Source organism: Nicotiana tabacum, chromosome 12 (genome assembly GCF_000715075.1).
Source record: "Nicotiana tabacum cultivar K326 chromosome 12, ASM71507v2, whole genome shotgun sequence".
NCBI lineage: Eukaryota > Viridiplantae > Streptophyta > Magnoliopsida > Solanales > Solanaceae > Nicotiana > Nicotiana tabacum.
In genome coordinates, this window is record NC_134091.1 from 123,037,207 (window position 1) to 123,178,448 (window position 141,242).

The following is a 141,242-nucleotide window of genomic DNA, read 5'->3' on the forward strand; positions in this document are numbered from 1 at the left end:
CAACTTCCAACATTCCTACAATTTTGCACATTTCATCAGTTTCAGGAATACAATTAAGCGCTTTTAGACTAAAATAAAAGCTAAAAGGCGCTAATAAGTTGTCGAAATCCCCACTTATCAACTCTCCCAAACTTAAGTTTTTGCTTGTCCTCAAGCAAATAAAATAGTTTCCACTTTCACAAGTTAAGGGCCATTCCATCCAATCAAAGGTGAGTCATTCATACATCAATTGGGACCAACAATTACCTACACTACTTACGTATTATCAACAAGGCGACAAGTTAAACTTTTATGTACATATAGTTCTAATGTGATACTTGAGCATCAAGAGTTGACTTTATTCATCAAGGAAGCTCGCTCTTTCATATAGGTCATTGTGGATCCCAAACTCCTCATCCTCTAGTCTCTGTTTGCCTATCTCACTTAAGAGTTTTAGCACTCAATCAAAAACAAAATTGTGAAAGGTTCACTCATCTCTCTCAAGAGAATGTCACAAGTACGACTTTAAGTACCATAGGCTTGTCCCTCATGTAGATCGCCACTAATGTAAGCTCACTCGGCTTGAAATCACGTAGGGCTTTTTCAGAATGTAATGAAAGCTTTTGGACTAAGGTTAAATATACTATGGTAGAGCGGGTTCATCTTTCCTTAAGCACTCCATTTTTTTGTTCTTGGCTCATGCTTTGCTAATTCTTTGAGGCACTTTCTTTTCCTTGGGGAACTGGAGAGATTTAACATCACTCTTTCTTGATCATGACATTCATTTTCTCCCTCTTTGATTTGTCCATGCTTTATATCATTACTTTTCTTCGCATCCTTTCAACTCTTCCACTTATTCACTTTCTTTTGCATTTTTCTTTTTGTTCTTTCCTTTTCTTGCCTTTCCTTCTCATCGTTTCTTTTCTCTTTTTATGTCTTGATACCTCTTTCAAGATCCTCGTCTCTCCCGCGAACTTACGTTTTTATCCAATTGTATCACAAGAGTGTTAAGGAAATCTCGGGTGCCAAGAAAGGGTCACGACAAAACGGGTAAAGGCTTGTAACATGGTTATCAAATGAGAAAGGCTCGAGGCTCAAATGGGTTGACTAGGGATAACAACATTTGTGGGCAATGGAAAAATTCAAGCGGGCCAAGAAAAGCCTACAATCATTTCTCAAGCCAAGCAAAACTTAAGATTTCGCCTTGAAACACATTCAGAGCAAGTTCTAGACCATTTGCACGGGTACTTGGATTTGCAACAAAAACATCTCACCTTTCACGCAACTGGATTGTTAAAGAGGATAGAGTCGAGGGCCCACAATGACCACATTCAAGATTGAAAATCACTATGGTTCGATTAAACCACTCGATGATTGCCTAAGTCAACACAAGAGTCACAAAGTCACTAACTAGAGTTATTTCTTTCCAAAAATAAAACTTATTTTTAACCATAAGCACGTAGTTAAGTGTGTTGGTACCAAGTGAAACATGTTTGACTCTTTGAGCATGACTTAATTAGGTCTTTTTATTCATTACTACTACTATTATTACCTAAACACCAAAATGGATTCAGTCCCTTAAGAAGGTTGTCATGCCATCCATCGTTGGGAAAGAGTCACCCGGTTCATACAAAAACTACCTTTGGAAAGAACCGTGGCATTAAAAAAACCAAAGGCTTATTATATACTAAAACACAAAAAGAAGCTATTGAATAAAAAAGAAGCTACTAATTCAAAAAGAAACTACTTAGTTAAACACTAACTAATAATAAAACACATGTAAAGAAGCTACAAAGCAAAAACTATCGAAAGCATAACGAATATACATAATAAAAGAAGATATATACATAATGAGAGAGGAAAGGAGAGAATATATACAGAATAAGGAAAAAGAATAAAATATTGTCAGTTATTACAAACCAATTATCTCAGAATCATCAAAATATATCAAATAAACTCCACCCCCTGAATAAAAATAAGCATTGTCCCCAATGCTTAACAAAACAAGAGTAAAGAAAGGGTAAACGTGAAGAAAACTCCTTATGGATCCTTGGCCATCTCTGTGTCCACAACAGCATCACCGACCTCAGTCTCATCCAACTGGTTCTCATCATTATCAACTCCGTACGTGACTGGGTTGGTGAACATCTGACGTACTGCCTCGACAATGTTAGCAGCAAGGTCTGGCTCCTCAGACTGGCCAGTTGGTGTTGTATGTGCTGTAGGATCTGGGTCTGGGTGGTGCGGGTCAATCATCATGTCAAATGGAATGTCTCCGGCTGCTGCAAGCTTTGTAAATTATCTCCGGAGCTTGTCCACTGACTTCTTGGAGGCCTGGGACTTTCGCATCTTCTTCACTTCCTTGCCCAGCTCTTCTATCACTGACCCATGCTGCACCAAAGCGGCCATGATTGTGTTCTGATTCTCCAAGAGCTTCTTCAACCATGGGGGGAATCTGGGGTGCCAGAATGGAGGACTGTGCTGCAACATTACTGGATATGTGAGACAGCTTTGCAGTAGCTATATGCATCCAGTTGTTGAGGCTCGCCAGTGTCTGAGAGACTCGTTGTGCAGATAGTGGAGCAGTGGGCATCGACACCGGCTTCAAAACCGAGGTTGAACCTGTAATGGGGGTTGTTGGAGGCACTGAGGCTGGAGGTGGGGGCATAGATGCCGCACTAGCTGAAGGCTCTGCTAAAGTAGATGGCATGTCGACTATCTCTGCAGCTACCACCGATGGCTTATCAGACTGGCCTATGGTAGTAGTCGGCTGGCCCTTTTTATTAGGGTTGTGTGCATCCATCAACGAATATCATGAGAAGGACTTCTTTGCCCGCACCTTCGTATCAAAATCTCACGGCTCCACCCGTGCATCCGTAAGATACTCAGTAATGATGTTGGGATACAGGTAGGATGTAACAACTTGCATGGCAACCACATATATGTTGGCCGACATCACGACACCCACATTGATCGGGTACCCGACAATGATGGAGGCGACTAGAATTGCCCGCGGGATAGGAAGGTATGTCTCATTCTGACTTGGGTCCAGTCGGCTGCATACAAAGGTTTGCCACCCTTTTGCCTCGAAACTCAGGGTGTTTTTGTGAATAGACACCCCTGCTGTGATCCATGGTGGTGGTGGCCCAGGAGCTGCCAGAATTTCAGCTAGCCACGGGCGATCTACATCCGCCATTGCAAACTTCTCCAAATACTATGTGGGCTCAACATCATCAAACCTCAAGTAGGTGTTCAATGTGTGCTGGCCAAATCACACCTTCAGGTTCCTCACTTTAGTTACCTTGGTCCCTTTCTTGATATGCGCCACATTGGCATAGAACTCCCGGATAAGGTATTCCTTTGCGTCCACTATGATCTGGGTGAACCACATCCACCCCTTCCGCTCTCGGAACTGCCTCAAGACTGCCAGATTGTACTTTTCAAGATCTTTCAATTGGAACTGACGCTCAAGAGTGAGCGATCTCACTGGCCACCACTCACGAAAACTAGAGAAGGCAGTCAAACTGACGAATCTGTCCTCCCACTTCTCTTTCTTCTTCGACTGCTCAAGTTCGGCAACTGTAGCATCTCCCCCTCTGCCATTATCGGGGATGTCATCAACTGTAGTCGTTGGTGCCTCAGGGACAAGTGTAGAGCAGGGCTCGGAAGCCTGGCCAGCACTTTCCAAATCCTTAGAAGTGCTCTGAGATATGGAAGGCTCATCCCGGAGTTGATACCTTCCTGGTGGCTTTGATTGGACAACAGACTGCTCTTGAGCCGAGTTGCCCATCCGATGCTTCCCTAGATGGGACATAAGAACAGGATTTGGAGGGCTCTGCATTTCTCCCTCGGCCGACTGTAACCTTATTTGTGATTATCTTTTGGAGGGCGAGGGGTAAAAAACTCTTGCCTCGACCCCTAGAAGGTTCACCCCTCCCCTTTGAAGTATCATTTCTGCCTCGAGATCTAACCATTTTCTATACCAAGCAAAAGCAGGTGTCGGTTGTAATTCAAGTGCAAACATACAATAACACACCAGAGAGACAGTGAATAACACATTGTAAAACATGCTTGCAGGGTAGGGGAGTGCGGTCCACAGAATTCTCATTGCGGCCGCAAAATGGGCATTGCGGACGGTACAATTTATCATTGCGGTTGCAGAATTGGATTGCGGTCCGCACAATTGTCATTGTGGCTGCAACTCAGACACCACCAATATGCCAACTCTCTCATAACAAAGAATGGGTTGTTTTGCGGCCGCAATCAGTTTTTTGTGGTCCGCACATTTTCTATTGCGACCGCATATGTGAGTCATCAAATTGAAAACTCTATCATAATAGATAAATAGTTGTTCTGCGACCGCAATGGGATTTCTACGGTCCGCACATTTTTCATTGCGACCGCAGAATCATGCTTGACTAAAGTACCCTAATTTGAACTTCTGCGGACCGCACAATTTCTTGTGCGACCTCAGATTTCAGAACAATTACGATCAGAGTTCTAGGGTTTGCAATTTTTGCAAAAATTTGAAATGGTGGCAGTGTATAATCATGAAAACCTATTTTTCCATTCCCCATAGATGGAGTACTAGTTGACCCACTATAATTGTAACCCCGCATGGTTGTATAATTAAATTCTAGTGACAAATGGCCTAAACCTAACTAACAAGTTGTAAATTAAACTAAAAATTGAAAAATTCTACAAGTAATTGAGGCATACCAGATATGAAATAGTGCAAATGAGTGATCACAAATGTTGAGTATGTGTGGCAGATGATTTACTAGAAGATTTCAATGTTTTAGACTTGTGAATGCTCATAGAGGGAAAAAAGTAATAGTAGCCCTAGGCCCTCTATTTATACTGGACGGTTCTGACTGAGGGAAAGAGAGTTGAGTGCGGCCGCAGAATTCCCATTGCAGTCCACACTCTGTTACCTAGGGCTCAGAAGCCCTTATGTGTTGCGGTCCGCAGAATTTGCTATACGGCCGCATAATTTGTTGCGGACAACAGATTTTATCTTGCGGCCGTAATTTGGCCATTTCTCTAACAAATCAACTTCAGAGAGTTGTCATCCCCCCCCCCTTCAATTTGTGCGGTCCGCAATGTAATTTTACGGCCGCAGAGGACCTTTTGTTGCCGCAACCATAAGTGTGCGGTCTGCACAATACAATTGCGGTCTGTAATTCTTTCCACACTTACCCAAATTTCTGGACATATTTCCTGTGAAGCACACTCAACCCTACAACATACTTCAAATCTAGTTAGAATAAAAATAACACCTAACTACAAAAGAAGAAAATAAAATAAAAAGAAACATGGGTTGCCTCCCAAGCATCGCCTGATTTAACATCGCGGCACAACGCAGATTACCATCATTTGAAATGAATCACCGCCACAACGTAGCCATCACCAAATTTTCCCAGATAGTGCTTTACCCGATGACCATTGACTCGGAATTCCTCATCATTTTTGTTCTTGAAGTCCAATACACCAAAGGGTGTCACACCCACGACTTCAAACAGGCCACTCCATTTAGACTTTAACTTTCCGGGAAACATCCTCAACCGTGAGTTGAACAACAACACAAGATCACCCTCTTTGAACTCTTTGTTCCAAATGTACTTGTCATGAAGATATTTCATCTTCCCTTTGTATAAGGACGAACTTGTGTATGAATGGTACCAGAACTCATCTAACTCATTCAAATGTGCAACCCGCAAGTTAGCAGTTGCATCCCAATCAAGATTCAATTTCTTTAAAGCCCACATGACTTTGTGCTCAAGTTCCACTGAAAGATGACAAGTTTTCCAAACACCAACCGGTATGGAGACATTCCGATAGGAGTTTTGAAAGCAGTCCGGTAAGCCCATAATGCCTCATCAAGCTTCTTTGACCAATCCGTCCGGTTAGTATTAACTGTTTTGGACAAGATATTTTTTATCTCCCAGTTGGAGACTTCCACTTGACCGCTAGCTTAAGGATGATAGGGAGTCATGACTTTATGAGTGACACCATACTTGCTAAGCAAAGTGTCAAAAGCCTTGTTGCAAAAATGCGACCCCCCATCGCTTATGATAGCCCGCAGAGTACCAAATCTTGTGAAAATATTCTTCTTCAAGAATGCCACCACACTTCTTGCTTCATTGTTGGATAGAGCAATGGCCTCAACCCATTTAGATTCATAATCAACCGCGACCAAGATGTAGGTGTTTCCACACGAACTCACAAAAGGACCCATGAAGTCAATACCCCACACATCAAAGATATCAATCTCCAAAATGGTAGTGAGAGGCATTTCATTCTTCTTCGATATTCCACCGGCCCGTTGACATTCATCACATATTTTCACCATGTCACTTGCATCTTTGTAAAGAGTGGGCCAATAAAAACCGTAACTTAGCACTTTGGCCATCGTTCTTGCTCCGCCATGGTGACCACCATAAGGCGAAGAGTGGCAGGCCTCAAGAATATCACTTTGCTCTTTGTCTGGTACACATCTTCTAATTACCCAATCCGTGCAAATTCGGAAAAGGTATGGCTTGTCCCAGTAATAATCTTGACAATCCCGTTTGAGCTTTTTCCTTTGATTTGAAGAGAACTCATCCGGGATGATTTCACAGACAAGGAAGTTTGCTAGATGCGAACCATGATACCTAATTCATTGAAATAGCCAAGAGTTGCTCATAGGAGAAAGAGTCATTGATTTCAAGGCCATCATGTGGCCTCCCCTCTTCCTCCAAACGAGACAAGTGGTCCGCTACTTGATTTTCACTCCCTTTTCGATATTGGATGTTAATATCAAACTCTTGCAATAATATAACCCATCTCATCAACCGAGCTTTAGAATATTTCTTACTCATAAGGTAGCGAAGTACCGCATGATCCGTATGAACAATAACCTTTGCACCCATCAAGTACAGGCGAAACTTCTCAATTGCAAACACAATGGCAAGGAGATCTTTCTCCGTAACGATGTAGTTGACTTAGGCATCATTCATGGTCTTACTAGCATAGTAGACCGGATGAAAAATCTTGTTGATGCATTTCCCCAAAACTGCTCCAACCGCTACATCACTAGCATTGCACATGAGCTCAAAAGGGATACTCCAATTAGGAGCGGTGATAATGGGAGTGGTTGTCAACTTGAACTTTAGCAATTCAAAGGTTCTCATTCAATCATAATTGAAGTGAAACTTAGCATCTTTCTCTAATAGATTGCACAACGGGTTCACCACTTTAGAAAAATCCTTGATGAAACGCCGGTAGAACCCCGCATGACCTAAGAAACTTCGCACGTCTTTCACTGAAGTTGGAGGTGGAAGTTTATAAATCACCTCAATATTTGCCTTGTCGACCTCTATGCCATTCTTTTAAATTTTGTGTCCAAGGACAATGCCTTCCTCGACCATGAAATAGCATTTCTCCCAATTTAACACCAAGTTCGTTTCTTCACACCTTGCCAATATTTTATCCAAATTTGCCAAGCAATCATCTAAGGAATCCCCGACCACCGAGAAGTCATCTATGAAGACTTCAAGGTAGTCCTCGATCATATCCGTAAAGATCGCATCATACAGCTTTGAAAAGTCATTGGTGCATTACATAAGCCAAATGGCATCCGCTTGAAAGCGAAAGTACCATAGGGACATGTGAAAGTTGTTTTCTCTTGATCTTCCGGAGCAATAAGGATTTGGTTGTAGCCCGAATATCCATCTAGAAAGCTATAGAAAGCACGGCCGGCCAACCTATCAAGCATTTGGTCAAGGAAGGGAAGTGGAAAATGATCCTTCCTCGTGACCTTGTTTAGCTTGCGATAGTCCATACACACTCTCCACCCGGTCACCGTTCTTGTGGGAATCAACTCATTCTTGTCATTGGTGACTACCGTCATGCCCCCTTCTTTGGGACACATTGCACTGGAGAAGTCCATAAACTATGAGAAATGGGGTAGACAACCCCGACATCCAACCACTTGATAATCTCCTTTTTGACCATGCTTTGTATAGCTTCATTGAGTCTCCTTTGATGTTCAATAGATGGTTTGACATCCTCCTCCAAGATAATCTTGTGCATGCAAAATGTGGGGCTTATTCCCCGAATATCCGCCAAAGTTCACCCAATAGCCTTCTTCCTCTTGTGGAGCACCGCCAATGTAAAGTCAACCTGCACGTTAGTCAAACAAGAGGAAAGAATAACCGATAAAGTAGAACAAGGACCAAGAAATTCATACCGAAGATGTGGAGGCAATGGCTTCAACTCCAAGGTAGGAGGCTCTTCAATTGAAGGCTTTGTGGGAGGAGTTTTCCTATTTTCAAGATCCAAGGAAAGTTTCTGGGGCACATAGTTGTACGACCCCATTCTTTGCAAAGAATTCACACATTCCATGAAGCCATCCATCTCGTCATCATCAAATTTGAGCAAGACGACCTCCAACATATCACTCACATTAATCGTGGCACTTGTATCATCAATAATCACGTCGGTCACCAAATCCACGAAAGAACATACTTCATTGCTATTTGGTTGCCGCATAGATTTGCACACGTGGAACACCACCTTTTAATCACCCACTCGGAAAGTGAATTCTCCAGCTTCCACATCAACAAGAGCCTTCCTCGTAGCAAGGAAAGCTCTTCCAAGAATAATCGGCACCTCATAGTCCACTTCACAATCAAGAATAACAAAATCCGCTGAAAGTCCACCAATAAATCTTCAATCACTCTCAACGGTCTCTTCATGGTATGATCGTGTGATGACCCAAAAATATCATCTTTAATTCAAACATTCATTTCTGTGTTCTATGAAGATGTTGAGAGCTTACCTGCTATGAGTTACGTATCACCTGAATGGTTGATGTTAATGGCGTTCCTTTTCTAGTAATATATTACTTATGATGCCATTGTTAGTATTGTTTTCATATTGTGTTACATTGATTGGATTATGTATGTATTGTTAGGATTGGTTTTTGGGATTCTTTGGCAGGTGGATATGCCCAGTTACAAAGTAAACTCTTGCGAATTTTTTGGAAATTTTGGGAGTTAGTAAAAATTCGGAAAATTGAAATGGGTGAAAGAATAGATAAGTTATGTTATGTGTTTGGGGGCGGACTCTACTTCTCAAATGAGGACTAATAATATTATGGATATCAATTGGATATGATAATAAGTGTACGAGGCATATTTAAAGTGATGTGGGGTCTAAGGAGAGGCCTAAGTCTAAGTCAAGTTGGAAAATTTTATAATAGACTAAAGTTCCAAATGAGTACGCACAAGACCAAACTTTGGACAAGAATATCTAAATATATATATATAAGTAAGGAGTTATGAGATGATCAACCTATCAAATGAAAGGTCTTCGAGTCTAGTTTCTAAGTTTCAAACCGTTTGTCATTTGGACACTTCTACAAGAAGTTATGACCAAATTATCAAAGCATGGAAATTTTAGTCTTGTGGTGTAATTGCACCTGCAGAATTTAGCATGACCAGGTTTTGACTGAGGCGACTAGGCATGGGCCGAGGTCGAGGTCGAGGTCACGACCAGGCATGGGCCGAGGTCGAGGTCGCGACCAAGCATGGGCCGAGGTCGAGGTCGTAGAAGTGGGCAGATAGTTTGAGGTCGCGACCAAGCATGAGTTGAGGCCGAGGTCGCATAAGAGACCAAGCATGAGTTGAGGCCGAGGTTGAAGAAGCGACCAAGCATGATTTGAGGCTGAGGTCACAGAAGCGACCAGGCATGAGTTGAGGTCGAGGTCTAAGAAGCGAGCAGTTGAGGCCGAGGTCTAAGAAGTGAGCAGTTGAGGTCGAGGTCGCAGAAATGGCTAAGTTAGTCGCATGTGCGAAAAGCCCTGGACAGAATATATAAATTCGGGGGTCGAACATTTTTACCCACTTTTGGATTTTAAGAGCTCGGGGGAGGCGATTTTCAGGAGATTTTCACGGGAAAACATTGGGGTAAGTGTTACTTATCCTATATTGATTATATTTCATGATTCCATACTCATTTACATCATGAATCCGTGAATTTATGGAAGAAAAATCAGTTTTTTTTAATAAAATCTTCCAAAAATGTAAAATGAAGATTTGAAGGTCAATACAATGTCAGAATTCGATAATTTTTATATGGTTGAACTCGTATCAAAATGAGTGTTCAGATTTTGTAAGTTTTTCTGAGATTCGAGATATGGGCCCCACAGTTGATTTTTGGGATGAATTTCGGATTTTAATCCGGAAAATAGTAAATTCAAATGGAATTAATTCCTACGATTTGTATTGAGTATATTGAACTTTTTATGACTAGATTTAAGGATTTCGGACATGAATTCATGAGGCAAAGGTTTATTGGAATCTTGAATTTGGTTGCAAAGCGAGGTATGTGTCGTGGTTAACCTTTACTTGAGGGAATATAACCCTTGAATTATTTGCTACGTGAATTTCATGTGTAACGATATATAGGCAAGGTGACGAGTGCCTATACTTTGTCAAATGAATTATTTGCATAATTATTTAAAAATCATAAATTATTTTAAGACACAAATTAATTGTTATAATAATTATTTCTCTCATATTCCTTGTCAATTATTAATTCTTGAATTCATGCAATAATTGTTACATGCTTATTTGATTTATGTGTCTTAATTGTTACTTGACATTTAGCATATTAAATATGAAATTGCCTATTTTCTCCCTAATTTTCACAATTAATGGCTACTTGTTATTTCTTGTTTCCTGAATAAATTATAATCATTTTATACTTTGTTGCCTAATAATTTCTTATTGAATGTGGTATTTATTGGAGTATTTTTATTACAATCAAGAGTTGTTAATTTTATATTGTTGGAGCGGGTTGCACGCCGCAACGGAAATAAAAATAAATATATTAGGGGATCGGATTGCGCGCCGCAACAGATTATAATTTAAGTTTATATTGTTGGAGCGGGTTGCACGCCGCAACGGAAATTTATTGAAGGATTATATTGTTGGAGCGAGTTGTACGCCGCAACGGAAAGTGATTTAAATAATAATTGGCTATGACTACCAAGTTGGCTTCAGCTGTTGAAATGAGTTACCTGTTTTATTTCTAGTATTGTTGTTATTATTATTATTGCGTACAGGTTAATGTAAGTGACCTGCCTTAGCCTCGTCACTACTTCGTCGAGGTTAGGCTCGGCACTTACTGGGTATATGGAGTCGGTTGTACTCATACTATACTCTGCACTTCTTGTGCAGATACCGGAGTTGGTCCCAGCGGTGTATAGTAGATTTTCTCGGATTCAGCTATTCGCAGGAGACTTGAGGTATAACTGCACAGTGTTCGCAGTTCTGAAGTCCCGCTGTGTGCTTTCTGTCAGACAACTTTATTTTTATTCAGACCATTGTTTGTATTATTCTAGAAGCTCGTGCACTTATGACTCCAGTTCTGGGACAGTATTTAGACATCGCTATTATTATGGATTATTTACTATATTTCAGACTTTCCTTCCACATTTGTTTCTTTGTTATTAATTAATTTAAAATTTGTTTAAAAATGATTAATATTATTCTAACGTTGACTTGCCTAATAAGTGAAATGTTAGGCACCATCACGATCCCGAAGGTGAGAATTTTGGGTCGTGACAAGTTGGTATCAGAGTCCTAGGTTACTTAGGTCTCACGAGTCACGAGAAAGCTTAGTAGAGTCTGAGGATCTGTACGGAGACGTCTATACTTATCTTTCAGAGGCTATGAAGTTTAGGAACAATATCACTTCTTTCTTAATCTGTCGTGCGATCTTGTTCTATCATCGATGATTGAACCATTCTATTCTTATTCTCTCGCATATGGTGAGAACACGTAATACATCTACCGATGGACAGGGACTAGTACCCCCGGTGGCAACTATGACCAGGGGTAGAGGTCGAGGCCGTGGTCGTGCTAGAGGCCGAGGCACAGGCAGAGGTAGAGTTCAGTCTAGAGCTCGAGCAGCAGCACCTGTTGTAGAACCTCAGGTGGATCTTCAGGAGGTGGTTCTAGTTCAGACTGTACCAGTTGGACCAATTCAGGCCCCGGAAGGATTCGTAGCTACTCCAGTGCTTCATGACGCTCTAGTCCATTTGGTGAGTCTTATGGAGGGCGTGGCCCAGAATGGTACGTTTCCAGTGGCACCAGCTGTCTCACAGGCTGGGGGAGGAGCACAAACTTCCACTACTCCTGCTCCGGAGCAGATGGCTCCCTAGTATCAGGTTCCAACAGCCCCGCCAGTTGGGATAGTTCAGCCAAATGTTGCGGCACAGGCCAGTGATAGGCCCGCCATGTCTTCTGAGGCCTTATTGAGTCTGGATAAGTTTACTAAGATCTTTCCAGTTCACTTCAGTAGTACGCCTTCTGAGGACCTACAAGATTATCTTGACCGATGCCATGAGGTATTGCGGAACATGGGTATAGTTGAAACCAATGGGGTCGATTTTGCTGTATTTTAGATGACGGATTTTGCCAAGAGGTGGTGGAGAGATTATACATTGACCAGACCAGTTAGATCACCTGCATTGACCTGGGAGCAGTTCTAACGGCTATTTCTAGAGAAGTTCCTCCCTATCATATTGAGAGAGGATTTTCGCAGGTAATTTGAACGTCTACAGTAAGGCAGTATGACTGTTACTCAGTACGAGACCCTTTTGTGGATTTAGCCTTTCATGCTCTCCTTTTACTACCTACTGAGGGAGAGAGAGTGAGGAGGTTTATTAATGGACTCACTCATCCTATCAGGCTTTAGATGGCCAAGGAGACCGGAAGTGAGATTTCCTTTCAGGCGGCTGCTAATGTTGCTAGGAGGATAGAGATGGTTCTTGCACAGGAGAGAGGGCAAGGGTATGAGAAGAGGCCTCGTCAGTTCAGTGGGTTCAATGGTGCCTCGTCTGGAGGCAAGGGTAATTTTGGTAGGGGTCATCCTCCCAGACCGTTTCATTCAGCACTTTAGGCATCTCACGGTGCCTCAGGGAGTCATGGTCCTATTATGCCTTACTCTGGACAGCCAACATTTAGTGCACATTCAGCTCCTATCAGTGCACCACCACTCCAGAGTCACTACAATGGTTATCCGGCCCGTTCGGGTCAGCTTCAGCTTCAGCAGCTACGACAACATGACAGGTGTTATGAGTGTGGGAACACTGGTCACATCAGGAGGTATTTCCCTATGCTGCCGAGTAACAGATCTCGACAGAATTCTCGTGCCATCATATCGGCACCGGTTGCTTTACAACCTGCTCAGCCAGCTAGAGGTAGGGGTCAGGCAGCTAGAGGTGGAGGTTAGGCTATTAGAGGTAGAGGTCAGGCCGTTAGAGGTGGAGACCAGCCAGTTAGAGGTCGTCCCAGAGACGCGGTTCATAGTGGTGGGGCCCAGCCCCGATTTTATGCTTTTTCGGCTAGGCGTGAGGCCGAATCATCCGATATTGTGATTACAGGTATTGTTCCAGTTTGCCATAGAGATGCTTCAGTTCTATTTGATCCATGATCTACTTATTCTTATGTGTCCTCTTATTTTGCTTCATATCTGGTGATGCCTCGTGATTCTCTGAGTGCTCTTGTGTGTATGTCCACTAGTGGGAGATTCTATCGTAGTAGATCATGTCTATTGTTCGTGTGTGGTTACTATTGGGAGTCTTCAGACTAGTGTGGATTGTATACTTCTTGATATGGTAGATATTGATATCATCTTGGGTATGGATTGACTGTCACCTTATCATGCTATATTGAATTAACATGCTAAGAAGGTGACACTAGCCATGCCGGGTTTACCTCGATTAGAGTGGAAAGGAACTCCTGGTCATTCTACCAGTAGAGTTATTTCTTATATGAAGACTCAACGTATGGTCGAGAAGGGGTGTCTAGCCTATTTGGCTTATATTTGCGATCCCAGTGCGAATGTTCCTTCTATGGACTTAATACCAGTTGTTCGTGAATTTCCAGAAGTATTTCCTGCAGATTTGCCGGGGATGCCACCCGACAGAGATATAGACTTCTGTATTGATTTAGGCTTCGGGCACTCAGCCCATTTCTATTCCACCATACCGTATGGCCCTGCCGGAATTGAAAGAACTGAAGGGGCAGTTATAAGACTTGCTTGATCAGGGATTTATTAGACCTAGTGTCTCGCCCTGGAGTGCACCAGTGTTATTTGTAAAGAAGAAAGATGGTTCAATGCGGATGTGTATAGATTATCGGCAGTTGAACAAGGCTACTATCAAGAACAAGTATCCATTGCCAAGAATTGATGACTTATTCGATCAGCTTCAGGGTGACAAGATGTTTTCAAAGATTGATTTGAGGTCTAGTTACCATCAGTTGAAGATTAGGGCATCTGATGTCCCTAAGACAGCTTTTCGGACTCGGTATGGGCATTACGAATTCCTAGTGATGTCATTTAGGCTGACAAATGCCCCAGTAGCATTTATGGATTTGATGAATCGTGTGTTCAAGCCCTATATGGATTCATTTGTAGTTGTATTCATTGATGACATCTTGATTTACTCTAGCAGTCGAGAGGAGCATGAGCAACATCTTCAGAGTGTGCTTCAGACTTTGAAAAATAATCAGTTATATGCCAAAATTTTAAAATTTGAATTTTTGTTAGACTTAGTTGCCTTTTTGGGGCATGTTGTATCGGCAGAAGGCATAAAAGTGGATCCTAAGAAGATTGAGGTTGTTCAGAATTGGCCTAGACCTACTTCAGCTACAGAGATCCAGAGTTTCCTGGGTTTGGCAGTTATTATCGCCGGTTTGTGGAGGGGTTTTCATCTATAACATCTCCATTGACCAAATTAACCCAGAAGGGTGCCCCATTGAGATGGTCAGACGAGTGTGAGTTAAGCTTTCAGAAGCTCAAGACCGCTTTGACTACATCGCCAGTGTTGGTATTACCCACAGGTTCAGGATCGTATATGGTATATTATGATGCATCTTATGTTGGGCTTGGTGCAGTATTGATGCAAGATGGCAGGGTGATTGAATATGCGTCGCGGCAGTTGAAAGTTCAGGAGAAGAATTAATCTGTTCATGACTTAGAATTGGCAGTCATTGTCCATGCCCTGAAAATTTGGAGGCATTACCTTTACAGTGTCTTGTGTGAGGTATTTACTGATCATCCTAGCTTACAATATCTGTTTAAACAAAAAGATCTCAATTTGAGGCAGAGAAGATAGTTGGAGCTGTTGAAAGACTATGATATCACCATTTTGTATCACCCCGGAAAGGCCAATGTAGTGGCCAATGCTTTTAGTAGAAAGGCTATGAGTATGGACAACCTTGCGTATATTCCGGTTGTTGAGAGGCCGTTAGCTGCAGATGTTCAGACTTTGGCCAATCAGTTCGTGAGGGTAGACGTTTCAGAGCCCAGTAGAGTTCTAGCTAGCACAACCGCTCGGTCTTCTTTATATGAGCGCATCATGTAGCGACAATATGATGATCCTCATTTGCTGGTCCTTAAGGACACGGTGCGGCACGGTGATGCCAAATAGGTTGTTGTGGGGGAAGATAGAGTTTTGCGAATGCAGGGTCGTATTTGTGTGCCTAATGTGGATGGGCTTCGTGAATTAATTCTTGAGGAGGCACACAGTTGCAGGTATTCTATTCATCCAAGTGCCGCCAAAATGTATCAAGATTTACGGCAACATTATTGGTAGAGGAGAATGAAGAAGGATATAGTTGCATATGTAGCTCGGTGTATAAATTGTCAGCAAGTCAAGTACGAGCATCAGAGACCTGGTGGTTTGTTTCACAAGTTAGAAATTCCTGAGTGGAAGTGGGAGCGTATCACTATGGATTTTGTGTTTGTCTTCCACGGACTCAAAGGAGGTTCGACGCAGTTTGGTTCATTGTGGACAGGTTGACCAAGTCAGCACATTTCATTCTAGTAGTTGTTACCTATTCTTCATAGAGGTTAGTGTAGATTTACATCTGTGAGATTATACGCCTTCACGGTGTGCCCATGTCTATTATTTCAGATCGAGGTATGCAATTTACCTCGCACTTCTGGAGGGCTGTACAACGTGAGTTAGGCACGCGGGTTGAGTGGATTACATTTCATCCACAGACAGACGGACAGTCGGAGCACACTATTTAGATATTGGAAGATATGCTTCGCGCTTGTGTTATAGACTTTGGAGGCTCTTGGGATTAATTCTTGCCGCTTGCAGAGTTTCCTTATAATAATAGCTAGTAGTCGAGTATTCAGATGGCTCCGTATGAAGCATTGTACGGGAGGCGATGTCATTCGCTAGTTGGATGGTTTGAACCGGGAGAGGCTCGGTTGTTGGGTACTGATTTGGTATAGGATGCCTTGGATAAGGTCAAGGTTATTCAGGATCGACTTCGCACAGCTCAGTCTAGGCAAAAGTGTTATGCCGACCGTAAAGTTCGTGATATTGCATTCATGGTTGGAGAAAGAGTATTGCTCTGGGTTTCACCTATGAAAGGTGTAATGAGGTTCGGAAAGAAGGGAAGTTGAGCCCTAGGTATATTGGACCCTTTGAAATTCTTGAAAGGGTGGGCGAAGTAGCCTAAAGGCTTGCATTACCACCTAGTTTATCAGCGGTTCATCAGTGTTCCATGTGTCTATGCTCCGAAAATAACATGGTGATCTGTCCAATGTGTTAGATTTCAGCTCAGTCCAATTGGAAAAAGATTTGACTTATGAAAAGGAGTCAGTAGCTATTCTAGCCCGGCAGGTCTGATAGTTAAGGTCTAAGAGTTATCCTTCAGTTCGGGTTCAATGGAGAGGTCAGCCGGTAGAAGCATCTACCTGGGAGTCCGAGTCGTACATGCGGAGTAGTATCCATACCTTTTCACCAGCTCAGGTAATTTTTTTAATTCCATTCGAGGACGAACATTTATTTTAGAGGTGGAGAATGTGATGACCCAAAAATGTCATCTTTAATTTAAACGTTCATTTTTGTGTTCTATGAAGATGTTGAGAGCTAACCTGCTATGAGTTACGTATCACCCGAATAGTTGATGTTAATGACGTTCCTTTTCTAGTAATATATTACTTATGATGCCAATGTCAGTATTATTTTCATGTTGTGTTACATTGATTGGATTATGTATGTGTTATTAGGATTGGTTTATGGGATTATCTGGCAGGTGGATAGGCCCAGTTACAAAGGAAACTCTAACAAAATTTTTGGAAATTTTGGGAGTTAGTAAAAATTCGGGAAATTAAAATGGGTGAAAGAAGAGATAAGTTATGTTATGTTTTTGGGGGCGGACTCTACTTCTCAAATGAGGACTAATAATATTATGGATATCAATTAGATATGATAATAAGTGTACGAGGCATAATAAAAGTGATGTGGGGTCTAAGGAGAGGCCTAAGTCTAAGTCAAGTTGGAAAATATCATAATAGACTAAAGTTCCAAATGAGTACGCACAAAACTAAACTTTGGACAAACATATCTAAATATATATAAAGAGTTATGAGATGATCAACCTATCAAATAAAAGGATTCGAGTCTAGTTTCTAACGCTTCAAACCGTTCTTCATTTGGACACTTCTACAAGAAGTTATGACCAAATTACCAAAGGCTGGAAGCTTTAGTCTTCTGGTGCAATCGCACCTGCAGAATTTAGCATGACCATGTTTGGGCCGAGGTCGAGGTCACGACCAGGTTTGGGCCGAGGCCGAGGCCGAGGTCATGACCAGGTATGGGCCAAGGTCGAGGTTGCGACCAAACATGGGCCGAGGTCGAGGTCGTAGAAGCGAGCAGATAGGTCGAGGCCGCGACCAAGCATGAGTTGAGGCCGAGGTCACATAAGAGACCAAGCATGGGTTGAGGCCGAGATCGAAGAAGTGACCAAGCATGATTTGAGGCCGAGGTCCAATAAGCGACCAAGCATGATTTGAGGCCGAGGTCGCATAAGCGACCAAGAATGAGTTGAGGCTGAGGTCGAAGAAGAGACCAAGCATGATTTGATGCCGAGGTCGCAGAAGTGACCAGGCATGAGTTGTGGCCGAGGTCGCAGAAGCGAGCAGTTGAGGCCGAGGTCGCATAAATGGCTAAGTTAGTCGCATATGCGAAAAGCCCTTGACAAAACATATAAATTCGGGGGTTGACCATTTTTACCCATTTTTGGATTTTAAGAGCTCGGGTGAGGCGATTTTCAAGATATTTTCACGAGAAAACATTGGGGTAAGTGTTCTTTATCCTATATTGATTATATTTCATGATTCCGTACTCATTTACATTATGAATCTGTGAATTTATGGAAGAAAAATAAGTTCTTTTAATAAACTCTTCCAAAAATATAAAATGAAGATTCGAAGGTCAATCCGATGTTGGAATTCGATAATTTTTGTATGGTTGAACTCGTATCGGAACGGGTGTTCAGATTTAGTGAGTTTTTCTGAGATTCGAGATGTGGGCCCCACTATTATTTTTGGGATGAATTTCGGATTTATTTTCCGGAAAATTAGTAAATTCAAATGGAATTCATTCCTACGATTTGTATTGAGTATATGGAATTGTTTATGACTGGATTTGAGGATTTTGGACACGAATTCGCGAGGCAAAGGTTTATTGGAATCTTGAATTTGGTTGCAAAGCGAGGTAAGTGTCGTGGTTAACCTTGACTTGAGGGAATAGAACCCTTGAATTATTTTCTACGTGGATTTCATATGTAACGATGTATAGGCAAGGTGACGAGTGCCTATACTTTGTCAAATTAATTATTTGCCTAATTATTTAAAAATCATAAATTATTTTAAGACACGAATTAATTGTTATAATAATTATTTCTCTCATATTCCTTGTCAATTATTAATTCTTGAATTCATGCAATAATTGTTACATGCTTATTTGATTTATGTGTCTTAATTGCTACTTAACATTTAGCATATTAAATATGACATTGCCTATTTTGTCCTTGATTTTCACAATTAATTGCTACTTGTCATTTCTTGTTTCTGAATAAATTATCATCATTGTATACTTTATTGCCTAATAATTTCTTATTGAATGTGGTATTTATTGGAGTATTTTTATTACAATCAAGAGTTGTTAATTTTATATTGTTGGAGCAGGTTGCACGCCGCAACGGAAATGAAAATGAATATATTGGGGGATCGAGTTGCGCGCCTCAACGGATTATATTTTAAGTTTATATTGTTGGAGCGGGTTGCATGCCGCAACGGAAATTTATTAAAGAATTATATTGGTGGAGCGGGTTGCACGCCGCAACGGAAAGTGATTTAAATAATAATTGGTTATGACTGCCGAGTTGGCTTCAACTGTTGAAATGAGTTACCTGTTTTATTTCTAGTATTATTGTTATTATTATTATTATTGCGTACAGGTTAATGTAAGTGACATGCCTTAGCCTCGTCACTACTTCGTCGAGGTTAGGCTCGGCACTTACTGGATACATGGGATCGGTTGTACTCATACTATACTCTGCACTTCTTGTGCAGATACCGGAGTTGGTCCCAATGACGTATAGTAGATTTGCTCGGATTCAGCTATTCGCAGAAGACTTGAGGTATAACTGCATAGCATTCGCAGTTCTGAAGTCCCGATGTGTGCTTTCTTTTAGACAACTTTATTTTTATTCAGACCATTGTTTGTATTATTCTAGAAGCTCGTGCACTTGTGACTCCAGTTCTGGGATGGTATTTAGACATCACTATTATTATGGATTATTCACTATATTTCAGACTTTACTTCCGCATTTGTTTCTTTGTTATTAATTAATTTAAAATTTGTTTAAAAATGGTTAATATTATTCTAACGTTGGCTTGCCTAATAAGTGAAATGTTAGGCGCCATCATGGTTCCGAAGGTGGAAATTTCGGGTCGTGAAAAATCGACTATTTGTAATCTCATAGATGTGGATATTGGTTGCCCAATTCCCAAAGTCTTGAAAATCGAATAGGGCATCAAATTGATACTCGCCCCAAGATCACAAAGAGTTTTAGAAAACTCGGCACTTCCAGTGGTACAAGGGATTGTGAAAGCACCAGGATCTTCTAATTTAGGAGCAATCAAATGCACAATTGCACTCACTTGATGCGTGACTTTGATAGTTTCAAAATTCATCGACCGCTTCTTTGTCACCAAGTCCTTCATAAACTTTGCATAACCGGGCATTTGCTCCAAGGCTTCAACTAATGGCACATTTATTGAGAGACTCTTCATCATGTCAATGAACTTTTTGAATTGATTCTTGCCATTTTGCTTGGCGAGCCATTGAGGATATGGAGGAGGAGGAGGCTTAGGCAATGGTGCCTTAGCCTTTTGCACTACCGGTTCCGGTATGTCAATAACATGATCCCTAGACGGGTTCACTTTCTCTTGAGTTTCTCCCACATTGTCATCAATATCAATCCGCATTTCATCATTTGCTTGCACCACATTGTTAAGGATCTTTTCTTCTTCTATCACTTGCTCATCATCCACAAGTTGCCTTTGACTTGAGGTAGGTGCATTCCCACCTCTTCCACTTCTTGTAGTAACGGCCATGGCATGCCCTGTATTGTTCTTACCCTTTGGGTTCACCACCGTGTCACTTGGTAGTGCCCCCCTTAGGACGAGAATTTAAAGCTTGAGAGATGTTCCCCATTTGCACTTCTAAGTTGCAGATTAATGTGTTGTGTGAAGCAAGTTGGGCATCGGAATCGACATTATTCTCCATCATTTGCTTAAACATGTTCTCAATATGGCCCATTTCATTGTTGGAAGATCTAGGACCATGGGGAGGATAAGGAGGTAGGTTGCTCAGTTGTTGATACATCGGGAGCCTTTGAAAACCCGACCCCCGATTTCCTTGATTGTTACTCCAACCGCCTTGATTGTTGCCTCCCCAACTGCCCTGGTTATTGTTGTTATGCCAATTCCCTTGATTATTGTTGTTATTTCAATTTTCTTGATTGTTGTTGTTATTCCAATTCCCTTGATTATTGCCGCCATTCCAATTTCCTTGATTGTTTTGAGGTCTCCATTGTTATTGGCTTGGGCCTTGGAGGTTGTTTCTTTGCCATTGAAAGTTGTTCACATATTGGACCTCTTCTTCTTGGTCATTGTAAGAATCATCTTGCTCAAACCTACTATCTTCTTGCACAAAATGTTTCACTCTTTGTTGCAATTGCGGACCCTTTGCTCTCCGTTTGTTCACCACCATGTTTACTCCCTTCATTGCATTAACTTGCCTCGGGTTTTGCACTTATTAAAGTTGAGCCTTTGCCAATTGGTTCATGGTGGTGGTCAATTCGGTTATGGCTTGACCATGGTCATGCAATTCTTTGTGAATGTGAATCACATTGGGATCACCTTGTGGAACATTAGCCCGGGATTGCCACGCCGATGAAGTATCCGCCATATCATCCAAAATATCACATGCCTCTGCATAAGGTGTAGTCATGAAGTTCCCACTGGCAAGTTGATTCACTATACATTGGTTGGTTGTATTGATCCCCCTATAGAAAGTTTGTTGAATCATTTTCTCCATCATATCGTTGTTGGGACACTCTTTCACTATTGTTCTATATCGTTCCCATATCTCGTATAGTGGTTCATTGGGCTCTTGCTTGAATGCTAGAATTTCATCCCGAAGTATAGCCATGTGCCCGAGAGAGAAGTACTTAGAAATACATTTCTCCGCCAATTCATCCCAAATATGAATATAATGATTTGACAAACGTTCCAACCAATCTAAAGCTTTCCCCCGTAGAGAGAAGGAAAAAGGCCTTAGCCTCAAAGCATCCTCGAAGACATTTGTTTGTTTACTCCCCCTCAAGTATGAACCCCTTCAAGTGTTTGTATGCATTTTGACCCGGTGCACCGGTGAAGAACCCTCGTTGCTCAAGCAAAGTAAGCATCACGTTGGTTATTTGAAAGTTTCCCGCCCTAATACGGGGAGGGACTATAGTACTTGCATACCCTTCATTTGGCAACACCCGATGTGGAGTCGCTCGTGGTGGAGGTGTGGGTGGAGCGGGCACATTGTCATAAGGCACTCGGCCTCGTCTATTGGCTTGAGGTTCAAGAGGGACCTCATCCATTTGATCATCCTCAACGTCCACATCCCCCAAAGCTATGTTTCCGAGCTCATTGTTTGCCATGATTGCACCTACAATTTCTCAACACATTAGTAACAAGGAAGGAAAAGAAGATATTCCAAAAACACACCTTAATATATAGTTAACACCGTTTTTAACTTCCCGACAACGGCGCTAAAAATTGATATCGTCCAATTTCACACCTCAAATCAAGGTTATGAAACGGTTGATTGTAATAATAATACCCAACAAGAGTCGGGGTCGATTTTCACATGGAGCTATATATGGGAGTTAGAAGTATATATTGTAGAACGTGAGTTTGAACTACCTCAATTTACACTTCCACAAAATGGGGTTGTTTCTATGTCTATTTTAAACTAAGATTGCAAAGTTAAGAAATGAAACTAAGAAATTATTTTTGTTGTTTTTCAAGTTTTGTAAAAAACCTAGGGCTATGACCATCACCTAAGTACTTGCCTAATGGGATATAGACCTTAATGCTTGTTTTGGTGATCAAGGTGTATTATAGCTATCTACTCTCAATTACCCACTCAATACCTCTTGGTCAGAGAGTGATTTTACCCAATTTGAATTTCTCAAGTTCAAATGGGTATTGCACAAAACGGTTGATAAAAGCTCAAGTCGGGTTATTACTATCTCTAGTTGAACCCCCAATTTCTTGTTAGCCAAGTTTTCCTAGAATAAATCTCTCTTTCTCAATTAGAGACTAAATCAAATAGGCCTGAACTAATATTTGCAACCATTAATTCCACAAATTGAAGCATGAACAAGGCTAAATAATAAATACTCAACAATAAACAAGCATTAAATTAAACACCCACAAGGTTTACACACTAGGTTGGGTCACAGCCCTAGTAAAAATCTAGCTACTCATGCTTGAAATTGAAGAAATAGAAGAAGAAATGCTAAATAAACTCATATTTTAATAAAATCTATTTTAAAATATCCCAAAATATGAAAAACTACTAAAAGAAGCAAAGAGAAATGGCTACTGTAGTTGCTGATGTTAAAACTTGACCTAATTTCGTGAAGCTCTTCTATTTATACAAAGTTGACAATTTCGGAAAAAAATTCCCCTCGGGAGGTTCTGCGGCCGCACAATTCCATGTGCGATCCACAAGTTTCTTCAACTTGTCAGGAACTGGAGGTCTGCGGCCGCACAATTCTGATCTGCGGCTGCAAGGCAGTCTTTCTGCGGTCCGTAGATTTAACACTGCGGCCACAACTTTACTTCTACGGCCGCAAGGCACTTCTTTTGCGACCGCACAATTCCTGTGCGGTCCGCAATCTTTGAGGGACTTGGACTTTGGACAATTGCACACCCTCTGAAGTCAATTTCCAATTCTTCAATTGCGGCCGCACAATTCCTTTGCGGATCGCATTTTGCTAGGAAGCCTGTTGGGTCTTTCTTCATTGTTTGCGGCCGCAGATGGAATTCTGCGATTCGCACTTTGCAAGTTCTTATGCCTTTTGTTGCCTTATGTTTTGATTACTCCTTTTTGAGTCGGATTTCATCCCGGGAGTCCAACTGCCAACATTCCTGCAATTTTGTACGTTTTATCAGTTTCGGGAACACAATTAAACGATTTTAGACTAAAATAAAAGTTAAAAGGTGCTAATAAGTAGTCGAAATCTCCACTTATCAATTACCTTTAGGAATACTATTTGTATAATTAATATCGGGCATAGACATATAATACTACATGTTATCATGTAAACCTAATACTTTTAGGAACACGTTAGGTTTCCTTTTAGTATAATTACTTTCAGGATAGACACATATTTTTAGTCATGTAATCCTATTACTTTTAGGATATACTTCTTAAAAAATTCTATTACTAATTTTTAGAAAAAAGAGCATATATATTATAGCATGAATACAATATTGATAAACCAAAATAGCCCTAAAATATTAAACAAAAGAATTAATAGGGAAAAGACATAACTGTAATAACTGCTTTTTTGGACTACATATACCTTCTATGGTAGTTTTTTTTTTTTAATATATAAGATTTTAAAATTAATAAATTTTTGTCTATTAAATTCTTATTAGCAATATGCAGGAAGGCTTAATAAAATCAATTTCATAAGAATCCTCCGTATTGGAAATACATTACCACTCCATAATGTCCAATACCAAAAAATAATAAAAGTAATGTTAAATGAACTGTAAAAAGTGTGTAAATTGAGAAAAAAAATATCCACATGATAATATATTTTTATCTTATATTTGAACTATTTTCTTACTCAAATAGTATTTTTTTAATCAAGTTTTCGTGTAATATTAAAAAATATACCCAATTATTAAACAACAACTAAGAACATATTTAAGAATATAAATGTGTGAGAAAGAGAAAGAAAAATTGATGATAAGAATCAATACCACTAATGATTATGTATATATAAAGATATAAAAGTGGAACGTTATATCGATCTTTTTACTCTTCGGAAATAAAATTTATGTGAGAATAAAATTATAATTAAGATTAAATATTTAAAACAAAATATGAACTAATATTAAGAATTTGAATCAACATAAAATAAATTATTTTTTATGTTAAGACCAAATAATTAATTCTTTCAATTAATTATTTAGCTAGATAATCCAATTCAATTATTGTTTAAATTCATCATATGAGTAAAATTATTTTTTAAGTTAAAAAAAATCTTAGGGTACGTAAATTTATTCCATAAAAAGAGCGTTAAAGATTAAACATATTAGAATACAAAGTAAAAAAGGTTAGTATAGTATTAAGAATTCAAAGGCCATACAAGTGTCTGAAGAAGCACAATCAAAACTAAATTCTGAACAAGAACAAATTTTCAAGACTATATTATAAGGAGTCTACTCTGGTATAGCGGAATTATCCTTTGTAGATGCCTTCTATGGAATCGAAATATATTCTGTGTCAATTACTTGCAAATGTCAGATCAAGAGCCATGATACTGTCAGCAATAATAAAAAATGGTGTACCAACAACTATTTTATTATGAGACCACTCACTTTAGATTTGATACACCTCTTCAAATAACTGAAATAAGCATCACAAATATATCAAAGCAGAGCAATAATGCTAAATTTATAAGGAAAATTGATAATATGAGCTGAAGCGCTTATGGGGAAGTATCAAACGATCGAAACAATTGCTCGGAATTCTAGAGATAAATTGAATATCAATGAACAGCTTGGTGAAAAATTAATGGTTTGGAAGACGATTTCTATCAAGTACTATCAGTAGTTCCAAAATCGACGAAAGCAGAGACTTTAAAAGGTAGCTTGCCAAAACTATACTTATGGTCTTAAATGAAAAAGATTCAACTGAGAAGAAATATAAAGTAAGAACGGATCAAGTATTCAGTGATTTATTGCTTCATGTCGGATATAAAAGATGATTGGTTCTTCCAGAACACTTGGTTATCAGCCCCAATGGTAATAATAATGCATTTAATAAGGAAAATATTTTCATCATTAGATTAAAATATAATTTGTGTAAATTGTATGATAGAAATTAAAAAGCAATCTTAGCTAGCTGAAATGAATATGTTGATCAACTAAATAAAAGGTTGATTGCAAAATTTTGTGGTAAAAATAAAATATTTTTTAGTTTTTGACTTAGTAGAAGATGATACCAACAATTACTACCAAGAAAAATACTTAAATACTTTAATACCAAATGACCTTCTACCATCCATATTTATTGTCAAGTTTATAATTTCTTACATATGTTAGTGTCACCGTATATATAATAGACTAAGTTAAAATTGGTCTTCCATTGCGTACATGTTAGTTATGAAGAAAAATATGCATGTCATGCTACTGAAAAACTTGTGCCAAATAGCTTATGCAATAGCATACAGATGGTATATAGAAATTTTGACAATAAAGTCATACATGCAAAAAATATTACACTGGTAAATACTTCTAAGTATATTTTTATCCTTGAATTCAACTTTCATCTTCCGAAACTAAAGAATAACCTTTTAAATTTGTGTGAAAATAATTTTCAGTATGTTTATGTTTTGCAATTATAATAATAAATAAAGCACAAAGACAAACATCCTAAATATTAGACTATATTTACCACAATATATTTTCTTGTACGAACAACTATAAGTTGCACTTTCAAGAGGGATATCAATATCGACAACAAGAGTTCTGGTTATGGCAGAGTAGCCAAAATATTAGAAGGAGACATACACAAAAAAATATCATCTACAAAGAAGTGCTCGGTAAGATACCATCACATTAAATACTTTTAAACTATGATACATAATTATCTAACTAATATGAGTAAGTTGATCATTTGTGTAAGTTCTGATGATGTCATTTCAATTTGAATTCACGTATTATGCTAATGTAATAATATTTTTTGATATTTAGATGATTGTTGTATTATTATACATAAAATTTCTCTCATTAACTAAATTTTGTTGTTCCTTCATATAAATAAATATTTATACCATCAAGTGTCATTATTAACGTGCAACACACGTTCATAGATACTAGTACTATATTAAAAGCACGAAACTCCTGAACGAAATGTCGTTCGCCTTTTTTACTCTTTAAAAATAGATTTCACCATTAGACAAAATAGTCATTTACCTAAGTTCCTAATATTTAGGATTTTAAAATTAACTAAAATTTTGACTATTAAGTCTTTCCTTATTGGAACTATATAATACAACTCATGATATTTTGGAAAGTTAAAGCCACATATAATTTAACTTATATAAATACATTCCTTATTTCGGCAAATTAAAATAACCATTAGCCCGTCATTTATGTTTCTTCCGTATATAATAAAGTGATCTTAACTCCAAAAAAGTTTACTCTCTCGCGTACATTAGATAGATATTGCTCACTTTATAATTATGATTATATTTCTTCCTAAAGACACTTACAAGCCTAAATATTTATGAAACTAATAGTATAAAACAAAGCCAAAATTTTATTTATTGGAAATCAACAGAGGATTTTGATATTGGAAACATAGAATACAGAATATTTTTGGAAACTACCATGAGATTTGGTTGCTTATTATATGTTAATTTTGAAAACAAATATATTCTGAAAGTATTAAAATAAATATAGAAGTTCTAGAAATAAACCGAACAAAAAGTAAAAATATGTAAGGTACCTAATAATCTAAAACTTTATAAAGTAATTTATATGAAGTTAATTACCACAAAGTTGAGTTAGCAGATATATCCAATTTTATACCTTCTAAGCACACAAATTTGAGTTAGCCAATATATCCAATTTTATACCTTTTAAGAACTAAATTATTCCTTCAACAAATAAATCTACATTAAAAAGTTATATTCATCAAAAAATCTTATAGGATTGGCAATCATTATTTTCATAATTTTACATTTATTCGTTAACTTTTATTATATAACTCAAATACAAATCTTAAAATAATATTTATTTGACTTATCTTTATATTTTGTATTCGTTGAGATTAGGTACACGCGCAACGCGCGTACCCTAGGGGGTCGTTTGGTACGCAGACTAAATTATCCCGAGATTATAATCCTGGAATTATAATCCCAATACTAATTTATACCACATGAGAGATGGGATAAAATAATCCCACATGAGAGATGTGATAAGGTGAGATAAGATGGGATATCTTGGATTAAGTCTAGGATTAAATTTATACCTTGTTTGATTGGCGGTATAGAGATGGGATAAAATAATCCCACAACCAAGTACACATGGAGGAGGAGAACAAGATTATTGTAATTTTTTTTTCTATTGTTAACTTTAGGATTTAGTTTGTTAACTTCAGGATTTGAGTAACAACATATTTATTCTGTTGTTTAAAAGCAGAGTCATGACTGTTTTACTTTTCCTAATAAGATTGTTGTTCCTATGAGCCCTTCCTAGTAACTTTTTTATCTATTTTGGAGTAAAATATTGTGGGAAGCTAATTCCCTAACAAAAGAACAAATAAAGAAAATAAAAGAAAGAAAGAAAAGGGAAAAAACTATTGGCCAAACTTAAGGCTTGGGCGGTGGACAAGATGTAAAACCAATTTGCTAGTTGGTTTTCTGGTTGTTACCAATATTTGCAAATTTGCAAGTTGAAGAAACCAACCTTTTGATTGGTTGGAAAGTGCGACAACTTTTCTTATAAATTGAAGTGTTTTGTTCAGTTTCAAACACACCAAAATGAGAGAGAACGCAATAGAGCGTAGAGAGAGTAATCTATAGATTATAGTCTGTAAGATAAATAGAGAATGAGAGTAATATTGTAGTGTGGTATTTAAAATAAAGAGTGTTATTTCTTTTAAAGTTATAGTATTCTTTTGACACTATCAAGTTGTAATATTATAGTGGTATTATATTGCTCCGCTCATATATTGTATTTTACCCCGTCAAAAGATTTGGTGTCGTTGTTACTCTCTTGTGTTATTGTTATTTATCGTGAATATTATTTCTATGCGGGATATTTTTTTCTCCCAACAACGTGGTATCAGAGCCATGGCGAACAATGGTCCGCTGTCTTTTCAGTACCCATGTCTCACAAAAGATAATCATGAGAAATGGTGTCTACGTATGAAAGTCATTCTTGACTCCCAGGATGTGTGAAAAATCGTAGACAGAGGGTATGCAAAATCCGATAATGAGGAAGCTCTGCATCAAAATGAAAAAGAGGTCTTGGCAAAGACGAGAAAGAAGGATCAACAATCCCTCATACTCATCCACCAACGTTTGGATGATGTCGTGTTTGAGAAGGTGGCAGATACTACTACCTCAAAGGAAGCGTGGGAGATTTTACACAATTCTCTCTAAGGAGTTGACAAGGTGAGGAAGGTAAAAGGTCAAACTCTAAGGGCTGATTTTGAAGTTTTAAAAATGAAAGAATCCAAATGCATTTCAGATTATTGTTCAAAAGTGAAGGCTGTTGCAAATCAATTAAGAAGATACGGGGAGGACATAGAAGATGTCTGTATGGTAGAAAAGATCTTTCGCACTTTAACACCTAAATTTAATTTTGTGGTGTGTGCTATTGAAGAGTCTAAAGATTTAGATTCAATGAAGGTGGAGCAACTGGAGGGTTCTTTACAGGACCATGAAGAAACGATCAAGCGGAGACAAGAAGTGCCACTGGAGTAACTTCTTAAAACTCAGGCATCATTTAAGGACTATGGAGGTGAAAGGAGTTATCGAGAAAATGGACGAGGACGAGGTTGCAGTGGTCATGGAAGAGGAGAAGTACTGGTAGGGGTGTTGTCACGACCCGAAATTCCCACATCCGGACCGTGATGGCGCCTAACATTTAACTTGCTAGGCAAGCCAACGTTAGAATAACATTATCCATTTTAAAAATAATTTTTAAATTTATTAATAACAAGAAAGCAAACGCGGAAGCAATTTTGAAATAATTCATAATAATAACGGTGTCTAAATACCATCTCAGAATTGGTATCACAAGTGCATGAGCTTCTAGAATAAATACAAATAAAAGTCTGAATAAAATAAAGTTGTTTGAAAATAAGCACACAGCTAAAGTACAATAGATGGGGACTTCAGAACTGCGGACGCCATGCAGTTATACCTCAAGTCTCCTCTGATAGCTGAAATCTGAGCAAGTCTATGGTACGCCGTTGAGACCAACTCCAAAATCTGCACAAGAAATGCAGAGTGTAGTATCAGTACAATCGACTCCATGTACTGGTAAGTGTTGAGCCTAACCTCGACGAAGTAGTGACGAGGCTAAGGCGGTTCACTTACATTAACCTATACGCAATATTAGTAACAACAATAATAATAGAAATAAATCAGTTAATTCATTTATAATAATTGAAGGCAACTCAGCAGTCATAACCAATTACCATTTTCATTAATTCTGTTGCAGCGTACAACCCGCTCCCAGTGTGATATATTCACATTCAGTTCTGTTGCGGCGTGCAACCCGCTCCTTCAACATATTCATTTTAATCAAGTCTGTTGCGGCGTGCAATCCGATCCTCCAATATTAACTTTTTAACAAGTCTGTTGCGGCGTGCAACCCGATCTTCCAATATTAACTTTTAATAAGTCTGTTGCGGCGTGCAACCCGATCCTATAATATTGACTTTTAATAAGTCTATTACGGCGGACAACCTGATCTTCCAATATAGACTTTTAATAAGTCTGTTGCGGCGTGCAACCCGATCCTCCAATATATTCATTATAATCAATCATGTTGCGGCGTGCAACCCGCTCCTCCAACATTTTCATTTACCAATTCTTATAGAAGAAATTTTCCCAATAAATATAACAAATAATATAAAATTACGCGACAACAAGCATATAATAATTATGGTTTAATTATGAAGCAAACAATGACAAATAACAAATTATTATGGAAATCAGGGAGCAAATAGGCAATTTAATATTTATTATGCTAAATGTCAAATAACAATTAAGGCACATAATTCAAATAGCATGTAACAATTAATGCAGGAATTCAAGAATTTATATTTGCAAAGAATAAGAGAGAAACAATTATTGTAATAATTAATTTATGATTAAAAATAATTTATGATTTTTCAAGTAAGCAGGCAAATAAATAATTTGACGACATATAGACACTCGTCACCTCGCCTATACGTCGTTTACATGCAATTCACATAACAAACAATTTAAGGGTTCTATTCCCTCAAGTCAAGGTTAACCCCGACACTTACTCCGCTTTGCAAATTTCAATCAATTATTCAACGATAGCTTTTTCTTTTAAATTTGCCTCCGAAAGTTTCAAATCTATTCACAAACAATTCAATATATTCAATATTAATCATAGGAATTAATTCCATATGAATTTATAAATTTTTCAGATAACAATCCGAAATTCATTAAAATATTCGGCAGTGGGACCCACGTCTCAAATCCCAAAAAAACTCACGAATCCGAACACCCGTTCCGATACGAGTTCAACCATATCAAATTTGTCCAATTCCGATATCAAATGGACATTCAAATCTTAATTTTTTATTTTTGAAAAGTTTTACAAAAATTTCAATTACTTCCATCTAAATCCGAAATAAATGATGAATATAGACATGGATTTGTGAAATACAATCACTATATGATAAAGAACACTTACCCAATCCGAAATCATGAAAAACTCCTTTGAAATCGCCCCTTAGCCGAGTTATAATTGAGGGTTTGTGAAAAATGAGAAAAATTCCGTTTTTGGTTCTGTTTTAAGTCACAGGGGTCAGGCCTTCTTCGCGTTCGCAAAGGGCCTATCGCGTTCGCGATGAGTAGCAGCCCGTGGCTTTCGCGTTCACGAGTCCTCCTTCGCGTTCGCGAAGGTTTTCCCCCTGGCCTTCGCGTTTGCGAGGCATAGCTCGCGTTCGCGCTGAAGGAATGATCGACCCTCCCCCAGGTGTGCCTAACACTACGCGTTCGCGAGGAGATGGTCGCGTTCGCGAAAGGTTATGCCCCCATCGCTTCGCGTTCGCGACCAAGCCTTCGCGTTCGCGAAGAAGAAAAATCCAGCTGCCCAGTTTACTCTTCGCGTTCGCGAGAGTGCCTTCGCGAACGCAAAGAAGAACATGCCAGAACACCTGCTGCAGCAAAATACCAGATTTTCAAAGTCCAAAACATCCCGTAGCCTATCCGAAACTTACCCGAGCCCTCGGGGCTCCAAACTAAACATGCACACAGGTTCTAAAACATCATACGAACTTGCTCGCTCGATCAAATCGCCAAAATAATACTTAGAACTACGAATCGGACACCAAATCAAAGGAAGTTTTCAAGAAAACTTTAAAACTTATATTTTTACAACCGGACGTCCGAATCACGTCAAATCAATTCCGATTTTTATCAAATTCGGCAGATAAGTCATAAATATTATAGTGGACCTATATCGGGCTCCGAAATCAAAATACGGACCCGAGGTCAATAAATCCAACATTAGTAATTTCTTAGAAATCATTAAGCTTTCAAGCTTTTAATTTTTCATCAAAATTTCATATCTCGAGCTAGGGACCTCGAAATTCGATTCCGGGCATACGCCCAAGTTTTAAATCCTGATACGGACCTACAGGAATTTTCAAAATACTGATCCGGATCCGTTTGCTCAAAATGTTGACCAAAGTCAACTTAGTTGAGTTTTAAAGCTCTATTTTCCATTTTAATCCATTTTTATATAAAAACTTTTCAGAAAATTGTATGGACTGCGCACGCAAGTCGAGTAATGATAAATGCTGATTTTTGAGGTCTTAGAACACAGAATTACTTATTAAATTTAAAGATGACATTTTAGGTTATCACAGGTGTACATGGGTCGGGTTGGTTCAGATTTTCTAATTACCAAACCAAACCAATTGTATCAGGTTATTAAATCTAAATACTAAACCAAACCAATAAAAGTCGGGTTTTTTAATCTCGATTTTCGGGTTTTTTCGATTTTTTTCTTCATAAAGTCTTCATAGCACAAAACGTAAAATTCGTGCTCCAAATATTTCTTTAATCCTAGTAAGACAGAACTATATAAGGTGTTTTTCAATAAAATAACATAAATATGAGATGAGTCATGACATTATACTAAAATATTCAACAACAAAGATAATAAAATCGCATAAAATAAATATTATTAATAAGCCATAATGAAAAAAAATATAATTTAAAATTATGACTAATACGTACTATCATTTACATGATTAACCACTAAAAGAAAAATAAGTTATACATTTTATCTAAACCATGAAAAAACTAAAAAAAAAATAGATATCCAACACTATTTTCATTCATAGTACAATTGAATTGAATGTCTTTTATTAGCATTAGTATTGATTTGATTTTGGTTTAGGATTTATTTGAGTTACTAACATTTATGGACTATAAAATTTATTGGGGCATCCAAAAATTATAAGCCCAAACTTGAAATAATACGTTAAAAGATAAAATTATGAAAAAACTTAAGAAATATTTATAAACTACACTACCATAAATTTTTTTATGTATTAAATATATTTAAAAATTCTATACATATAATGTCGGGTTGGTTTGGTTTTGATTTGATTTTTTTTAGTTAAAACCAAACCAAACCAAATATGGTCGGGTTTTTTTCCCAACACGAAACCAAATCAAACCAAACCATAGTCGGGTTTTTTTTCTCGGTTTGACTCGGATTATTGGGTTGGTACGATTTTATTTGTACACCCCTAAGTACTGGTAACAACTTCAACGATGAAGTTAAAATCCACCAAACATTTAGAGGTCATGGTCGTGGACAAAGAGGAGGAAGAGGACGCGACTACTATCAAGAAAATAATGGACAAAGGTATGAATCAAAAATTGAGTGTTATAATTGTCATAAATTTGGTCATTACTATTGGGAATGCCGTAGCAATGTTGAAGAGAAAGCAAACCTTGTTGACAACAAGAAAGGAGAAGATGAGTCAACGTTGTTGTTGGCACTCAAGGAAGAAGACAAGGATGATTGTCGTGGTATTTGGACAATGGAGCAAGCAATCATATGTGTAGATGCAAAGAGAAGTTTGTGGAGATCAATAAAACGGTGAGAGGTAATGTGTCCTTTGGAGATACCTCAAAGATTCAAATTAAAGGGATAGGTACAATTCTGATCACCTGTAAAAATGGTGGCCACAAGTTAATTCAAGATGTTTATTATGTGCCAAAATTAAAAAGTAATATTTGAGTTTGGGCCAACTTCTTGAAAAGGAATATGACATCCACATGAAAAATATGCATCTTTGGCTTAGAGATTCAAGTGAAATTCTAATTGCTAAAGTGAATACGACAAAGAATAGATTATTTTCTTTGAATCTTAAGACAATTGATGCAAAGTGTTTGAAGGCTAATGTGCAAGATGAATCATGGTGTTGGCACATGCGATTTGGGCACTTCAATTTTGGAGCACTCAAATCAATGGGAGAAAAGAACATGGTGCATGGGATACCGTCAATCAACCATCCCAATCAATTGTGTGAAGCTTGTCTTCTTAGAAAACATGCAAGGAGGAGTTTTTCAAAGGAGGCCATGTCAAGATCAACCAACCGCTCCAGCTTGTTCACGCTGATGTGTGTGGACCAATCAATCCACATGCCTTTGGTAAAAGTAAATACTTTCTCTTCATTGATGACTTTAATAGAAAGACTTGGGTTTATTTCATGAACCAAAAATCTGAAGCTTTTGCTGCTTTTAAAAATTTCACAGCACTTGTGGAGAAAGAAAGTGGCTATGAAATAAAAGCATTAAAGTCCGATAGAGGAGGCAAATTCACTTCAAAAGAATTTAATGACTTTTCTCAGTCTCATGGAATTCGTCGCCCTCTAACGGTACCTTATTCATCCCAACAAAATGGAGTTACAGAGAGAAAGAATCAAATGATCCTTCATATGGCTAGATGTATGTTGAAAGCTAAAAGTATGCCTAAGGAATTTTGGGCCGAAGCTGTTTCTTGTGCAGTTTATTTGAACAACAGGTCTCCAACAAGAAATGTTAGAGATCAAACCCCTCAAGAAAGCATGGAGTGAAAGAAAGCCAAGTGTTGAACACTTGAGAATCTTTGAGAGCATAGCCTATGCTCATGTGCCACACCAAAGGAGAGCAAAACTTGACGATCGAAGTGTGAAGCATGTGTTTGTTGGCTATGATACGAGTTCAAAATGCTACAAGTTATACAACCCAAGCAGCGGCAAAGTGGTGGTAAGTCGCGATGTTGAATTTGATGAAGAATTGGCATAAAATTGGGAAGCTCAGGAAGAAACTTCATACAATTTTCTTCCATACTTTGGTAATGAAGAAGAACCAGAGACCGTAGAACCTGTGTAGGATACAACTCCACCTCCTTCTCCAACCAATGTTGCATCTCCTTCTCAAGAAAGTTCAAACGAACAACCGCAAAGGACGAGGAGCATTCAAGAGCTCTATGAGGACACATAAGAAGTTACTAATTTTGATTTTTTATATTGTCTCTTTGCTGATAGTGAACCAATGAACTTTGATGAAGTTGTTACGGTCAAAAGATGAAAACAAGCCATGCAGGAGGAGATCGAGTCAATAGAGAAGAACAACACTTGAGAGTTAACAACACTTCCCAATGGTCATCGAGCAATTGGACTTAAATGGATACATAAGGCAAAGAAGAATGTTAATGGAGATGAAAAGACACAAGGCAAGACTTGTGGCTAAAGGCTACAAGCAAAGGCAATGTGTTTCCAATAAGTAGAGCTCAAATATGTGAAGTCTCATAATCAAGTTAGCAGACAAATAACGGGCACCCTTTATGAGCTAGGGAGTTTGTGTTGGTGTGAAGTGTATCCATCAGAGATTCAATTTACAAACCAATTAATTATAGCAGCACATCTGATTGAAATAATAATTGGGAAAGCATTAACAAAGAGTTTCTGCTGGATGTTGAAAGCTCTTTGGACAGATAAACATGGCCTGCTTTTAGTTGCCAACAAGTCATTACTCAAATTGCATCATTTAGCTGGTCTTTTGGCTGACACAGATGAACTGACAGGAAACTGTATTGAATTCTAATACTGTATATTTTGACGGTTAGATACAAAACTGTGGCAGAATTTCCAGCAACCCCAAAATTGCCCTATGATTTAGATGAATTAATTTACAAGGAATGGATATTCCGAAAAAATGATGCAAAAGAATTATGACAGCGATGCGAGGGTGCCCCAATCTCATTCCCTGGACCTTGTAACAAAGACTGCTTTTCTACCACCATACAATGCGCTTCATTCTGAAAGCGTATAATGACAACTCCATCTTGCTTAGGCCATTCCACCAACTTTTGCAATAATCTATACTTGGCACAAAAAAACTTAATTGCGCTTCTCTCATTCGTCAACATCTTGGACCCATGCCAAATCTGCTATCAAAATTTCAACACAATCATATTTAACCAATAAAAGGCATGTCATTAACAAATCATCGAGTAAACCAAACAAGTGAAGAATAATGGATTTCACTGAATGAATCACACCAACTGAAAAGATGTCTCATGCTATGGCATTCTGAATTTACAAACTAAATCACAAGATGTGGCACCTGGGAAATCTAGCAACCATTTTGAGACCCACTTCATTTCTGTGTTCATATAGAACTCTCTTAAATTTTCTACCCTAGAGACAAACATGTACAAAAGATGGTCCCAACGAGACATTAATTTGATTTGCAATGCACTAAGATAAAATGACAGACTTATGATACTTTTCTTATTAAATGATAATTGACATGAGGGCTTGTCTAAAGGTGTTAAGAAATGGACCTTGGGCCTAACTCAACCCCAAAATAAGCTCATGAGATGAGAATTACCCAAAACCATATAAGGAGACAAACAACTCATCCCTCAACCAATATGGAACACTTAGCAACCCCCCCCCCCCCAACAACCCACCTGCACGCCCACGCTTGCCGATTTGAGTAGATAATATAACATGGGAGCCCAACATTGGGAAACAAAATACAGGGATGGCCCTGGCTTGGCTCTAATACCATGTTAACAAATGGACCTTGGGCCTAACCCAACCTCAAAAGCTAGCTAATGAGGTGAGGATAGCCCAAAACCAAAAGACAAACAACCATCCCTACCAATATGGGACACATAACAAGAGGAATCAAACCCCCAAAGTTGGTTGCAATGCACTAAGATACAATTGTGAAAGGAGAGAATCAACAGTATTATAACCTTGAAGCACTGATTCTACTGCTGCATTTGGGATAAGCAACCCTACAATTCGCTGATTGTCAGTAGTTGTCACAATCCGTACAATGCGGATTCTCCGATGGCTTTGGCGAGCCTGTATCCAACAACAATTGGGAACCAGTAAACGAGTGAGGATGGTGCAACAACCCTTTTAGAAGAAAATTCTCTCTCGACGCAAGAAATAAAGCACAAATGATCGTAAGCAAAATTTCTGGTGCCTCGTGAAATCTCAGATTGAGCCTGCTCACTTTAAACCTACAGTATCCCTTTTTTGTGTGGCAAGTGTCAACTATGGTAGTGATATCTGGCAGTTGGAACACTGTACTTGAATCTTCATAAATTAACTCAATTTACAGGCAAATGATTTCAGCCAAAGAATGGCATGATGTGCTATCTAATTCATTGGTAACTTCACTTGTACTAGTATTACATAATGAAAAACGGAAAAAACCAGCCATGACCACCTATCTCCCTCACATATAAATGTACATGCAGAGGGAAAACAGCAAACAGTCAGAGCCCAGAACCTTCAGAACAGACGTTAAAACCATATATAATGAATCAGCCAAAAATCTGTGAAAGAGTAGGGACGCAGGCATTGTCATGTTGGTGTGGGATAGATAGAAACACTTTGCTGGTTTGATGGACAAACACCTCTGAGTTTAGACCTCCAAGATTCGTTCAATGTGGCTGTAGATCAAAAATCCACAATTGCACAACATAAGAACTGCATAATCGTAAGACTGAGGTAATGACTGGGGGAAATAAACTTGGTTATTGAATAGGCATGAGAGGTTGGGTGGAAATCCAGACTCAACATGATCAGTTGACAAAAAAGGACAGTTTTTCAGTGGAATCCTATTTGGTTGAATAGCAGCCCAGGAAGCATTAGTGACATTGGACAGGGTTGATAAAGCGGGCGTACACTTGTGCTAACAGATGCCCCATGAGTGGTAAAAAGGAAGAGACTATAACACACCTGTTTCTTCACTGTACTATGGCTACTAAATTGCGGAATACTTTTCTTAACCTCTAAGAACTCCACTTGACTGTGCCTATCAGTGTGACCAGATGTTCCAAAATATGGCAAGGAAATCCAGTACCAAAGAAACTACGGAAGTTGTTGATTTGCTTTGGTTGGACATTATTGAACGAGAGAAGAGAATATGTTTCAACGACATGCAACAAATTCTAGTAGCCTTAAGACAAGATGTTTGCACACGTTTTTTCTTTCCTGAGCAGACACCATTGTTTTAACTCGTCTAGAAAATCTTTCAACTTTTTGAGCTCCTTGTAGGCTGTAGCTGAAAGTGCAAGCTTTCTATGAATTATATGGACAGTAATTATTTTGTGCAAATTATATGATTATTAACCCCCCATCCCCCAAAGAATGCTACATAGGAAACATGGGTAAACCACTGGTGAATAAGGAAGAGATAAAAGGCATTAACTGTGAAACAAGATCTTAAAGGAAATGGACAGAAGATGTGAGGCAGTTATCAAAGATTGTGCTCTCTGTGTGGCAGGTATTGGGTTCATTATATAATTCTAATCGTCGCTTATCCTTGGGATTTTTGCAGATTGAAATGAACATTTTCAATGGAAGTGTTATAGCCGGTAATATAGCAAGCTGACACAAGCACCGTGTGCTGGTTCTGTTTGACGTTTCAGGCAATGCTCACATAACATTCTGTTTGGCAAGACCCTTACAGTTATGGGTCAAATATTACTTGATAAGAGCCATTTCCATTTGATGTCCTTCTAAAGCCAACTTACATTGTAAACAGTTTTTTCATTAGCAAGATAATCAGCTCTCAGTATTTTATATATACTTTCTTTATCTTCAGACTTTCTCCATCTCTTGATTCACTTATCACGAGATATTCTTTTTTTTTAAGCGTATTCCTAATCAGAATTAGCACTTACATATTTCTCAGCTCATGTATCGCATGTGTGACACATCCAAGATATATCAGAGAATATACTGTAGGAAAATGATACTGAAAAACATATGAAAGAAGAAGATCTTACTTGCTTAGAGAGCGCCTTCTCAACAGTTCCCCACACAGGAAGTATAAGCCCACCTAACACATTAACTTCTTGTAATCTTCTACCGACTGTGCAGAAACTGCCTAGCTTACATTTTGGGCCATGCATACACTGCAGGTGAAACCCAGAATGAGTTCTGAAAGAAATGATGCTTGAAATACTCAGCAACAACGAATCCACGAATACTACAAGGGTATTTTCATAATCCAATAAAACAAAACAAAGTTAGTTGAGATTTTTATGGCAATAAGGTGAGCCCCCTCTCTCTACATTCCTTACAACATTCAAGGCCTAATAGAAACATTTAAGGGGGATCCTCTTGTTTTTTCCCCATGAAGCCTAGCTGGAATCAACATTCTTGTGTTAAAAGTACAAGTTTGCTTCATCAAATTGCTTCAATTTCATGTTATTTTCTATTTACGGGCAAATAAAGTGTACTAGAAACGCAATAAAAGGAGGGATGCAGCCTGTTCAAATCAAGGCATGCCAGCTATATACAACGAATGCATACACTAAAACCTAAAGATTGTTCCAGATCTATCCACATCCTGTACCTAGTACTCTCTGAAAGCACAAATACAAGGTCACTTATCAAGGTTAATCTTTTATTCAGCAGTGTACATCATTGTATTTTTCCTCTTTTAATCATCATAGTTCAAGCTACAGTCCACCTTTGAGTTCTGTCACAATATTCATAGTTCAAGCTACAGTCCGCCTTTGAGTTCTGTCACAATATTCATCAAAAGATTTTAGCCTTCTCCTCATCTGAGCCCCATGAAATACTGAATTCCGCTGAAAATCCGCGCTGGTTCCTATTTGAGAAGAGATTATGTCTGAAACGAGGATTGTAATTAATAGTTTTCGACGGAATCAATTTAAACTGCTCCATTTTCCCAGGTCTTTTCTTCTATCAGATGAACTCTCCCATATCACACCAGTGAAAATCGAATTTCAATGGGAATTTTATTTGCTATTGCCTTTTAGATAACCAATTCATAAACAAGATCAGGATGCAGAAAAACACTGGAATGCTGATCCTATGATTATGATAAGACTATACGTCCTGTCACATAAAAAGATCAAGGAAGCTTCCCAACGCTTTTCATCAGGGTATCCTGCAATATATGATCATAAAGAATTTTACCTGTTTCAATGAAACGTCATATTCATCTTCCCATCCATGACGGGCCTTTTCTAAGGAAGATAGTTTCCGGTACTTGTCTTTCAATTCTGCGAGGGGCATCTCCCTAGACATTGAGAAGTGTTAAGTAAAGCACAGCACAAGGAAGAGGAAGATGGGTTAGGGTGCAGAGCATGAAACAGTCAATTCCTAAAAGGAAGAAGTTAACCTAAAGCCTAACCTAAGGGCCTCTCCAACAGTTGGACGAAATACCTTGTACATTCCTGAAGCAGAACTGAAATAACCACGAAACAGAAAGATCAAAATCACGGGCATTTGGACCAAAGGCACTTTCATGAAAAACATTAGCATTGCATTCTTAAAACAGATCAAAATTGAACATTTTAAACGAAAAAATCCAACTACAGGAAAAAGACTTGGACAATGCATGAGCCTGCATTAGTTGTGAAAGGACGGAAGCTAGGGGAACATCACGCTATGCCTCTTTCCAATTCATACAAAATCTTCAAATTGCTAGATGAAAGCCTGAGAATGGCACATTTTTACTTCAAAGTTTCATGAGGTATAAATGGTGCACATTGTTCGTAGATAATTTTGTGTTAATTGATGAAACCAGCAAGGAACCAACTAAAAGTTGAAACTGAAGAGAACCCCTCTAGAGAGTAAGGGTTTTAGGAGAAGTAGAAGTAAGACAAAATGTATACATATACATCCTCTTGTTTACACCAGAATGCCAATAAACATAAACATCTATCACAGTTATCGAGAATAAAGAAATTTGATTTATAGCCCCCTTGTTTTGTGGTACAACATCTTGTCTGTACCTCCACTGGTGGAACAGAATTCACTCCTAGAAATTTCTCTCACAAAGAGCTTCTTAACACACAGTAACAATATCTCATGAAAGAAAGAAGGCATTCCCTGTGTGTCAGAAGATCCACTTTAGCATGACCCAATTAAGCCCAAATATACAAGCAAACTGAGCCCAAAGATGTCTAGCCACTGAGTAAGCATATGAATCTGTAGAGTTAAAAAAGTTATCTTTTGTTTCTGGTGAATTTTTTGAATACCCACCACCCAAGGTCTATTAGGTTAGATAATTGGATGTCATTCTAGAGAACCATATTTTCTCTAGGTCCGCTATTCTTTTGTATACTTGTATACGTTTTCTCCTAAAATACTCCATCAAATAATACATAGAAATTAGATAAAATTCTGAAATGGAGGGGCCTCACGAGATTGGAAGATGCCTAACAAGTTATATAGGACCATTGTGAGGCCAGTAATGTTAAAATAGATGAATTCCATTGAAATGAAAATGTTAAAATAGATGCAAAGTCATTTAAGATTGAACAAGATTACAATGATCACATACGACAACAGATGCAAGCAGCATAAATAGACGCTAAAATGAGAAAAGATAGCATGAGATGGTCTAGTTACGACCTAAGTTGAATATGATTATGTAAGGTCTTATAATTAGATGAGATAAACCTAAAATCACATGGAGAGAAGTTGTCACAGAAAACCTTTAGTTTCTCCTAATAAATGCATACTTAGCTAAATTTAAAACAAATGGATCTATATAAGTTCTACCAACTATTTGGGATTAAACTAGTTATCCATGTAAGGTAAGTGTGAGATATAGAAAATCCTTAAATTGCCTTAAAGGGCAGCCATGTGCATTAAGCTCCCGCTATGCACGGGGAAATGGACTTGGGTAGAAGAGCGGAAAAGGTACAAATCATTCATAGAGCCCAGCTGAGTTGGGATTGGGATTGAAATGTAGTTGACTGATTGACGTAGGCATAATCCTTTGTGCATGCAAAAGAAATACAATCTGGTCCCTCATACCAAGTTGAATAAGGTTGACTGCACTTGCAAACCAAAATACCAATATACAGAAATAACAAAATTACCGACAAGAATTTCCATACCCTTCAAATGCTAATAGAAAATGCCATCTTCCCAACCATTCTCGTTTGGATTCATAGAATCCACTATTAGTTGAACTAGACTCATCCTTTTGCTTCTCTTCAAGCAACGCATACGCTGACTACAGGTGGAAAATAAAAGGTTACAAAGCAAACTTGGAAGGTAGCCATCTAACTCAAGTTTATAATGGTAATATGTATACCTCCCAAATGAGTCCACGATCCAATGTAAAAGTAAACAATATGGTTGAAGCCCCGGACAAGTTGTCAATATGAACAGTCTGCCATAGGTTGATGTCACAACATGTTTTATATAAGAATGCAAAGACAAAACAGGAACAGCATAACCTTTGGCGTCCCTTGTAGTTCAACAGTGGTAGCTTTCATATCAACAATTCCAGAGTCTAAATGTCCTTCAAGGCGTGCATTCTGAACTAAAAGATCAAGAATGCTGACAAATAACTCAAAAAGCCTGAATTCAAAACAAACTTTTTGGTTACAGACATGGATAGCAAGCATACATATTTAAATTGATAGATAATAGACCTATTTTGGATTTCAGGTGGCAATCCCAAGAGCCTGTTAAGGAAACGCCCAACATCATGCATGTCCGAATCAACTATACGGCCAGAAAGCTTTCCAGAGTCCTTTCCATTACCTTAAAGATCAGCAAAACCAAAGAGTGGAAAAAGTGTAAGTTTGGGATGAGAGGGTGAACACTGAAATGCTAGTCACCAAACCCAAACAAGTTTGACTATTTCTTTTAAGGCGGCAAACTTAACTACCTTCAGCGACGGACAATAATTCTTGCTAGCATGTAAATGAAACATGAACAAACACCACCGGCCACAAAGATGCATGAATGTATGCACAACCATGTGCGCGCACAGAAATATAAAAATTCTTAAGAGTTTCTAATAAAAGCCCTCCAAATTATAGAAAGCAGCTTATAAGTGTTGAGAGTCTCCCACATCTGATGGGGATGGGGACTTGGTCTCCTAATATGGCATGGGCAATCCTCACCTCGTGAGCTAGCTTTTGTGGTTGAGTTAGGCTCAATGTCCATTCTTTATCATGGTATCGGAGCCGTACCCATCCCAATTCTTTGTTTCACCGATGTTGGACGCACATATTATATTGTCCATGCTTCAGTTGGCAGGCCTGAGTGTGCGGGATGGGGATGGGGGACTTGGTCTCCTTATATGGCTTGAGCAATCCTCACCTCATGAGCTAACTTTCGGGGTTGAATTATGCCCATTGTCCATTTCTTTATTAATAAGTGTTCCCGTTTTAATCCTTAAATCTAATACCACCTATGCAGGAAGCATGTGTGGGCTTTTATTAATATTGAAAAACCTCAAAGAGGAAAGTACAAGTAAGGGGGGCTAGACCTTACCTTATTATCCTATTGAGGGCCAAAAGAACAACATATATAGTAGGTTGGTTCAATAAGCAAGTAGCCATTAAGTTATTATCATATGGTTTAACCTTTCTTTCTTTTCTTTTCTTTTTTTTGCTTTTTGCTTAAAGATGTTTTCCGCAGTCAGAAGATACTCGATTGAGAGGCTGTGATGACTTAGATAGCCCTGATAAACTTCTTATACTAGTATTTATTTATCTCCATTAACAAGACTTTAAATTGATTCATTTAAAAAGCTAGACGTAGTACCAAGAACGGAGTCTCTTATTATTCCAACAGAAACAAGCGCAGCTTTCCCCTTCAAAATGAAATCCTGTAAAGCATCTGGTTTATCAGCAGAACAACCTGGTGGTACAAGTGGCAAAGGATCCTGCAAACCATAGAATGTTGACTTTTGATTTGCACATAAACATGCTAAAGTGAGAAAGGAATCGAATACATGATAAAAATAACAGTATCAAGCAACAGTCAGACACCTGCTCCATGATCCCTCTATACAACATCATCAGGGCCCTCTTCCCAAAGGAACTATCATAGTTATAAGCACTAAGAGATAGTCCAGCTCTGCAATACATCAAGAACAATTGAAAAGAGCCGTCACTAATTCATGTTGTCATAAGACAGACTTGCAATATAGGCTAAAAAATATTGCACTCACCGACGATCTCCCTGAGTCAGTGCCCCAAGTGATTCAAGTCTCTTAGCAACCACAGATGCAAACCGCCGTTCTCCACCAAGATTAGTAAAAAGTAGCCTGTATATTGAGAAAGAGAAAAATATCACATGTGAAAAATATGAAATAAGTGATTTATACAGGGAGATTAATTTTTGGCAAGTATGAAAAACATATTTAGTGGCAACTTGTCCAGTCGAGGTACGCCATCATATAGTTACAATGGTGACTCGTACAGTCCAGGTTTGCCATCATATAGCAGAACCATTATTCACGTATAAACAGACACGGTACCTACTTATACTCAGGTGCAGAAGCTTGATTTGAGCGATGAGTTCTTCCAAACTGCTGAATTGCCCGATCAGCACTCCAAGGTAATTCCAAAGTCAAATGGACCCTTCTTCTCTGACACAAGGGAAGAAATTCAAACAACATAATCAGAAAAAAGCTATCAAAAGCAGCCATCAATTAAGGATCTGAAGATAAATATAGAAAAGAGGGTGTAGTAGGGTGTCTACTACATTCACACACACAAAATATATACATACAGATGTATGTGTATATAATATATACATATATATAAGAGGATATCTTTAACAATCTTCATTGAAGTGTTCATGCAGTAAATGATGAAAACAAAAAATCAAAAAGCTACCTGGTTTAAAGCCCTTCTATCAGCTTGCAAAGAAACTCCAGCTGACCCAGCTTCAGAAATTATAGCTACCAGCTTCTTCCCATCCATGAAAAGCTGCTTCTCATGTATATTAACCATTTCCATGGATACATCCTTCCTGAAAAAAGAAAAAATTGCTCAGCCAATATGAGAAAGAAAAGATATAATCTGATGTAAAACATCACAAACTCACGTGTTTCGTGCCTGATAGGTGACACCTTTTCCACCAGACGCCCTCACGAGCATGCCCTTTCTCCCTGTTATTTCTGCCACTTTCTCTGGGCCCCCAAGCTGCGTAAGACTTGAAATATATAAATCTGTGCTTATAATACCTCGAAGAGGCGATTGGGTTGGGTGCAAAGGTGGAATTTGCAAATGCATAAACCACCTAAACATTTTGAGCAGTCTACCTATTTTTTCCATTGAACAGTGGTGTGATATGGCAAATTTAACTTGTAATGCCTCAAAAGTTGCAACTGGTGCCCAGGAAAAGGCTTATAACTATAGGAGAGAAATGGATGCTTTTTTTTTTTTGATAAGGTAAAATGTATTAATCAAAAGGGAGAGAACTCCCGTATACACGAAGTATACCAAAGACGTAGAGAATTTACATCAGAACATGATTCTCTACAAAAAACGCCCAATCTTCTATACAAGTAGGGGCTAAATGAGTGCACCAAAAAGCGATCAAAGATAAAAGACTATTCTTAAGATGTGAAAAAGGAAACTCAATCTCCTCAAAAGTTCTCCTATTTCTCTCCCCCATACTACCCACATGAGAGCTAACGGGGCGAACTTCCACGCCTTCTGCTTTCTTCTTCTACGAAAACCGCTCCAACTATGTAACATTTCCTTTACAGAGCTTGGCATCACCCATTGAACACCAAAAAGATTCAGGATTGTCCTTTAGAGAGAAATGGATGCTTGTACAATTAGTACAATCAATTGGAATCTGACGAATAACTGATTTGCCATTACAATCATTACCAAATTTAAAAGAATTGGGCCACAATGGGGCGCATTTCACCTAGCATGGGAGGGAACTAAACCGAGGCGTAGGACATAAGCACTATGAATTTTTAATGTTTACTCATATAAATTACTAAAATAGAATAAAATTTAAACTTTTTACAAATTAAGCATAAAATTTGGTTTAAAAATTAAGAATTAATATAAGTATCAGCAATATTCTAGAAAATAAAAATGGAAAAATTTAAAAGTGAAATGAAAAATATTGCACACGTGTACGGTTATCCAAAAGGATTTTTTTTCCAACAATATTTTCCTTTTGATGGTGGATTGCCCCATTTCACAATTGTTACAACACACATTTTGCTCCGTGTAATTGCTTACACTAAGCAACAACTTTTAAGGACTCTTAACCCTTCCATACGTGGAAGCGCAAGCTCTTACCCCTAGCTCTTAACCACATTATCTCATAGTCATGGCACCCCCTTCCTCGTGTTCTTTGTTGCAACCTTAATACTTGCCAACCATGACGCCTACATTGCTCGGATACGGGTGCAGATCTAAACGTCAGATTCGTCATAATATAAATTTTAGGATTCAAGGGTATTGGATCGCAGTACGAATACAAGTACGGATACAAGTGACAAGAAATGGCTGATAAATATATAAGAATATATGACAATTAGTTATTTAAGATTGTTGAAAATTAACTTATCTTTAGACAACAAAGTGATTCAAATCCATTAATGCTAATAAGTTAAAAGAAAAATGACTATTATATAACAATAAGTTGATATAATTATAATTGTTTTGATAAGGAATATACAGTCAACTATTTTTTTATACAACCATAGTAATATAATATATAATTATTAGTAAGAACAGAGAACCTTCTACTTATTTTTGGTTGATAATTTGGTAAGAATCTATTAGTACTTGGGTTTTGATAATAATAATAAGCATATAATATGTGGTAAAAACAACCTACGTTTTTGGTCCAAATAAGAAAACATAAGTCCTTGATATATTTGTTAAGGTCCAAACCACCAAAAACATAAAAAGATTCTTTCAAGCCCAACCTATAAAAGAAACCACCAGCTATGTTAGAAAAAAGTCCTTTTTAAACTCAGCCCATATCAACATAAAAAGCCCTTAGAAGTGGCGGAGCCACACGCACTCAAGGAGGACACCCCTTTGTCGGAAAATTCCACTGTGTAGCTAGATATGTTTTTTAAAATATGTATCTATAGTAGTGTTTTGAATAGCGTGCGGCGACAAATAACGACGAGGGCCCGCTTCACTGACGCGAGAGGCGAGAAGCGAAACGCTCGCCTTTTTTATGTGAAGCGGCAATTTATACAAAAAGTAATATATATATATATATATATATAAAACTAAAAACTCAATAGCAATAATATAATAATAAATATCTCAATTCAAAAATTAAAAAACTCGATAGTCATAGTAGATTCCATAAACTAAAACAAGCAACATCTATTCTTCTTCAGGTTTGAAATAAAGATCTCTGCCTCTTCCCAAAGTGAAGCTTTGAAGAAATTGAAAAACAAAAAACAGAGCAAAAAAAGAAAGAAGAAGAGAAGAAGAACTGAAGAACAAAAAGAAAGACAGAAGTCAGAACAGAGCAAAAACAGGATGTTGCTCGATAAAAAACAGAGCAAAAGAAAAAAAGACGAAGAAGAAAAAGGAAAAAAAAACATAGCAAAAGCAGACTTTGTTCTGTTGGCCGCTGCTTGATCAAAAACAGAGGCAAAAGAAGAAGAAGAAGAAGAAGAAGAAGAAGAAGAGAAGAAAATTCTTGGTGAGTTTATTTCTTTATATTTTGACCGCCCCTAATGAAAATTCTGACTCCGCCACTGCTTAGAAACCCAACCTGCACCAACTTATTATTAAAAGAAACCTACGAAGCGAACCCACGAAACAAAACAAACCCTAAATTTGAACACCAGCATCTGCCTAGAAGTTGCAAGATGGCAACGGTGTGACGGTGGGGATGGCAACGACGGCGGCTGATCTCCTCTAGACTTGGCGGTGCTTTCTTCCTTTGTCTTGCCTCTTATGAGTCAATGCACCCTCGAGTTAACCAGATCCAACACGAATCACACACCCGCGCGGTTTCGTGTTCTGTAAGACACCGGTTGCTGACGGTAAATGGACGATCCAAGCAACATAGATGACCACAACTTCCACTTCTCAAGAATCCCTTCCAAAGCCCTTCCTGATTACATTACTTATTTCCTTATAGACATCTGCCGCTACTACTTTCTACACTAGCGATGTTCTCTTCATTGGCCACCATTTGATTCACCTCTTCATTTTCATCACATGTTGCTACCTTTGTCTCGTAGGTCCTATAAAATTCTTGTGCTTTGATTCTCATCCAAATTCACCAACTTCTGCCAGAGTGGTTGTACTCTGCTAATGCTCGTAAATAAGATCCCTCTATTTTATACTCCATATTTATTAAGTTCACATTGGTTGAGGAAATGAGTTGGGGTCTCCTTATGTGGTACTTGCCTCTCCTCATGAGCTAGCTTTTGAGGTTGAGTTAGGCCCAAGGTCAATTTCTCTATATAGTATTCACTAGCTTTGAGCTTTCTTGGGCCCTGTTATCGCCAGGTCTTTAGATTAACTTATGCTCCCCATGTTCCACTTTATGTGACGTAGTCCGGAGTACGAGAATCAAGCTGTTTGATTTTCAGTGTGAATTCGAAATTTCGAACATAGAATTTATAATTTTTTAGAAACTACGTAAAAAGTATTATAAGTCACAATAGTTAGCAATTTAAAATATTCGAAAGTATTTGCAAAAAAATGGTTAAAAAACCCTTATTTGACTCTCCAAATGGTAACTACGTCACGTAAAGTGGAATAGAGGGATTACAAATAAAGGAGTCGGAAACTTGGGAAATTAGGGAGTGAAGGGCGAAAATCTTGTTTGTGAGGAAAGTGCCTGGGCACTATGCCCGAGCAATTAGGGCGTCCACCTCGCATGAAATATGTTTCCAATGGCATTCAATAACTCACCATCCTTATATTCGACTAAAGTAGAGACATGAAAGCTTGCGCAATAACTAAAATCAACTTAACATGACACTTGAAATTTTACCAATATAATCTTGACAATGCTTTTTGTTGAGAATTGTAATTTGTATAGTGACCTTTTCTTTTCAACTCACTTTTGAAATGATCGGTCTACCATTAAATATTGCTGAAAGAGTATTTACCAATTGAATTGGCAGTTACATTTCAAAAATTAATTTGAGAAATCCTTTCAAATATACTGAGGTGCTTTCCATTTTGAGTCATACCAGAACAAATGAAAAAGTTTGTAAAGTGCTTTATCCCATCAAATGATAATATTGAGCTATTTAAGGTATAGATTGATTTAAGTGAGGAGCAAGAATAGGTCTCTCTCTCTCTCTCTCTCTCTCTCTCTCTCTCTCTCTCTCTCTCTCTCTCTATATATATATATATATATATATATATATATATATATATATATAAAAATTTTCTTTTTTGCACATATGTATATACAGATACGTACATATAAAATTAATAACCAAAATTAAAGTTCTTTTTCAAGACCTCCAGAACTTAAACTCCAACACAAAATTATTTAGGAATTATCTTGCTATAGTTAGATCACCTACTTAACATCTGTTAAGAGATATATCGGATGAGTATTTAGTACATATAATATGCTACTTAGTAACCGTCTTTGTAGTAAAATTATAATAGTCTGTTAGGTAATTTCTACACTTTTGCTGCACTTCTCATAAAGTGAAGCATTTCCTTATTCCTGGAGGCGTATGTTGTATGTTTGAAGAAATTCACTGTTTTGCTTTACTGCTATAAATGCAAAATCATTTGTCCTGAAAACGATCATCAAAACATTACCTAATCAAGCTATTTAAGACAAATTTAAACCTGCGATGGAGATAACAATTTTCATGCAGTCTTGAAGTTTGGCAAAATGACTTAATTGTTTTTCTTTCGCTATCAAATATACAACTCTTCTAGAGAATTCAGAAGCTGCCTCTGTCATATGGTCATGATCAATCAAATTTCCTAGAACTGTTGAAGTTTTAAAAAGTACAGTAAATCAATATGCATGTAAAAGAAGCAGATACACCTTTCTTAACAAAACGACAAGTGCCCTTTGGCTAATGGTTTATGTACTAAACTTAGGAACATCATAGTCTAAGGATGTGTATTTATGGGTATTTTCATTTGTGTAGAGTTACGTAATTTTAAACATTTGCTTTCAGATACCGTAGTTTTTAACCTCTGAACTAATATCTTCTCGTTAATTTAACCCTCTTTGACATAAGCTACAACCACAAGGTCATTTCAGACTTTAAGCACCTAAAGTTCATCATGTCAAAAGACTAACATACACTTCACTCACACTTTCTTTTGCCAAAGAAGATAGAATTGACAATTTTAATCAAAGATTAAAGTCATCTAAGAGTTGAAATACAATTTTTTCTGATGGAGGAGTTGAAAGACTGATAAAAGTACCGATATCCAAAATTAAACTGCAAATACCTAAAAACATGACACCATAAAGAGCACCTCTGTCTACTATTTTTAACTTTAAACAACCCATTAACAAAGAGTACACTGAGCACCCAATGTGCTGGAGCAGAAAAAACCACATGGATTACAATACCAGCATGTATATGGTGGTGTCTCCGGAGGGAAAGAAATAGAAGAAATTTTGATAGACAAGCCAGCACAGAAAGATAAAATATGACTGTATTTTTTTGGCCTCCTGTTGGTGTAAAATGGATTTTGTAAATGATACTGAAATCCTGTAACAGTGTGATAAATGACCAAAAAATGCATAGTTTTGAGTATGTTCTCATATCATTTTGTATGCGAGTTGCGGGAGATCATATGCTTATCCACATGAAATATGCTCATTACGTGTTTCTTGTGTGTAGGAACGGGTTTGGACGAAAGGTGTTCAAAATAGGACGATTTGGAGCAAGAAGAGAAGAAGCAAGAGCTGAGAGTGTGCCAAAGATCTCGCCTCGCGCGAGCCTTAGGCACGCCAAGGCCTTTGGCATGAAGCAAAACCAGTGAAGTGTAGCAATTGGCACTAGCCCCTGCGCAAGAAATAAAAAAAGAAAAAGAAAGAACTGGGAGCATGCCAACAGGTCGCGCGAGCCCTAGGCCTGCCACCCAGTTCTTCTGTCCGCAACTGGAAAAGTGAAGGCCGCCCCATGCAAACCCTATGACGTATAATTAATATTTTAAGTCGTTTTTAAAGGGTTACACAACATCTTTGAAGGCAAGAACACGCAAGGAGCACGGCGGAAGATTCGGAAACAGTTTTTATCTAGGACTTGATGGAACCTTTTGAAGGATAAATTCTTGTTGGGTTTTAATATAATTGGGCATTTATATTTCTCTACTTGTTCAAGTACATGTGTATTTTAGCTAATTGACTGGCCCTTGATTGACTGTGCCTAATTATTATATATTGCTTGAGAAAGAATGTCATTCACCTTGTTATGAGATTGATGGAGCAGTATAGGGAGAGGAAGGACTTACATATGGTGTTCATCGACTTACAAAAGGCGTACGATAAAGTCCCGAGGGAGATTTTGTGGATATGTTTGGAGGCTAGAGGTGTACATGTTGCCTACATTAGAGTGATTAAGGATATGTATGATGGAGCAAAGACCCGAATGAGAACGGTGGGAGGGGACTCGGACCATTTCCCGGTCATGATGGGGTTGCATCAGGGGCCCTTTTTTGTTTGCCTTGGCGAAGGACGTACTGACGCACCACATCCAAGGGGAGTTGTCGTGGTGCATGCTATTTGCAGATGATATTGTATTGATTGACGAGACGCGAAGCGGTGTGAATGCGAGGTTCGAGTTATGGAGGCAGACCCTGGAGTCTAAAGGTTTCAAGAGTGTAAATTCAGTGGTGAGGAAGGGGAGGTGAGGCTGGACTCGCAATTCATCCCCAGGAGAGGAAGTTTTAAATACCTTGGGTCCATTATACAGGGGGGTGGGGAGATTGATGAAGATGTCACACATCGTATTTGGGCGGGATGGATGAAATGTAGACTCGCTTCCGGTGTTTTGTGTGACAAAAAGGTATCATCGACATTTAAAGGTAAGTTCTACAGAGTGGTGGTCATACAGACTATGTTGTATGGGGCTGAGTGTTGGCCAGTCAAGATCGCCCATGTCCAAAAGATGAAGGTAGCAAAGATGAGGATATTGAGATGGATATGCGGGCACACCAGGTTAGATAGGATTAGGAATGAGGTTATTCGCGACAAGGTGGGTGTGGCCCCTATTGAGGACAAGATGCGGGAAGCGAGGCTCAGGTGGTTAGGACATGTGAGGAGGAGGAGCACAGATGCTCCGGTGAGGATGTGTGAGAAATTGACATTAGAGGGCCTACGGAAAGGTAGAGGTAGGCCGAAGAAGAAGTGGGGAGAGGTGATTAGGCAAGACATGGCGCAACTTCAGCTCACCGAGGACATGACCTTGATAGGAAGGTGTGAAGGTCGAGAATTAGGGTAGTATAGTAAATGGTCTAGATTGTTCATACCGGTAGTATTGGCACGCATTCTCGCATTCTGTTTGTAGTAAGTTTTTATGACTAACTGTTTTCTTTCATTGTTGGTCATCTTACGATCTTGTTGTTTTCATTCTGATTTTATATGGTTTTTTGGTGCTATCCCTTCTTGTCTATATTTTCATTAATGTGGTGCTTATCCTTTCTTGAGCCGAGGGTCTATTAGAAACAACCTCTCTATCCTTACAAGGTAGGGGTAAGGTTTGCGTACACACTACCCTCCCCAGACCCCACAATGTGGGATAATACTGGGTATGTTGTTGTTGTTGCTGGAGAAAGAATGTATAATTGTTGAACAATATAACTCCCTAGGTATATAAGAAATCAATACGGTAGGTTTTAAAGCAGGATTAGAGATAAAGAAGTTTTGACGTAGTCAGAGTGAGCGGTGAGAATTTGCAAGCAAGAGTAGTTCGAGAGAATATTTCTAGTAAGTTATTGTGATTGCTCGAGAGAGAATCACAGTAAGTATAGTGCGCACGATCAGTATAAATTGGCAAAATTATAGGTAACGTGGCAAGAAGGATTCTGACAATTGGGTAAATCATAACTTTAGGCCTCTTTAATCTTGTCTACAACTCTTTGCTTTAGTTAATAATTTACTGCATTTTCATTATTTGCATTAGTTAGTTTAACCAAACAAAAATCATTATTTGAATATTTTGGAGCATTGATTTGCTTGAATTCTTGTGATTGATAAGTTAATTCCCGGGGGGATTCAACTCCAGATTCTTAACCCGAATTATATTTGCGACGACCGCTAGATAGTTGGGCATGATCACAATGTATAAAAACTTTACACAGATTGTCAGGGTTTCCTTGTTGGTTTTTTGGGGATGTAACCAGGCACAAATCCTTGTGCTATTCTGTTTTAATAACACTTACCATTTCAAAATAAGAGTACACTAAGCACCCAAACCCAACACATAGAGGGATTACCAAACTCGTATAAAGAAGAATAGGGAAGAACCTGATCAATAATATCATCCAACGGATTATTTGGAAGATCCAAAGAACGAATTATATCCAAAATTTTGGACCTTCTTTCAACAGCCCCTTCATACCTTAACATCATATAGGTGGTTAGTGTTAGACCTTCCTCAAACACAGACTGCGATGATCTACGATGAAGCCAAAAAGTGAATATAATCAGAGTAGCACATTTTCACATGTTCCACCTTTTCAAAAGTTCAGCAACATAGGCATGTCTTGCTTGGATATATTCATCTGTCTTTTCCTTGCAAGAATGGCAACACCAATCCGCAGAAACTGACTCTGTAACAGGTGGAATTAAACATGTCGGATGTACAAGTTGGCTACAACAGGAACACTGGAGCAATTTTTTCCTCTCCTACGTGGATGACCACCGATAGCAGTAAGAAGATCAATCCAAAAGAACCAAATAACACGCCAAGGGAAATAGAAGATCCAAGATTCAGGGACTAGTACCTCCTCCGAATTACAAATATCACAGATCTGAAATTCATCGTCATCGGACTCGGTAGATTCATATTCGGAATCAGCTGTATTTAATAAAAAAAGATTCAGCAGCGAGAAAAGTGCCTAGAGCAAATTATATGAAACATCATGTATTTTACTCCGCAAATTACAACAATGCTAAGAGAGTTCGGGACAACTTCAATAGATAATCCAACTTAAACACCTTAACGGTTAAAGAGCGAAGAAATAGTCATGTCCATGGAACCTTCACTAGCAATAAATCCTGTGATTACAAAATTGTTGTGTAAAGTCCAATCTACTTCTAGTAACAATATACCATCTATAACCAGAGGGTTTCAAGAAGATCTAGAGGTTTTGACCTTTTTGAAAGATGAACACTGAATCCCAGAGCTTATACTCCCTCTCTCCAATTTATGTGGCATTGTTTGTATTTGGAGAATCAAACTACTTAATTTTGACGGTGACTTAGAATCTTTAAGCTTTTGAAAATAAAATTTACACATTTGGAAACTACATAAAAAGTAACTATAAGTCACAATAATTAACAATTCAAAATATTTAAAATGCATATGAAAAAATCGCGGTAAAAAAAAAAAACTTGGTTTGGCTCACGAAATCCGAACACTGTCACATAAATTGGGACGGAGGGAGTAGCATACTACGCATAGCTGCATGTATACAAACAACTATAAAAAATAAAATAAGATGTATGATAACTCCCCTAGAATCAATACTGTATACCGGAGGTTTGAGCATATATATAACAAGAGAATATTGAAAGCATCAATTTTGGACGTGGAAGGAAGTTATTTCCTAGAATTTCCTTATTTGCAAGAAAAAAGTTGGATTTTAATTAACAGCGGAACTGCAAAACATGATAGGAAACCACTGTTGCCTTACCTCAAAAAGCAAAATACCCAAATGGAAGAGAGAAGCATAATTAACAAATAAAGAGGTAAAAACAGAATTCAGGGATTAGGGATTTACTATCTGATTCTTCATCACTCCTTTGATCATTCGTTTGCCATTTAGCAGCTTTTCTCACTCTCCCTCTAAATGATACACCAGGTGCTGCAGAGTGTCTCTTTCGTTGAAGCTCTTTGACACTTTCCTCTATGCAAAAATTAGAAAGATAAGCAATATTGTGGGCATTAGACGAACCGAGGAAGATACACAAAGCCATTACAGAAACCAAGCACATACCAGGAAGTGGTTCAGGTTTTTCAGGCAACGGATAATTCTCTTCTACAAATTTAAGTAACAACTCACGAGGTCCAGAAACAAAATCATCAAGTTCAAGACCCTATCAAGATTTCAAGAAACAGAAGAAGATAGGTTAAAGAACACAATTTTCATATCTGACTTGCTCATCTTTTTTTTCCTCAAAAGGTAAGTTAAATTTCATTAAATAAGTACCAAGGAGGTACTAAAAGCATACAATCTACAGCATAGCTGTATCAATTACAATCTCAAAACTATGTGACTTGACAATCTACAGTATAGCTGTATCAATTACAATTTCAAAACTATGTGACTTGGCTTATTCTCCGAACCTGAATAAAAAAGTGTTTACAAAAATGTAAATACATGTAAATACAGAGAGAAGAAACATGACGCAAGCCATGTAACTTACATATTTTGAAACAGCTTCCTCTGTTCTTGCTTCTCCAGTGCTCTGAAGTCCTACGACTACACATTTACTTTCTGCTAGTGCTTCCTTTGCGATTCTAACTACTGCAGATACCTTAGCGGACATACACATGTGTCTAAAGAAGCGCTACATTTGAGAACAGGAAAAAGGAGGTAACTGAGACATATATCTCTTACAACGTAAAAGACATTGTTTTCATAAAGTAGCTTCTGAGTCATAAAAAAGGAGATCTAAACCTGATGATTAGCCCAGTAAAGTCTCCAGAGCTGATTAGAAGAGGGCTTATCATCACTGAGAAATGCACCAGCTGACAGCAATTCCACTCTAAGCTCGGCCCAGAACTCAGCTGCCTTTTTATACATGTCCTGAGAACATAACATAAACATAAAGGAAGATTTTCATTATGCTCGGGGATATGCACCAGAAAAGCAGCACATGCTCCTTTAAAACATTCGCGAAATCAAGAAACACTGAAGCTTAAAACAACAAATTACAATCACAATTCATGAAGAAAATGGCAGAATATTTGGCAATTCAAATTCTTCATATCTCCCAGCCCCTGAATAAGCTAAAGAAGAAAAAACATATTTCCCATTTAAAACATAGAACAAATAAATGAAGTATCAAAAACCAAATGCATATCTAGCTGACACATCAAGAAAAAGAAGAGACTGCATAGTGAAGATCAAGTACATTGTTGCTTTTCTCTTTCAAGGATCCATAAAGACCCTCCAAAATTATCCTATTAAGCAATACAAAGCAGTAAATGACTTCAGAATCAAGCCACATCGAATAAAGTAACTATGGCAGGGGGCATGCTCCAATAAAAGGAATACAAAGCTCTAATGCAGCTAGTTCTGACGCTATTCTGCCTCTGCAATAGGTAGGAAGACAGGGATTCAATTTCTCACACCTTGTAGCACCAGTGTGATTTCATTCTGAACTAGTGTGAGCAAGAAACCACATCTTACCAATCATCCCCCCCCCCCCCCGAAAAAACAAAAGAAAAGAAAAGCACACACCATACCTGCATCTTGGCCTCTAAAGGTACTTCAACAACTTCAAACTCTGCACCTTTGTAGCTAAGTGTACGACACACATACATACCCCTAAGACGTCAAGAGGTTAGATACTATTTACATAGACTGACTTGATAACTTAGACACAGATAGCCCACAAGAAACCTTGCTTTCATGTCCATGGCAACAAGTTCAAGTGCCCCGACTCCACCTTTCTCCATTGCACCTGTGATATCCAAAGAGAAAAAGAGGTGAAAACAGAATCAGCTTTAAAAGTTTAGACATCTACATTTTAAACCACCACACATACAAATAGGGCTTAAGAACAAAATCATAAAAGGCAGTCTCAATTCAATATTATTTCACCTAATTACAATTTAAAAGTCAAAAATATCTGTTTTGACCACTAACTACGTATCTTCTTGGACACTTTACTTTCTAACATTTGAGTTTGGTTGTGCTTTTTGTATATTTGATCATAAAAGTTTTAGTTAAAGGAATTAACTGAATGGATGTGTGAATCAATATAAAGTTTGTCAATTTAATAGATGTTAACCACAGAAGTCACTCTTATGTTGTGATAGTTCTACTTTCTTTTTTGGTTTCTTCTCGACCATGTTTACATTTATGTAGTATATTTTGCATCTTCAGTAACAGGAGTTGGACCCTTCCATACCTACTTAGTCGAAGTTAGAATTTTATCTGTTGATTGATACAGGTGAGAAATGAGAAACCACCCAACAAAATTACAAAGTCTATACACCGACTCACTAGTTAAAGGTGGTCATTAACATTTCAAGAAGATAACTGTTGCTATTCAAAATTTATATACAATGCAGGCTAAGCTGGAGAGACTATCCAATTTTCTGCCACATACGGATCTTTCAATTTACACCAAAAAGATAATTGTTGTAAACATGACACAACCACATATAGATCTTCCAAATTACACCAAAAAGCCAATTGTTGTATCTTAGACTAAGTAACTACAAAACATCAAAGCCTTCTATATTGAAAGTAGTCTAGGGATAGAAATTAAGTGTTTCCAACTTTCTAACTAAACTAGGTTTCATTCCTTCCCCGCAATGAACCTCTTGGATAATCAACCTCGTAATTTCTGCAGCTGTCCTAATCTTCTGTTTGAAGATTCTCCAATCCCTCTCTTGCCGTATGTGGTAAACACAACCTTCTAGAGTCATTCTATAGATCACAACACTTAATACTCTTTCCCTTAGCATGCCTTATTGCCCATGCAAGCTCCTGTTGCCATTGCATTGCTGCTCGATCAATTCCTTGCCATTGTAACATCTTCCTCCATATGATAGTAGAGAATACACACTCAAAGAGCAGGTGCTCAATGTCCTCATTGGCAACATAACATAAGGGACAGACCAACTCTTTTACAATCCCCCACTGTGCTAGTTGGTCTTTATATGTAACCTTTATAAAGTTCCACGTTAGGGCTCCTTATTGCAGACCAGTTTTCTCCACTCAACTTTTGGGAATTCACCTCTGAGAGTCACATTCAGTTTTTTAACATAGAAATTACTTCTGTTGCATATCACATTCCCTGGAGCCAGTTAATTACAAGATTCTTTTTTGCCTTCAAGCTCTTTTGTACCACCCATGAGGCCTGTTTTGCTTGTGCTTCTGATACCTGGCTACCTTTCACATAGAAGATGTGCACCCACCTAACCCATAATTTGTCCTTCTTACTCAGACTCAAAAATAGCTTACAAATTGCAGCGTTGTTCCAAGTCTGTATATCCATAAATTTAAGTCCACCAGTAGTTTTTGGGCAGCATAGCTTATCCCAAGCTATTAATGCTTTCTTGGACACTTAATATCCCAGTCCACAAAAATCTTCAACTTGTTTCAATCAACTGGACCACTTTCTTTGGTAATATAAACACCTGGGACCAGAATACTTGAACCGAGAGTAGAACAGTTTTAATCAATTGGACCCTTCTCGCATGAGATAGGTATTTAGCAGTCTAGGATTTGATTTTACCCAAGATTTTGTCAATCAAAGGCTGGTACTGAAGTACAGAAATCCTCTTTGTTCTAACAGGAACCACCAAGTATCTAATAAGCAACTCACCCTTAGTGAACCCCAAAGCTTGTATGAGAGCAATTTGATCATCTGGATTAACCCCTTCCCAAGGGTAAATAGAGTTTTTATCATCATTTGCAATTAGGCCAGAAGACTGAGAGAAGGTCTTGAAACATTTTAAGAGCATTTAAATTGACATGAGATCACCCCTGTAGAACAACAATAGATCATCTGCAAATCCAAACTGAATAAGCTGCAGCTTTGCACATTTAGAATGGAAGTTGAGATAAGGCTGCAGTCTTAAGGATTTCAATGGTCTGGTCAATTACTCCATAGCCAACACAAAAAGAAAATTGCATCAGAGGTCCCCCTGTCTTATAGCTTCCTTTGCTTGGAAAGGAGGAACATGTGCACCATTAATTAGGATTGAATATGACACAGAGGTCACTGAAGTCATAATCTAGTGGACAAAGGTTTCAGGGAAATTAAGACACACAAGAACCTGCTCTAAATAGCTTCACTCAATAGAATCATAGGCTTTCCTCAAATCTATATTTAACATACAACTAGGAGATACACTTTCTCCCGTACCCTTTAACCAACTTATAACTAAGAATGATATTGTCAGTGATAACCCTCCTATGTACAAAGAAAGACTAACTAATATCAAACAAAATATCCATCACAGGATGTAGTGTTATCAAAGGCTCATTTAAGGCGTGCTTAAGCCCTGAAGCTCAGAAAAGTTCAGGGAGGGTGCTTCGCCTCGCTTAAGTTGCACTTCAGCCTAAGGCAAGGCACTAATATCATGAATCAAGTGGCACTAAACAACAAATATGATCAGGAAATAGGTGTGACAGCTGTAAAGGAAAACGTTATGAATGAATTTGTTACTTTGTTCTTGAATTACATATATATTTTTGTTTTTTCCGTTCATTGCGCCTTTTCTTACTAAAGCCAACACTTTTAAGTGCGCTTTGCGCTTAAAGCCCAATAGACCTGAAGTGCAGTTTAGAGCTTTTCGCTTTTGACAACACTGGGCTGCAACATGTGGGGCTTCCTCCTCCATTTGTTTCATGGTTTAGTTCTCTTCTTATTCCTTCTACTTTCCTGCTTACGAGTTTACCTAATGTAGTACAACATGATATAGGTTTTAAGTCGTACATTCTGGAGGGTTTGGTACCTTGGGAATACGTGTAACAGTGGTGCAATTAATGGGCTTGTATAGGATACCTGTTGAGAAGAAATGAGTAACAATTTCAGTAGTTTCATCACCAATTACAGCCCAAGCCTTCTTGAAGAAATGTGCATTAAACCCATCACAACCAAGTGCCTTTAAATCATCAATACCCTTTAGAGCTTGATATGCTTCTTTCTTTGTAACAGGGGTAATTAGCAGCAACTCATTGTTCCCATTCTGATTCAGCATGTTCGTCATACTAGCAAAAGAATATGAGTCACTTTCCTTAATCCTTACCACTTTTCTAGCTTCCCATTAATTTCTTTTTCCGTCTCAAATAGGTCTCTGCTTTCTTTTTTGGATGTGCTATAGTTCTCTGCTTTCTTATTTGGTTTCTTGTCGAGTATGTTTATATTTTGTAGTATATTAAGCATCTTCAGCAAAGGGACTTGGTCCCTTCCATATCTACTTAGTTGAAGTGAGAATTTTATCTGTTGAAAAATCACCTAACAAAAGTGCAATGTCTATATACAGGCACACTGGTTAAAGGTGGTCGTTAACATTTCAAGAAGATGGTAAGTGCTGGCTATGCAAAAATTATGTACAATTTAGGCTAAGCCTGGAGTGATTATCCAATTTTTGCCACATACTGATCTTTCAATTTACACAAAAAAACTAATTGTTGTAAGCATGACACAATCACATATAGATCTTCCAATTTACACCACATATAGATCTTCCAATTTACACCAACACCTTATGAGAGCACTCAAGCTTTGCATGTTGTAAAGTCATTGATGCAAGGTGGATTCAAGTTGAAGTAGAAATCAATTGAAATTGAGAATTTAATGGAACTAGCAGCGCTACAGCAGCTGAAAATTATATGACATGCTGGAACAAGAAACAACAATCATTATAGGTATTAATTGATGATAGATGTTTTGAAGGAACAACTATACGTGTAAGCAAGTTTGGGGCCATCTGTCCAAATCTTTGCTGGATTTTTTTATGCTCTGTAAATATTACAATTGGTAAATAAATTCTTTCATTTACCCAAAAAAAATACTAGAGCACCAAGAAAGGTACTTTGGTGAGTGTTAGAGAAGAACGAAATTCATGTTAACTATATAAATCCCATAAAGGATATGTACGAAGGAGTTGTCATTAGTATAATAACAGTAGCATGATACAAAGGAATTTCTCATAATCGGGGGGTTACACTAGTGATCAAGATTGAACCACTACTTGTTTATCCTAGTTATGAATGAGCTAAGTAACGCAATATAGGATGAGGCTAAGTTGCTCGGACTCAGGTGCGGGTGTCAGATACGGGTGCGGATCTAGAGGTCAGATCCTTCATGATCTAAATTTACAGATTCGGTGGTACGGATACGGGTGCAGGGATTCGGCTAAAAATAATTCAATTATTTAAAAATAGAGTTATAAAAATATGTCTAAATTATGAGACATTATGTGGAAAACTTAAAAGGTATTCCGAGAAGGAGAAAATATTGAACAAGAGTAGAATTTTAGAAGGAGATAAAAGGAAAAGGACTGACATGAAATTTATATATACAAGGTATTCCATTTTCTTCCATATCACCCTAACTTTTGATTTGTTTTCAAAAATCATTGTATCTGTCCCAAATTTCTCCGTTGATTTTGGTCAAAGTACCCAAAATCGGTTGACCAGATCCGACACGGATCCCACACCCACGTCGTGTCGACACGGGGGCAGCACTGAAAGTGAAGAGTCCGAGCAACTTAGGGATGAGGCCGCATGATGTATGCAATTTGCATACGATATTGTGCTAATTAACGAAACTAACAAAGATTAAACCAAAAGTTTGAACTATGAAGAAGCACTCTAGAGAGTAACGGACTTAGGATAAAGGGTTGTAAGACCGAATATATGCACTAGAAGTTTAGTTAGTGTAAAGAATTAGGAGATTATTTAATACGGAAATAGCCCACTCCTTGTACAAATTGTAAACACTATTAAGACTCTAGCATGCGTGAGGGAACAATCAAGAAATTTATTCACCCAAATTTCTTCTTTCTCTTTTCTTTACATGGTATTAGAGCCAATATCAAATGAGTTGTTAATGATTTTATGTTGAATCCAATACATACTTTCTTCCTGCATCATTTATGATATAGCTCTTTTTACAAACATGCTTTTTCTTCTAGACATAACTCTTACGGCCTTATGACTTCTTACCTTCGATTTGATCATATTGAGTCTTAGGGTTGTTCTTTCTGTTGCCCATCTTTGGCATCTCCGACTCTTTGCCCTTGCCTTTGCGTAGATTGTTTCGGAAGTCCACTAAGGATTCAGCCTCCATTATAGCTTGATCAACGCCAGCCACTTTCCAACACTATAACTTCACATGCGCCCAGTTTTGCAACCATCCATGAAGTGGAACAAGTCATCGCCACTTAGGTTGGGAATTTGAAGCATAAGGGCGGTAAACTCCTTGATATAATCGTGAATTCTCCCTGTCTGATTCAGCTCTCCAAACTTGGGCCTTGCTTGTTGGGGAAGGTGCCAGTGCCTTTCTTGGCAACGAGATCTTGGTTAACATTGGCTTGAGTGTTACCAGTGTTGATTTCTTTCTCCTGTGTCATTCTCATAGAACGACCTTTGCTCTGATACCAAATTGTCACTTCCTTAATTCTAAACAAAGCGTACTTGTGGCACTTAACAAGTAGTTCACACTTGCAAGGTTAAGCCAGCCTTAAGATAGGTTGGTTGTGCAAAGGGGAAGCTGCATAGGCACAAGTGGCATGATGATGTGGCGGGTCATCAAAATGTGCTCCTTTTTTTAATCCTCATGTTCCATGTTTGTACTTTTGGGAAACTACAAAGCGCGTCTTTATGTCCCAGTTAAACAGACTTGTGTTTTCATGATATTCAGGCTTTAGCTACTTTAGCGGAGTCCACATAATTCAGATTTTAGCTATTTCTATGGAACATCAAATTATGCATATTTATATTTATGTTCTTTTTCTCCTCATGCATTCAGATGGAGGAAAAGCAAAGCTAAAAATTCTCCCCATGTATGCCTTGTCCAAAACCAGAATGGCGAGAAGCCAATACCTCCATTATTTTAGTTGAAAAATGGTTAAAATAAATGATACTAAAATATGGACACAAGCCTGGTGAAACACTAGATTAATAGCTCTCTCAACAAGTAATGAAGACGATACTCCTTTATCTCCTCCACAAAGAATTGCTGAAATTACAACAACATTTAGTAGGCGTTTGGCCATAGATTCCAAATATTTTTCACTTTATTTGGAATTTATGGTTGAAAATGGAGTTGTGTTTGGTTATACTTTTTGCAAAGGAGAGAAGAGAACACTTTATTTGAAATTTATGAAGATGGAGTTGGAAAACAGATTTGGAGCACTTTTCTAAATTTGGAATCTAACTTCAAGTTCTCAAGGTAGGGGTAAGGTCTGCGTACACACTACCCTCCCTAAACCCCACTAGTGGGATTACACTGAGTTTGTTGTTGTTGGAATCCAACTCCAAGTTGAATCTGGAAATTTTATAACCAAACACTGATTTTGAAATGAAGTGAAAAATTATTCCGGAAAAAAATGAATAATTCTCCTGGCCAAACGGCTCCTTAGTTTCAACTATGATATTCCCACTAGGAACATATCCAGCCAAGTGTAAACTTAGAGTAATTGTGGATGCAAATAAAGCAATCAATACTCTACCACAGCATAACACAACCACTGATATATCATCTTCAAGTTCCTACCTTTTTCTCTTGCATCTAGGGCCGCTATATGAATTAGTATATAAGCATTTAATACATTAGGATAAAACTTACTTTTAAAAGTCATTGAAAGTGAGATGACTCAGGTAGTTATAACCTCATGATCAATAAAATTTCACTAGGAACACAAGCACTTCCTTAGTGCTGGTTTAACTTTTCATGCTATATTATCTTTTGTTTACTGATCAACATTCAAAATAAAACAAGAACTATGCTAAGAAACTGTTAGTTTTAGCAATCAGAAGCCTGACCTAAAAAGTCACGGAAATTGAGAAAAGCAGTTCCAACTCCCCAAAGACCAAGGCGAACCATGTAGGCCATATTGCGAGGCTCAGAAGCACCAGTCGCTGAACAATAAACAACACGAGCTTGAGGAAGACGAGCCTGTAATACAAAATGCAATTAGCTTGTGAATGTCACTTACCAAGAAAACAAGACAAGCAAAACCAATTTTCTTGGTAGTAATAGTTGTTCATGTGCTACAGATATCAAGAGCAATAAGTATAACGACCCAAAATTGTCTGAGTCAAATAAACCCAACATAGCAACAAGTCTACTCAAAGATTATGCAAGCATATTAGAAATGACAAGCTTTTTTCTCCACTACCGTATTTTTTTTTTTACGAATGTGTTGTTTAAGTGTTCATCACTGTATAAAAGCACTCACCTTCAATATGCGGATGATACTCTAATTATGTGTGGTGCAGAGGAAAGTCAAGTAAAATATATTAGGATCATCCTTATCCTCTTTGAAGCTATTTATGGACTTCATATTAATTGGAGGAAAAGTCAGATTTATCCTGTTAATGAGGTGCCTAACATACAGATCCTGACAAACAAACATTCTGGGAGGGAAAGTTGGTTCTTTTCCTACTATCTATTTGGGGATGCCTTTGGGAGCAAAAAGCAAATCCAAAGAAATATGGAATGGAGTTCTGGAAAGATGTGAGAAAAAGTTATCCAAATGGAAAGCACAATACATTTCTTTGGGAGGTAGACTAGTTCTTATTAACTCTGTGTTAGGCGCTCTTCCAACCTACATGATGTCCCTATTCCCATTACCTGCAAGTGTAGAAAGAAGAATGGAAGTCATGAGAAGAAATTTCCTATGGCATAGAAATAAAGAGAAGAAAGGATTTCACTTGGTTAAATGGAAAAAGTTGACCATTAGTAAACAAGAAGGGGGTTTGGGAATCAGAAATCTGAGAAGGCAAAACAAATGTCTATTAATGAAGTGGTTGTGGAGGTTTACAAGGGAAAGCAAACACTATGGGGAAGGGTGATAAAAGCGAAGTATGAAAAAGAAGGCTTCTGGATGACTAGGGAGGTAAAGAATCCTTATGGAACCAGTTTATGGAGATCAATTAGGAACTTGTGACCAAGTCTTTCATCCAAACTGAATTTTAATGCGAGGGATGGAAGAAAAATATTATTCTGGGAGGATAACTGGCTGGGAATAGGATGCTTGAAAGTTTTATTCCCTGACATTTTTACATTGAATCAGCAACAAAGAGCTACAGTGAAGGATGTATGGGGGATTCAGGGATGGAACTTAACATTCAGAAGACTACTTCAAGATTGAGAACTACCTAGAATTGCAGAATTCTATAACACCTTGGATCAAGGCAGAGTATTGCAAGAGGGGGAAGACACTCTTTCATAGAAGAAGCACAGCAGTGGAAGTTATACAGTAAGTTCAGCCTACAAAGATTTGAATCAAGTGTCTCAAAACAGTTTATGGCCTTCGAAACACATATGGAAAGTTAAAATACCATACAAAGTGGCATGTTTTACTTGGTTGGTGGCTAAAGAAGCAGTACTTACTCGGAAAAGAGGATTGCCAATTTGTTCTAGATGCTATTTATGTGGACAAGATGCAGAGAGCCATCTATTTCTACATTGTAGAGTGACCAGACAGTTGTGGGAATTGTTCATCAACCTAAGGGGTATTAGGTGGACAATGCCAGGAAGAACCTTTGAACTTCTGGAAAGTTGGAATACAGGGGGGAAATTACTCTAACAAAGACAGATGGAAAATTGTCCCAGCAGCTATTTGGTGGACAGTATGGAAGGAGAGGAATGCAACATGCTTTGAAGATACAAGCAGTCCTACACAGAAGATTAAGATGAATTGTATTCTTCTTTTTAGTTATTGGTGTAAATTAGAATATATTGATGACCATGATTCAATCATATAAGTCTTAGGCTCCTTGTGAGAAGAACAAAGATGTTACGCTTTTGGTTTTTGCCTAAGTTCTCCATGATGTACATCTTGGCTACCAGCACAATTTTTGTGCTGATGATTTAATTAGTATAATAGATATGTTACCTTTTCAAAACAAAACCAAAAAAAGGCACAAATGGAGAAAAAAATAAAAATATGTATGTGTAGTCCAAGCCTAATAATTATAAGCATGAACAATAAATATATGGATAAAAAATTGATTTTTTAACAATAAAGTGACAATCAATTGTTTAGGTTTGCCTCTTCAGGATTACGCTCATTGGCAAGGATAAGTATATTTTAGAGCCTTGATGACAACACGGAAGCGCCCGCTTAGCGAAGCGCTCAACATGTTTTGAGCCTCGTTTTAGGGCTTAAGCGCGCTTTAAGACCGGCTTTGACAACACTGGATAAGACTTTTCTTTTTCTCAAACACCAATAATTAAAGATTTCTCTTTATTTGTTAGATTACTTGTGGTGACAATAGGTCCACATGTTGTCAACCATGTGAAAAAGTACACATTTCTCATAGCTCTAGAGATCACATGGAATAGAGGGAAAGGTCCTTGCCTCCCTCAGTAACAATTTACCATAAAATGAACTACGAACACTCCTTCCCTCAAACCATCCCACATCTAATATCTCTAACCGTGAGAGTGAGGGATTTTCTAGTCGCAACATCTAAGTACATTGTTATGCTCTTCGACCTCCCATCGTGGAAGTTTTTTCAAAAATTTAGGTTCCATATGATCTCACCTCCGAATTCCTTGTAAAATTTAACCACATCCATGATAAAAAGTATCGATAATAGCTTGAAAAACTTTAAGAATACCTCTCCACAATGTCTGCTAGCTAAATCTATCCATCTTACCATTACGCATATTAAACAAGAAATCTCAACGAGGAGTCCCCTCACAAAATTATGATGCATCTTCATGTTCTAGCGTGGCTAAAGCAATTGAACACCTAATGACGTACTTATCGCATAAAGGAATACATTCAGCAACATCATCTTGCAATTGTAAAGAATATGGAGTTTGGGCTGGGGTTATTTAGTAAATAAGAAACAAATGTTTGCATGGGAATGGATGTAGTTCCTTCATTAGACTCATTTGCATAAGGTGGGGTGTTTTCTTATATGTAAATAATTTTAATTAGCACCAAAATGGGAACAAACTACACATATAAGGAGTATAGGATCATGTTAACGCTATAAATCTAAACCATTAATTTTACCCTATCATCCACACAAGTATTAATATGCAAGTTCTAAGAGTCCGATGATACAATGATTTAGAGTTGGGGTAATGAATTTTCCATTACCTTATAAAAAAAATGTAATGAATTTCCGTTACTCCGGGCTTTTTTGTCCTCTGCTTATGTAATGTCTATGTCGATGGTGAGGTCCTACAAGATAGAATTTATCTCCATCTTTTTGAGTTCATTAATCTTTTAACCGAAAAACAATTGATAGACGAAACCAGAGATATTACAAAGGAAAAAAGGAACCAATAGGTAGAATGCCATGTATTTCGGAGAAATATGCTGAATGTATACCACATAGATACTTTGCTCAATTTCTTCTAGATTTCTTCAACTCCTTCCATTTACAAATGGATTACGAGTTTTTCTGATTCAAATTTTCTGCAGTACCATCTTGCCTTTCCTATGTATCAAATCTTTACTTATCAAGATATTATCCAATTAGAAACACACCTTCATGGGCGCCCTGAAACCTAAATAAAACGATGTGGAAAAGTAGATCTCCCTCCCTAGTAAACTCTGGTAATACGACTTAATAGTGAACAAGTCGCCCTTTTTTGTTGATAGGTAAACAAGTTGTCCTTATTCTCTCACCATCTCCATACAATGGATGCAGTATTCAGTGAGTTTTGTCCATATAGCACCACTTGGCTAAAAAGTTCACCCATCTTCTAATGTTGGATGTTCCTCCTAAATCTCGAACAATTAACTTCCCCACATGTGACTTACAAATCTGTTGAATTGTCATCTCTTTCTGACACGAGACTCCGTATAAGTTGGGAAAAGCTCTCTTTGACTCACTCTATCCACACTCTCAGGGCCAGCAAAAAAACTAATCATGCTTTCGTCCCCAACCCCGAAAAAAATGAGACCACTAAATTCTCTCCACCCCTTCATATGCTCCTCCACAAACCGCACCCAAACGGAATCATGATATTTGTACTCCTCCCACCATCCTTCTACAATTTCATATTTTTCTGCTAACACTCCCCTCCACTTAGCATTCTTCTTAAATTCAAACGACCAAATCCGCTTCCCTAATAGAGCTTTCTTGAAAATCCTAAGATCTTTCTCTCCAAGTCCTCCCCATTTCTTTGGAGACATGACTTCTTTCAAATTTACTAAATGAAACTTGTTTGTTCCATCTGTTGCATCCCATAAGAAGTTCCATTGAAGTCCTGTCGACCTATTGGTTACGATAACGGGGCCTGGAGAAGCGACAAACAGAGCAAGATCCTTTAGACAAAATACTTTCTTCCCTCCTTTCGAAAATTACCTCTTTTGTCATCCTGCTAGCTTCTTCTCAACTCTTTTAATCATCGACTTCCACACAGCAAGATCCTTGTTTGAGGTACCAAAGGTAGATCCATACAGATAGTAGGTAATGCACCTAGCTTACATTTCAGCACCTACGCAAGCTCGTTAATGGCATTCAGCCCGCCAATTGATATGATCTCACATTTTCTAAGGTTGATCTTGAGGTCTAGAATAGATGAGGGCATGCCTCAAGTATGACAGTTGGGAGCCATTTGCATCACAGAATACCACTCACCTACAAATAAAAGATGCGCGACTATGACGTTGCTATGCCCCATAAACGAGACAGAGAAACCCCATAAGAGACCTCTTGCAACAACATTGTTCATCTTGCTCAATGTCGCCATCACCAAAATAAATAGCATGGGAGATAACAGATCACCTTGGCTCAAGCCCCTCGAGCTACCAAAAAATACGCAGACTCTTATTCACCAAAATAGAGAATCTAGCAATAGATATGCAAAATTTGATTATCTCCTCCACTTATTCCCAACACCCATCTTGAACACAGTGAAATCCAAAAATTCCAAATTCACAAAGTAATAAGCTTTTCCAAGATCCAAGTACATAAAATCCCTGATTCTCCGTTCTTCTTTCTAGAGTCAACTACCTCATTTGACACAGAGTCAAATTCTCTGGAGAGGTTAATTTTTCTTATTTTGCTCTCTCTTCTTCTTCTTCTCCATCTTCCATCTGCTTCTGCTACATTCTCTTCTTTGATTTGTTTTCTTATTCTTCTCTCTAAAAATTTTGTCCTCTTGAAATTTTGCTCTCTTAATGAGTTCTAGTTCTCTACTTTTCTTCTTATTATTCAATCAGACATGCAGTTAGCTACCCTCAATTTTTTCTCTAGTTGTTCTTCAATATTGGAACTAAAATTACATGTAAATTAAACGTTGAGCTGAAATTACTTTCGGGACTAATTTCACTTTCTCTTCTTATTATTCGGTACATGCATGCTTATACATATATATAATAATGGTGGTGTTCGGGCACTTGCCCCACCTTGACTACTCTATAGAACACCTGCTATCTCACACTAGCATAGGTACAGGGTAACTCTTGCTTACCAAAGGTTCGATAGATGTAAAGAAATCATCTTATGTTTTTTGTCACTGTTGAGGTTTGAATCTCCAAGGTTTACATCCACTTCATTAACAACTAGGCCACACCTTTGGATGCATTGGCTGAAAATATAATTGGATAATCTTATTGGAATTCTAATTTGTAAAGGTCTAAATTCATGTATGTTAGGGAATTTTAATCCTATTATTTTAAAGTTGCGCATCGCTTCTTCTTTCTAGCTTAAAACACTAGGAAAAGACTGCATATTGGGATACAATATTATGCAATTCTTCATAATTGGAATATCATCTACACAATGTAATGAGCATCTCAGTGTCATCTCGCATATTTTCTTGCTAGGGAGATTTGGTGGGAGATCATTTACCATGTTATTGAATCAAAAATCACTCCTCCTGGAATGAGTTTTGAGTTTGTTAGTGCCAAGATTTGGGGCTCTAGTAGAGCACTGCGATATTTGCAGTTGTGAATTGCACAAGGCCTGAATCCAAAGAATTCTCCAAGCAATTGAGTATGCCCCCGGTCACCATGTGAGACAGAGTAACAAATTGTCTCTTCTTGCAGGTGCAAGATAGCAGGATTTTCTTTCTCGAGCGCCTTAACTATTCTTCAAAGAGACTGGAAAAACTTTCTTTCAGCATAGCTCTATGTCACATTATCCCTATTTCTTGTCCTTCTATATTATCACTAGTGAAATCTTTTCATTCCTCCAAAAAGAAATTTCCTTACAAGAAAGGGGAAAAAGAAAGAGGAAACCCAGACAGCAGGAAGAGATCTTAACTTGCTTTTCTTTCTACCACAATATATATTTTTGGGAACTCAATGTTTCAATGACTCAATTTGGATGGAACCACATTTTCACCGAAATTCAATGACTCAATTTGAAAAACAAACCTGGATTTCAAGTACAGCTTCACCAGTTCGTGTTGGCTGTCCCCCAGCTTCAGGGACCAAATTTTTTGCCTTGTGACACTACAAATAAATAGTAAAACCATAGCTAAGTGAGACAAGTTGGATGTCTCTTTCTCGCAAAAATTTGGACTATGACAAAGATCCATACATGGATACAATTTTTGCTGCAAACCATATTGAAATTAGTCCAAAATTATACCTCATCAAATATGACGAGACCGTCAAATTCTGGCCCACACCATTGTACAAGCTGCTGCAAACGGGTCCGACCTTTCTCTGAAGATGCTATGAGACTGCTGTATGTTGAAAAAACAACCCCCTCCCTGATGCCAACAGACTTTGAGTCAAGCTTAGAATAAGGTAGCTTGTTCAAAGCATGCACTACAAGAGAAAGTTATAGATATTTAAGTTACAAAATCCATTCAGTCATTAACCATTTGGAATCGGAAACGGCCAAAGGAAAGAATGCATAAGGAACCATACATTGTTTCACCATATCATACGTTACAGTTGATAAATCAGAAAAATCGTAGGTAGATCCACAAACAAAAGCAACTCATTGTATGTGATAGGTACAAATCCACCTCAGAAAACAGTAGAATGTGGTCCATATGCATCGTCAATTGACCCAAAATAGCTATGTTTTAGCCCTTACTACAAATAGCCCAAGAATAAGATCAAAAGATACATCTTTGTCAACATTTCCTTTTCTTAGATTTCTAATAGAGTAGTTCACACCTCATTCCGGCTGCCTCAATCCAGGTTTCCAGAGTTATCAGTTAATTTTGCAGTCCCCAAAAACAAAAATAAAGAAAGAAAGGTGCTTTTAAGTTTATACTCCTTTGAGTTGGAGACTTTTAAAAGTACATAAAAGCATCTCTTTAAAGGTAAGCATCAAAGAACACTTTGAGACGTCCATTATCAGTAAACTACACATTAGCACATATTGACATAAACAAACAGAGAAGGAACGAGCTAGATCACATGCAGCATTTAACCTGAGACCATATTTAGGACTCTCAAATAACTACCTGCTACACACATAGCACCCACATCATCCATGTCTCTTCTTGCATCAAATTTCAGATCTGAACCAACAGAGATCCACCTAGGGAAAAGCATTATGAAAAATGGAAACTATTACATTTAATTTTAGAAACTAAAATGCATATGATCATAAACTAAGAAAAACAGATCCTTTAGAAGTATATGGAGCACAGCCATCATTTTAGCGACAAGGAGACGACCATTTAATGAATGTAACAATAACAACAATAACAAACCCAGTGTAATTCCACAAGTCGGGTATGGGGAGGGTAGTATGTACGCAACCTCCTTGCCATACAAAGGTAGAGAGTTTGTTTCCGATAGACCCTCGGCTCAAGCAAAGCACAGTCAAAGCAGTTTTAAAAAGAAATATAGTAGTGGAAAGCCATGAAAGAGAAGCAGTATCAACAGCAAGATAAGAAGATAACAGATGCACAAGAAACAACATGTAGTAATAGAAATCTAAGGGTAAAAAAATACGAGAATAATACTAAAGCTACTGGTATGGCAAAGAGAAATGCTCGACTACCTACTAGTCTTCTACCCTAATTCTCGCCCTCCACACCTTTCTATCAAGGGTCATGTCCTCGCTAAGCTGGAGTTGTGTCACGTCCTGCCTAACCACCTCTCCCACTTTTTAGGCCTACCTCTATCTTCTCGAACCCAACAAGGCCAACCTCCCATACCTCTTTACGATAAAAAATAAATAAAAGCATTTTAACAAAACAGAAAAAAATTATTTGTTACAAATAGTTAAGGTGTAGTCCGCTTTCGGGTCAATATAGTTGAAAGCACCGAACGAAATTTGCACGCGAAAAATCTATAGTAGCAAAATCAATTCAGACAACAGCTTTTTTGTCAATAGACAGTGCATAAAACAAATATTGAATATTTGGTACCTCCATCATATGCCATCTTTTTAGGTCCCACCACTAGTTGAGTGTGCATTTGTTTTTTCGAGAAATACTAGTTGAGTGTGCATTGAAAATGCTTTTGGTACACTCGTTGAAAGAACGGTAGAACATTAAAACAATCAGTATATTTAAATTTTAAATCAAATTTGTTAGATAATTTATGTATTTATTAGTATGTTTAGTCCCACATTGGAATAGAAGTAGTATGTATTTCTAGAGTGTAAATATAAAGAGGCTCCTTGTATTATAATAAATGAAGATCAAAAATATATTTTTTCTCTCGTGCTTCCTCACATGGTATCAGAGCGGAAGTGAGAAAATTATCGATGTGCGTCATTCCAGTGACATCGGAAAGAAAGACATGTCGCCGTGCAATTTTTCCGGCAATTTAAGGCTGTCCAATTAAGAAAAATCATTATTTGTCAGTGTTGTGCAAATACCAACACCACCACGAGGTAGATAAGCCTCCAGCGACCAACCAATAAAAATATCTCCAGCAGAAACCTCCTCACGCGCCCACACGCGCACCTGAAGAAAATTCTCCGACGAGATTCTTTCACGTGACGGTGCGTGAGACACCTATCGGCCATTTTTCGGCGACGACTCTTCAGGAAAGTTGGCTCGCAAGACAATTCCGAGCTTACCCATCCAGGTTACAACAAATTCCGATGACCTTTTTATTTTCCGGCAACTATCTCCATTTTCCGACACGTGAGCCACTTTCCGGCCAGATTCCGACAAGATTCCTTGAAGACAACTTGCTCGTGAGGTGATTCTGAGCCAACCCACCAGATCCCATCACATTCCGATGAACTTTTCAAATCCCGATGATATTTTTCCTCAAATTCCGGCGAGAGCAGTGGTTTTTGGCGAAACAATGGTCTAGTCACTTTTGACCAACATACTACTAGTTTAGTGACTGGAACAGTATCTGTGATCATTATAACATTTGGTTACGCTTCTAATTGCCTATTTTGAGGTTATCTCAGCATTGTTGATATTCTTCATCAGATATTTGGTTGTTTGATTGACCTCTCTTAAATCCATTATAATGTCACTCAGATTGGATGCTCTTGGCTCAAATCCCGTTGGGTCCTATACTTCAAATATACAGATGATTTCTTTACCAAATTATATTGAGTTCCTTCAGTACAAAGTACGTAAGCAGACATCTTCTGAGATAGCTTCTATTGTTCAAATAGGTAGCGTGACTTGTGTCTCTCAATCTTCTTCTTCTGACTCTTGGGCCATTAATTCAGATGCATCTGATCACATTTCTAGTAACAAATCTCTTTTCACTACTATTTCATATTCTCAATCTCTTCCAACAGTCACAATGGCCAACGGGTCTCAAACCATGGCAACTGGAATAGGTCAAGCAAGTCCACTTCCTTCCTTACCTTTGGATTCAGTTCTTTATGTTCCGAAAGTACTTTTAACCACATAGCCCTTAGTCACTTAGCCAAATCACTTAAATGCGCTGTTTTATTTCTTGATGACCTTGTTTTATACAGGAACGCAGTATGGGGGGCAAATCATTGGTACAGGGGCGTGAACCAAATGGAATTTATTACGTTATCATAGCTAAATCATATGGACCCACATTTTGTCTTCCTTCAACAACTTGTTCTGTTACTGATTCAGCAGATTTATTACATTAACGGTTGGAACATCCCAGTTTATCAAAACTTCAAAAAATGGTACCTGGTTTATCTTACTTGTCCACTCTAGAGTGTGAGTCATGTCAACTCCGTAAGCATACTCGCTCCCATTTCCCCTGGCGTCCTGATAATCGCGCAGATACTTTAGACCACTCAAATGTTTGGGGTCCTAGTCGGGTATGTTATACCTTGGGATTCTGCTACTTTGTCAGTTTCATTAATGATTATTCAGGGTGCAGTTGGATATTCTTGATGAAAAATCGATCTAAGTTGTTTTCTGTTTTCCAGACCTTCCACGTTGAAATTCAAAATGAATTTGGGGTTCTATCCGCACATTTCGTAGTGATAATGCACTAGAGTATTTGTCTTCCCCATTTCAGCCGTTTATGAACTCTCATGGGATCATTTATCAAACATCTTGCCCATACACATCTCAATAAAATGGGGTAGCCCTTTGGAAAAAATGCTCTCTATTGGGAAATGTGCCAAATCTTCTCCTCTCTCATCTCCGATCTCCCAGGTCCCCAACTTTCCCGATGAAGCTCTCTTCTCAGCTTAGTGATAGATTGGAGAATATTTTTTATCTCAGAGGACAAGTCCTTCGAGTTAAGAGATATTAGCGAGGATTATGATAAATGGTTTATTTTCTATGAACGCAGCAGAAGATTTACAAGCAGCATCAAAATCGATGAAAGTAACTTGCGATGGGTTTGCAAAGCTTTGAAAGAAGCAACGCTTAGCACTGGGAATAGATGCAGAAGATGGTGCAGAAGGATACAAGTCTACATTCAAAGTAATTCAAAATTTCAACATCTACGAGAGGTTCTTGCGAATCGAAACCATTCTAGGGGGAAGAAAATCTGCAATAATAATCCCTAAAAATGACTACAACAGGGGATGGGGGGACATTGCAGATAAAATTTTAAGATCTCTGGGGAAGGCTTCAAATCCAAGGTTCCAGCTTGCGACAGATCAGTCCAGGCCATACATGGAAGCTGCGAAGATCACGCAATGGCCAACCACCCAGGAAACAAAAGGTCCAGCAGATGGGGTGTCTGAGAATGAACAGTTTCTCTCGAAATGTCTTGTCGGATGTTTCAATGATGCCTTCGGTAAGAGTCCAAACCCAGTAGTGATCCAAGAATGGTTTGTGAAGAGATGGAAGGTTACTGCTGGCCTTAAAATCACCTTTAATGAATCACAATCAGTTCATGTTCGACTTTCCATCAAGACAAAAAGCTATCAGAATCAAGGCAGGAGAATGGTTCTGGAATGGCAGAAGATTATCCTTGGACTGGTGGTCCCCGATGACCGGCGTGCAGCCGGAGAATACAGTTTAAGAACATAGATGGATCAAGGCCTTTGGTATTCCTCTACATGCATGGTCGGAAAGTACTTTTAAGACCATCGGAGGAAAATGTGGTGGATTTGTGGGCATAGACGAGGATACAAAGCACAAAGTTCATCTTTTTTGGGCTCGTATTTGCGTGAGGAATCAGGATAAACTTCCGGCGAAGGTAGATCTATCTTTGGGAGATTGGAACTTTGAAGTTTTAATTCTAGATGATATTCACGTCAAGCCTAGTCCAACCGGAAAAAGTGACTCCGGCGAGTTGTTGGGAAAAGGATATGACGGAGCAGGTACATCGAGCCACGCTCCTACCAACCCTAGTACGCACGTGGGCATGCAGCAAAACAGCTTTACTTCAAAAATTAAAGCACATGTTAAACCCTTGGTTATTACACGCAAGGCAAATCTTAAATCTGGCCCACAAATTTTGGGCCAAAACTTGGGCCAAAATATGGACAGGAGTTATTATAAGACAGGCCCAAAGAGGAAAACCCTAGTGAAGGAGGCCAAGCTTTTAAAGGAGAAGCAGATCTGGCGGGTAGTTGGGCTGAAACCCAGCCCAATCACTAATAATTTTGATAAATTACCGGTTGAGCCCTGCACTAACTCAATCGATATTTTACAAATTCCAAAACCTAATCACCTCTGGTTGCTTTCCCAGAACAAGGCACAGGGACCTGCTCTACAGATGTTGATGACGAAGAAGATCCAAAAGAAATTTCTCCTCAATTGCATCGTCAGCCATCGCCACACAAGGAGCTAGCTTTGATGAGTTACTCAAATTCAGATTTTTCCTCTCAATCAATTTCTACAGCTCTTCCATTAACATGGTATGAAAGAGAAACGAGCATGCAGAGGATAGACAGACCAACAGTGGTTGAAACTTCGAAATGGACTAAGATTACAATGGGTAAGGCATGCAAAGAATTTGGGATCAATGCACAGGGGTTCGAGCATAAATTGTTGGGCCTAATTCTAAGGATGGAACAGATAAGGCAATCTCAGCTACAACAACAAAAGTCACCATCCAAGTTGGGGAAGGAGGGTAAATGCAAAGGGGAAGGGGAAAGAATGAGACTAATATGTGGGTTGAATTACGATCGAAAGAAACAACAGTTAAAAGGGGTTAAGGGCAGGCATTACCGCTTTGTTTCCGGATGAAATTAAAAATTCTAAGCTGGAATGTGCAGGTGCGAATGACAGTAGGAAAAGAAGTACTATTAAGTCTCTGGTTCGTAAATGGAAGGTTGATGTCATGTGTTTACAAGAAACCAAAATTGCAAATTGGCCAACATGTGAAGTTTACAAATTATGGGGAAATAGATGGGCTGAGTGGGCTGAGTGGAAAGCAAGCGTTAACAGGGGTGGGATTATAGTGGTATGAGATAGAAGACAATGGAATAACATTGAGAATATGCAAGGTCCCTTCTCCATCTCTTGCATTTTAGAGAGTACTCAGGAGGAGTTCAGATGGTGCTTTACAGGTATATATGGGCCTCATACCAACCTAGAACGGGAGGTCATGTGGCATGAAATTACAGGTGCAAGGGGTCTATGGGAGGGTCACTGGGTGCTTGGAGGGGGGATTTCAACGTTTGCATATTTGAAAGGGAAAGACTCAATTGCACAAGGAGATCCAGGGCTATGAGAGTATTCTCTGAAACCATACAGGACTTGTGTTTAATAGATTTGCCACTTCAAGGAGCTTGTTACACTTGGACCAGAGGAGAGAACTGTATTCAAGCTTCGAGAATTGATAGGTTCCTCATCTCCCCTGAATGAAATGAATCCTTTAAAGCAGTGAAGCAACAAATACTTCCTAGAGTGATCTCTGATCACAAACCTATCATGCTGGAAAGTGGTGATTGGGATGCCAGCCCGTCATATTTCAAATTTGAAAATATGTGGTTGCAATCAGAAGGGTTTATGGAGAAATTGAAAGGGTGGTGGCAAAGATATTCTTTCACAGGTAGTGCAGATTTCATAATCATGCAGAAGCTGAAAACCTTAAAGAAAGATATTACTACCTGGAACAAGGAAGAGTTTGGGAAATTGGACACCAAAAGGACTAGAGCTTTGACCGAGCTCCTAGTACTTGAACAGGAACAGGAGAGGAGGAATCTCACACAACAGGAGATCACTCACATGATGACTTTGAAAACAGAATTGCAGCAACTAGCAAGAGCAGAAGAGGTCCCTCGGAGGCAAAAATCAAGGTGTTTTTGGCTTAAAGATGGGAATAGGAATACCAAGTACTTCCAAAAGATTGCAAATTCCAATAGGAGGTACAATAGTATTGACAGACTTCAGGTGGGAGAAGAAATTATTGAGGACAAAGAGCAGATTAAAAAGGAGATACTAGATTTCTATGAGGGGCTTTACACTGAGCACGAGGACCGGAGACCTACTGTCACCTTTGAAGGCATGGCCAGTATCACAGAAGAAGAAAGTCTCAATCTAGAGGCAATCTTTAAGGAGGAAGAAGTTCTAGCAGCTATACAGTCATGTTCTCCCGACAAGGCACCTGACGCTGATGGATACACAATGGCATTTTATCACAAATCATGGGATTTTATTAAGGCAAACATCATGGGAGCACTAAACCATTATCATGATCATTGTTGGATGGTGAGGTCATGCAATGCTTCCTTTATTGCTTTGATCCCTAAGAAAAAAGGAGCCATGGAACTCAAAGACTACAGACCAATTAGCCTCATTGGAAGTATCTATAAAATTACAGCAAAAATTCTAGCAGAAAGGCTCAAGTCAGTGATGGAGAAGCTGGTCTCAAATCAGCAAAATGCATTTATAAAGAATAGGCAAATCACGGATGCCTCTTTGATTGCTAATGAAGTACTGGACTGGCAACTAAAGAGGGGAGGATCATGCATTCTATGTAAGTTGGACATAGAGAAAGCCTTTGATCAATTAAATTGGGTTTATCTTATCTCAATACTCAGACATATGGGGTTTGGCAGCAGGTGGATCAAGTGGATCAAATTTAATATCTCCACAGTCAAGTATTCGGTCCTAGCCAACAAAAGCCCAGTTGGTTTCTTCTCACCACAAAGAGGTTTGAGGCAGGGAGATCCCCTCTCTCCCTTCCTATTCATACTTGCTATGGAAGGGTTAAGCAAAATGTTAGACACGGCCAAACGACTACAATGGATAGAAGGATTTGATGTGGGAGTTCAGAGCAATATCAACATCTCTCATTTGCTATATGCTGATGACACTGATATTCTGTGGTGCGGACAGAGATCAGGTGCTTCATCTAAATCTAACTCTTATTCTTTTTGAAGCACTTTCAGATTTACATATCAATATGCTCAAGAGTGTGATCTATCCTGTCAATGAAGTACAGAAATTGGAGGAGCTAGCAGGAATTCTGGGTTGTAATATTGGCACACTTCCTACCACGTACCTGGGCCTACCATAGGGAACAAAGCACAACTCTTCAACAATATGGAACGGGGTCATTGAGAAATTTGAGAGAAGATTAGCCTCCTGGCATATGCAATACCTTTCTATGGGTGGTAGACTCACACTAATCAATAGTGTCCTAGACAGCATCCCCACATACTGCATGTCACTACATCATATGCCCAGCAAAGTGTTAAAATCAATTGGACAGGATAAGGAGAAATTTCCTTTGGGAATGGAATAGCACTGAGCATAAGTTTCACTTGGTGAAGTGGAAAAAGGTCATCCTCCCAAAACACCAAGGAGGGTTGGGAATCAAGGACCTGGCAATTCACAACAAATGCCTACTGATGAAGTGGCTTTGGAGGTACACACAAGGGGAGCAACCTTTGTGAAGATGGTGGTCAATGCTAAGCATGGAACTCAAGGCAATTGGTGCACTAAACTCACAAGAGCACCCCATGGGGTGGGAGTGTGGAAGTGCATACGCAAATTGTGGGAGGAATTCTCTGAACACTACCACCTTACAATTGGGAATGGGCAACAAATCAAATTTTGGAAGGATAAATGGTTTGGGAATTCAACCCTAAGGATTGACTATCCTAACCTGTTCGAGATTGCAAGTGATCCCGACTCTACAATCATTCAAAATAAAGATGGCCCAATTTGGAATGTTACTCTAAGAAGGAATTTGCAGGACTGTGAGGTTTCTGATTATGTTCGACTGCTAGAGGCACTACATGGTGTCACACTAAATGAGCACATCACAGATAAGTTCAGATGGGGAGGAGCAAGTGATGGTAGGTATTCTGTGAAGGCAGGGTACAGGCTAATAATGGCAAGAAATGGAATTACCGATCTTTGGCCATGGAAATTAATATGGAGAACCAGACTACCACCCAAGGTCATCTACTTCAGCTGGACTGCATTTTATGAGGCATGTTTGACTCAGGAGAACCTTGTTAAAAGGAACTTCCAGTTAGTTAATAGATGCTACATGTGTCAAAGGGATGCAGAAACTAACCACCACCTATTTCTACATTGTAGAGTTGCAGCAGATATTTAGAGCATGTTTTGCTCTATTTTTGGTATTAGCTGGGTTATGCGTCACAACATAAAGGAGGCATTTCAGAGTTGGGGCAGCTGGAAAGTTGATAAGACCATCAAGAATATCTGGAAAATGGAACCTACTTGTATTTGTTGGAGCATATGGAATGAAAGAAATAGAAGATGCTTTGATGGACTTTCAACTCCTAACCAGACCCTAAAAGCTAAATGCCTTTTTTTTTATTTAGCTGCCCAAATGTTTCCCCTGTAGATTCCCCCGAAACATTTGTGAACTTTGTTAGCTCTTTGTATCTAAGTTAGCATATATGTAGTAAGCTAACAGGTGGTCTTTTTTTGCTTTTTAAAGCTTCTATGCTTCTGCTTCTTGTAATATTTTGCATCTTCTTGATGACATCAATGAAGCCAATTATTTCTATCAAAAAATAAAAGGGGGTAGCTGAAAGAAAGAATAGGCATCTTATTGAAATTGCTCGTGCTCTACTCATACAATCTCATGTTCCGTACGGTTTTTGGGGGATGCAGCTCTCGCATCTTGCTATCTTACTAATCGTATGCCATCCCTAGGTTCAGTGCTATGTCATCCTAGTTGGCGACAGGCTATGATCGAAGAGATGTTTGCTTTACATGCAGTGGTACGTGGAAGCTTGTTTCTCCCTTTGATAAACAGTCCATTTCAGGTTATTGCATTTTAATTGGAGGCAATCTAATATCCTGGAAAAGTAACAAGCAAGATGTGGTGGCTAGGCCAAGCGCATAGGCAAAATATCGGGCTATGGCATTGGCTACTTGCGAGCTTATATAGCTAAGGCAACTTCTATAGGAGTTAAAGATTGGAGTGGACGAGCTGATGAAATTGATTTGTGATAATCAAGCCGCATTACATATCGCGTTGAATCTTGTATTTCATGAATTAGTGAAGCATATTGAAGTAGAGTGTAACTTCATTTGATAAAAGATTGAGTTTGGGTGCATTGCTATGAGTTTTCTCAACTCAAAAGACCAACTAGCAGATGTCCTCACAAAATCACAACGAGGGTTCAGAATAGGCAATATTTGTAGCAAGCTAAGAACATATGGCATGTATGCTCCACCTTGAGGAGGAGTGTTAAATATGGCAAGAATTAATCCTATGTAAATATAAAAAGAAACACAAATCCCTGTAATTACACTAACCCCTGTAAGTAAGTAATTAGGAGATTTTATAGCCTTGTAATTGTAGTCTTTCCTTATTTGTATTTCTGTCAAAGGTTATTTAAACCCAACATCTTGAGGAAATAATCAAGCACTTTATCCCCTATCTTTCTTCTCTTCTTTCTCACTTGTGTCATGCAGTTACCCGTTATTTTCCGAAGGGAAGTATTCTAGCTTCGTTTTCTTTTTTGGTGATTATGCACTATTCTTGCGTAATTGAGGCATGAATTTTCTATGTTTTCAAAAGAAGCAAACTCAAGTTGGTTTCCCCACTTTGAGTTTGAGAACGCATGTTAGAACATTAAGTGAATATGTGTCCAGATTCATACACGTCTAAATTCATTATACATGAATAAAGAAAATCATATAGAATATTCTATAGGATACCATAGAACATTTTCTGTATTTAATAATAGAATGTTTACTTACCTTATTAACATAGGAATTGATAACCTTATTAGACATACGTGAGACTCCTATACAAGGAGCACCTCTTGTACATTGTTAATAAAGTCGATGAGAAGTATTTTCTATTTTCATAGTAACACCAAACTTTAAGGGTTGTTTACATATGAACATCTACCTGATTTAATGCATTATCTACATAGATTGAAAGATATCATATTTACAGATTCTCACATATCTTTATCATAGTTATATCACATTTACAGATTTAATATATTACATATTCTACATAATAGTCATGGCTGGATTTTAGTCAACAGATTTTACTAAGCCAGTACGCATTTGGGCATGGCCGGAAGACCTTTCATTTCTCAATCTTTCAGAAAAAGATAAATCTTGGATATCCAACTTGAGAAAAAACAGGTCGTATCAACTCAATCACGATCCACCAAACGAAGAAGAAAAAAAGGAAACAGACTTGTGCAGCATCCAAAAACCAAGTCCATATTGACCCAATAACAATTGCCAGAGGAAAAAGAGTGCAGAAGCGAGCAGAGTACTTAAAGTGCAAGTAAGCTTTTCCTTTTGCCCAACTCGGATGTGCCTTCTGTCTCACCTTAATACTCATCATTTGCAGGATGCCACAGCCTCAGCCAGAATTATCATCACCATTTCTCCTATCTATCCATTCCACACTCAAGACCTCGACCGCTCTCCCCATCCGCAGAGGAGATATGACGGGAGCACGGAAAGTTTATCTTTCCTTTTGCTTTTTGTTATTTTTGTAATAACCTGGCATTTAAAAGTGAGCTTTTAAGGTATTTCTTTATTTATAATTTACTTAGTTTTAGTGAGTTGCATATCGAATCGGATAATTATGAATTGTGTGTGTATATATATAAAATTATATACTCTCGGGAACATTATTTATATACACATTAAGTATGAGGTGAGGATTAACTATGTTACTAGTAGGCCAAATTCACATTACTTATCATAGTTGGAAAATAAAGTGATCTTGATTGATAATTCAATGGTAAAGTGGGTCAAGCCCATCATTATGTTATTTGGACGAGACAAAAAGTACTTGGGAAAATAATGAAGTGCTTTTGATTTATTGAAAGAGAATAGAATGCAAGGGGGTCTCTTTAGAGAAGATATGGCGGCGGCGGCTCCCCCGGAAGCTAAAGCAAAGCTTTGATTTGTGATAATCATTGTTTAGAGATTTATGGGAAATAGACACTAAGCTTACTACATTATTGGCTCGTAAAACACAAAAAGCGACGATAGGTCATTTCATTCCAATTTGAAATTTCAGAACATCGCAAATATAAGGTATCAATCTATATACCTTATGTTTTTAACTCTTCAAGGCATGAACATTAATATATTGTATATGTATAGAGTATTGAGTTGAATTATGAAATTGAGATATGCTTTCATCTTTAAACTCGTGACTTGAGGTGTAGAAAGTTAAGATTTAGCTTTAAGCTAAAAATTTAGGGAAATTGAAATTTGACCCATCAATTGACATAGTTTGAAACTTGATTATAAATTTGGGCTCTACAACTTGTGGGTAACTCGAAAATGTGATTGGTTTTGGGAATTTGACCATGTTGATAGGGAGTTAACTTTTTAGTTGACTTTGATTTACCTATTCCAAAAATTATGAAATGACCCTAACCAGCATAATTGACATCGTTAACCAATACTTTGCATAGATTGAGGCCATTGGAAGTTGTTTAGTTGGTCGTTAGCAAAGACTTTAAGCCAAGGCGCTTGCTTTCTGTAGACATGTGAATTTTACACTTTCAAAACTTGTTTTGCAAAATGTATTTAGTATGTCTGGTCCATGTGTTGGGACGACGAGCGTGTGCTTGGCAGAATCGATGGTTTTTTTACCAGCCGCATATATATATTATTTTGTTTAAAAGGTGGAAATTATTTAATACATGATTTTGTAGTGTGGCGTGGCTTTGTGCCTTGTCATGTAAGCGTTAGAAATTAGTTCTTTGCTACTGTAATATACTTTAGGGCAGCATATGTTGCCGTGGACTCGTCAAAATGCCTGGTTAATTTCCTTCACCGCCGGTAATGACAAGTCCTTTGTGTATGATGTGTTGTTGCTTCTAAATAATTATATTAGCTTTATCGATATACTTGATTGTAATAACTGATGTGTTATTATATCGTATTTGTTGATGTGTGTTTTTATTTTCCAACTATATTCACGTATAACTCATTCCTTAGCTGCATGTCCATACAAATATTGTTCCGGAGGACGAGGCTAATAGCTGACGAGTTCATTCAAGTGGATTATGTTGTTGAACAGAGCCACTACATTGTCCATGGAGGCTGCCGACAGAGTCTTCATTGATTTCTTCTGGGTTTGCAGACCCGTCATTAAATTTATGTAATTCTCTTTTATATGCTCCAGGGTCTAATGCGTAATTTGGGTGAGAATTTTAATTTAATATTTCGAGATATTAATTATTTGCAATTAATTATTATATTATTTTGGATACTTAATTAATTTATCAAATGTCGTGAATGAATGCTAAGCGTATAGTAAGAGTTGGTTCGCGTGACAGGTAGTGTTAGCTGGGTGGGTGCTAGTTATGTCTAAGGGATCGTTTGGGACGTGATTATAATAGAGATAGGGCATTTTAACGTTCAAAAAAATAAGCATTTAAGAAAACCGTTTACCAGAAGAGAAATGCAAAAGAAAAAATGAAAAATAGGTTCAGATGCAAAAATTCCATCTATGATTAGAGTACAAGCGACAATACAAAAAAAAAATTGATAAGTGATAAAATTAAAATATTAAAAGTTTATATGCTTATTTACCAATAAAAAATGGCAGAATAGCCTGGGAGGCCCCTGTACTTGTCCAGTTTTGTCATGCTGGTGTTCGTACTTACAAGTTTGCCAACCAAATCCCTCTACCCTTAAAAACTGAGCATTTTAAACCCCGCTCATCATATGTGGCATTTTTTACTGAAGTGTGTGTGCTACACTCGTTTAAGGAGCGTGAGGCCTATTAAAAAGGCACCAACAGCCATTTTTTGGCTGTCATCTTCTTCCCGATTGTTCATCCTCCATTGTTGAAGAAAAGTGACCTTTTCTTCTTTGCTTTTCTCTCTTTCTCCAACATTTTCTGTCCAATTCTTTTTTTCTCTCTCTCTTCAACATTTTCTGTCCAATTATTTCTCCCTTCCCCTATCTTCTTTATTTGTTTCTTCCCTCGAATCTGAAACTTTATCATGAAATTAGATTCCTCTGGCCAATAATTCAGATCTTTTTTAAAATTCAATTATATGCCCTTTTTATAGATGATAACAGTTAATTATATGACCTTTTTGTAGAAGGGAAACCCATCAAACTATCAAAAATACCAACAAACCAAAAAAAGGGTCAACCGAAAAATCCTCAAAATTTACCCATAAAGGATTTTGAAGCACAAATTATACATCTTTTACCAATTAATACTTTAAAAAGATTAGAGCTTTTTGAGAAAATTTAACCCCCAATTTCAAAAATCAAACAAGGCAAGACTTTTTTCCTAAATCAGTAAAAAAAAAAAAAAAGAAGAAGAAGAAAAATAATGAATTATACCCCATTTTCGAGCTGGACAAAAATTGGACCACTGAACCTCTTCTCCTCCACCTAACGCCTTCAGCCATGGAAATGGACCATCGAACTTCTTCTCCCACTTTTTGATATGGAAAAACAATTAATTTTACCTCGATTTCTTTTCTTTATTCATTTTAATTTTATTTCTATAATATAAAAAGAGAAGAATTGGAAGGGGAGAGGAGGAAGAACATGAAGAGAGAGAAACGAGATGGGCAGGAGGAAGAACGTGAGGGGAGAGAGAAATCAATGAGGGAGAAGATTAGGGGATTAATGTTTGAATTTTATTTTTATTTTTATTTTTTAATTTTTGATTTTAATTATTTTTAATCTACCATGTGACATGGCATCTACACATTGTTACTTTTTGACGTGGCAGCTAACGTGGAGGAGATTGTATTACACGCACTGGCAGCCTCCTGTCATAAGCGTTTATTATACACGGTTTGAAGGAGTATAAGTGTTCAATATGCAAATTGTTAAGTTTGGGGACCGGCATAACAAAGTGGCACAATTTTTTTATTTTATTTTTTTTTAATAACCGTGATGTCCGGGCCAGCTCGCGCGCACCTCGACTAATTACACGGGATACCTGCCACCTCCCATCAACAACAGGTACCAGGTAACTCTATCCACCAAGGCTTGGATAGATGGGAAGAAATCACCTAGTATTTGCCTCCGCTGGGATTTGAACCTGAGACCTCATGGTTCTCACCCACTTCATTGACTACTAGGCCACACCCTTGGGTGCCTAGTATAGGTGCCATTTAGGTCATTCTGCCATAAAAAATTATATGCTCGATAGAGCCCGAGGGACCAATAATGCACTTCATTTAGCCGAAAACTTACAATGCTTTCCTTCTACCGTGGTGCCAATTCTCCCATATGAGTCCAGCAATTGTTCGTCCTTTCCCCACACCAGCACCATCACCTACAAAAAATCCTGCTCTGGTACCATTTGGAAGGAACTGAAGGTGTCTCTGTTACAGGAAAACAGTAACCATAAGGTAAGAGCCTGTAAACAGAATCGGGTAACATGAGTCAGAATAGCAACCTGACAAGCGTAAACCAATGTCTCAATTTGTAGGCAGGACAGTGCGTTTGAGCTTTCCAAGTCATCTTTGATCTTCAGATCGTAGGTGGGTTCAGGTGGCTGTACTGCAGATAAGGAAGATGTCTCCACTATAGGATCAGGATGTGGAGGTCCAATAGATAGCTTGGGAGGCCGCTGTGTTGAATCAGGAAAAGAAAATAAGAACTGAAAGGATCAACCATCAACTTGTAATATACTAACACAAAGATCTCAACCGCTTAAAATCAATGATGATATCATGTGATACCACATTTAGGGAGGGGGAGATTCTTGGAGCTTTTTTTTCCTTTTTGGATAAGGGGATTCTAGGAGTTAGTATCCTCAAAACCTTGTCACAATTTTCTCCATTAATAAGCTCACAACCACCTTACTAGCAAAGAAATGGGAACAGTTAGTAAAGTCATTGTAACAAAAGTAACACACCGATCTCTCTCTCTTTTTTATAAGGACATATCCATCTTTCTACAGCCATTATCACATGTCTTTTGTGTTTCAAATTCTCTCTTCTCCAACATTACACCATTTTACATAATAAAATAGAAGATAACTGCTTGAAAAAAAAATTGATGGGTAAATATATTATTACTAACTGCTTGAAAAATTTGAAGGCATACACACATATTTCTCCCACTATTACAATACTAGGAGTAAATAGTGGAGGTTGAAAAGAAAACGTACATAGTCCATGAACGTTTCTCCAGCCATGCCACCCTCATCTTCTTCACGTTCTACTTCAATGGCAACCTGAAAGATCAAAATGCAATGTAAATAACTGAAAAGTATGGAATAAAGTTTTCCCGGGTCAATTAGGGTATACACATCATCTGATCAAAAGAGAGTAGCAGAAATAGTTGAACCAGAAGAATTGCTATAATTATTACTATTTTATTTTTATTTTTTGAAAAAGGAAATTATTGTTGAGCACAACCTTTCTTCTCATTAGACCACAACTCTATTGATACTGAAAATGCTAATGAAATTTATTCTTTTTTATAAATATAAAAGTTAGGATTTTATTGGTATGAAGGGGCAAATCCCTGCATCCAATATGTATGCCAAAAGTGAAGAATCTTGTGCAAAACATGATTCTCTGTGAAGAGTACTCAGTTGTTAAGCTAACTGGAATGTCAAACATAATCCAAAAGATAGAGAAAAACATCAATGATCCACTAATTTGTAAAAATGAGCTTTCAACTTCTTCAACACTCTTCTGATCCGCTCCTTCCATATGGTCCACATCAGCATCAAAAGAGCTATATGCCGTGCTCTTCCTCCCTTTCCTCCTATAAACATCAGTCACTGGCACCAGCCATGCAACTCCAAACATCTTTCATATGGCACACCAGAGTATATGCGCGATAGGACAATGAAGTCACAAATGATTAACATCCTCTCTACGATCTTGCACATATAGAACCAAACTGATGTAGATTGACATCATTTGTCAGCCTGCATGCTATAGAATAACTTCCGGAAATGTTATCTAAAAGAAAAAAAGCACTCTAGGAACCCATAATGATTGAGGAAACTGTCCTTTTAACAGTCCGTCATAGAAGAATTTCATCCTTTCGTCCTTTCTACCAACCTGTTACTTCACCAAGTAGTTACGTGTGTTTGTTGAGTCAAAATTATGAAGATAGTGGAGAAAGTTCCACATAAAAGGGCTTCTCAGTTCTCAAACCAAGTTTGTTTCCAGAAGGAAATTCTTCTTCTATCGCCTACTTTGAGCATCACATTGCCGTAGAAATTATCCACCCTCCCAATGCTTCTCCAAAAAGCAACTCCTTAGTTTAAGCTATCTTGTTTGTTCTCCATCTCTCTCCCGTTCTACCCTATATTTATCCGCAATCACTCTCCTCCCCAATGAATGTTCTTCCACCGCATGAATGTTCTTCCACCCCACACCTCCATATTCATTTTCCTAGTAATGCTTTATTCAACACCATCAAGTTCCTTATCCCCAATCACCCACTTCAATAGGAGATGCCACTATCTCCTACTTGACTAAATGATACTTCTTCACCTCCCAAATTTCAATGACCTTTTACTTAATGTATCCCTTAAGCTTTTTGGAAATTAACTAATTGTAGTAGACGACTGTTTTTCAGGTGGAAAATTTTAGCTAAAAGCAACAAAATACAACGGCGTTATTTTTAGGGCATGTTTCCTAAGAATAAACAGAGGGCGATAAGGGAGAGTAAAAACCTCGTTGACTTCTTCCTGAGGCATAGGCGGAAGAGGAGGAGGAGGAGGACGGAGTGCAGCAGGATGAGGAAGAAATTGCCTAATTTTGGAGATATCAACGGCGAGGTCGATCCCACATTGAGGGCAAGCGAAGTGAGAGAGGCCATGAGGGACGTTAAGTATGGCCTTGCAGTGAGCGCAGGGCAACTGGATCTTGGTGGGATCAATGCCATGAGCCAGGGCACTGCTGCGCTGTTGTTGAGGCATGAGCTCCGGAGGCAGCATCTGCGGCAATTGACAGGTAGGGCACACAAACTCCGTCAGTCCCGCAGCGACTGTCAATATCATCTTGCAACCAGCACACCGAACTTGGCAACCTCCCCCGCCATTAGAACTGCTCGCCGACGGTGGTGGTGGTGGTGGTGGCGGAAGAGACGGAGGAACAACTGACGGAATCGGGACCGATTGCTGGTCCATATTAAACAAATAAGAAGAGACCAGTCGAAAGACTAAGAAGACGAAAGAAGATGCACAACCGGGAATTGAAATTTATGACAAAGATGTCAACTAAAAAATGACTGACAGCCGGAAAAGGTGGATTGTGGCCGGAGATGTTCGGTCAGTTTTGGCTTGTCCTCAATTCTTGGGCTTTGGAGCGCACGCTCCCGCTTCCGGTTTCCTTACTGGTGAGTGGCGAATAGTACACAAAGAAAGTCTCAGAAAGTTAGTTTGGGCAATGTCTTTGAATAAATAATAAATTGTCAAAATAATCCTTAGGCGTGGTTTAGTTATAAGGAATTAAGGATAACTAATACTAGTACTCGAGGATAATTAATACTAGTACTCAACAATCTGTGATAAAATATGAAATTTTTTGAGGGATTTTTATATTGTATAGCTGCCTCGAAAATATAGAAAAAAATTGGATGGAATGGTCACTCTTTGGACTAGCTACGAATAGGAAAATAGTCACAATAGTGAGTCGGATCACTGTATATTCAGTCATCACCATATGCGGCTTATGAGTTGCATTCGAACATATGCGACTTAACTTATAAATTGTGTTTGTTATAAATCGCGTTCAACAAATGCTACTTATAATCGTATTTGTCAAATGCTTGCTTATAAATTACCTGTAATGATAAAATTTCAACACTAAGGGTGCTATTGAGGATATAAAGGACTTCTAAAAATTGATTCCCTCACTATTTAATATCATTGAGGGTCGAAAGATGCGACTTATGGCTGTTATTGTTAACGGCTTTTGTCTATCCTTTCCGTTACTGTTAAGTCCCATTATACAACTGCATTTTGAGTTTTTTTTTTTCTCGGAGACAACACACCACGAGAGTTATTAAGCCAAAAAGTGCACATTGTGGAAAAAATATTCTACACATGGCCTATATTTCTATCAGAATAGAAATGTCGATAATATTGTCATAACTGTTTGACCCAAAAGAAGGTTCTTAGTTCAAATAATTAAATTTATGTGATTATGGGTTAAATTTAATTAACAATAATATTTTTAGATGTAGTTTCCGAGAATATGATATGTCACGCCCCAAACTCGAGAAGCGCGACCGGCATTCAACCGAGTAAACCCGGCTGAGCAAGCCTGTTAGATTTCATTCTATCCAAATTTATCCCTAAATAAAGAGAAGATGTACTCCGTTAATCAAATACTGAAAAATTTTCATTAACCACGTCCATTTCATTCACATTAACTGCATCATTCAATATTTTTCAAAATAGTACGAGTTTATAGAATTAATGAAAAAAAATTCCAAATACCAACATTTCTAATTCAATTCCCCACATCAAATACCACCCACAACTTGTCTACGGAGCCACTAAGTACAACAGAAGAGAAATATGAAAAAGTCGACAATAAGGCCCCGGCTATACCTCAACCACAAAGTAAATGAGAGACAAAAGATACATGACCCCAAAATGAAGTGGGCTCACCAAGTCAGTTGAAAAGAGTGTACCGTTATCACTGATCAATGTCGCTTGCTGTAGAATCACCTGCATCCATTAAAGATGCAGCGCCCGGCAAAAGGGACGTTAGTACCGTCGAATAGCATTAGTATGTATAGTTAAAAGTCCTCATTCAAAATAGAATACCATATAAGAAAAGGCAACACATAGAAACAGTAAGTCACAATCAACAATATCTAAATGTCCAGTTAAAATATAATAATTTTCAAAATACGAACTTCGTATATAAATTTTGGATTGGGAAATCATTAGCACCGATATATCACCGTCTTTATTAGCACGGAGTCCGATCACGCCCGATCGGCTAGGCCATCTCCCCACGAACAATGTGGTTTGACATGTGATGCGAACGAAAGTTGTTACCAAGAGTAGTACCACCATGTGTGCAACATGCCGTCCGATCTCCACCCGATCAATTAGGTCGCCTTCCCACATATGTCGTGTGGGTTGACATTTCCAATTCACATGTATTACCAATTTTTTCAAACTCCACTTGTGGATTATACTGGTTTGTTGTTGTATGTATTACCAGTTTCATCCCAGTTAAGGGGAATAATCACAACTTCACCAATATTTTAATTTCATCCCAAATAAGGGAAATAACCACAATCCACCCTTATACCGGCACGTGTAGTTTCAGATGTGGGCCTTATGACCCACCCTTCCTCGATTTTGTTAATGATGTTCCCAGAAAAATATTTTTTTTATTTGATTTGCACACAAAGGTAACATAAATACAACTGTACTCACCTCAACATATTTCACGTTGTATAAATTCTCATTAGTATTTCCAGTCACTAACAACAACAATATTTCCTTGGCTCATTTGGCCATTCACAAGATTCTTTATTCCTGTCACGGTGGCCGTATTTCATATTCCACACTTTCACCTCTTTCAATTTCAAAGATCACCATCAAATATCAACATAGAGAATATTTCAGCAATCATATACCTCAAATTTATTAATAATGGAAACTTTAAATACAAAAGATTTTTTTCCAAAAATGGGGCATACCGACCAGCAATAGAAACATACATCAAAATCATAAACAATCAATAAACTATTTATACTCACAATACTCTTTCCCATAAATGACAATATACAATTTTAACACATTAGTATGTAAGAACTCGAATCACACTGGATATATTTATAAAGCAAAGCATTAGTTAAAGCAGCAACCTATGGGCATAAACTGAGTACAAAAACTTTTAGGCAATTCTATTTTCAAAATTATTTTTAAACAATTGAGTCGAGGCTCGTTTCATATTCTTTATCGCATCCTCTCAATTCATTTGTACTACTAGCCACAATCATAACTTAAATTCTTGGCACATTAGCCACACTTTATATCCCCAATTCACTTATTTCATTTTCAATCAAGACTTTAGGTACACATATGAGTAATTTAGAGCCTTAAACATATCGAATTTTTCTCACACAATTTAGCATACTAGCTTTCATTTAAAACACGACTCAAAGTCATAACATTTTAATACGCAAACCATACTTTGAAGCTTACGGGAACATTATGGAATTCGATTCTAAGAGAGAAAGTTTAGTCAACGTACCTTGTCCGAGCTTTTCCTTAAGTTACTACAACGCCCCAATACTTCTAGTAATAACAATCTGTATGAAGATAGTGAAAATCGATTAACAATTAGAAGAATTTCCATGATGTAACTCTCTTAGGAATTTTGTCAAACACCTAACATGCGAAATAGACCACAAGGCTCTACAATGAAAATTCTTTAATCCCTCAACCAATTTCAACAAGAAACTACCCAAAATGGTTCATTAACCCCACATACTACAACTTTGTGTCACATGCATGGCCTATTTCCAACCCCGCAATATATTTGAACTCATAACCTCTTATATGAAAGCTTAGAAGTAGGACTTACCCGGATGAAGGATAATCTAGTGACTGACTTCCTTGATTCTTGAAGATTGGTGCAAGATTGGATGATTGGGAGGTTAGGTTTTCTCCTTCTCTTTCTAAAATGCTCTCACCTCTCTTTAAACTCACCAGAAAATCGTCCCAAATATAGCCCAAAAGGCTATTTATTAAAATGGGGTCGAGTTGTAAAAACCACAAAATTTGCACAGCCGCGCCGCATGGGGCGCCGCGCAGTAGTGAAAAATCTGCCTAGAAACGAATTTTTGAAGTGTTCTGGAAATCCCCACATACGCGTCGCGGTAGTGTCACATTCTGCCAGCTTTTGATAATTTGGTCATAACTTCTTGTAGTAGTGTCCAAATGATGAACGGTTTGAAGCGTTAGAAACTGGACTCCAAGTTCTTTCATTTAACAACCAATTTTTTCTAAAATTTCGGCAGAGTCTCCTTTGTAATTGGGCCTATCCATCTGCCAGAGAGTCACCAAAACCATCATAACAATACATTCATATCTCAACAAAGCATCATAATATATATCAACAACACTGATCTCAACAAAACATCATAATATATATCAACAATACTGATCTCAACATTACAAATATTATATTATCAAAATTAATACCTGGATGTGAGTTGCACCTATTTAAATCATAACACATAGAAAATACATTTCGACCCATAATTATTTGACTGTACAACTAAGTGGGAACATTTTCTTTCCTTAGCAATTTCGGCCTTCGAGTTGGGCTCCTCGACTCACAGACTTTACCATAACACATTCACAGAGGCAATCTCAACTCCTAGACTTATCTAACAAGGATGACAATTAAGAAGTGTAGTCCCTTGTAGAGAAGTTTATGGAAGCAAGTGGGAAGTATTTCCCTAGGATTGTGACTCAATTCAAAGAAATCATTATAAAACTCAATTCCTCAATATGTCATAAATAAGAGAATTGTCATCAAGAGGCTTCACGAATACTGTGTCTCATTCAAAGAGTATGTACATGCAATATTTTATGATTCAACGTTTTGGTTAAGACCATATATGTACATATACAACAAGGAAAATAATGCGATGTTTAGAATAAGGTAGCAAGGAGTAACTTACTTGGTGATTTTAGATTGATAGGGTAGCACCTTAATTGATTCCCCTCAACTTCACGTCCATAACATACATCGGTACCATAATGACATACCCCCAAATAATATCTCCCACACTTCACACAACGGGGATGAGGTCCGCTAAAATGACTCGTCCCATTGACTTGATATTCACCCTTTTTGCACAAGTCATAAGAATCACTCTTATTTTTCCTCTAGGCCTTCACAGCGGGAGTAAAAATCTCAGTACCGGGTTTCTGTGTGGGCCTCTAGAATTTCCCAGCCCTACCATCCCTAACACGCTCATGAGTATACTCACAACACGACGTAAAATGTGCCTTCCCACATATCAGGCAGACCGATATTGGTGTACCCAACCTAGGGTATTTGTTCTTCTTGTGCCCCTTCTTTCCAAAACCATAACATATTTCAAGAGTGACCCAATATAAACCCAAGTGGTGCTTCTTACAAATCAAACGATCCGGATTATTAGAGCTAACAATCCTCTTTTGCTTCTTAGGTGCCCTCACCACATGATATGATAGCATGGTGACATTAATAGGAACAAGAACACTTCCCCTAGTAATTGGTTCTTTCATTCCTTCCTTGCTGACTCGAACTCGTGGGTTACTCCTCCGGAAAATGAGACATAGCGAGGAGATTAGCTCCTTGTCTTGGGCTCTATCGCACGATATGGAATATCAAATAAGCATAAAATTTCCTAAATGTCGAAGTAGCCTCCCCATTATAGATGTGGTCGATAACACACCGATGAGAAGGACTCTACTAGACAAGGCTCCGAGACATCCTAGGACACTTTAAAATATTAGGCTTTGATACCAAGTTTTTCACGCCCCAAACTCGGGGAGCGCGAATAGCGTTCAACCGAATAAACCCGGCTGAACAAGCCTAAATAGTACGAGTTTATAGAATTAATGAAAAATATGATTTCCAAATACCAACATTTCTAATTCAATTCCCCACATCAAATACCACCCACAACCTGTCTACGGAGCCTCTAAGTACAACAGAAGAGAAATATGGAAAAGCCGGCAACAAGGCCCCGGCTATACCTCAACCATAAAGTACATGAGAAATAAAAGATACATGACCCCGAAATGAAGTGGGGCTAACCAAGTTAGCTGAAGAGAGTGTACAGCTATCATTGATCAATGCCGCTTGCTGTAGAACCACCTGCATTCATTAAAGATGCAGCACCCACGGCAAAAAGAACGTTAGTACCGTCGAATAACACTAGTATATATAGCTAAAAGTCCTATTTCAAAATAGAATGCCCATATAAGAAAAGGCAACACATAGAAACAACAAGTCACAATCAACAATATCCAAACGTCCAGTTAAAACATAATAATTTTCAAAATACGAACTTCATATACAAATTTTGGATTGGGAGATTATTAACACTAATATACCATCGTCTTTGTTAACACGTTGTCCGATCACGCCCGATCGGCTAGGTCATCTCCCCACGAACAATGTAGTTTGACATGTGATGCGAAAGAAAGTTGTTACCAAGAGTAGTACCACCATGTGCGCAACATGGCGTCCGATCTTCATCCGATCAGCTAGGCCGCCTTCCTACATATGCCGTGTGGGTTGACTTTTTCAATTCATAAGTATTACCAGTTTCATCCTAATTGAGGAGAATAATCACAATTTTACCAATATTTCAATTTTATCACACATAAGGGGAATAACCACAATCAACCCCTACACTGGCACATGTAGTTTCAGGTGTGGGCCTTATGACCCACCTTTCCTCGGTTTTGCTAATAATGCTCCAAAACAAAAACATTTTTTTATTTGATTTGCACACAAAGGTAGCATAAATACAATTGTACACACCTCAACATCTTTCACATTGTATAAATTCTCATTAGTATTTCCAGTCACTCACAACAATAATATTTTCTTGGCTCATTTGGCCATTTACAAGATTCTTTATTCCTGTCACGGTGCATGTATTTCATATTCCACACTTTCACCTATTTCAGTTTCAAAGATCACCATCAAATATCAACATATAGAATATTTCAGCAATCATATACCTCGAATTTATTAGTAATGGAAACTTTAAATAGAAAAGGTTTCTTCCCAAAAAAATGGGGCATACCGACTAACAATAGAAACACACATCAAAATCATAAACAAACAATAAACCATTTATTCTTACAATACTCTTTCCTAGAAGTGAAAATATATAATTTCAACACCTGATTATGTAAGAACTCGAATCACGCTAGATATATTTATAAAGTAAAACATTAGTTAAAGCAACCACTTATGGACATGAATTGAGTGCAAAAGCTTTTATGCAATTCTATTTTCCAAATCATTTTTAAACAATTGAGTCGAGGCTCATTTCATATTCTTTATCGCATCCTCTCAATTCATTTGCACTACTAGACACAATCATAACTTAAATTCTTGGCACGTTAGCCACACTTTATATCCCCAATTCACTTATTTCATTTTCAATTAAGACTTTAGGTACACATATGAGCAATTTAAAGCCTTAAACATATCAAATTTTTCTCACACAATTTAGCATACTAGCTTTCATTTAAACACGACTCAAAGCCATAACATTTTAATACGCAACCCATACATTGAAACTTACGGGAACATTATGAAATTCGATTCTAAGAGAGAAAGTTTAGCCAACATACCTTGTCTACGCTTTCCTTAAGTTACTACAATGCCCCAACACTTCTAGCAATAACAATCTATAGGAAGATAGTGAAAATCAGTTAATAATTAGAAGGATTTCCGTGATGTAACTCTCTTAGGAATTTTGTCAAGCACCTAACATGCGAAATAGACCACAAGGCTCTACAATGGAGATCCTTTCATCCCTTAACCAATTTCAACAAGAAACTACCCAAAATGGTCCATGAACCCTACATACTACAAATATGTGTTACGTGCATGGTCTATTTCCAACCCCACAATATATTTGAACTCACAACCTCTTGTATGAAAACTTAGAAGTAGGACTTACCCGGATGAAGGATAATCTAGTGACTGACTTCCTTGATTCTTGAAGATTGGTGCAAGATTGGATGATTGGGAAGTTAGATTTTCTCCTTCTCTCTCTAAAATGTTCTCACCTCTCTCTAGACTCACCAGAAAATCGTCCCAAATAAAGCCCCAAAGGCTATTTATTAAAATGGGGTCGGGTTGTAAAAAAACCCGAAATTTGCACAACTGCACCGCATGGGGCACCGTGCGGCGCGATAGTGAAAAATGTGCCTAGAAACGAATTTTGAATTGTTCTGGAAATCCCCACAGGTGCGCCACATGGGGCGGTGCGGTAGTGTCACATTCTGCTAGCTTTTGGTAATTTGGTCATAATTTCTTGTAGGAGTGTCCAAATGACGAACGATTTGAAGTGTTAGAAACTAGACTCGAAGTTATTTCATTTGATAGGTCGGTCATCACATAACTCCTTATATATATGTAGATATGATCGTCCAAAATTTAGTCTTGTGCTTACCCATTTGGAAATTTAGTCTATCATGTAATTTTCTAACTTGGCTTAGACTTAGGCCTCTGCTTAGACCCCACATCACTTATAATATGCCCCGTACATTTATTATCATATTCAATTGATATCCATCATATTAAGACTCCTCGTATGCATACAAAATAATATAATTAGCACACGTCAATTTCTTAATAGCGCTTAAGTACTTCAAAACTTTTCGGGGTGCTACATGATAAACGTTAGATAGATCTGGTTGAATAGTGATTGTTGATACCCAATTTTGCCCTCATATTTTCTGAAATATATATACACTTTCAAAATAGCATATTTGCATCAATATTTAGTTTACAAACCTATACAAGCATTTTCTATAATTTTTCATAATTGTTTAGAGCTTTAAATTAATTCTCTTGCATTTAAATTATATAAATATTTAGTAATTATCCCTTTAAATTATTTGTGATGACTTAGTTACCTAAAATTATTACTTTTTCACATATAATTTATATTTTAAATATTTAATTTATTTCATATAATTATATTTATATTTTTAAGCTATTTATCTAATTTTGCAATAATGACCTATATTCATACATAAAGGCTCTTTATTCTATATTATTTATGTCAAAATAGCAAATTTATATTTTTATAATACAAAGTTATTATTTTAAGCATTTCAGTGCATAAATAATATTTGCATTCATTTATTAAGTATTTTCCATAAATTATTTTAATAAATTTTGGGATATTTAATAAATAGCCCGATTTCTTACCTATTTTTCGGACCCAATACTACCTAGACCTTAGCCCAATCTACCCAAACCTTAGCCCAATAACCCTAAGCCCAAACCCAAAATACCTCTTTTAAAATACCCAGCAACCCACTACCCATACCCGTTTAAACAACCCGCCCAACTCCATTATCTCATCTTGGCCGTTGATCTCACATGATCAACGGCCCCTAATAGACCAACCCCTTTTAATTAACCCCAACCCAGAAACTCTAACCTCATTTCCCCTGAGACGCCGACCCTGTTATTTCTGCCTCTCTCATCTCTCTTCTTCTCTGATTAAACCCTAGCCGTCGTAACCCTTAATCCTCTCCGATTCCGACTCAAACATGGAATCAATCCATGATCTACTTACCTATTTTGTGATACTCTATCATTATACGCGTGTTTATTGTGTTACTTAGTTCTTGCCCTATTTTTGGCAAGAACTACTTTTCAAGAACGGACCGATTTACTTTGATTCTGTGAAGATCTGGATGATCTTTCATCTATATACATGTTATATTGAACGATTCTTGCATTATTGGTTTGATTCAAGTCGTCAGTCCCAACTAGGGTTTGAAACTTTTTTTTTCCTTTACTAATTTTCGATTGATACTCTTCCATTTGTCGTGTTTGACCGATATTTTCCTTATTCTCTGTTCAATCTATTGTATTCCCTTATTTTAAGTGTTTTTTGCATGTTATGTTTCCTTATTCTCCGTTTAATTTACTGAACTTCCTATTCTATGTATTATTTGCCCTAAATTGACTCTAATTGATTCTGGCATGCCATACTTTCCTTATTCTGTATTTAATTTACCGTGTTTCCCTATTTTATGTGTTAAATATGATACTATATAAACCCCTCCTCTAAAACCCCATAGGAAGACCAGGGGGGAATCACCTAATCACTACCACTATTCTCATTATTCTCCCTTTTCACTTACTCATTCACTCTGATACACTCAAATATTTTGTGAAACTGTTGAATTCTGGGCCGACTGAAAACCAAGGCCATTAAACGAGCTCCTCCGGTGCAAACACTACTCGGAGCCCTTCTCTAGGCTCTTGTGAACTCTGAAGCATCGGAGATCTGGGGTTCTTGCTATTTAGCTCTTTACTATTCTTTTGCTCGTATAATTTTGCTGCTGGTTAGTGCTTTTAACCCTTGCAATGCTAATTTTCTTTCTTTCTTTCTACGTGCCTATATGTATTTGCACTATATGAGTATGATTTAGTTGTGAATCCCTGATATTGCACTGTTATGATAATCCTCAATACTCTTTCGTCATCCTATGATAGTTGAATGCATGAGATAGTTTCTTCACTATGGTTTGTATTTCTATGTTGGTTCTTTGTTTTCTTGTGGAATCAGTTCTGTACCTCTAGCATCTGAATATGTTTTAGTTTTGAGTTTCAATGCATGCCTATTTTGATTTGAATCTGACTGTTGTGACTATATGTTGTTAGTTATAGAATTTCTTCATACCTTGCTTTGGATACTATTACAACTCTATGGAAACCTCTTTTTTACTTTGAATGAATCATTTAGTGCTGAGTCTTGTGTTTGATTGACTGTTCTTTGTGCACTAGCCATAACTATATGGAACACTACTTTGCAGTTTACTCTAAACATGTTTTCCTTGCTATCCTGATCCCTAGTATCACTTAGGATTTTAAGAAAAATATTCCATTTTGCCTCAACTATGATCTTGCTTCCATGCTAATATGTTTTCCAGTCTGTTTTTGTTCATTTGATATTTTGCCTCTTCCAATGTTTATCACAATGTCTAAATATTGATTAGTATGACCCTAAGATGCATGCTTAGCTTAATCCGAACCTCTTAGGTTTCAATTGGTTGAATGATAATCTATGTATATCTTGCAAACCTATTGCTTCCCCAATTTTTTTTTAATATGAGACTATCTATGAGGTGCTTTGTTGTCTTCTTAAACCTACTGGCCTCCTTAATTGCTCTGTATGCTTAACTTGGTGTAGTACTTAATTTATGTCCCTCTATCACCATCCAGTCTCCTTATTTGCTACTCATGTTATTCTGAATTCTCATTCTTAGTCGTCTGAAAGCCAAGTCTATCTATCTATTGTCGACCTCCCTAGTGTGAGCACTGCTCGGGGTCCAATTGAGGCCCTTGTGAACTCTGACACACTAGGGCTTGGTCCTAGTCACTCTCTCAATTAGTTATTCTATTTGGGCCTGTTATAGGCCTGTCTATTGCCATGTAATATTATTACTTTATTATTAATTTGGGTCTGTAATAATAATCTTTGTATAAACGATTGGGGTGTTAGAAAAAGAGAATGAGGTAGATTCTAATACTAACATGCAAAATGGGTAGATAACATGCCTATAGGACTTGGTAATATGTTTTCTATATGTGTTGTTCGATTACATGATCACCGTAGAGATCATGACATTCGGGGGAGCGCGCGCACACACACACATTACTTGTTTACTATTAAACATGAGTTCAAATGCTATGTCTACTGCTACGTGTTTATAGACAGCATGCATATAGGAATTGAGCACTCTTTCAATTTGCATGACTGCCTTCAACCGCATTAGAAACCTGCCTATAGGAACAAATGAATTTTCCTGCAATTCACTTCAGTTATTCACTAGAAATCATGCCTATTAGAATTTTGACCACTTCATTTGATATTGTACCACATTGATCATTATAAATCTTGTTTATAGGATTAAGTATAAATAAAACGAGCTCTGAAGTATTATGCATTAGAGATCCTGCCTATAGGAAATAATTACTCGTTATAATTGGTTAATGCTAGACCATTCAAACACTGCTTCATGCACGTCGTACAAATAATTCTGGGACTCTTTCCCTAGAATATTCTGTTGTACCCAATTGCGTAGATCTACTTAGGCATCACACATATAGGATTGGTAACTTAAAACTCTCAACAATTAACTTATGATACCCGCATGATTCTGTCTATAAGCTATATCCTGCATCCGAAATTACTTGCATACTTTGATTGCCTAGAAAACATGTCTATAGGATTCTGCAAATTCCTGATTGGCATATGTGTTTGCGTGCATTTACTGCTTAAGTGTGGAGGCAAACTTGATCCCCCCTTTATTGCCATATTTGAAGTCCAATGTGTTTTGTATGTCGCCTAGTTTTATCATTTTGAGCAGCCTAAGTTTAAGTCTAGAACCACCCTAAATAAAGGTCCAATTCCCTCTTGGACAATAGGTATGGGACGGGTAGTGCACGCATAAGGTACGATTTATAAGTGAATTAGTGCACTTTAGGCAACAACTTTAACATAGTAATAGGATAGGAGGAGATGATAGTCTGTGCCCGCTGAATAATGCGAGTAACACTCCATCTTGAGGGAGTTACGAAGTATTATTTATGTTGCACGGAGTGATCCTTTAGGCTAAAAAACTTAGTACCCCCTCCTCTTTATATGTTGCTATTAGATCCAAAATAGTTGTATCCCTATACTCGCACTAAGATATGATGTTGTAATAAAGTTCTTTGACTTCTGAATCCCCTTTGTTTAATTGATCACCTAGCTTAATCGTAATCCACATAATCTTAAGTTCGGCCGGGACCCACAGTTATGGACCTCGAGGAGTGTCTAACACCTTCTCTTTGATGTAACTTTAGCCCTTACCTGATCTTTGGTTACGTTGATTAGTAAAACAGAGTCATTTGCATAATAGTTACCCTAACGCACCTTAAAAATCGTTAGGTGACAACTCTTCTCCTTTAGCATTCTATTTCCCATCCTAAAAAAGAGTTGTCACAACGTCGAAGCCCGCTTGCTTTTCGCGAGAAAAACGGGGGGCGACAGCATGGCAGTATGCAATAAGTATTCCAAAAAGCATGAGCAATATTGTAGCATTTAATAGCAATGAATAATAATAAATTGCACTTAAGTAAATATGAGAAATGATTCACCCAATAAATGATGAACTAGATGGTTGTTCCTCTTGACAATGACGAGTGACAGACAAATCCTTGAATGTTCGAATTATTCTCGAATCTGATTGAAAAGTATGGAATAATATCGACAAGAATCTTAGTGAAAAGGTGATAGTTGTATCTTAGTAAGAGAGAGAAAATCTTTTTGTCAAAGTGTGTTCTTACAAATGAATATCACATGCCTCGTATCATTGTCTTTTTTTCTATTTATTAGAGACATATTACTGCTAAACCCTAATAGTACAAATGCATAGAATATTCACTAGAATATTTTCTTTAATATCTTATTTCGAAAACTAGCCATTACAACTTCATCAACGGTGCTCGACCTCGACCATTATTGACATCTCGACCACGGCTCTCGTCGACTCTTCGACTATGAGCCTTGCTGCTTCCTGGTCCACCTTGACTAACGACGACTCGATGATTCTTTCTTTAACGTTATCTTATCTTAAATATTTTAGGGCATAATAACTACTCAAACTTCTAAGACAACACCTCTCATTCACTCTAGACCAAGGACTGTCGGCTAAAGGTTGTTCAGTCCACCTCAGCTATGGCTTTGGCCTTTGAGGTTCGAGAATCGAGCATATACATGCATGTGTCCCATGTTTGGAGCCTATCAACTATATGATAATTCGTCATACAAAATCTTATAGAATAGTACATAATGAAGTTTTAGTTAGGAGATAATTAGCTTGTATTAAATAGTAATGCACTAGTAAATAACGTAACTCACTTCAATGATATATGCTAACAAGTACAATATAAGTAGTTTGCAGGGGGGATCCACACACAGAATTGTGGTGCTCAACCATCCATTGCCCATGGTATCCAACATATAATTTTATTGACAATTTCGCATGAAATGATATATATTTTGGTGAGCACCCATTACTCAAACAGACTGGTGGGTGCTACTGGTTAATGGAATCTAAGTATGCGCTTTGCGTAATCCGAAGTTCGATTCTTATCATAGTGCATTCTTTAACTTTTTTTTCCGTCTCCCTTTTACATGACTTTCCCTTTTGTTCTTAACTTTGCCGTTTTTTCTTTCTTCAATTAATTTGGTTCATCGTGGCACAAAAAAAAATATATTCAATTTACCACCACCAAATTTGACAGCCTATATTATGGTTTAGAATCCCCACAATAATGATAATATTCAAGAAAATATGGATATTCATATTTTTCGTCATTCAATTTATGTTTTATCCGTATTAAATATGAGTGGTACGAAAATTTTATCTGTGTTGTCTAAAATGTATTCAATCCGTCTACATTTGCTAGCACTAATTAATAGTGAGCACCTATTACCTTAAAATGTTGGATCTGCTGCCACTGGTAGTTTGCATTGGATTTCAACCATCAAGACAACTAATTGTCTCCTCTCATCTCTTCCTTTCCCAAGTTAAAATCACAAGTTTACTTTCAAAAACTTTTTTCCCCTTATAGATGTTCGAAAAGACAAATCCAATAGTTCTTTATAGACATAATTGCAGCAGCCTTATACTCATTCATAGGCAGAGAAAAATCCATATAAACACCAGACACAGTTTTGGGGAATCCTAAGATGAAGTTGCTTATTGTCAATCATAAGTTGTTCTTCTTCTAAACATAGGCGACGGACAATTTAAGCGCTATGTTGGAAATGTTTGTTAGTTTCTGCTTGGCGATCAAACATTGCCCTGAGTTGCTTTGCTTGTTCTTCAATCCGCAATTGTAAGCTTCTCTGAATCTATGAAGGAACAGATATAACCGATATGAACAAGTCTCTCTGAATCCAAAACGGAAAGAATATAACCAATGTAAACACATGTTTCTCTGATCATTTGAAATAGCAGAGTAAATCTATTCAAACCTCAAGTTGTTCATATAGGCTCTGCTGGACGCTTATTTGCAGTTTCAGAGCCTCCAATATTTGCGGATACCTACCAATATGTGCAAAAGGAAAGAATGTCAGAAACACTGAAGAATAGACAAGAAATTCTAACTTGATTAATCCTACTTAGCTGACTGATCTTATTGAGGTGTAACACCAGAGAGAATGAAAACATATCTCTGTTCCTTCCTTTTTAGCGAACTTACGTTTCTGGACCATGCGCTGGAAATGAACTTCTATGAGGTGATCCTTCAGTTAAAACTGCATCTGCACGCAATGTAAAGAAAATCCCATTTTTCTATTAGCACACCGATGAATTCAAGGTACTATATATATGATTATTTTGCGCGGTGAAATGATTGATTCCATATTCATGCATTTTTTGACACACACACACCAACAAAAAAAAAAAGTTGTTCTCAGTTCGTTACATGATTGCATCTATCTTTTATTTCCAATTAGTGATCTATAGTTTTCTTGTCTATAAGGATCACACAGCTGATCTTTACATGATGGGTTTAACTTCCAAGTATTTAAATCTGAAGGTTACCTTTGGGGGATATCGTTACATCACAGGTAACACGATATTTCTGAAGACAAAAAAAAGAATAACAAAAGGAATACTTTAGATTTCTGAGAAGCAGGAGTCAATATCATCATCAATAATCTTGAAATGTACATAATGTTTTATACCTGCAAGTGACTTTTAATATTTGAAATGCTCAATTCGTAACAGTTCATCAGCTTAAGGATTGCCTTTGGTGTTGCCTCTGCACCCAGTCGAAGAAACAGCTGTTTAGATCATAGACATCATGTTGACTTGAATTACTACTTTCAGTATTTTTACTTACTTTTGGCTCCTCCAAGTCGATTAACACATTCACAAAATTGCTCGTGGAGATCCTGAGTCCACGTGATCCGCCTCTTTTTTGTTGTCTCTGCTCTTTCTGGAGTAACATTACTCGAAGAAATACAGACACTTTCATTAGGAGGAGATTGAGGCTTCTTCTCTAGTTGGCATACACAACATGGTTTAATAATTCGCGACTTGAATGAATCCTTCCCCACCTGTGATAACAAGAAGGACAACCATAAAGATTTCATGATAACTTTATTGTACAAGAGATAAGCAGTGTTATTAACCTCAGACCATTACATGTAAGAAGTCCTGGGGACTTGGGATTGTCTTAATCTATCTTTATAACTAGATAGATCTTGTACAACTATAACGGCAGCCCGATGCACTAAGCTCCTCTTGTGCGCGGGGTCTGGGGAAGGGCCGGACCACAAGGGTCTATTGTATACAGCCTTACCCTGCATTTCTGCAAGAGAATGTTTCCACGGCTCGAACTCGTGACCTCCTGATCACATGGCAACAACTTTACCAGTTACGTCAAGGCTCCCCTTCCATCTTGTACAATTATGTCCCATTTAATTACCTAGCTAGTACATGTTCCGTATCTTGAAGCAATAAAAATTTACAATTTTTTTCTAGATTTTCTTAATGAAATATTAAGGTTAAGGGAAATGTAAAGATTTCATGCAAAGCAAATATCAAATATGTCGATATAGGCTTACTTGACTGCCTCTCGCCGCCATACTTAGATAAGGATCGCGCAAAGTTTTGGCACCCGTCAGGGCTGACTTGTTCTGCTGCCACATGCGATGCTTATGATGAAGCAAATCTTTTGCCAAAGATTCAGGTTTGTGTCTACAACTAAAAGAAGATTGCACCAGTGAATGCAAGGTATCTCTTGATTTAAAATTTTCATCAGCCAAATCATATTTATTCAAAGGTTTATTTGATGTACTGGCTGTATCATACATCTCCAACTCCTGTGAAAACATAGGCATTTTATGATCATCAGAGTTTTCACATAATTGTCCAAAAGTTCTGGAGCTTTCAGATGCAGAAAATTTAGAGGTTCTTGATTCTAGATGTTTACATAGAATTCCATAGAGAGAATCATCACCACCCGAGACTCCTTTGATCAACTGCAAGAAACTTGGCTGTGATAGAAAACCATTTGAAACAGAGAAACAGGTAATTTAACTACAAAGTAAACTTATTTGAGAATTTGAAGTACTCTTCTGAAATCAAAAGATGCTGATTAATTGTTCACTTTCAGATGTTAAGATACCATATGTGAAAAAGACCAAACAAATGACAAAAACAAAGAGCCAAAGAATCAACTTGTCTAATTTGCTGCTATAGTTGGATTACTATCATTCCAAATCTTATGCAGTGAGGACTATAAGAATTAATTTAGCAATATCAGTGATGACAGTTAGCACAAAAGAATACTTTCACAGAAAGTATAATGCAAAATGGACAAAATGTAGCGTTTACCATCATTGCCCTCGCTCTCAAACTAACTTGTAAGAAACTATAGAGACCAAAACTTGTCCAAATTCACCAGACAAGAAAGTTGGAAATAGAGAAGGAGATTTCTGTAAATTAAGTGCAACAAACTTAAAGAAACAAATTTCAAGGTTGTGTTTCTATTTAAGAATGCAGAAAATGGGAAGCATGGTATGGGTGGCATTTGAGGTATGCTTAATTTTTATAAGGAATGCCATCACAATGACAACAGTATGTTCAAAAAGTGTGTTGTTGTGGGCCCTTTAACATTTGTATATGTAGCACAAGAATTTTGTTTTGCTTCTTTCATTGTTTTTCCTTTACCTCTTTATTTTGCTCAGTCAATTATCCAATATCATGACATGAACCTAATCTACAATATTCGAACCTGCATGGCTGCATGCACTTATTACTCACGTCTCACTGGTAAGTCAAATGGAGAAAGACTTATTAAATTTGCTCTAGATCCATATATTGTTTCAACTGCAACACTACATATATTACTATATATTGTAATTAATATAAATATTACTACAACAACAACAACCCAGTGAAATCTCACAAGTGGGGTATGAGAATATAAATATTAATGTATATTATAATTAAAATAAAACATCAAGTCAACTAAAAAGTATAAAGAAAACTAAAGATGAGTTTCTCTATGCAAACATATTAATACCATAAGCTAAATATCCAATTTGGGTCTATCGGAAACAATCTTTCTACCTCTCCAGGTAGGGGTAAGGTCTGCGTACACACTACCCTCCCCAGATCCCACTTGTAGGATTACACTGGGTATGGGTATGTTGTTGTTGTAAGCTAAATATCCAATTACACATAATAATCAAATGATTAATTCATAATGTTATAATTCCTATAAAATGATGTCTAGAGAGTATGTTAAGAAACCAAATAGTCTTAAGAATATTATGCGTGCAAACTAATCCCTTAAGATGACAAAGTAGCATTTGTTTTCCATACTTCATGCTAGATAGATGTTGATGCATGTATCAGGAAAAAGACAATTGAACTTATGAGGATACAAAGAGGGAGTTGATTATAACAATGAGAAAAACAAGGTGATGCTGATGATACAAGTTCCACTGGAGCTACAATAAAGTTCCTTTTCAGCCAATGGAATTGCTCCATTCTGATAATACAATTACCAAAAGAAGGGTCTCCTAAGCTTCTATATAGTCGAAATGCACTCGATTCAACAAAAATTGTGCAACTTCTTCTCTGTTAGAAGGTACTACACGAGGAGAACTGCATTGATACAACCATCATTTTCAGGATTATTCGTCACTTGAGCATATTTCCCTGGCATTCAAGCATCCAATAGGAAGAATCATCAGAATTTGAAGGACAAAAAGTCCCAGAAGTGTAACATCATAGTAACGCATATCTTACCCCATACAACTTTCCCAGCAGGAGTGACAAGACCAAGTTCACTGACATTAACCTGGATTTTATAGCAAGACCATTAGCGATGCAAGCTAAACTAGATAAACTTTGGTGCAGTGTTGAAAAGGGAAGATTACCTCAATGATGGTTCCCTTGGTCATAACACCTAGTGAAGTATACATTGGACCATTAGGATTCTTCTTCACCCCGATAATCTCAAGGTTGAATGTGCATTTAAGTTCAGGGGGTGTCACATGGGCTTTAGTGAACCGTAATCCAGACGGGCGGATGAACCGCTCATACTTTGGAGGTTTCCTGGTAAACCCTGCTCCGACAAAGATGGCTTTTGTAACCATTCCCTTCCACTGCTTGGCTGCAAAGACGAGCACATATCAAAATGGTAAAAAAGTCACTCTTACCAATCCCAAAGACAACAAATAATACAACAAAGGATAAGTGTGAGTTGCTGAAATTAAGAACCTGGACATGGCTAAGAACCTGTAAATACAGGCTAACCACAGAAAACGAAATTAGATGATTGTAGAATACTCACTCTTCCTTTTTCCAGATCTTATCACTCTGAAGTCTGAACATCTCATCCTCAGCCACAGGCCTAACCTGTAAGGTAAAGTATCTTATTAGAAAGCAATTCAAGTAAACAAAAAGATAAAAGCACATTTACCCATATTAGGAATTAAAGTGCTGCTCATATGGTTATTGGAAATGGTAACTCTTTGTGCAGCATCTATTTTCAAAAGCACAGTATACTTATCTAAGAAAACAAATAAGAATCATTGCTCTAGCTAAACGAATTCTATCTGAGACAAAAAGATTCACAAGTGCAGTGTTAAGAACACAAACTGAAGTATGAAGTATCTCTATTTGTGACCAGTCAAACAAAGAGAGACAGAGAGATGTCAGTATTTCAGAATTGACGAACCCTTAAAATTGCACAGGAACACAATCAGGGAAAAATATGAACACACTGGACAAGGGTATAACCATACAGAGATAGTATTGAATGAGTACCGTAAAGATGAGAATAAGACCACTATTCCAACTTTACCTTAGGCAGAGGCACCTCCCATTTTCCAGCTTTCTCTTTCCGGTTTTGCTTTATTGTGTTGCTAAGAATCTACACAGAATGTTTAACATTTAAAACCAGTATAAACAGTCTATGTTCATTTTAGCACCAATTGAGTAAAAAGACAACACTCAACATACCTTAGCTCTTGCGGTTGTATGACGGTCAATCAGATATGCAGGGACAGCACCATCATGCACATCATCATCAACCTTGCGACGGGTTGATGACTCTTCATGCATAGCCAATCTATTCAAAGAAAGAAAAGAGGTTAATTGATAGAATTTCAGAGACTCTGCTACAAAGTTACCACGCCTTTTTTTCATTTATAAACTGGCAGAGGCTTCAGCGCCCGGAAAATCATCAAATCATGTGTCCCGCCCACAAGGATCACATGATCACCAAGTAGTCTATAACTGATTTTAGAAAATTAGCGCATCATAAATAGAATCATCCACAGAATACGGCAACAGTAGTCAGAAAATATGGAGATGTTACTTCGGTGTAAGAGGCAGAAACTATCTCTTCTTATTATCTTTTAATATGACCTAAATCTATACAGGGCATACTATTCACTGATTAACAATTTACCCCCCAAAAAAACAGAATCAGTGATATTGAAGTTAACCTTATTAGAAGGCAAAAGTCATACAATTATTTCAATACAACTGCTAAATGTTAGAGAAACTAGGTTTGCCATTTTAGTAACCTTGAAGTGGAAACAGTTAGTTAAACGATTCACCTCCCTCCCTACCTTCCTCCCTCTCTCTGAGTTCAACGCAGACAAAGTCCACGTTTATTTCAATCTGCTAAAATTATGTTTGACATTTTAATAGACTTAAATTGGAAACAATTCATAAATGATTCAACCTCTCCCTCTCCCTTCCTCACCAAGAGTACTACCGCCATCTTCTGGCACCATAACATAGAACAGCAGCCGCAATATAGCTAGAAGAAAAGGAGACACTATGGAAAATCAGAGAACTCATAAAACTCACCCTCTAAAATTGAATCAGCATCTCCAGCTTCAGATGTGAGATCCTGATTCATTGATCCAAATGAACACTATGTAAGCTGGTGGTTGTAAAGCAGAGTTGGTTCTATTTCCAACTCAAAAGCAAACACTAAACCAAAGATACAGAACCTTTCAGTATATCCCAATATTTTCTCTACCCAAACCACCCAAAGAGCACTCATAATATGATAATAACCAACCGTAGGAGCATTAATTATTCCCATTACCCAAAATCAAAACCACACAAATATCACAAAAGAGGAACTACGCCATCTTTTATTATTTCGAATATCTCTTATTCATATATTATTAAAGGATCACAACTTCGTTCCCTTAGGCTCATTTGTTCCAAACGTTAACCACCGCAGCTGATTTAGACCACTCACGGGGAACAATAGAACGAAGCCTTTTCGCTAGCTGCTAAAACAGGGGTCGGAGGGTATAACCGATAAGCAGGAGCGCCCTTATCGATCTGTCACCCTCGTTTACCTTTACTTTAGATTACCACTCGCAGTGAAAAACTGGATATGATCCCACAGGAGGAGATGATCCCAAAGACACACACATGGAAACCTCATCTAATCATCCCAGATCACAGAATAGAAGAGATCTGGGTAAGGATGATGAAAGCGGGCCCATCTAATGCAAACCGCGCGGGACCGTCCGCTAGCTCACAAGATTCCACTACAGTGGATTGGCCGGCTCGTGGGCTCTATAAACTCACTCTCTTCACAACGAGAGGAGTTTACTACGCTTATGGCCTCCTTTAGATTGACAATGCTGCCTGTTTCATTTGGGCTATGAAACTAATTCTGATTATTCAAATAGAAAATTACTGAATAGTTAATTTAACTACATCTCAGTCCCAAACAAGTTGGGTCAATTATATAAATACTCATCATGTAAGTTCAAAAATGTGCGCAAATTAGTTCAAAAAAATTGTTCACTATCATATCCGAACGATCAATTTTAGTATATCAGACAAACATGTGGATACAACAATAACTAAATCTCAAGCCCAAACTAGACGGGGTCGGCTCTCTAAAATCCTATGTTCATTCTACTCTAGTTTGAGCATTTCATTCACCTTCAACTATGCGGTTCTTAGTTTAAAAAAAATGATACTCACAATCACAATAAAAATCAAAGTCTTTCTTTTTTTAATTTTTAACACAATCACAATTTCATGCCTAAAATGGTAATTACACAATTAGAAGAACTTACGTTTTCTTCATTTGGGCTTTTTCAGCATACCGCTTCTTAGCAAGCATCTTACCCTTAATACCCAACGCTTGTTTTTGACACAAAAAAAAAAAAAAATTTAAGCAAAACTTTCATACAAAAGGGGAGTTTGAATTATAATAAGGATAAAAAACGAGGGACCTTTTGGGCAATTTTGGAGCGTTTGTGAACTTCACGAGCCTCCCTCTTACGTTTACGCTCCTCGTGATCAGGGCGACGGCCAAATCTCTTCCTGTGTAACTCTATATAATCTCCCTGTGGCTGTTATTTTTATTTGCAAATTTTCACATCACAAAAACAAATCGATCATTAAAAGCAACAGTATATAATATGTGTAAAGCAAATTGTAAAATAGATAAGATTGATGAAGTAGTTGAATTCAAACTAACCATGGCTACACGATGAAAAACTGGGAGGAAGAGGGAGCGAAAAACCGCTAATTTTATTTAAACCAAAGGGTTTTTAGATATAGAAATGGGTACGGGTCTGTGAGAGCGGAGCCGGTACCGTTATTGTTTAGTTGCTATGCATAATTACTTCCTTGTAGCTATAATTTTCGGTTGTTACCGCAGTGTATTCGCTGTATTCGTGCTGCTCTATTCATGAATAAAGCACCAAAAAATGCCTAAATCAGGTCAGTCCAGCTGTACGCGCATGTATTCATATGTATTCGCGCCATGTATTTATGAATACAGCATAAAAAAACGCCAACTGTACGCGCATGTATTCGCGCCATGTATTCATGAATACAGTACCGACAATCACCTTGAAAATAGGTATGTCCAGCTGTCTAATAACGGAAATAATATCAATTAGCGTGATACACTCCTAATATAACTCAACAAAATCAATTCTAACATGCCTCGTTATCAACCCAATTAAGTAGAATAATTTTTCAGTTGTATATAACTTTTGTATTTAGTGTGTTTCAATATTTTTTTTTTTACTTTTGCATTCATTAGATTTAATGTTTGTATTTATTGTATTCGCTATTTTGTATTCAGTGTATTCAAATATATTTGTATTAATAATATTTTAGTTATTCCTAATACATGTTATTACTGTTGTATTCAATATATTTCATTGGTTGTATTCACTGTATTTCTATTTGTATTCAGTGCATTTTACTGTATTTCACTGTATTTTAAAATTAAATATATTCATTGTTTATATTCTGTTCTATTTTAATGTTTGTATTCAATGTATTTCAATGTTTATATCCTCTATTCATGCATACTGTATATGCAGTATGCATGAATATAGGTATATTCAGTTGTATTAAAAAAATACAGACATTCGAAATACATAAACACAGGCAAAAATATATATATTTATACAAAAAATACAACGTGTTTGAGTGAATTTGTGCAGAATACAATGTATTTGTATCATTGTATGTAACTAAATAGCAAATAAGAGAAGAAAGTTCGTCCGGGATGGCGTTTTCCGGCCAAAACTCCTTGTATCGCTTCACTACCACTTCCATTACAATTTACAACGTTTTCAATTCGACCGCTTCTTCCTCTTTTCTCTCTTACTTACTGCGCTAAGAATCCCTCTTTCTCTTCAATCTATCCGTCGCACAAGGTATCTCTGCTTCCTTTTTTATTTATTATAGGTTTACTTTCGTGTTTCTGATTTTGAGATTTTTAGACTTTCTTTCATGATTTGTTTCTCTTTCGTGTATCTATAATTCAGCCTATTTTGCTCGAAGAGTGAGAGAGAAGAAAGAGAGAGAAAGAAGAAAAATTATAAGAGAGAATCGTGTGTTAATTGAAAGAAAGAGAGAAGAAAAACATAAATAACGTTTTTCATGCCTTATTCCATGCCTCAATTGTAGTATATATCATAAATATTTATTTTGCTATAAAATATAAAAAGTAGCTATAGAAAATAATATTTTAAAATAATTTTGGTTTATAATAAATAGGGTGTGTATCTTTGGTATAGGAGGTAAAATTTTCTTTTTGATAAGAACAATTAACTGAATCAGACCCATTTTATTTATAAACTTAAAATAAACCTATTTTCTTTTTATCACCCATTTTAAACAATTGTAGCCGGTTAAGCCAGCTAACAAATTAGGCGTAATTGTAGGGATTTCATATACCCAAATTAAAAAGTTCTCTTTTCATTCTTTTTCTTCTGTTTTTCAGTTACCCAAATAAATAAATTAAAAAAATTCATTCTCCCTCTTCATTTAACATCATAATAGGAAATATTTTTGAAGAGCTTTGCAATGTCATATCTACGCAGTTATTTTGTTTGATATTCTTGTTAATTTAAACTTAATCCTTCTAATTTCTCATTTTTTCTATCAAAATTAAAATTATGGTCAAAATTTTCATCCAAAATACCCTAAAATCCAAGTGGGAATGGAGGATATGTTGGTTTATGGGCTCTTCCTTGACTGCCTTTTATTGTATAATTAATATATACTCACTCTATAATATGTATATTTCGAAAAAAAAGTAAATACATAGAAAAGAAATTATTTATACACTGTATTATAAATGTGTAATCAGTATATAATCACTATATAATATGTGTATAAACCAATGCATATACATTACACATTGATTAAATACTGGTTTATAAATTTATTATATCAGTATTATGCATTGTGTTCATTCGGGGAATCTTTTTTGTTGATTCGTCATAGATATGCATAAGAAACGTTTGTATATCCATGAGGAAATCCCAGAGTCCATGATTATCGTAACTGCCTGTTGAGAGATTTTTTTCTCTTTCTGTTTTTTTTACCCTCAGGCTTAAAACATTTATGGCTAAATTTTGTTAGGGCCAACTAAAGTAAGCTATAGTAAGAGGATGGATATTTATATTTTTTCCCCTTTTTATAAAGCACTACAGTTTTGAGTCTAATGACCATACGTAATTATAAATTATCTAATTACTATTCATAGCTATTGTTCAATTGTTACCGGCTTGTATCAATTGTATTCAGCGCAACAAATACAACTTGTATCAACGGTATACAATTACAACCTGTATCAAATGTATTCGTTCGCGCTACAAGGATATGTACAAAGGATATAACTTGTATCGACTGTATTCATTCGCGCAACGAATAAAACCAAGGTGAAATACATAAATACAAAAATAAAATGCTTTTTTTGTAAGTCGAACTCAAGACCCCCGCTTACGAAGCAAGTGCTCTAACCAACTGAGCTACTCTCTAGTTTCAGTTCAGAAGCATTGATCTCTTGTTTTGTGGGTTTGCTATAAAATTTAAATACAACTAAGAATGAAAATTTTCCGAAAGTATAGCTACGAGAGATAAATGCAGTATATATATTTGTTGTGTCGCGTAATTTTCTTTACAAAATTTTAGGCGATTCGCAGTCTGTCGCTTGAATTTATGAAGATGGCATGGACATTAGCAAATAAAAAAATCAGAAATTGTCCTGAATTCTTGATTTTGGCCCAAAATGCCAAAAGACGTGGAACGGTCATAGCGAAGCAATAAGTATTGTTAATTAGGTCACTTCTGATGGATCAACATAAATTTTAGCGAATCGGATCTCGTTGCCCGATTTCACGAAGATGGCGCGGACATTAGCACACGAAAAATTGAAAATCGTTTTGAATTCTTGTTTAATAGCCCTAAAACGCCAAAAAAGAGGAACAGTCATAGCGAAGCGATGACTATTGTTCATTTGGTCGCTTCTGATGTACCCACAAATTTTAGGCGAGCCAGAGCCCGTCGCCCGAATATATGAAGATGGCGTAGACATTAGCATACAAAAAAATAAAAATCATTCTGAATTCTTATTTTATGGCCTTAAAACGCCAAAAAATGAGGAACGGTCATGAAGAAGCGATGATTGTTGTTCATTAGGTCACTTTTGATGAGCCCACAAAATTTTAGGCTATTCGTCGCCCGAATTCATGACGATGGCGTTGACATTAGCACACGAAAAAATAAAAATTGTCTTTAATTCCTATTTTATGGCCCTAAAATGCCATAAACAAGGAATGTCATTTCTGATGGTCCCATAAAATTTTAAGGTGATTCGGAACTCGTCACCCGAATTCATGAAGATGGCATGGACATTAGCACACGAAAAAATAGAAATCGTCCTGAATTCCTGTTTTATTGCCCTAAAACATCAAAAACAAGGAACGATTACGGCGAAGTAATGACTATTATTCATTAGATCGATTCTGATGGGCCCACAAAATTTTAGGTGATTCGAAACTCGTCGCCCGAATTCATGAAGATGACATAGACATTGGCACACGAAAATTAGAAATCGTCATGAATTCCTGTTTTATGGCCTAAAACGCCAAAAAAAGAGGAACGAGAATGGCGAAGCAATTACTATTTCTCATTAGGTCGCTTCTGATGTGCCCACATAATTTTAGACAATTCGGAGCCCGTCGCCCGAATTTATAAAGATGGCGTGGACATTACTACATGCTTATTTTGTAGAAGTTTTTTGATGGACTCTGATTGGCCTGAAATTTTGTAGGTTTATAGGAAACGGCTTATTGACCAATACTCGTTGCTTTGCCATGACTTTCGAGTTCATTTTATGGCATTTCAAGGTCATGCAACATGAGTTTGCGACTATATCCATTTTTTTATGAGTATTAGTACTTGTTAATTTTGTAGAAGTTTCTAACGGACTCCGATTGGCCTGAATTTTTATAGGCTTATAGAAAAGTGACAAATTCTCATTGCTTCACCATAACTTTTGGGTTCATTTTATGACGTTTCATGTTTATGACAAATACTCATTGCTTCACCATAACTTTGGTTGATCATGAAGCAATACATGAAGAGTTCAACCCATAATTGTAATTTTTAGCAGAAAAAAATGAGGAACAAATGGTCTTAGACTTACCAGAGGAGTACTCACATGACCTTTCTTCTTTAATTTCTTATTCTAACCTTGATCATGTGGATTTTATTTTTGGGAATTTACAAGAATATGCATGGATTGATCTTGTAAATGAATGTAGAAACAAGCTGACTATGATCGTAAAAGAACAATCCACTGCTCAAAATGAGGACAAGAAAGAAAGAAAAGAGCGGGTCTTGCAAATACCCTTAAAGGACTTTGGCCTAATGGGCTCCATAAAGAGTTCCGAGGAGCGAAAGCGAAAAATGCATTTAGAATTAGGGGTGGAGTTCACAGGTTCTCGAAAACGAAAAAAGTTCAGGGGAGTTTTCTTTACCTCTTGTTTTTTATTTGTGTGTCATGGGGACATGCCACAATTTAAAGTATGGTGTGGGGATGTAAATATATAAATAACTGTTTGTTTTCGTTTCTTGTGTGTGTTTTCATTTCTTTTGATTGAAATTTTTAAGTTCGAAGAAAAAAAATATTATTTTCTTTAAGTAGAATAATAATTCCCCCTTGGTTTTTCTTTGTGCCGCAGTTCTTTATCAAGGGTTTTGTTTGAACCAGGTGTAGTTAGTTTTATTTTTTTAGGAGTAGGAGATCTTGTGCTGTGATTTTAAATGAAAGCAATATCTCTTGACTTTATTATGCCTTGAGAATAGTAAGTGTTTTAGTTGTGACACTTATGCTCAGTTTTGACTCTTGTATAAGTACCTTAAATTGTATGATCTTAACTTTGCTTAACTGCTTTGACTAGAATGTTTCAATGAGTCCGATCCTGAGTGAGTTATGTACCATGTGTGTCTGAGATTCCATGTATTCTGTGCATTGCGTTTGATGTCTAGAACTTACCCCGTGTGTTTGCAAAGCGAAATAATAGTTTTATTCAGTCTTGGAAGTGATATATGCGTTTCTTTGTTGAGCCAGTTATATGTTGTACCCACCTAATTGATATGTATTTTAGTTAACCCCTTTTGAGCTAGGAATCCTGTTACTTTGGCAACCACATTATAAGCCTTACCCATTTGTTTGAATTGACCATCTATTCGAACCTTTTTACCTCCCACGAGCACTTGAATTTGTTATGAACTTTGTAAAAGTTAAAGTGTGGAGTGTTGGTTTGGCTTTTGAGTGGAACAAATGTAATAAGGAGAAATGTGCACTATATTAAAAAAGTAAGAGCCACTTGAATTGAAAAAGAAAAAGAAAAAGAAAAAAAAGTTAATTGTATGATTGTGTAAAATATTCAATGATAGTGGTAACTCTTGATGTAATTGTACTTAAAGAAGTTGGGAGTTAATGTATATTGATGTGAAGGTGGAGTTATGATTTGACATAAGTGTGGGGTTTTGAACAATGAAATGTAGGTATTAAAAGTCATTAGGGAGGTGTAATGTATTCTACCCATCCCGCAGCCTACATTACAACCAAATAAAGTCCTACTTGATCCTTGACTGAATGAGCTTAATTAGTAGAGTAATACATTACGGGCAAGCTTATGGTACGTTTTGTGTAGCACATGAATATTACTTCTGAAAGTGAGTGAATTCTTTCTATCTTGAGTTCCTAATTGTTCTTAAACTTTATTATTTTTGGAACTACTCTCTATTGTTCTGTGAGGGCACTTGATTCATGAAGGAAAGGTAATGTCGTTGACCTATGTGTTAGAGTAAGTGAGCGGGTTATAAATAATGTGTGGTGCTTTTGAATCAAATCTTGAGGCTAGGCTGTTACCGTATTATGCTTAATCTATTTTAATTATTCTTGGTGTGATGAGTTATGAGAGTTGTTTAAAATGATCGTGTCTATATAAAGCATAGTTTGATTTCTCGAGGACGAACAATGGTTTAAGTGTGGGGTGTTGATGGTAGTATATAATTACATGTTTTAGTCGCTTATTTCACTCTAATTTACTGCACTTTAACTGAGTTTGAGCTTTAATTGCTAGTGTTTTGAACTTACTGTGTGTTTTATGCCTTGTAGGAGTGATTCCGAGCGATGTAGTTGCTATGGAGCTAATTCGAGATATTTGGAGCTTTGAAGTTTGAGTAAAAGCCCAAGGGATTAAGCCGGTGTAACGACCCGACCGGTCGTTTAGAGTATTATAACCCTGTTCTCCCATTTACTGCTCAATTTATGTTTTATAATTATTTTATGACTTACCGGGGTAGTTGGTTCGGATCCGGAAGGAATTCGGAGGGAAATGAGACACTTAGTCTCATAATTAAAAAATTTGAGCTAGAAAAATAGACCGGATATGTACCTATGTTTAAATAGCCTCGGATTTAAATTTTGATGATTCCAATAGCTCCGTATGGTGATTTTGGACTTAGGAGCGTGTCCGAAAAATTATTTGGAGGTCCGTAGTGGAATTAGGCTTGAAATGCCAAAAGTTGAATTTTTGGGAAGTTTGATCGGGGGGTTGAATATTTGATATCGGGGTCGGAATACGATTCTGAAAATTTGAATACCTCCGTTATGTCATTTTATGACTTGTGTGCAAAATTTGAGGTCAATCGGACATGATTTGACTAGTTCCGGAGTCATTTGTAGAAATTAGAAATTTTAAAGTTCAATAGGCTTGAATTGGGGCGTAATTCATGGTTTTAGCGTTGTTTGAGGTGATTTGAAGATTTAACTAAGTTCGTATGATGTTTTAGGACTTGTTGATATATTTGGTTGAGGTCCCGAGAGCCTCGGTTAAGTTTCGGATGGTTAACGGATCAAAAAATTGAACTATAACAACTGCTGTAATTTCCTTGTGCTGGAAATTTCTTCTGCCAGATTCGAGCCCAAAATCGAGCCACGATCGAGCCCAGGGTCGAGGGCCATGATCGAAGGCAAGGTCGAGGATCAGGATCGAAGCCACGATCGAGCACAGGGTCGAGGGCCAGATCGAAGACCAGGGTCGAAGACATGATCGAAGGCTAGGGTCGAAGACATGATAGAAGGCCAGGGTCGAGAGCTATAATCGAGGCCCAGGATTGAGGCCCATGATCGAGACCCAGGATCGAGGGCCAAGATCAAAGGCCAAGATCGAGGCAGAACCGAGGCTGTCTGGGCAGTATTATAAAATAGGGACTTTGTCCCATTCACCATTTTTGACAAATTGGAGCCTTGAGGAGAGGCGATTTTTGATAGATTTTCAAGGAAAACTTGAGGTAAGTCCCTTGTGATCATTTCTACTTCATAATATTGAATTATCATCGAATAATCCGACTAGATTACATGATTTTGAGGTGTAAATCGGAGATTGGAACTTAGGAATTTGGAAATAAGATTTGAAGATTTGAGGGTCGAGTTGAGATCGAATTTTGTTAAAATTGACATGAGTAGACTCGTGGTTGAATGAGCTTTCGAATCTTGTAATTTTTGTTGGGTTCCGAGACATGGGCCCCACAGGAGATTTTTGAGCTAAAATTCATATTTTTATGAAAAATTAGCATTTTCTTATGGATTTAATTTCAATGAATTTTATTAACTGAAACGAATTATTTATGGCTAGATTCGAGGCGTTTGGAGGCCAATTCACGAGGAAAGGACATTGCAGAATAAGAATTTCACGGCTTGAGGTAAGTAACAGTTATAAATCTAGTCCTGAGGGTATGAAGCCCCAGAATTTTATGTCATGTGAATATTTTGGAGGTAACGCACATGCTAGGTGACAGGCGTGTGGGCGTGCACCGAGGGAATTGTGACTTGGTCCGTCCCGTGAAACTGTAAAGTTGAATAACTTGTTGTTAGCTATATGCTTTCTATGTGTTGAAAATATTTGAGTGTAAATCATGTTAGAAATCATGCTTAGGCTATGTGATAGTACTGTTGGGACCCACAAATGTCACATACTTGTTGAATTATTTGCTAATTGCTATCTTGTGCTCAGTCATGATTTTACTTGCATAGCATACCTCAGTCTTTTTTGATATTTGTTGATGCATTATGTTATCTTTGTTTGGGCTGATCTTTGTGATTTCTGAGAGCCCGAGAGACTAGGGATGTTGAAGACTAAGTAAGGCCGAGGGCCTGTCGGTGAGGTAAGGATATTATGGCACGTGAGTTGTCTGTGAAAATTATGGCGCTTGGGCTATAGGAGCCCCTCCGGAGTCTGCACACCCCCAGTCAGCGCGGGTACCCATTGAGTGTGAGTGCTGAGGGCTGAGAGCTGAGTGGTTGAGTTGTTGTGATGAGTTGAGTGACTGTTGCCTGAGAGACTGTACTTGCTTTTCATTTGTTGTTGCACTTGGTTGCTATCTGTAATTGTTGTGAAATCTGTGAAAGATTTTATATCCGAATTACATGAACTTGAACTGTATAAAATTGATTTGACTTAAACTGCCAGATTTGAAAGCATGTCTATTCTTTGCAGGAATTACAGAAAGTGAACTATAACTGTGTAGCTCGTCATTATCTTCAGTTCCTTAGTTATTATTGTTACTTGCTGAGTTGGTTGTACTCATACTACACCCTGTACTTCGTGTGCAGATACAGGTGCTCTCGGACATAGCGGGTGTTGATCATTTCGCGCAGTTAATTTTCAGGAGATTTTGAGGTAGCTGCCATATTCCGCAGACCTTGTCTCTCCTTCTCTATCTCCTTGTTTACTGTATTTAGTCTGAGACTATTATAGACCGTATTTTCCACACTTGTATTCATATTAGATGCTCATGTACTCAGCGACACCAGGATTTAGGGAGTGTTCATGTCAGTATTTGTGGAATTTCGTATTGTATTAACTTATTGTATTTTCAAACTTAAGAGAAATTGTGGTTTATCGTGATTTTCGGCTTGCCTAGTATCGAGATAGGCGCCATCACGACAGATTGGTATTTTGGGTCGTGACAGCCGGGATCGTGTTCGGGGTCGAGGACCAAGTCTGGATGTCAAAAGCGAAGCAAAATTTGTACTCTGAGAAATTTGCACTAATGCGGCGCACTTTGCCATGCACTATGCGATGCGCTAGTGCAAATTCTGCCCAGAACTTAAATTGCAAATCGTACTGGAATTTTCCACTACTGCGTCACATGGCACAATGCGACATGAGGCGCGATAGTACAAATTTGTTAAAGTATCGTACCATTTTCGCTAAAAAAGGTATTTTCCTCCGGGGTTTATTGGGGAATGGCTTAAATACACGGGAAAACACCATTTTTGGGACTTTTGGACACAATTGCAACCTAAGGAGGCCAAGGAGGCTAAGGAGGAGTTGGAAGAATACAAGAATAAGGATTTCACCATTCCTTCCCCACTCAAAATCCTGGTTTGGATTGAATTTATGTTTTCCTATATTTTAGTTATGTTTGTGAAGAACTTCTCCATGTCTATGGAGTAGATCCTTTTGGGTTTTGATGGATTTGGTGTATAGATGTTTGTTTGTGGATTATAACTCTATTTTTATGTATTTGAATTATTTTAGAAGATTTAATTGTTGCATCTATATTCACTTGTTCTTGTAATCGAAAGAGGCATAACTTGTGATATCTTTGCATTATATTGTTGGTTGAGTTCATAGATTCTTCTATGTAATCGAAATAGGCTAGTTGAATCATCGATTTGGTTCATATTGTGAGGTTGAGACTTAATCGAGATAGGAGTTTCTACTATACAATTGTACTGGAAATTAAGTTCGAGAGACTCACTTGAACATTAGAAGTGAATTATCTAGAGTTAAATCTCACACAATTATCTTGCACTTATTCCGTCAAAACCCTATTTTCTTCCATTGATAACTTCCTTGCTTGTCTTTGTTGCGACTGTCATTAGTCAATAGCTTTAGATTCTTAGTTAATGTTAGTTATTAATAATATAAATCTCGATTGTTGAATCTCCTGGATAGCAATCTAGTTACAAACTACGATAATATTGTTTAACTCCAATCCCTGTGGATACGATAATTATATTATACTATCTTTGACTAGCGAGCACAATTTAAGTGTGTGTTTTATGCTCGTCAAATGGCGTCGTTGCCGGGGATTGGCAATTAATAGTGTTTGAAATAGTTTGTAGTACTAATTCAGGAATTAGCTTTTAATTTTCATTTTAATTTTTTACTTTATTTTTTTAGTTTTGTTATGTTAACTTCTCTCTCAAGATTTCTTTTGTTGAAGAAATCTTGAAGAGCATATTCTTGATACTGAACTCTAAATGTTGTAAAGATGGAGTACAACCAGCCTAAGAAAACGGTTGAAGAGTTAGCAGCTGAACACTGTCAGCGGTCTGCTATGTGGTTTAAATGCGGTGAAAATCATCTATGGGTTAATTGTCAAGCAGGTAGGTATTCTTCTTATGGCTCATATTTTGAAAACTCTCACTCTACTTCTAGTCCGTACATGTATGAGGATTCATATGGGCACAATTCTGAATTTGGTTGGGATGAATACCTTTACTATGACTGGAATGAAAGCGAAGTGAGACAACCACATCAATGGGAGAAGGGTAGTTTAAAAGAGCTTATGTATAAGTTCGTAAATAAGGTGGAAGAGAGATTTACACAAGATGATGAAGCCATTAACAACCTAACAATGCAAGTGAGTCAAATAATAAGTACACTTTGAGAAAGCTCATTGCATTGTGATGGTGAATATATGGAGGAGATACCCGGTGAGAATAAGCCTACCCGAGATGATGAACATCTACAGAGAAAGTTTTTCACTCTGCAAGAGGATTCTGTTTCAACTGAAATGATTGAAAATGAGGCTTCGGTTGATCATGAAGCAATACAAGAAGAGTTCAAACCCCCATCCACCTTCCCATAATTGTAATTTTTAGTAGAAGAAAATGAGGAACAAATGGTCTTGGACTTACAAGAGGAGTACTCACATGACCTTTCTTCTTCAATTTCTTATTCTAACCTTGATCATGTGCATTTCATTTTTGGGGATTTACAGGAATATGCACGGATTGATCTTGTAAATGAATGTAGAAACAAGATGAGTATGATCCTATAAGAACAATCTACCGTTCAAAATGAGGACAAAAAAGAAATAAAAGAGCGGGTCTTGCAAATATCCTTAAAGGATTTTGGCCTGATGAGCTCCATAAAGAGTCCCAAGGAGCGAAAGCGAAAAATGCATTCAGAATTATGGGTGGAGTTTACAAGTTCTCGGAAACGGAAAAAGTCCAGGGGAGTTTTCTTTACCTGTTGGTTTTTATTTGTGTGTCATGGGGACATGCCACAATTTAAAGTGTGGGGTGGGAATGTAAATATGTAAATAACTGTTTGTTTTCGTTTCTTGTGTGTGTGTCTTCATTTCTTTTGATTGAAATTTTTAAGTTCGAAGAATTTTTTTTTATTTTCTTTAGGTAGTATAATAATTCCCTCTTGGTTTTTCTTTGTGTCGCGGTTCTTTTCCAAGGGTTTTGTTTGAACCAGATATAGTTAGTTTTATTTTTTTTAGGAGTAGGAGATCTTTTGCTGTGACTTTAAATGAAAGTAATATCTCTTGACTTTATTATGCCTTGAGAATAGTAAGTATTTTAGTTGTGACGCTTATGCTCAGTTTTTAACTCTTGTATAAGTACATTAAATTGTATGATCTTAACTTTGCTTAACTGTTTTTACTAGAGTGTCTCGATGAGTCCGATCCTGAGTGAGTTATGTGCCATGTGTGTGTGAGGTTTCGTGTATTCTGTGTATTGCGTTTAATGTCTAAAACTTACCCGTGTGTTTGCAAAGCGAAATAGTAGTTTTATTCAGTCTTGGAAGTGATATAGTCATTTCTTTGTTGAGCCAGTTATATGTTCTACCCACCTAATTGATATGTATTTTAGTTAACCCCTTTTGAGCCTGGAATCCTATTTCTTTGGCAACCACATTGCAAGCCTTATCCCATTTGTTTGAATTAATTATCTATTCAAACCTTTTTACCTCCCGCGAGCACTTGAATTTGTTATGTAAAAGTTAAAGTATGGAGTGTTGGTTTGGCTTTTGAGTGGAATTAATGTAATAAGAAGAAATGTGCACAGTATTGAAAAAGTAAGAGCCACTTGAATTGAAACAGAAAAAGAAAAAAAAGTTAATTGTATGATTGTGTAAAATATTCCATGATAGTAGTAATTCTTGATGTAATCGTGCTTAAAGAAGTTGTGAGTTAATGTATATTGATATGAAGGTGGAGTTATAGTTTGACATAAATGTGGGGTTTTAAACAATGAAACATAGGTATTAAAGTGCTTAGGGAGATGTAGTCAATATATCCAAATGTATCCTACCTATCCCGCAGCCTACATTATAACCAAATAAAGTCCTACTTGATCCTTGACTGAATGAGCTCAATTAGTAGAGTAATACATTACGGGCAAGCTTATGGTACATCTTGTGTAGTACATGAATATTACTTCTGAGAGTTAGTGAATTCTTTCTATCTTGAGTTCCTAATTGTTCTTTAACTTTATTATTTTTGGAACTACTTTCTATTGTTGATTCACGAAGGAAAGGTAATGTCCAGGGGAGTTTTCTTTACCTCTTGTTTTTTATTTGTGTGTCATGGGGACATGCCACAATTTAAAGTGTGGAGTGAGAATGTAAATATATAAATAACTGTTTGTTTTCATTTCTTGTGTGTGTTTTCATTTCTTTTGATTGAAATTTTTAAGTTCGAAGAAAAGAAATATTTTTTTTAAAGTAGTATAATAATTCCCCCTTGATTTTTCTTTGTGCCACGGTTCTTTTTCAAGGGTTTTGTTTGAACCAGGTATAGTTAGTTTTATTTTTTTAGGAGTAGGAGATCTTGTGCTTTGATTTTAAATGAAAGAAATAACTCTTGACTTTATTATGCCTTGAGAATAGTAAGTATTTTAGTTGTGACACTTATGCTCAGTTTTGACTCTTGTATAAGTACCTTAAATTGTATGATCTTAACTTTGCTTAACTGCTTTGACTAGAGTGTTTCGATGAGTCCGATCCTGAGTGAGTTATGTGCCATGTGTGTCTGAGGTTTCATATATTCTGTGCATTGCGTTTGATGTCTAGACTTTGCCCCGTGTGTTTGCAAAGAGAAATAATAGTTTTATTCAGTCTTGGAAGTGATATATGCGTTTCTTTGTTGAGCCAGTTATATATTGTACCCACCTAATTGATATGTATTTTAGTTAACCCCTTTTGAGCTAGGAATCCTGTTACTTTGGCAATCACATTGCAAGCCTTACCCATTTGTTTGAATTGACCATCTATTCGAACCTTTTTACCTCCCGCGAGCACTTGAATTTGTTATAAACTTTGTAAAAGTTAAAGTGTGGAGTGTTGGTTTGGCTTTTGAGTGGAACAAATATAATAAGGAGAAATGTGCACTATATTAAAAAAGTAAGAGCCACTTGAATTGAAAAAGAAAAAGAAAAAGAAAAAAAAAGTTAATTGAATGATTGTGTAAAATATTCAATGATAGTGGTAACTCTTGATGTAATTGTACTTAAATAAGTTGGGAGTTAATGTATATTGATGTGAAGGTAGAGTTATGGTTTGACATAAGTGTGGGATTTTGAATAATGAAACGTAGGTATTAAAATACTTAGGGAGGTGTAATGTATTCTACCCATCCCGCAGCCTACATTACAACCAAATAAAGTCCTACTTGATCCTTGACTGAATGAGCTTAATTAGTAGAGTAATACATTACGGGCAAGCTTATGGTACGTTTTGTGTAGCACATGAATATTACTTCTGAAAGTGAGTGAATTCTTTCTATCTTGAGTTCCTAATTGTTCTTAAACTTTATTATTTTTGGAACTACTCTCTATTGTTCTGTGAGGGCACTTGATTCATGAAGGAAAGGTAATGTCGTTGACCTCTGTGTTAGATTAAGTGAGTGAGTGATAAATAATGCGTGGTGCTTTTGAGTCAAATCTTGAGGCTAGGATGTTACAATATCGTGATTAATCTATTTTAATTATTCTTGGTGTGATGAGTTATGAGAGTTGTTTAAAAATGTCGTATCTATATAAAGTGTAGTTTGATTGCTCGAGGACGAGCAATGGTGTAAGTGTGGGGTATTTATGGTAGGCTATAATTATATGTTTTAGTCGCTTATTTCACTCTAAATTACTGCACTTTAACTGAGTTTGAGCTTTAATCGCTAGTGTTTTGCACTTATTGTGTGTTTTTTGCCTTGTTTGAGTGATTCCGAGTGATGTAGATGTTATGGAGCTAATTCGAGAGATTTGGAGCTTTGAAATCTGAGTAAAAGCCCAAGGGATTAAGTCGGGATCGTGTTCGAGGGACGAGGACCAACCAAGTCTGGATGTCAAAATCGAAGCAAAATCCGTACTCTGAGAAATTTGCACTAATGCCACGCACTATGCCACGCAATGTGCGACACGCTAGTGTAAATTCTGCCACAGAACTCAAATTGCAAACCGTACTGGAAATTTCCACTACCGCATCGCATGGTGCGGCGCAGCATGCGGAGCGGTAGTACAAATTTATTAGAGTATCATCCCATTTCCGATAAAAAGGGGTATTTTCGTTCGGGATTTTTTGGGGGATGACTTAAATACACGGAAAAATACCATTTTCGGGACATTTGGACACAATTTCGACCTAAGGAAGCCAAAGAGGCTAAGGAGGAGTTGGAAGAACACAAGAACAAGGATTTCACCATTCCTTCCTCACTCAAGATCCGGGTTTGGATTGAATTTATGTTTTCCTATACTTTAGTTACATTTATGAAGAACTTCTCCATGTCTATGGAGTAGATCCTTTTGGGATTTTGATGGATTTGGTGTATTGATGAATGTTTGTGGATTATAACTCTATTTTTATGTATTTGAATCGTTTTGGAAGATTTAATTGTTGCATCTATATTCACGTATTCTTGTAATCGAAAGAGGCATAACTTATGATATCTTTGCATTATATTGTTGGTTGAGTTCATATATTCTTCTAAGTAATCGAAAGAGGCTAGTTGAATTATTGATTAAATCTAGTTAGGAGAATATGTTGCACCCCATATTTTCGTACGTAAAAGTACGCCATGAGTAAATTGATGAAATATCAGAAATGAGATATTACATCCCGCATTTTCGTACGTTAAAGTTTCGTCGTAAGCTAATCGTTGTAAGTTCGAGAATGAGATTATTTTCAGATTATAAGCATTATGCTATTTCAAACAAGTGACGAGTAAATTCGTGAAGGTGAGAGGGTAAGCAAATCGAAGAAAATAAATTTCATCGAAATTTGACATTTTGGAATAAAATTCAGTCCAAGCTAAAATGCTTGTATTTATGGACTAGTACCATACAAGGTACCACATGGCCATGATAGTAAGATATATTAAAAGTGAGTAGTACTTTATGTAATTTGAGATAATTCTTAATTATGTGGATAATTGGATAATTATGACTTTTTAAGTTGGAGATTAATTTATAAATTGGATTTTGTGGATAATTATTTAGGTGAAGATTTTGGATAATTCTAAGGGGACAACCTTCACGTGGGTTTATGAAGACTTGGCAGCAAGTTAAAGCCAATTTAATGACTCTTAAATTTATGTGAAAGGTGACATTTTAAGAGATTTTAAAGTGGCTAAAGTAAGCCTTATAAGTGGGGCCCACACCACTATAAAAAGGGACCTTTTTAATTCATTTCATTCTTTATAAGAAAGAATGTCATACGGGATATGCTTTGGCAAAGTAAATTGATTCAACAATATTCTTAGCCATCCCTTGCAAACACGTAGAAAGGGAAGTTTATATGAGTCATCTTTACACTTTATCTTCAATTGATATCAAGAATTCACTTGGGGGGAGTTATAGAAAGGGAAAAGCCAAGGACGAAAAGGTGAGGGATTTTGAAATTCATACGAGATCCATATTGTAATAGCAACGGGAGTTCTTGGATTAGCAAAGGAATTCATACGAAATTATACTGCATAATAGCAACGAGATTTTGCGTTTCTAAGAGAGTACGATGCAATCTTTCTCAAGAATATCATACGGATTTTTCCCTACTTCGATCCGCCGTTACGTGTTGTCGCAATCAACGGGTGTTAAAGGGATTGTCAAGGGAATCGGTTCAGGTATGTTAAGGCTATACTTTCTTTCTTTTTGGCATAATCCGTACGATACAAACGAAACGAGCAAATGCATAATTTTCATAAATAACTCTATTCATAGAAGTATTAGAGATGCCTATGTTCTTGATTCCCCATATGAATTAATATTATATCTTCTGTTCATGGGTCTCAGAAAAATACGTAGTTGATAAAGTTTGTCCGAAAGGTATATTGATCTTATTAACGTATTTCTTATGCATTTCATTCATTTATACATGTACATTGACTCATGACCAGATGGCATTATATACGCATATATTATATGTATATGGGATATGAGAAAAGGTTACGACGTTATATACGCACCACCACCTGATCAGCTGGTATACGTTGATGATTTACCCACAGTAGCCGAGATGATATGATGGGATGCCCTCAAAGGCTTGATGATATTATGAACGCATATACCTATGCATGGTATGATATTTATACGCATATGCATGACATTATAATATTAAATGATTCACAGAGCTATTCAGACTTACATGTCGAGTCTTTTACTCCATGTTTCTCTTATGTCTATTATTTACTGATTTTTATTCCTTACATACTAGGTACATTATTTGTACTGATATCCCTTTTGCCTGGGGACATTGTGTTTCATACCCGCAGGTCCCGATAGACAGGTCGAGAGTCCTCCAAGTAGGCTATCAGCTCAGTGGAAGATGTTGGTGCGCTCCATTTACTCCGGAATTACTTGTTTGGTCAGTATGATTTAGATGTATATTGTTTGGTATAGCGGGGCCCTGTCTCGACCTTTATGATAAGTATGTACTCTTAGAGGCTTGTAGATATATGTCATGTATACAGATACTTGTCTGGCCTTGTCGGCCTATACTTTAAGTATATAATGGATCACATTGGCCTTATAGGCCCATATATCACAGGTATGAGTTTCTATATCAGGTTGGGTCATCCTATGTCTAGTATTCCCTCATGCTTTATTCTAGTTATATCATGACAGCCTTTCCGACTCATTTACCTATGATAGTATGATACGAAATATACGTTACGTTGGTACTCGGTTGAGTAAGGTATCGGGTGCCCGTCGCGGCCCATCGGTTTGGGTCGTGACAGAATATTCGAAAGAGGTTTTTCTAAAGACCAATCCATTACGAATTCTTGTATATCTTCACAGAGTTTAAATTGGTTCATATTATGAGGTTGAGACTTAATCGAGAGAGGGGTTTCTACTAAACACTTGTATTGATAATTAAGTGAATTCGAGAGACTCACTTGAACATTAGAAGTAAATTATCTAGAGTTAAATCTCACACAATTATCTTGCACTTATTCCGTCAAAACCCTATTTTCTTCCATTGATAACTTCCTTGCTTGCCTTTGTTGCGACTGTCATTAGTCAATAGCTTTAGATTCTTAGTTAATGTTAGTTATTAATAATATAAATCTCGATTGTTGATTCTCCTGGATAGCAATCTAGCTACAAACTACGATAATATTGTTTAACTCTAATCCCTGTGGATACGATAATTATATTATACTATCTTTGACTAGCGAGCACAATTTAAATATGTGTTTTGCGCTCGTCAGTCATGCAACATAAAGTTATGGTTATATGTATTTTTTTGTGTGTATTAGTACATGCTCATTTTGTGGAATTTTTGATAACTTCGATTGGCTTGAAATTTCGTAGGTCCATAGGAAACGACCTAGTGACCAATATTTATTGTTTTGCCATATTTTTTGAGTTCTTTTTATGGCATTTCGAGGTCATGCAACACGAGTTTGCGACTATTTTCACTTTTTTATGTGTATTAGTACATGCTAATTTATTAGAAGTTTTTTGACAAACTCCGATTGGCCTTAATTTTCAAAATTCATAGGAAACGGCCTAGTAACTAATAGTCATTGTTTTACCATAACTTTTGGGTTTATTTTATGACGTTTTATGATCATGCATTACGAATTTGTGATTATATTCATCTTTTCGTGTGTATTAATACATGCTGATTTAGCTAGTAAGGTTGACGGAACCTTTTGAGTACACCAAATGACTTGCATGTACGGATGGCATCGGCGATAGTCTAAGATTGAAATTAGACTGAACAACTTGATCCCTCTATCTATGGTGTGACAGGTCTGAGGAGTAATCCAAGTTGAACTTTCAATGACTCGTGCTTAGGGAGGTCGTTCTCTGACGAACAACCGGTTGCTTGTGTGTTCAACCTTTTGCCTGCATCAGCTTTAATTTGTATACGATTAGTGGAGTCCTTGTACTTACAAGTTTATTTGTCGCTTCTTGTATTCTTCCTTCCTTTTTTTTTTTTTAGAGAATTAATGCCTTATGATAGACCCTAATAGCAGTTGTCGCCTACTTCACTGAGTTGTGGTTCTAAAAAGGACTTCTTAATGAGTTAACAAGAAGAAGCTGCAGTTTGAAATTGATACCACTCCCTTTCATGATCTTTTTTGAAGAGGTAATGATTGTATTAATAAGTAGCATATAGTGCTAGAGAGGGGTGAAGCTACATTATCCGATGGGTGATTAATTAACCACTATTCATCGAAAAACTAAACTGTATATATAGATAAAGTATTACTAGGTTTTAGAGATATATAACATATACGAACACCCTTTGCCGAGAAACTTTTTTCACTTCTTTTAAGTTTGAATAACCTTGTGAAAATTTCTGGCTTCGCTACTACTGCTAGATTATCAATACTAAGAGCCTGTTTGGAAAGCCACGCATTACTTGAATTTGGGTGTAATTGGGGTGTAATTACACAATTTGGCATGTTTGTCTAGCCAAGTAATTATTTGGTCAGCATGGAATTGGATGTAATTGGAGAGGTATAATTACACTCTCCAATTCTCTAGGGGGGGAGGGGGGAGGGTGATGCTAATTACACTGTGTACTTACAAGGTCATTTTTTAATTTTTTCCTTTTTGTTTTTATTTTAATTTATTTTCTTTATTTTAATTTCTTTATATTTTTATTTTTATTTTTATTTTACTTTTACTTTTAAATTTCTTTTTAAATTTTAAAAAATATATTTTTTTGTATATTATTTATCTTTTATTTCTCTACCTTTACTTCTTGTGATTCCATGTAATTACTCATATATTTTATTTCTTATTCATTTTATTTTTTTCATTAGTGTAATTGCGTTATTATTTTAGTTTTTGAAACTACACCTCCAAATATTAGAAATAATGAGTCATTAACAAACTTGGCATATAATGAGTGATACCATTTAAGTAGAATTTCGTTGTTGAATGAGGTTATAAACTTATTATGTTTCCTAATCTTAAGTGATATTGGAATTTATTTTTATTATGTTGTTAAAGTTTTTTTTGTTTGGAATATTAAAATTGTGTTATATTTATGGTTCCAATTTACTTGTTTTAGTAGTATTGACTTGTTATTTCACATTGCATGTTGTTTATTTTTTAGTTAGTATTGATAGATTAGTTTTGTCAAATATTTGCATAATGTTATGACTTATGATATTATGTTTAATATTAATTTATTTTATCAAACATGCATTCCATGATGTTCTTACAAAACGTATGTTTTTAGTTTTTATAATTAATTAAACTTAATATTATTAATTTAGAAAATATATACAATATTAGTTATAAATATATGATTACTAATTAGTATATATTCAAGAAAAAAATATGCATCTTAAATACCAAATCTAATATCATTTATACTCATAAAAAATTATTTATAGGAATATATTTATTATATTAGCTTTTAAGTTTTGATAATTATTTTATTTAAAATTTAATCTAATCGTGTAATTGTATAGGTTAAAATTTGCCTCAATGGGATTTAGCATGAAGTGGTATTATGGAAAGTGATATGGCCGAGGTCGACTAGTGGACATTGGGGCTCGTAGCCGGGTGGTTAATAACGACCAAGGTCAAGTATAAGGACGGTACTAACAACTAGTTTTTGTAATAGGATATTTAAGGGAATATTTCACTGATTATTCTATGTACTGGTACTTTTAGGGTTGACTGGGGATATGCCCCATATAAATAGAAAAAGAGATAAGATGAAAAGGACATGTAATATTTTCGGATAAGAGCACTTTTTGAGAAGAAGACTCTCTCTAGAAAAAATACAAACACTACCTTTCTAATAAGATTCTACCATCCATTATTCCAAACTTTTCCATCAGATCCAAAAATAGCTCCAATATTCTAGAAATTGTCTATCACTCATCACTGTCAGAATGAAGAATCATCTACCTCATTCAATATTGGGTGAATCATTCTTCTTATTTACGTTAATGCCATTTATTGTTATTTATTACTTGATATTTTTCCATCATTACTCCTCTTGTAATATTAAATACACAGTGCATCTAATTCCCCACCAACACTACCCTGCATTATTTGTGTTAGCTAGTTGTGAATCCAGGGATATTATTATCAACTAGGCTTAATCCCTCATTACATAAAATTAATTAGTTTAACCGAAGATTTACACTTTTTGGTCAAACAATTTGGCGTCGTCTCTGGGGATTTCCTAGTTAAAATTTTAGTTTCTTCTAGATCTATAACTAGCACAGTTTACAAAAAAAAGTAGCAAAACTCCTTTTTCCTTGTACACACGGATCTGACATGGCAGGTAATGGAGAAGAAAGGATGAAGGCTGTGGCTGATCTCACCACCAACCTCTTGAACACCATCAATGAGGTTTCTGAAACAGAAGGCGAGGATATAACGCCCAATGCCTCCCCCAGGCAAGTGGGTCGCCCCTCCCTCACAGCAGTATCACAACATCCCGCGGTGAAGGAGCTTCCACGTCCACGATGGAAGAGGCGCCACCAACAGTGAAAAAACTACTTGAGGCTTGGCTAACAAACACGCTAACCAGCATCCTCGACAAGCCCGCCCATGAGGCATCTAGAGAAAACGCAAGGACTAGCATTACACCGACAACGGCCGAGCAGCATGACCCTCTCCCTCCAGTAACATGTATCGCTCACAATATTAATAATGCAAGTGACGACACCCTCACAACCATTATGAGGAAGATGGGAGAAATGGTAAATGAGAACAAAATGCTTCCGGACCAAATGAGAGAGCACCAAGAAAGAGTCGACAAAATACTAGGTGCCCCAAAATTCTTGCCAAAAAGAGATGTTGGTCGGTTCGTTGAGCAACCTTACAGTGATGAAGCCGCCCCGCATGCCATACCCAAGACCTTCAAAATTCCGCCTTATCTGAAAATATATGATGGACTGACTCCGAAGATCATGTGACTCACTATGTCACTGAGGTAAAAGGCAATAATCTCGCCAAAGAACAAGTATCCTCCATCTTGTTGAAAAAGTTCGGTGAGACCATCACCGGAGGAGCATTAACTTAGTATTCACAACTGCCCGCGCGCTCCATCGAAACATTCGAAGAGAAGGCCGACAAGTTAGTAACGGCTCATGCTGGGGCCAAAAAGGCGGAGGAAAGAGTGAGCGATATATTTACCATCAAACAATCGCCCGGAGAGGGATTGAGGGACTTCATCGCTCGATTCAACCAAGTAAGGATGACCTTGCCGAATATATCAGAAGGAATGGCTGTAGCAGCTTTCCAAATCGGGATGAACAGGAATGGCTCAAGGGCGACCAGAAAATTATTAAGTCAGCTTATGAAATATCCTCCAACAACTTGGGATGAAATACACAACGCATACTGTACCGAGGTCCGTGCAGACGAAGATGACCTGAATGGGCCAACTCATCGGTTGACCTCGGTGCAGGCCGAATCCAAGAAGGATCAAAGAAATGATGCCAGGAGGGATCTTGCAGCTCCACGATCCAACCAAAAAGGCATCAAACATATATCAGAAGCGCCATCATGCCCCCCTCCCACCACGAAGAGGGCCCATCTAGACCAAGGATATGGACTCACCGGAACAAGAGAGGTATGCCCACTTTATTATTCGCTCACAATTTTTGTGTGTCACCCTCAGAAATAGTCTACGCATTGGAGAAGCTTGGACTAAAAAGTAAAGTGGCCACAAAAGATAAGGTCAGACCCAAGAACAAGAAAGTCAAACGCCCACTGCGAATTCCACTAAGAGCGAGGTCACACAACTGAGGGTTGCATCGCCCTAAGGCAGGAGGTCGTAAACATGCTTCACCAAGGACACCTCAAAGAATTGCTGAGCGACTGAGGAAGGACCAACTTTGCCCGAGGACGTGAACAACACCAGGGACCGTCGAAACTACCCTCACCGACTCGCACCATTCAAATGATCATCGAAGGCGACGACGACGCTTCGATCAACATCGTAAAGTTCACCACAACCCACAAGCTCAAACGGTCGATCACTCACGAACGGTATGACGAACTCGAAGAAAGTATCATCTTCGATACGTCAGATACCCATGTTTTGATTTTCCTTTATGATGCCCTTGTTATCACTTTACGAATATTAGATACAGATGTAAAACGCATTATGGTGGACGATGGGAGCGGCGCGTGCATTATCTACCCTCGAGTACTTGCACAAATGAAACTCGAGGATAAGATAGTGCCGCGCTGCATCACGCTAGCAGGTTTTAACAATGCAGTTGCACGACCGTCTGGAGAAATCACACTTCCCGTCTTGGCTGGCGACGTCACTCTGGAAATCACATTCCACATTATGGACCAGGATACGGCATACAATGCCATAATAAGCCAATATTGGATACACGCCATGAGGGCCATCCCCTACAGGTTGTACTAAGTTATCAAATTTCCAACCCCATGGGGAATATTCAACATACGAGGAGAACAACGCATATCTAGAGAATGCTACCGCATCACCCTGATTGTACGACCACCTAACAAATGAAGGGCAAAGCAAAAGAGGCATAGCAATTAACATGGTCGAGGTCGAGCTGTGACGAAAGAGAGGACGTCATCAGAAATCCCAAAACAGTAGAGGTCGCGAGATCTACCATAGAAGACCTCGACCTATTCAACTTGATGATAATGACCACATCAACAAAGCCTAAAATATCGGTTGCAAGCTTCAAGAACCAGATATATTCCGTTAATTCTTAACTACTAACACACACTTATTTGCTTTTTCCCATGCAAATATGCCAGGTATCCCGAAGGAGATCGCCACACACAAGTTGAACGTCGACCCATTCCACCCCCGGTGAGGCAGGTTAGGCGGAAGTTCAATTCCACAATAAATGATGTAGTCCGCGAAGAGGTCGAAAAATTATTGTAAAATGGCTCCATCAGGGAGTCAAAATACCCCCAATGGGTCGCCAATGTGGTCATGGTGAAAAAGAAAAATAGGAAGTGGCGAATGTGCGTAGATTTTATAGATTTGAATAAAACATGCCCCAAAGATTCACTCTCGTTACCCCATATCGACCAGCTCATTGACGCAATAATTGGGCATGAATTGTTAAGCTTCTTAGACGCCTACTCAGGCTACAATCAAATCCTCATAGAAAAGGAGGTGAAGACCACCTTCATCACCCATCAAGGGACGTACTGCTACAAAGATATGCCTTTCGTATTGAAAAATATGGGGGCGACATATCAAAGGTTGGTGACCAAAATGTTCAAAGATCAACTCAGCAAGACTATGGAAGTCTACATAGACAATATGCTGGTCAAGTCCAAAAGGAAAGAAGATCACATCGCCACTTGAAAGAAGCCTTCGATATACTCGGGCGATGCGGAATGAAACAAAATCCTGAAAAGTGTGCATTCGGTGCGACCTCAGGAAAATTCTTGGGTTTCCTAGTATCACAACGAGGTATCGAGGTCAACCCTGAATAAATCAAAGCCATAAAAGGAATACCAGAGAACTTAACTACCAAAAACTAGGTTCAGAGGCTGACTGGCCGTATCGCCGCCCTGTCAAGATTTATTTCGTGATCATTCGACAGATGCCACAAGTTTTTCGGCATACTCAGAAAGGACAACGACCTCCATTGGACCTCCGAGTGCGCCCAAGCCCTGAAGGAGTTAAAGGCTTACCTGTTATCACCGCCATTGCTTTCCAAAGCGAAGCCTGGGGAGCGCCTATCTGAAGTAGCGATGAGTGCGGTCCTGGTCCGAGAAGATAAAGGTACGCAGTCTCCCACCTATTACATTAGCAAAATCTCCCGTGGCGAAATGCTTAGGCCCGAATCAAACGCGACGCGTCCTAGAAAAAGTCCACGAAGGCCACTGCGGAGCTCATTTCGGTATTCGAGCTTTGGTCAGATGTCTCATACGGGCAGTTTGCTACTGGCCCACTATGAAAAAAGAGGTCGCGGACTTCGTGAAAAAAAGCGAGCAATGCCAAAAATACGCCCCAATGATCCATCAAGTGGGCGAGCACCTCCACTCGGTCACTTCCCCTGGCCGTTCATCAAGTGGGGAATGGACATCGTCGGCCCCTCCATGCGGGGCGAGGTAACGTACGATTTCTTTTAGTTTTAACTGACTATTTTTCTAAATGGGTACAAGCAGGAGCATTCGCCTAGAAACGCGAATAAGAAGTGATCGCCTTTATATGGAAAAACATCGTGTGCCGCTTCGGCCTCCCCAAAGAGATAAATTGCGACAACGAACCCCAATTTACTGGAAAGAAGGTCGTCAAATTTTTTAAGAAGTGGCATATCAAAAGAATACTCTCAACACCGTACCACCCTGCGGGCAACGGGCAAGTGGAATCCTCCAATAAATCAATACTGAACATCATGAAGAAAAAGCTTGAGGACGCCAAGGGACTATGGCCGGAGTTATTACCAGAAGTGCTTTGGGCCTACCGTACAACACCGAAGACGAGCACATGAGAGACGTCCTACTCATTAGTCTATTTGACTGATGCGGTAATACCAGTCGAAGTCGGAGAGCCCAGTTTGAGATATTCCCATGAGAGCGGGTCGAGGAACGATGAAAGCAGAAGGCAAAAGCTCGATGAAGCCAAAGAACGGAGAGATATGGCCTACATAAGGTTGATCACCTAAAAACAACAAGCATAACGCTATTATAACAAAAAGACCAAGACCAGACCACTCAAAGTCGGGGACTACATGCTCAAATCCAAAACACAAGCAAGCAAAGACCCGCGGAAAGGCAAACTGGGAACAAATTGGGACGGTCCATACAAAATCACGGCAACAACAAACAAAGGGTATTTCCAACTAGAAATAATGGAAGGAAAACTACAACCAAACAACTGGAACATCACACACCTCAAGTACTTCAACTTTTAAGAAAAAGTGTTCTCCAAGTCGTACTATTTTTTCCCTCACTTAAGTTTCATCCCAGTTGGGTTTTCTTAAGGAGGTTTTTAACGAGGCGACAAGGGGGAAACTTCAAGTTGAAATAGGAATGGAAAAAGGCACCGGACGGTCAGTTCATTGCCCAGCCTGTCAACACGCTTCCAGGTCGCCCAATGAAGGGACTAGATAGACTGGGACTGGAATGCTAGCCTGGAAAGCATGTAAATTTCTCCAAGTAAATGAACAAAATACAAATGTATGAAGTCCGCCCATACTTTCTCCAGAGCAACATTGCCTCAATATCTACTCGCCCCCGGCCACAATTAAGTATGAGTTATATTCGACCTCGTTCGAATCAACACCCGCTCGGCCCCCGGCCATAATTAAGTAAGTTATATTCGGCCTCGCTAGAATTAACTCATATTCGACCTTGATCGAATTAACTAAGTACGGGTTACATTCGACCTCGTTTGAATCAACACCCGCTCGGCCCCCGGCCACAATTTAAGTAAGTTATATTCGACCTTGCTTGAATTAACTCGCATTCGACCTTGCTCGAATTAACTAAGTACAGTTAAATTCAACCTCGTTCGAATCAACACCCGCTCGGCCCTCGGACACAATTAAGTAAGTTATAATCGACCTCGCTCGAATTAACTCACATTCTAATTGCTCGAATTAACTAAGTATGGGCTACATTCGACCTTGTTCGAATCAAAACCCGCTCGGCCCCTGGCAACAATTAAGTAAGTTATATTCGACCTCGCTCGAATTAACTCACATTCGACCTTACTCGAAGTAACTAAGTACGGGCTACATTCGACCTCGTTCGAATCAACACCCGCTCGGCCCTCGGCCACAATTAAATAAAAGTTACATTTGACCTCAGTCAAATTAACTCACACTCGACCTTGTTTGAATTAACACCTACCGGGTCCCGGCCGCGATCGAAACTGAGTTCTATTTCGACCTCGTTCAACACACATAAACTAAGTTTTTACGACTAAAACGACCAATCAGAAAAATAAAAGAAAGAGGCATACAAGCCCGAACAGAAGGAAAAGAGTTAGGTACGAGCATCGAAAATGGAATTTAGTAAAATATATTCTTTATAAAGGCTAGAATACATGCCCACAAAAATATGTACAAAACTTACAAGCAAAAAGAAAGAAAAAGAACTACTCGCCACGTAACCCAACAATGTCATCTATCTGACCGCCTAGGTCATCTCTACCCCATCTCCGCCAAAAACCTTCCCCACCGCCATCAAGTCCCTAAATATATCCCGTTGGGCCTCGTCGTGGATCCATATCTCATACATATCCCACGAAATGTCAGGAAAGGCAGAAGAGCGAGAAGAGGACGACTGAGCCAATAACTGGGACTTCTCAGCTTCAAGGGAGACAACTCGTTCATTAAGGCCCGAAGCTTCTTTTTCCAACTCCCATATACGCTCGTCGAGTTGCTCTTCTCTGAGCCTCGCCGTCTCCAAATTACTCGCCCGCTCTTAATGAAGAATGCAAATTATGACCTCTTATGCCTCTATTTGCCTCAGAGCTGCCAACCGATCCAATTTCGACTTCTCTAAGTCTGTTATCTTCTCGGCGAGCTCACCACTCAGAGCATCCGACCTGATTAGACTTTCTTCGAGATCGACATGCAGCGAGATCACTTGGGCTTGAAAGTCGGTGCATTGGGCCTCGAATCCCCTGCTCACCTCGAGCTCCTCTTCTTTATCCCTCAACTCCCCCTCGAGCTCACTACATTTTTCGATGACCTTTACCAATTCATCATCCTTCTCCTTTAGCTCGTCTCGGAGAGCCCAAAAGTTTCTACTCCCACCAAGCCGCCTGCAAAGCTCGCGGTGCTTATCACGATACTCGCGATATTTCCGCTCCAGCTTTTGGAAAATAGCTTTCTGCCTCTCCTCTCAGTGGGAGATTTCGATCTCCAAGATCACGGTCTGAAAAAAAAACAAGAAGCGAGTAAGAACAAAATCGGATTTGACATGAACGTACAAATAAAATGCCCAACTTACCCTAAGAGGAAGGCCGTCTATGGTCCTCGACAATGTGGAGTCCTTCAGTTTCTCGAGGGTCTTACCCTCCACGTCGAAACAGAGGGGACCAAGAGAAGGGACCACGTCCTCTGTATCAACTAGCAGATCTCTGTCCAGAGGTATCGCAATGGTCTGCGCGGTTCCTTCCAATCTCACCTCGAGCCAGGTGAGTCCTTCTCCCATCATCCTAACCTCCCCATGGTCCATATCAGAGCCCGTCTCGTAACCATTCTCAGCAACCCCCTTACCTCTCTCATCGGTAAACGAGGTGGGAACATCAACGGGCCTTGAGGACGATGGCACATCTCGCCGCATAGTACCCAGAACCTCCACAGACACTCTACCAATTCCGACGTTGGCATCAGGAAGAGGCATGCTCTCTGCAGCTTTCGCTGATGGCAGGACCTCAGACGGAAAATTTGCACCATCTTCAGGACCAACGGAGACCGGTTCACATTCGTTCCTTGTAGAATATACAGCTCGGATTGTGCCATCGCTGATGTCCACCGACCTCCTTTTACGAGGGACCTGGTTGTACTGGGTGCCTCCTAATATCCTCTGGAGGAGACGGAGAGGTATGAGACGGCATCTCACTCTGAGCCTCACTTTGGCCTGCTCTGGCTGGAAGCACCTGAATGTTACCCTCTCCCACAGCTGTATCAAGCCGTTTACTAATTGCTTGCTTCCTAGTCGAAGGCATCGCTGAAAGAAAACAAGGTGAATATTAGATATGAACACTTACTACTCAACTCTACGCACGATCTAGATTCAGGAAGAAGGTAACAACCCTAGATGTCACGTAGCCTCCTGATTATAAATGTGGCGCGCTACACATCCATAATCAAAACTCTACTAGACTCTATGAAATTGTGAGCCTGATGCCCTCAAACTCTGACCTAAACCAGAATAGGTAAATCGATCATACCGAGGCCTCTGAAACTTTGGAGGAGCACTAGCTACAGGTGGCGCCAAACTCCTTGAAGATTGGGGCCTGATACTGCCTCTGAACTCATCAGAATACCCTGCAAATCTCGCCCTCTTATGCTGGCCCCTATCCTGCTCCTTATCTGCCCTTTGCTGGCGCTTACGATCCTCTAGGGTCTGGGCATAAGCCTGAATACGGGAAATATCCATGCCCTCTACCAAGGAGGCTGTTGTGCACTCATTTATCAGATGTGGTCCCAACCCGTTCACGAACAGATGCACCCTATCACTCATCTCGGCCACCATATGGGGAGCATACCTTGCTAAAGAATCAAACTGTATACTATACTCTCGTACACTCATATTACCCTGTCGAAGGTTCAAGAACTTATCAGCTCTAGCTCGTCGTATCTCAACTGGCAAGTAGTGACGAAGAAAGGCCTCAGAAAATTCCTTCCACATGGCTAGAGGAGCGTTCGGACCCCTAGATCTCTCCCAACTATCATACCAGAAAACCGCTAAATCCCGTAACCGATAAGAAGCCAACTCTACTGCCTCCGTATCACTAGCATGCATAACCCGCAATGTACGATGAATCTGATCAATAAATGTTTGTGGGTCCTCCTTGGGGTCTGATCCGGTAAACACTGGAGGGTCTAGATTAATAAAATCATGAACTCTCGCACTAACCGGTTTATCAGCAGCACCGATATTCTGCCTCTGAGCCTGAGCAGCTACCAAGCTAGTCAATAATTGCACCGGGAGAGGCCGGAGTCTCTAGTATTGAAGCCATCGACGATCGAGCCGATCTAGCCGAAACCAGAGGCTGAATAAAAGTGGATGGCCGGGCAAGCCTAGCCACAGCAGGGGCGGACCCTGTTGTGGTGTTCATCTGGCGAAACGAAGGAGTAGGGGCCTTCGACCTCCTCGGGGATCCCCGGGCTAAAAACAAAAGAGAAGAAAAAGAAGATTAAGAGGTCGATCCCCATAAAACAATAAGAAGCAAGAGAACAGAAGGACACGACAATAAAGATTTAAAACGGGTAAACTCACCGGTCGCTGAAAGCATGGGTCCGAACTTCTTGATAAAGGACGACCATTCGCGAATCCTCACTGTGTGAGACAAGACATGGCTAACCAAGTCATGAATATCCGCAACCAAAGGAGGGGCAAAGTCTCAGCTGAACGAGGAAAGGGCAAAGTGTTAGGCTACAATCAAAATGAGCAAAATAAGCGCTTAGTAAAAAAATACTTATGAGCATAATTCCATCCCTCAGGAAATCCATTCGCATTTGTCACCACGTCCTCGGTCTTGACGTAGAAGTAGCTAAGCCAAGAACCGACGATTTGCTTTATCGTCCATCTTCACTACCAAACTCTTACTTCCTCGGTGATGAAGATGCAACATCGCCCCCCTAAAAAAACTGGACGTGAAGAGGTGTATCAGGTGGCAAAGAGAGATCCTGCGGCCGGCCAATTCCGCGTACTTCGTCAACATACAGATGAGTTTGTAGATGTAAGGTGAAAGTTGGGTCGGGCAGACACCGTAGTAGCGGCAAAATTCCTCCACCAATGGGAGAAGGAGAAATGAGTAGCCCACATAGAATGGATACGCGTAGAATGCGCAGTATCCGGGGCGATGAATCTACACCACGTCACGACCAGCTAGGACCAGATCGATGTGGGCCTGAATTTTGAACTTCGCCCTGAAATTAGCAAGGGAAACTGCATCCATCACCGATTCAGTGGCCTCAGGGTCATCCTCGGGCGATTTTGAAAAG

General features: G+C 37.9%; 2 protein-coding genes and 1 pseudogene across 6 annotated transcripts; all 3 read right to left on the reverse strand.

Annotated features, from left to right (window-relative positions):
- Positions 1-35,409: 35,409 nt before the first annotated feature.
- On the reverse strand, positions 35,410-88,879 carry LOC107779691 (protein FORGETTER 1). Of its 2 annotated transcripts, XM_075227007.1 has the most exons (32): positions 88,137-88,879; positions 86,610-86,675; positions 85,893-86,066; positions 85,688-85,818; positions 71,177-71,253; positions 70,345-70,526; positions 70,128-70,205; positions 63,598-63,730; positions 56,488-56,548; positions 56,331-56,412; positions 55,540-55,668; positions 55,286-55,429; positions 54,856-54,955; positions 54,640-54,765; positions 53,641-53,714; positions 53,370-53,542; positions 53,162-53,255; positions 44,792-44,889; positions 44,581-44,716; positions 44,224-44,330; positions 43,911-44,006; positions 43,729-43,816; positions 43,502-43,622; positions 42,379-42,490; positions 42,181-42,304; positions 42,036-42,113; positions 41,836-41,954; positions 40,119-40,172; positions 39,902-40,004; positions 38,740-38,868; positions 36,691-36,802; positions 35,410-35,871 (listed from the first exon to the last, which is right to left on the reverse strand). In XM_075227007.1, the coding sequence occupies exons 1-32, from the start codon at positions 88,590-88,592 to the stop codon at positions 35,840-35,842; spliced, it is 3,789 nt and encodes a 1,262-aa protein (XP_075083108.1). In that variant the 5' UTR covers positions 88,593-88,879; the 3' UTR covers positions 35,410-35,839. The 2 variants fall into 2 exon arrangements, with proteins under 2 accessions (XP_075083108.1, XP_075083107.1); XM_075227006.1 differs by lacking the exon at positions 36,691-36,802 and having other exon boundaries at positions 88,137-88,875.
- Positions 88,880-102,541: 13,662 nt separating this feature from the next.
- On the reverse strand, positions 102,542-105,731 carry LOC107783015 (myb family transcription factor PHL6-like). Of its 4 annotated transcripts, XM_016603975.2 has the most exons (9): positions 105,606-105,694; positions 105,202-105,250; positions 104,834-105,091; positions 104,107-104,323; positions 103,949-104,025; positions 103,806-103,845; positions 103,462-103,522; positions 103,235-103,304; positions 102,542-103,111 (listed from the first exon to the last, which is right to left on the reverse strand). In XM_016603975.2, exons 2-9 carry the CDS (start codon positions 105,223-105,225, stop codon positions 103,007-103,009), a joined length of 852 nt encoding a protein of 283 aa, XP_016459461.1. In that variant the 5' UTR covers positions 105,226-105,250; positions 105,606-105,694; the 3' UTR covers positions 102,542-103,006. The 4 variants fall into 4 exon arrangements, with proteins under 4 accessions (XP_016459461.1, XP_016459457.1, XP_016459458.1 ...); XM_016603971.2 differs by having other exon boundaries at positions 104,834-105,265; positions 105,606-105,731; XM_016603972.2 differs by having other exon boundaries at positions 104,834-105,250; positions 105,606-105,730.
- Positions 105,732-106,653: 922 nt separating this feature from the next.
- On the reverse strand, positions 106,654-110,891 carry LOC107783019 (uncharacterized; annotated as a pseudogene).
- Positions 110,892-141,242: the final 30,351 nt, after the last annotated feature.

Coding starts and splice junctions, on each gene's coding strand:
- LOC107779691 (XM_075227006.1), bottom strand. CDS start 88,592: ATGGACCAGCAATCGGTCCCGATTCCGTCAGTTGTTCCTCCGTCTCTT. Junction 70,206..70,344: donor GTCTCGTCATATTTGATGAG/GTATAATTTTGG, acceptor ATTTATTTGTAG/TGTCACAAGGCAAAAAATTT. Junction 54,766..54,855: donor AAAACCTGAACCACTTCCTG/GTATGTGCTTGG, acceptor ATTTTTGCATAG/AGGAAAGTGTCAAAGAGCTT.
- LOC107783015 (XM_016603971.2), bottom strand. Junction 103,846..103,948: donor ATATTAAAAGTCACTTGCAG/GTATAAAACATT, acceptor TTTTGTCTTCAG/AAATATCGTGTTACCTGTGA. Junction 103,305..103,461: donor CCAGCGCATGGTCCAGAAAC/GTAAGTTCGCTA, acceptor ACATATTGGTAG/GTATCCGCAAATATTGGAGG.